General features: G+C 35.9%; 1 protein-coding gene and 2 pseudogenes across 1 annotated transcript; 1 reads left to right on the forward strand and 2 right to left on the reverse strand.

The window, feature by feature from the left end:
* Nucleotides 1–10,946: 10,946 nt before the first annotated feature.
* Nucleotides 10,947–12,433, reverse strand: LOC125157666 (keratin, type II cytoskeletal 8-like; annotated as a pseudogene).
* Nucleotides 12,434–30,926: 18,493 nt separating this feature from the next.
* Nucleotides 30,927–108,855, forward strand: CYLC1 (cylicin 1). Its single transcript, XM_047844012.1, is given in 7 exon segments — nucleotides 30,927–30,967; nucleotides 55,971–56,024; nucleotides 62,712–62,752; nucleotides 64,714–64,832; nucleotides 66,314–66,399; nucleotides 66,401–67,805; nucleotides 108,752–108,855. Coding segments are annotated over 7 exon segments (1,755 nt in total). The 5' UTR covers nucleotides 30,927–30,950; the 3' UTR covers nucleotides 108,785–108,855.
* Nucleotides 97,160–104,276, reverse strand: LOC125157681 (proteasome subunit beta type-6-like; annotated as a pseudogene).
* Nucleotides 108,856–144,179: the final 35,324 nt, after the last annotated feature.

Consider the following 144,179-nt stretch of genomic DNA (forward strand, 5'->3'; position numbering starts at 1 on the left):
CGAAGTTGGATGCCCAACTGACCGAGCCACCCAGGCGCCACTCCCCCAGCCACATTTTATTAATTTATCCTTATTTGATGGATCATTTTATATTTTAACACATTGGTATGGATTATAGTAAGCATCTCCAATCTTGTTTTAGAATGAAAGAATGAATAAATATTAACCATTACCAGTGTCAGCATAAAAATAACTAATATAACTGAAAACAGAAAAAAGAAATAATCCAATTAGAAAGTGAAGAAAATTGGAACAAACATTTCTCCTAAGAAGACATCCAGATGGCCAGCAGACACATGAAATGATGCTCAACATCACTCATCATTATAGAAATACAAATCAAAACTACATTGAGATATCTTCTCACACCTGTCAGAATGGCTAAAATCAACAATACAAGAAACAATAAGTGGTGGCAAGGTTGAGAAGAAAGGAGGACCCTCTTGTACTGTTGGTGGGAATGTAAACTCTTACAGCCAGTATGGAAAAGAGTATGGAGAGCCCTCAAAAACTTCAAAATAGACTACCCTACAGTCCGGTGACCACAGGACTGGGTATTTACCCAAAAAATACAAAAATAGTAATTCAAAGGGATACATGCACCCTTATGTTTATTGCAGCATTATTTACAATAGTCAAATTATGGAAGCAGCCCAGGTATCCTTCAATAGATGAATGGAGAAAGATGTCTGTATATAAACACAATGGAATATCACACATCTATAAAAAAGTACGAAATCTTGCCATTTGCAGCAACATGGATGGAGCTAGAGAGTATAATGCTAAATGAAATGAATCAGTCAGTGAAAGAAAAATACCATTTGATTTCACTCATATGTTGAATTTAAGAAACAAACAAATGAGCAAAGGAAATAATACAGAGAGAGAGAGAAAGACAGAGAAAGAGAAACATAAAAGCAGACTCTTAACTATAGAGCACACAAAGTGATGGTTACCAGAGGGGAGATGTGTGGAGTGTACACTTTAATCCCCATCACCTTAAGTAAGTGAATTAGGTGAAGGGGATTAAAGTTTACACTTATGATGATGAGCTCTGAGTAATATGTAGAACTATTGACTCACTCTATTGTACACACAAAACTAATATAATACTGTATATTAACTATACTGTAATTAAAATTAAAAAAATTAAAAAAGATGTGCATTCTCATGTTTGGGGATGGAATGTTTCATATATATCTAATAGTTCCATCTGGCCTAATGTATGGTTAAAATTTGCTGTTTTCTTAATTATTTTGTCTGCATGATCTATACATTAATATGTTGGCTTATTTTTAATTTTTTAAAATGTATTAATTTAATTTGAGAGAGAGAGAGAGAGAGAGAGCATGTGAGCAGGGAGGATCAGAGAGAAAGGGGACAGAGGATCTGAAGGGGCCTCTGAGCTAGCAGCAGGGAGCTCAATGAGGGGTTTGAACCCATGAACCATGAGACCATGATGTGAGCCAAAGTTGGATGATCAACTGACTGAGCCACCCAGGTGCCCCACCATGATGTTTATTTTTAACATTTTCTGTATATAGAAGTCTATATTAACTTAATGCTTGCTTAGGTTCAAACAAATTCTAAAGCAATACATTTTTTACTTTCCCTTCCACATTTTTATATGATGTCATATTTTACATATTTTTAATTTTGTTTATCCCTTTAATAATTAATATAATTTAATTTTACTATTTTTGTCTTTTAATCTTCATACAAGCTTTCTAAGTGATTAATCTACTACCTTCATGTTGGCTTTTACCACTAATTTTTTTTTCTTTCATAATTTCCTTATTCTAGATATGGCCTTTTCTTTTCACTTAAAGAAGTCTCTTTAACATTTTTTGTAAGACCAGTTTAGTTGTGATGAGCTCTTTAAACTTTTGTTTCTCTGGGAAACTCCATATTTGCTTTAGTTTTGAAATTAACCATGCCAGGTAAAGTACTGTTGGTTGTATATATTTTTTTTTTTGCTTCAGCGCTTTGAATATATCATGCCACTGGTTTCTCACCTGCAAAGTTTCTGTTAAAAATCAGCTTATAGCCTTATGGCATTTTCTTTGTATGTAACTGCTTTTATCTTGCTACTTTTAACATTCTGTCTTTATCTTTAATTTTTCCATTTTAATTATTATGTGTTTTCATGTGGACCTTCTTGGGTTTATCTTGTTTGGGTCTCTCTCTGCTTCCTGAATTGGTTGTCTATTTCTTTCCCCATGTTATGGAAGTTTTTAGCTATTTTTTTCAAATAATTCTTCTGTCTCCTTTTATCTATCTGCTTTTGCTGTGACCCCTATAAGATGAATGTTATTACACTTGACATCATTGTAGAATGTCAATTGTTGTAGAATTAATTTTTAATTTCTACATTTTTACTGTTAATTTTTGTTACTTTCCTCCACTTTATCTTCCAGATCACTGATTTATTCCTTTGTATCCTATAATCTGCCTTTGATTTTCCTCTAGTGTATTTTAAATTTCCAATTATTATATACTTCTGCTTTGACTGGTTCTTTTTTTATCTTTTATTTTTCTTTCTTAAGTTCTCACTGACATAATTCACTCTTCTCTCAAGTCAAGTGAGTATTTTTATGACCATTACTTCAAACTCTTTTTCAGGTATATTGCAGATCTTTATTTTGTTTAGTTTGTTTGGGGAGAGGAGGTGTGTGTTTCTCTTCTTTCATTTGGATATTTTTCCTTATTCTCCTTATTTTGTCTGACCCTTGGGATTTGTTAGTGTGTATTAGGTAGGTCAGCTACATCTCCTTGTCTTAAAAGTAGTGACCATATATAGAAAGTTGTCCTGGATACCAACTAGTGCGATCTACCTTGGTCACCAGCACCAAGCACTTTAGAATTGTCTTCTGTGTGCGTTGCATGCGCTGTCCCATTGTGTCTAGGCAATGACTGCTGTGGGCATTCTGGTGGGTGATGCTAGTCTTTAGCCCAGCTACCTGCAAAGATCAGCCATTACTGCTATGGGTGCATTGGTGGGCAGGGCCTACCCCTGGCATACCTGAGAAGCCTTCCTTAATCTACTATGGGTGTTCTGGTGGAGAAGGCCAGCCTTCAGTCCAGCTGTCTATAATAACACACCTCTATTGCTATGGTTGCACTGCTGAGAATGACTTTGCCCTTAGCATGGGTAACTGAAAGGTCCAGCTCGAGCTACTGCAAGCACACTTGTGGTTGGGGCCAGCACCCAGTGCAGCTGATTGAGAGACCTGGCTGTAGCTACTGTGTGCATGCTGATCTATGGGGCTAGCTCCTCCATTCCTTTCCAGGGCAGAAGTCACTCTGGAAGGGTGCCAGTTCTGGCCTGGGCTGTCTGCTCAGTCTGGCAGTGTGGTAATCACTCTGGAGAAATACCAGCTCCAACTGAGGCTGCCTGCCAGATATGGTGGAGTGGGAGCTGTTTTGGAGGTGTGACTACTGGGGTGGGTGGGTTGGGTGGGGCAGGCCCACAAGGGAACACCTGGTCAGGATAAGCTGTGCTAGCAAAGTAGATGGAGAGTTTCAGAACTGCTTCCCCATGTGTCCAGTCAGGAAGACTGAAAGAGAGCAATAAAAATGACATCTACCAGCAATACTATTCTCAAAGCAAACTCCTGCAGATCTCTGCCCCTCTAACACACTTGCTAAAATTAGTCAAATAAATATCCTTCATATATACCCTTTGCACTTTTCAAACAGCTGCTTCTGTGGTGGATCTCAGGCCAAGTGACATAGTGCATTGGCCCTTGAAGAACAGAGACTCAGTTTTTCTTTTAAATTTTTAAGTGTATATTCATGAGGGAGAGAGAGAGAGAGGCAGAGAGAGACAGAGACAGAGACAGAGAAAGACAGAGAGAAAGGAGCAAGAGAACAAGGGAGGGACAGAGAGAGGGAAGCAGATCTGAGGTGGGCTCTGTGCTAACAGCAGAGGGGCTCGAATTCACTAACCACGAGATTATGACCTGAGCTTAAAGCCAGAGGCTTAACCAACTGAGCCACCCAGGCACCCCAGAAACTCAAATTTTTTCATAGCCTTCTAGCTCTCTCAGAGTTAAACCTCACTGATTTTCACAGCTCCCAGAGCTAAGCCCTGACAATTTTCAGAATCAGATATAGGGGCTCATCTTTCTGATGCAGATCCCCAGGGTTTGGGTGCCTGATTTGGGGCTTGATTCCCTCAATTATCAGAGAACTTCTCCATGCCTATGATATCCTTCCCACTTGTGGGTCACCAGCATGATGAGTTTGGTTCTTTACTGTGTCTCTTCCCCTCCCACTATTCCCTATGTGACCTTGTCTTTATGACTTTAGCTGTACAAGATATGCTTTGCCAGTCTCAGGTTATTTTCAGAGTGAGTTGCATTGCATGTAATTTTTGTCTTGGTTTGTCCATGGGAAGAGATGAGCTCAGTGTCCTCCTACTCTGCTATCTTTCTCTCTCCATATCTATTTTTAAAATTTAAAATTTTAACTATTGAACTATGAAACGAGAATAAAAAGTCAATATTTTCTAGTTATTTTCTGGATTTGATGCCAATTTTCCAATAGAATTCCAAAAATAATAAGAACCAAATTCTCAATTTGAGCTAGATGAACTTGATATAAGTTCCCTACCAGCTCTAAAGTGCTATGGTTTTGTGACGTGTCAAGGATTTAAAAAAAAATGTTTCACTCTTTTATTATTTCTCATTTGCTTGGATCTATAAAAAAGAGTCAAGTGGTTCAAACACATAAAAATATATAATTTTCCCACAATGACCCCATCTACATATTGGTTAAAAAGAGCTATAGTATAGGTGTTTAACTAAAAGGGTAGGTGATTTTTAAAAAGATTTGTATAATTTATTCACTCTAAATAAGATAACTTTTTAAAATATAATTTGTTGTCTAATTGGCTAACATACAGTGTGTAAAGTGTGTTCTTTGTTTTTGGGGTAGATTCCCATGGTTCATCCCTTACATAAAACACCCAGTGCTTATCCCAACAAATGCCCTCCTCAATGCCATCATCTATTTTCCCCTCTCCCCCACCCACATACCCACCCTCAGTTTTTTCCCTGTATTTAAAAGTCTCTTGTGGTTTGCCTCCCTCCCTCTCTGTGTGTAACTATTTTTCCCCTTACTTTTCCCCATAGTCTTCTGTTAAGTTTCTCAAGATCCACATATGAGTGAAAACATATATCTGTCCTTCCCTGACTGACTTATTTCATTCAGCATAATACCTTCCAGTTCCATCCACGTTGCTGAAAATGGCATGATTTCATTCTATCTGAAATACATCAATGAAGCTTTTCTCTGAGTAGAGCTCTTTCCCTTACTGCACAATTATCAACAGCATTTTGACATTTGTTTTACATCCCTTTATAAAATATTTCAATTAAGTCTTTATATCATAGTTGTGAAAACACAATGAAAAACTTTATAGGAAAAATAAGAAGACTCACAATTAATTCATTTAACTGTCTAAATTTCTGAATTTGAGTCTCTAAAGTTATTGAGAAAAAAATGCTCTTTTTTTAAATATGAAATTTATTGTCAAATTGGTTTCCATACAACACCCAGTGCTCATCCCAACAGGTACCCTCAATACCCATTACCCACCCTCCTGTCCCTCCCACCCCCAAACCCTAAGTTTGTTCTCAGTTTTTAAGAGTCTCTTATGTTTTGGCTCTGTCAACTTTTTTTTTCTTCCCCTCCCCCATGGTCTTCTGTTAAGTTTCTCAGGATCCACATAACAGTGAAAACATGGTATCATTCTCTGTATGACTTATTTCACTTAGCATAACACTCCAGTTCCATCCACGTTGCTACAAAAGGCCATATTTCATTCTTTCTCATTGCCAAGTAGTATTCCGTTGTGCATATAGACCACAGTTTCTTTATCCATTCATCAGGTGATGGACATTTAGGCTCTTTCCATAATTTGCCTATTGTTGAAAGTGCTGCTATAAACATTGGGGTACAAGTGCTCTTTTGCATCAGTACTCTTGTATCCCTTGGGTGAATTCCTAGCAGTGCTATTGCTGGGTCATAGGGTAGGTCTATTTTTAATTTTTTGAGGAACTTCCACACTGTTTTCCAGAGCAGCTGAACCAGTTTGTATTCCCACCAATAGTGCAAGAGGGTTCCCGTTTCTCCACATCCTCTCCAGCATCTATAGTCTCCCTATTTGTTCATTTTAGCCACTGTGACTGCCGTGAGGTGGTATCTAGGTTTTGATTTGTATTTCCATGATGAGGAGCGACATTCAGAATCTTTTCAGGTGCCTGTTGGCCATCTGGATGTCTTCTTTAGAGAAGTGTCTATTCACGTCTTCTGCCCATTTCTTCACTGGATTATTCGTTTTTCAGGTGTGGAGTCTGGTGAGTTCTTTATAGATTTTGGATACTAGCCCTTTTTCCAATAAGTCATTTGCAAATATCTTTTCCCATTCTATTGGTTGCCTTTTAGTTTTGTTGATTGTTTCCTTAGCAGTGCAGAAGCTTTATATCTTGATGAGATCCCAATAATTCATTGTTGCTTTTAATTCCCTTGCCTTTGGAGATGTGTCAAGTAAGAAATTGCTGCGGCTGAGGTCAGAGAGTTTTTTTTCCTGCTTTCTCCTCTAGGGATTCATGGATTGGAAGATTAAATATTGTTAAAATGTCAATACTACCCAAAGGTATCTACACATTCAATGCAATCCCAATCAAAATTGCACCAGCATTCTTCTTGAAGTTAGAACAAGCAATCCTAAAATTCATATGGAACCACAAAAGACCCTGAATAGCCAAAGTAATATTGAAGAAGAAGACCAAAAGCGGGAGGCATCACAATCCCAGACTTTACCCTCTACTACAAAGCTGTAATCATCAAGACAGCATGGTATTGGCACAAAAACAGACACATGAACTAATGGAATAGAATAGAGACTCCAGAATTGGACCCACAAAAGTATGGCCACCTAATCTTTGACAAAGCATCAAAGAATATCCAATGGAAAAAAGACAGTCTCTTTAACAAATGGTGCTGGGAGAACTAGACAGCAACATGCAGAAGAATGAAACTAGACCACTTTCTTACACCATTCACAAAAATAAACTCAAAATGGATAAAGAACCTGAATGTGAGACAGGAAACCATCAAAAGGCTCTTTTAAAAAAATATATGAAAAAATCAAGATGAAAACAAATGTATGTGTTTTTACAAACGCATGTTTTAGGCCCCTCATTCAAATGGGATTAATAATGAAAAGTTATACAAGCCGAAAATACGAAGCATTTGATAACAACAACATATATAAAGGGCTGTGTGTCAGAAAACCTGGCCTGAGATTCTTAGCATTTTCATTAGTTTGCTGAATAAATTATTTACCTTCTCTGGAACTTAAGTTATTTACTGTTAAATAAAGTGTTTTCTTATTTTTTTAATGTTCATTTATTTTTTAGAGAGAGACAGAGCATGAACATGGGAGGGGAAGATAGAGAGTGAGACACAGAATCCAAAGCAGGCTCCAGGTTCCAAGCTGTCAGCACAGAGCACAACGTGGGGCTTGGACCCACAAACCGTGAGATCATGAACTGAGATGAAGATGGATGCTTAACCTACTGAGCCACCCAGGCACCCCAAAATGAAGTGTTAAATTCTCTTAAATCACTAGGATTCTATTAAATTCATATAAAGTTAAAAAAGCCTCGGGAAGAGCTTAGATACAATAATAGATGGTGGACCATAGGAATTTCTAAAAGACTTTGAAGATTTTTGAGAGTTCTTTTTTTTTGAGAGAGAGAGAGAAAGCAGGGGAGGGGAAAAGGGAGAAGAAGAGATATAATCTTAAGCAAGCTCCACACCCATAATGGACCCTGACATGGGGCTTGATCTCATGACCATGAGTTCTTGACCTGAGCCAAAATCAATAGTCAGACACTCAACTGACTGAGCGACCCAGGCACACCAAGAGATATTTCTAATAACTTAACTATGACATAATGGAAAATATCTACTGTACTTTCTTACAAAAATCTTTGGTGCCTCTGACAGGGACAAAACAGTAAGTGGAAAGGATAGTGTCATAACCCAACACAACCATGCTTAGGATCTCACAATATTTATTTTTAAGTCTGAAGAGAAGTTCCTTTACGTGAACCACAATTTGGACAATGTGGGAGTTTGTTATATTTTCCATCTGTGTAAAAATAAACTAATATCAGTTGGTGATTAGACATATCAGGTACACTGTGAAGGCAGCTATTTATTTATTTATTTATTTATTTATTATTTGGAAGCAGTATGCTTCTAAATGCTAAAATTCCAATGTTATGATTAGAACCATTAAAAGAAACAGGTAAATGCACTGACCTAGCCATATTTTAAAATGGAATCTCAGGAGCGCCTGGGTGGCTCAGTTAGTTAAGCATCCAACTTCAGCTCTGGTCATGATCTCGTATTTGTGAGTTTGAGCTCTGTGTCGGGCTCTGGGCTGACAGCCCAGAGGCTGGAGCCTGCTTCAGGCTGTGTCTCCCCTTTCTCTTCCCCTCCCCCACTTGCGCTCTGTCTCTTTCTCTCACTCTCTCTCAAAATTAAAATAACCATTAAAAATAAATAACTAAAACGTAATCTCAAACATAATAATTCACCACACATGACTTGCATTGTTTTCTTTTACAATTATTAACTTTATGTATGATATAGATTTTAGAAAAAACAAAAAAGCTTGAGTTTTGGTGACTACATCCATAAATTTTAAAATAGTAATAATGTCTATTGTCTTTTTCCTAAATCTAGATTCCATTTAAAGTGAATTACCTCCAAAGTCAACCATTAAAATCAGTATCTCCATTGTAAGCCTGTTTATCCTCCAAAGAAGAGCTAAATCCAAGTGTTTTGTGAATAATGCAAAAGTTAAGCATTTAGCATCTAAATTCTATTTTATACAATGAAATAACACTTAGTTTTTATTGTGACTAGTACTGTTTATGGCAGCACCAAATGACAAAAGCCTATGTGGTTTAGCCTCACTTTATCCCATTAGTCATTCCCAGTAAGCTCTATGAAAATTGTTTATGTTGAATCATGCTGCTTTTTTTTTAATCTTTCAAAACTCTATTTTAGCACAGAGTAAATTCTCCCACACAGCATCTAAAAAATTTAGTCAAATGAAAAATCAACATGTGAAGGATTTCATCAAATGAACAATCAATCCACAAAGATTTGTACACATTTGAAAACAGCATATTAAGAATATACTGTAGTGCTCATTTCATTGGGAATTTCCTTTATTTCTTTTTTTTTTTAATTTCCTTTACTTCTAACAACTGTTTTGCCAGATTACTGTGGAGTTTCCACGGCCTGGTGGTGCTTAAGCTATAAAATTTTGTATTTAAATGTTTAGAAAGTCCTAAATTACAGTGTACTGGTGCAGCTATAAAAGTTATATAAAAGTAAATACTCGTAGGCTTGTCAGTCATCAGTCGTGGTAGCTTGGGCTATAGGGAGAAAAAAAACAATAGTAAAATACTGAATTCTTCACTCTCGATGGAAGGAAATGAAGGTCATGGCTTTGTGAAGGTTAAAATTAAACATTTCAGGCGTGTTAATGACCACCATTTTTAACGTTCATTCCTGTAGTTAACAATCACAGTATCAGTAGAATATCGTACTAGACAACTGTCAATTATAGACTGGTGTTAGCTAAATGAACCTGGAAGGGATCTTTCAAGTTTATTTTACAATGCTTTTTCAGATTATTTGGAGTTAGTTGTGTTTGGTTCTATCTATCTTAGAGTTAACAGCAGAAAAAAGCCCACCTGGGGGATGAGTGCATATGTCAAATAAACTGATGGTTTAATTACTGGATTTTTAGAAACTAAAAATGCAATAAACAGACCTGTGAAAGCCCAAGTTAAAATAGATAATATTAGTTTCTCTCTTAAAACATATTTTTTTCTTTTATGTCACATTTGCTCATGAAATGATTGGTCAGCTTCCTTGAATTTTATTTTAGATGGCAATTTATTGAAATACTTCTATCTGGGGGTGCCTGGGTGGCGCAGTCAGTTAAGCGTCCGACTTCAGCCAGGTCACGATCTCGCTGTCCATGAGTTCGAGCCCCACATCAGGCTCTGGGCTGATGGCTCAGAGCCTGGAGCCTGTTTCCGATTCTGTGTCTCCCTCTCTCTCTGCCCCTCCCCGATTCATGCTCTGTCTCTCTCTGTCCCCAAAAAAATAAATAAACTTAAAAAAAAAAAAGAAATACTTCTATCTGGAGGAAAATATTTCATTGGAATATAATGATGTCAAACTACAGAGTCTGTTCTTAGAGATACCAAAAATCAGTTGAAAAAACAAAACTTCAGTGAACACATTAATTTGATCTAAGCAATGATAAAGAATTAATTGATTCATTATTTCATTAATATTGGTTTTGAAAGAAATCAACTAAATTTTGTTGTGTGTTTTCTGTAGAATAAATTTTAGTGTATCTTCACTTAAGACAAAGACATTCCTGCAAGGAAGCATAAAATGTCATGTTATTTCATTTAATTCAATGTTTTTTTTTTAACACTGATGGTACTAAATCATAAAGTTCTTGAAGTCTGTGTGCAACTGCTTATATAATCCTTTGTGTTCTTACCACCACTCCTGAAACTGTCCTTGTTTTGTTACCAAAATATAAGAAAGTTACTGAACTTTTGTAATTTGTGCTTATTCTATTACTTTTATGGGGGAAGGGATTGTAAGAGCCATCTGTGACTTTATTTGGAAAAAGACACTTGAATTGGTTTTTATTTGGAGGCATGGGCAAGAGGGAGAACCCAGGGCAATAGACTCCCCACAAGGATAGGCTGAGGACCGGGGTTGAGCCTCAGGCAAGTCTCCTGTTCCTGACATTCCCTTGCACAAATGCTTCCCCCAAAGGCTCTATGTCAGACACAGAAATAGAGAGGCTGGGAGACCTCTGTAGTTGTTCACTTTGTCAGGATATCAAACGATTTGGACACCAGCTTCCCATCATGGGTTTTGATCTTCTTCACAACCACAGCCCTGGAGGAACTGAAATGGCTGAAGGAACTGGAGCCCCCACCAGAGCTGAAGCTGAACTGGAAGGAGCTCAGGCCATAGTTGATTCCAGGGCTTGTGAGGCTCCCAAAGGCCAAGCTCGGCCTGAGTAGTGGTGGTCTTAGTATCAACACTCATTTTCTGCATTTTAGATTCCAGCTGGCTTTCCCTACGCTCAACAAATTTGTGGTATATGTCAATCTTGATGCACAGGGCCAGCTTTATGCTCATGAACCCCTGGTGCTAGCACAGCTGTGATGCTATGTCTTGCTTGACTCACTGCAGGGAGGCCTCCAGCTTCTCTAGCTTGACAATGGTGTCCTTAACAGCTAGCTCCCCGTGATGATCAGCATCAGTGATGGTGACCTTCATGGAAGACCTCTGGCCTTGGAGGCCCTCCATCTCAGCCTGGAGTCAGCAGATGGATGTTCCAGTTCATCTCAGAAATCTCCATCTTCCTGTGACAGAGGTCATACCCGTTCTCCCCAGTCAATGTCTGCAGCTCCATATATTAGATCTCGTACATGGTCTCAGCCTCAACCTAACTGTGGTTGGCAATCTCCTTTTACTGGTGCTTGATCCCAGTGATGATGCTGTCCAGGTCCAAGGAGCAGCTGCTGTCCATGTACAGTAATATGAACATGTCCAAGATCTGGGACTGCAGCTCACAGATCTCCTTTTCATAAAGCTGTCTTAAGAAGCTGATCTCCTTGGTCGGCCCTCCCAGGCAGGATTCCAGTTCTACCTTATTCGTGTAAGCTTTGTCTACATCCTTCTTGGTGAGGACAAAGTCATTCTCCATGTCTTCATACTCTTTGATCTCCTTCTCCTACTTATTCTTGAAGTTCTCCACCAGCCCTTGCATGTTGTCAAGCTCCACCTCCAGCTTCAGCTTCTCCTGGCTCAGTGTATCCAGCTGCCACCAAAGGTTGTTGATGTAGCTTTCAAACATATTGTTCATGTTGTTCTGAGCTGTTTCTTGCTACTGAAGGAGACTACACTTGGTTTCCAGAATGTTTTTCTGCTACTCCAGCTGCCACATCTTGTCAACAAAGTAGGAAAACTTGTCCAGGGTCTTGATATGCTCCTTCTCCTAGGTGTGCACAACCTGGAGGTTGGGGCCCACTTCCAGCTTAATGGGGCTCAGCAGCCTTTGGTTCCTGAGATAACTGTGATGTTTTCCATACTTCCAGCCCTGCCATAGCCCCTGGAAATAATTCATGCTGGCATCCAGGCTACCCCTGAAGTTGCTTCTACTGCCCAACTGTGATAAGGTCATGGAGTTGATGCAGGAACCAGGCATGCTCATATATGAGTGGCTTCTGAAAGCCTGGGGGCTGAAAGTGGACACTCGGTAAGACCTCTGGGTCACCATGATGGACATGGTGAAGGCTGGAGTGGAAATGAGTAAGCTTAACCTGACAGGGGTTCTAGAAGAAGCTGAGAAGCTGCTTTTAGGTGGAGACCTATTCTATTTTTATATTCTAAGTAGCTTTAACACACTAAGCAAAACAATATACATGGGCATAAATGCACCTATTTTTCATCTTTGCATCATTTATGGACTATCTCTATCTTTATCAGTCTCTAATACATTAATGAAAACTGCAAAAGCAGACACCTGACATCTTAGTGAGTGATGGAAAATAGAATAAAAACAAGATGTCATCATGTGTGGACAAAGGAGAGCCAGCATAATATACAGGCAGGAATATTAGCGTGTAATCAAAATATAAGGACTGTCAATAGTTTAGTTAAGCTATTCCATGGTATTGCTACCTCAGCCTCCATTTTGTTAGATCAAGCAGCCTGAAGGATTCAAGGACTTTAAATCGACACTAGCCACATCATATAAGTGCATGACCTAGAGAGCAGCCCACAGTCACAAGCAAATGTAAGTTCCTGAAATGACTTTGCCAACAACACTTGTCATCAAGTACCTTCAACCTCCAGTGCTTTTATGCCTTATGTGACCCCTAGATAAGACCTTCATTGGGCTTAATAAAGCTCCACTTTTTAGTAGGAACTGACCAATCTGCTCTAGCCCAGGAAACGCAAAACAGTCCACCCACAGACTCTAATAAAAGCATGTTCCCCAGGTCTTGCCCTTTTTTTTTTGTCTTTACCCTGCACCGATCTCTCTGTCCCTTGAGTTGTGCCAAGTACTTTCTCCAGGACTTATGAGGAACAGATTTCTCTGTTTCAATGTCTTGTGTCTGTTGTTGAACCCGGGCTTACCACCCAGCGCCCTGTGCTTCAGTTTCATAAAGTCATAACGATGGCCTAGTTTCATCTGTGATTCTGAGAAAAGCCCTTCATTAATAATGGAGTTTCCCAAACTTTCTCAGTTCATGGCACCTCAGTGTGTTAGTAATTTTGTCATGGTACTCTTAGACCAACAGAAACATCTAACATTCCTGTTTATGAAGTAATTAGGTCTAAGCAACATATTATATGCCCTAATAACTTAGCTCTATTGGGGGAAAAAACAGCATACAAATGAGAACCTGCGTGGTTCAGTCTGTTAAGTATCCAACTATTGATTTTGGTTCAGGTTATGATCTTGTGGCTCATGAGTTCAAACCCTGCATCCAGCTGTGTGTTGACAGTGCAGAACCTGCTTAGGATTCTCTCTCTCTCTCTGTGTCCCACCTCCTCTCTCTCTCAAAAATAAATACATAAATCTTTAAAAAACAATATGCATGAATGGAAATAAAAACCAATATTTATATTTCATTTGTATACAACAATAATTGCTTGCTAGTAAAATGAGTCTGACTATTACAATTTCTTAAGCCCTGGAATTAGATTTTACACCACCATTCTCATTACCTATTCCACATTAAATTTCATACAGTACTTGCTTTTTTATCACAATTGCCATAAACCCAACTTATAATGATATGGTCATCAAAAATAATGTATTGATATTAAATGTTGACACTGTGAATTACCTCAGTGTTGAATATTACTGTTTCCCTTGAAAATTTAAATTATCCCATGGTACCCCTGTGAGTTTGCTCTGGTACCCCAGAGCATTCAGTGCACTGTGATATATGTTCTACCTATTTTATAGCATTATTGTGAGGATCAAGTTAAATAATGGATATGAAATTACTTTGAAAAAACTGTAAAATATTGAAGTATAAAGGATTTTTATCATGGGAGACATCCATAGCTTTCTCTAAACAAAGAACAATCACAAATTTTAGAACCATCCACATGATGAGATAAGGGAGGAGTCACAGCCATCTTTAGTTAGTTTTCTTAGATAGACCATTTTGTGCATTAGCACTACTGAATATACATACTTTTAAACTAGATAACATTTTACCCCTTTCTGTATAACTTGTGTCACTAATAATTTACTTCCTAGTTATGTCTAAGAGATAAATGAATGGATAAATGTAGCCTGTTCTATTTATCCTACACTCCACTGGCAGGTTAATGAATAAATCAATGAGTGATATCACTATCAGCCACTTATGGCAATTATTGACTCACTGTTAGGTAGTTCATAAGCACAAATTATGAATACCTATATGACACAATATACTATATTAGATTCTTTGATTAATTTAGTTTTCATCTCTGTACACAGAGTTGTCAAATAACAGAAATAATCATTAAAAGGAAATAGAATGATTATGAACAATGTTTGTTAATAGCCATCATTTACTCCATCCCGTGTGGGGCTCTGTGCTGACAGCTCAGAGCCTGGTGCCTGCTTCAGATTCTGGGTCTCCCTCTCTCTCTCTCTGCCCCTCTCCCCTCGTGCTCTGTCTCACTCTGTGTCTCAAAAATAAACATTAAAAAAATTGTAAGCAAATAAAAAAAGAAAGTATTTCAAAGGAATTTCTATGAAACCCACCCTGAGAAAACTTTGTTATTATTTCTAGAGAGAAAGAAAGAAAGAAAGAAGAAAGAAAGAAAATTCCAGTTACTAATTTAGTCTATTCTTGACTCAGAGAACAATATGCCCCCTTATTCAGAAGTCTGTCATATTGTATCTCAAGTTTTACATGTGTAAAACATGTATAATTCTATTTGCACCTCCTCTCTTGTCTCCCATTAATCTTATGTTATTAAAAAGAAAATGGCTGCTGGGAGCACTCAGTTCCTTGAGAAAGAATTACACAACTAGAAAATCTTATAGTCAGGCCTTATGCTGAGTTAAGAGCTACAGGAATAACTATAGGAACATAATATCAGTGTCACCTCTGGTAGGTATAAAGTCACTTTTTCTGAAAGATGCTGCATTTAAACTAAAAGAAATTGAATTGGTCCTCACCAAGTTGTGAAGTTACATATTGCTTCGTTTCTCATATCCCATGCCACTCTCATTTCCATACTCTTGAGCCCACTAGAACCAACCTTGGAAGTATCTGATTAAAAATTTCCCACTTGAAAGTGATCAATCACACGTGCGCACACACACACACACACACGCGCGAATGCATGCACACCTTGGGCTTTTGCCTAGTTAGTCTATCTCAGGCAATTTCTCTTCTTTTTAATGTGTATTTATTTATTTTGAGAGCTAGAGAGAATTCAAGTGGGGGAGGGGCAGAGAGAGAGGGAGAGAAAGAATCCCAAGCAGGCTCCTCACTGACAGCCCAGAGCTTGATGGGGGGCTCCATCTTATAAACCGCCTGATTGTGACCTGAGCTGAAATCGAGTTGGATGCTCAACCCACTGAGCAACCCAGGCAACCCTCAGCAATTTCTAACTATTACATAATTAGCTGGATTTGTTTAAATCCTTTCCCTTCATTCTAAAATTCTCTCTCTCCTTATTTTCGTTATGTTTGTGACAGATTAGTACAGAGAATGGAACACAGGTTTTGTAGTCAGATGGTTTAGGTTATATAACTCTTAGCTCTGCTTTTCACTATTGGGTACCCTTGGACAAGTTACTTAACCTGTCTCTCAGTTTTAGTATCCTCATATAAAAAATTAGTAAACTAAGACTCCCTTCATTGAATAATTGTGAAGATTAAAGGAGACTATTATAAAAAATACCTAGCACAGTGCTTGACAAATGATATGTATTTCATAAGTGCCCCTATTAATTATGATTCAAAAAGGACCCTAGCTGTAATTATAAACAATATGAATAGTTAAAATTATACTCCCATCTGAAGGAAAAACAAAACATTGAGTTTTAAACTGAAATTAACAATACAAAATTATCACCAACTTCCAGAATCTTTGTAATTTCCCAGAAAATGCTTTAAAATCTGGATAAAATAATTTCAGATTTCTCTATTCTACTATAATAATCACCTTTTCCTTTTAAAACAGCTAGGATTTATATGAATATTAATAAAATTCTTATTTTTAAGTTTCTTAGATTTTTCTGTTTAATTACTAGCATTGGTCCCCATTATCTTCTCCCATGTTTTTTTTTATTTTACTATTACACATGTACACAATTTAATGTACTTGTGGATCACACATGGATTTCAGAAAATATCTGGTTTATTAACTTGGAACTACCCAGGCACCATGTATTTTTTGAATTATAAGGGAGTCACATTATTCTTATATACAGGCAACATTCTATTTTTTCAATTTTTTTCTTTCCAAGATTTTATTTAAATTCAAGTTAGTGTAGTATTGGTTTCAGGAGTAGAATTTAGTGATTTATCACTTGCATATAACCCCCAGGGTTCATCACAACAAATGCCCTCCTTAATGTTCATCACCCATTTAGCCCATCCACCTCCCCTCCAGCAACCCTCAGTTTGTTTTCTATAGTTAAGAGTCCCTTATGATTTGCCCCCTCTCTGTTTTTATCTTATTTTTTCTTCCCTTCTTCTATTCTCATCTTTTTTGTTTCTTAAATTCCACATATGAGTGAAATCATACAGTATTTTTCTTTCTCTGAGTGACATTTTGCTTAGCCTAAGACACTCTAGTTCCATCCACGCTGTTTCAAATGGCAAGATTTCCTTCTTTTTGATTGGCAAGTAATATCTCATTGTATATATACACTACATCTTCCTTATCCATTCCTCGGTTGATGGATATTTGGGCTCTTTTCATAATTTGGCTATTGTTGATAGTGCTGCTACAAACATTAGGGTATATGTGCCCTTTCAAATCAGTATTTTGTATCCTTTGGATAAACACCTAGTAGTGAAATTGCTGGGCCGTAGGGTAGTTCTATCTTTCACTTTCTGAGTTAAAGTTCTATCTTTAACTTTCTTTAACACTGTTTTCCAGAGTGGCTGCACCAGTTTGCCTTTCCATCAGCAACACAAAAGAGTTTCCCTTTCTCTGCATCCTCACCAACATATGTTGGTTCCTAAGTTGTTAATTTTGTCCATTCTGACAGATGTGAGATGGTATCTAATTGTGGTTTTGATTTTTATTTCGCTGATGATGAGTGATGCTGAGCATTTTTTCATGTGTCTATTAGCCATTTGTATGTCTTAGGAGAAGTGTTTCTTCATGTCTTCTGCCAATTTCTTAATTGGGTTGTTTGTCTTTTGGGTGTTGATTTTGATAGATTCTTTATAGATTCTGGATACTAACCCTTTATCTGATATGTCAGATATTTGCAAATATTTTTTTCTATTCTGTAGGTTGCCAAACAATTATGAAAGAAATTGAAAAAGACAAAAGAAAAGAAAACATTGAAAAAACATGGAAATGCTCTTGGATTTGGAGAACATATACTGTTATAATATCTATAGTATCCAAGGCAATATACACATTCAATGCAACTCTTATAAAGATAACATCAGTATTTTTTGCATAGCTAGAACAAGCAATTCTAAATTTTTTATGGAACCAGAAACGACCCTGAATAGCCAAATCAATGTTGAAAAATAAAAGGAAAGTGGAAGGCATCACAATTCCAGACATCAACTTGTGCTACAAAGCTGTAATCATTGAGAAAGTATGGTAATGACACAAAAACAGACACATAGAACAATCTAACTGAATAGACAACCCAGAAATCGATGCACAGCTATATGGTCATCTAATCTTTGACAAAGCAGGAAAGAATATCCAATGAGAAAAAGATAGTCTCTTCAACAAATAGCATGGGGAAAATTGGGCAGTGACATGCAGAAGAATGAAACTTTTTTTTTCCAGAGGACCACTAAAAGAATTTATAGCCTAAAAGAAAGGAACTCAATTTGCTTAAAAAAGAGCAACAACGGGTGGGGGGAAAAGCGTTTCCTTCCCCCACCCTCACCCCCGGCACTCCTGGCTCTCGGAGCTGCGCCCCGACTCTCCACGCTGCCGCTTCAGGAGGCGTCCCTGGAGATCCAACCACTTTCCGTGAGGAAATTTAAAATCCTTTTCTTTAGCACTTTGTCCAAATAGCTAGGCAGGCGACTTTTGGAGGGAATCCCCTGTCGCTTTGATGCAGGTGGTCTTTGATGATGATCGTCTTCACGGTCACGTAGCCCGCGGGGCTCAGGTTCAGGGAGCTGCAGAGCACCTTCTCGCGGTCGGACAGGAGCTCGAAGCCGGGCAGGTTCTCGATGGCCGCAAACTCGCCGTCCTTGCGTCCTCCCTGCACCGCCGGGCGTCCGCCGCGCACTTGTTCTCCTTCCGCTTCTCACGCTTGTGCCGCGACTCCTCGTACTCGGCCGACTCTTCCATCTTCGTGATGCCATTGCGCCGGTAGCGCTGCAGCTCGCGGATCTTGGCCCGCAGCATCTTCTCCTTGTGCATGTTCTGGAACAGGTCATCGAACTCCTTGCACGATATGAACTGGTAGAGCGGCCGCAGCTTCAGCCGCAGTTCCTTCTCCTCCTTGGTGATCTTGCACCATACACAAAAATTAATTCAAAATGGATGAAATATCTAAATATGAGACAGAAAACCATCAAAATCCTATAAGAGAACCCAAGGAGCAACCTCTTTGACCTCAGCCATAGCAACTTCTCCTTCTTCTTCTTCTTCTTCTTCTTCTTCTTCTTTGAGAGAGACAGAGAGAGAGAGAGAGAGAGAGCACAAGCTGGGGAGGGGCAGAAGGAGAGGGAGAGGGAGAATCATAAATGTACTTCATGCTCATTGAAGAGCCCAATGCAGGATTTGATCTCAAGATCATGAGATTATGACCTGAGCTGAAATCAAGAGTTGGCCACTTAACTGATTGAGACACCCAGGCACCCTGTAGCAATTTCTTACTAGACATGTCTCTGGAAGCAAGAGGAACACAACATTTTAGAAGCCACACTAGCTTTTTACAACTGAAGGAGTATTTCATGTTCAATCAGCAGAATTAATGTGGCTACCAATGAAGTCTAACTTATAATTACAGACTTATAATCAGATATGACATAATTATCTGCCTTGTGAACCAAAACAGTAACTATTATATACGTACAGATGAAATCCTCCTAAAGTTTTATGAGCTTTACATACCTTTTGTGATCAAATCTTAAAACATTAACAAGCATTAACAAGATAGAAAAAAGCAGAAAGGAGTATTAATGGATAAACCATAATTCTTGACTTAACTTGCTTATCCAACACCTCACCTTCTACAATAGGGCCTATCATCAAAAGAAGTGATTACAATAAATAAATTTACTGATAAACATCTCTAGAACATGACATATTCATTTTGTTCTTAAATAATTTAATTTATCAGGCATTTTCCATGACTATTCTTCTCGTATTGCTTTCTTGAAAGTTTACCATATGTGGATCTTAAGAAACTGAACAGAAGACCATGGGGGTGGGGAAGGAACACAAAGAGAGGAAGGGAACCAAACCATAATAGATTCTTAAAGACTGAGAATAAACTGAGGGTTGATGGGGGTTGGGAGGGAGGGGATGGGTGATGGGCATTGAGGAGGGCATCTGTTGGGGTGAGCACTGGGTGTTGTATGGAAACCAATTTGATAATAAATTTCATATAAAAAAAAGAAAGTTGGCTGTGAAAATCTTGCTAAATCCAACTGGTTTTTCTCTATTCCATTTATTACTAACTTCTCTACTGAATTCGTCATGGTTAATTATTTCCCACTCCTTGAAATTATCTCATATTTTGAATTTAATGACATTTGGTGCATTGAGTTTTCCTTCTTATCTAAACATTTTTGTTTTAGACCTAATGGCCTTTTACTCCTATCATCATCAAAATACGGGGATTACTAAAGGTTCTTTCAGTCTTTGATCTTTTGCTCTTCTTTATACATTCTTCATCTCAGAGGTGTCATTAATGCACATACCATCAACTATTAACTCTTCCGAGGTTTTCTGCCAAAATGTAATTTCCATCTTGAAAATTTTCTCCTTCCAGCCTCACTAAAATAAATGTCCCACTAGTTTTTCAAAACACCTAGCTCTTAGATCCTACTTATATTTGACTCATTCTTCTGTTATATCAAATATTTAAAATATTTATGAATACTGTCAATCATTCTCTTAAAATGTATATTATTTGTCCTTCCTTCTGAATTCCCACAATTCAGTATAGTATTTTATCATTTTATTGTAAATATCTCATAACTTTTATTATGTTATCTTTTCTTTAATCAATTAATTTGTAGTAGTAGATACATTTGTTTTCCAAATATATTTTATATATTTTCTACAATTGAGGGGTTTTTTTTGATTTCTAATTTTATTGCATTTTTGTGAGACAACATGGTCTTTATAATTTTTATTCCTTAATTTTTTTTGCTATTTCCTTGTGCTCTATTTTTAATAATGTTCTATGTGCATTTGAAAGAATGTCCAATCTTTGTTGGGTGCAAGTTTCTCTGTATTAGATTAAATTAGGTATTACTCTTTTTGAACAACTATTAGGTGGATTCTGTCCCTTCTGCAATCTATGTGTTTATTAACTTAACCTTTTAAAACTACCTTTCATCTTTTCATTCATTTGTGCTGCATTGAGAATTGCTTAGCCAAATTGTCCAGTTTATTAATTCTCTGTTCTTGTGTGTCTGTTCCATTATTCAACTCATCTATTGAATATCAACATATTGAAACTCATATTTATTTATAAAATTATTTATGTATTTTAATTTTTGTGGTTATTCTTTCTTGTGTCATGAATGCCATACCCTCCCTTACTGTTCTTATATTTATATAATTATACTTATATGTAAGTCCTGATCTGCCTTCTCCATTAGCTCTGGTTTCACACGTCTGTATTGTCTCACTTTTGTGGTGTTTACATGTCTCAAATGACCTATATTTTGTTATTGTGAGCTCATCCTGGTAACTGAGATTTACTCCAAGACAATCAGCTAAATCTGACTATACAGCCTGCTTTGGGGGCACAGGAGAGATAGTTTTTAGGAGAAGGATAAATGAGTGGAGCATACTGCAAGTTGGATAGTTTCACTACAATTGATCTTCTGGGAAAACATATATATATGTGTATATATATATATTCATATATATATATATTTTCATATATATATATTTTTTTTTCTTCTTAGTATAGACATACTCATCTACAGGCTTTATCATCTCCAAGCACTTCTTCCTTCTGGAAACAGACACCTTTGTCACAGCTTTCAGAATAAGAGAATTAGAGAAAGAATGCTCAAGTATAAGCCAGCCTCATTGCTCTCTCCTGCTCTGTTCCTACTAATCCCCAATTATTTGTCTCTCAGTTTATTTCTGTTATTAGTGCCAAGAACCTCTAGACATTAAGGTACCTTGGTGTTGATTCTTTTTAAAAACCCAGTACTCTCCCACTAGATCCCACATGCATCCTAGGCTCTGAGCCTCTGGGTTATCTCTCTGATTAAATCTTATCTGCTTTCGTTTTCTTTTCTCTTGTGATTTATCATTCCTATATTTGAATATGGTAATATCTTCATTAATTTTTAAAATATTCTTTTTAAAATTTTTATAGATTAATGTAAGGGTGGAAGCTGCAACATGTACTCATTATACCAAATTGAAACTACAGTTTCTACCTATCAAACTCTTACTAGTGTTCTGTATTTTTAAAATTTTCTATAAATGGTGCATCAGTTGAAAAAATAAACACATCATAAATTTATTTTAAAATGAACACCTATACACTTACCAAAACATCCCATGAGAACATGCCCCAAGAACACATTTCTCCCATATTTCCCACATTGGAATAGACTCAGTGATTATTTTGTGTATGATTAATAGATTCACTGATTTATTATTGACACATTGCTTGAAAAACATTTTAAATTCTAATTTGTATGAATACAAAAAAGATAACAGGAAATATGATACATGTCTCTCTTCATACAGCCTTTAATTATTTGAATGTAACTGTCCAACTTCAGAGAGAAAAAAATGTGGAAGATTCATATTTATCTCTAATTGACTTGAAGGTCGAAATCTAAAAAATAATTTCTAATTTAATTTTTTTTTTAATTTCAGTAATCTCTACACCCAACATGGGGCTCAAACTCATGATCATGAGAACAAGAGTTGCATGCTCTACTTTATTTCTGTTAACTTTTATAAAAGAATTAAGAGATATATTTTAGTTTCTACCAGACAGCCTATTTGTTTTCTTCTATTTTTATTTTTTCCAGCTTTATGTATGTATAAAATATATATAAATATTTTTGAGATATAATTTGCATATAACATTGTATAGGTTTAAGGTCCCTGACAACAACTTTGTTATTCTCTGTTTACATGAATTTGGCCTTTTAAAATTTCACATAGAAGTGAGGTCATGCAGTATTTTACTTGTTCTGTCTGACAGTTCACATAGAATAGTGCCCCCAAGATTCATTAGTGTTGCTGCAACTGACAGGATTATCTTTTTATGGCTGTATAATAGTATAATATTCCATTGTGTGTATGTGTGTGTGTGTGTGTGTGTGTGTGTGTATATATATATATATATATAATCTTCTTTATATATACCACCTCTTATTTATACATTTAACCATGGATGAACACTTAGGTTGTTTTCACGTCTAGTTTATTGCGAATAATGCTGCAGTGAACATGGCCGTGCAAATATCCCTTTGAGATAGTGATTCCATTTTTTCTGTATAAATGCCAGAAGTGAGACTGCTGGATTATATGGTAGTTATATCTTTATTTTTTTTAAACTTTGCATACTGCTTTCTATAGTGACTATACAAATTTACATTCCCACAAACATTGTACAGGGTTCCCTTTTCTCCACACTCTCACCATCACTTGTTATCTCTTGTCTTTCTGATAATAGGCATTCTAACAGTTGTTAGATAATACCTCACCCTGGTTTCGATTTGCATTTCCATGATGATTAGTGATGTTGAGACTCTTTTCTTATATCAGTTGGCCATTTGGATAAATGTCTATTCAGGTCCTCTGCCCATTTTATTTATTTACTTATTATTATTATTATTATTGTTAATTATTTTACTATTGAGTTATATGAATTCCCTACATATTTTGGATGTTAAGCCATTATCTTATCTATGATTTGCAAATATTTTCTTTCATTTCATAGATTGCCTCTTCATTCCACATAATCTTTTTAGAGTGATGTAATCTCACTTGTTTATTTCTCATTTTGTTGCTTGTGTTTTTGGTGACATATCTGAAAAAAAAATGTTGCCAAGGCCAATGTCAAAGGGATTTTTCCTTATTTTTTTTTCTATAGACAGCCTGCTTGTTAATCATTGTTTTGACCTACTCTGCTTTAGTATGTTGAATATTTTGTCTTTCAAGTGTTCTCTTTTATCCAACAACATTCTCAAATACACGTGTAAGGTTTATGAATTTGGAAATATTCAGGTGACTTTTAAATTATTGGCCAAAAAAACATTAAAGTAACTAGAAATATTGGACAGTATTCATTACTAAATAGATTAAGCCAAAGTATAGACAGTGACCTTGACCTTTGAATTAGCAAGAGAAATGGAAATGCTGAACATAAAAAAACCTCACCTGTCACAACACAATGGGTATATTATGAATATGTCTTAGTGGATGTAACCTTATAAATTAATTCTATGGTGGCTTGGATGAGCAGTCCAATTTTGATGTAAAAATGTCACATTGGTATTACTAAGATGCTTGAAAATGACAAATTTTGCATAAAGCTAATGCCAGTTGCCAGAGGGCTAGAAGAGTTTAAAAGGCACAAAAAGAAAATGGGGATAGAAAATCCATAAACATAAAAACATGATATAAGTCTTTACACATATATACATCATTCACAAAATATTAAATGGAATACAACATCTGTAGAAAGCTAGTTTAGAGGTTAAAGTTCAATACAAATAAGTCAAGGTCCACAAATATTTTCCACATAATTAGTCATCTTTGATGTCATGATAAAAAACAGTATCCCTAATATTGGACAGCTATATTTCAGACAATCACAAAGGGACATAGATGATTATATTGAAACAACCTTGCCATTGCTATGGCAAAAAGTATATGCCATGGAGGCAACCACTAAGTACTAAGATCTTTGATCTACAAATATTTAGTAAGAATGATTTTTGTGGTCTATTTATGTTCTCTTGAATGGGCAATCTAGTTATTCTGAGACCAAAAGTTTTTAATTAATAAAACCAAAGGCCTTTTTCTCCAATTTGTTCATCATTTACAACCTTGTTCTTGCATTGTCTGTAAGACTGTTATTTGAGATGTTTTTGCCTGCAAGTATTAGAAAACTCTAACTCAAATAAACTTATGCAGCTAAAGCATTTAAGTTACATAGTGTTTAGAACTAGAGAAAATTTCAGTGTTGGTTAATTCAGCATATCACAAATGTCATCAAAACCTGATTTCTATATCTAAATACCTTAGTTGTTTGGCTTTGCCTGTTTTGTGTCTCTTCATATTTACAAGATGGTTGTTGCATTGGTTTCAAGCATTGCAACAAGATATGAGTATTTCTAGGAGATGAAAATGGACTGTTTTTTTTTCCTAGTGACAACTACATAAGAGTGAAAAAACTTTCCTAGAAACCTTCTCTCAGATATAATTGGGTAGAACTGGATGATATCCCCTAAATCAATCACTAGCAAAAAAAAAAATACTGAACAATGGCTTAGGGCAACAATAATTTATACTTATAGCTCTAGATAAAGTTTGCCTCATTTAAGTTATATGAGGAAAGTATGAACAATAAATTAAAATTGTGGTTTTGCTTATAAGGAAAAAATAGGGAAATGGATGTTGGTATATAATTAATTATATATGCAATGGACTGTAAGCTCCAGAGTCATTTTTTAAACAATTACATCATTAGCTTCTAGTAAAATGTCTGTCATAAAGTCGGTTCTCAATAATTACTTTTTTAATTAATGACCAACTCTGCCTAGGAAGCAATTAACTCTGAATGATAAAGTCTTCACAGAGCAAATAATAGTTGATCTGGTGCTTGATGAAAATTGGTATGGAAACAGATAGGGAGAATACCATTTTAGATGAGGGGAAAGACACTGGAAAAAGACACAGTCATAAACTGGCACAGAAAGTTGGATCAGTTATTATCGCTTTCTGAAAAAATGTAAGAGAAAACTCCATTGATAGCAGCTTAAACCATAAAGACATTACTGTTTTCTTAACAAGATTGTTTAAGTTTATTTATGTTGAGAGAGCACACACAGTGAGAGAGAGAGGTGGAGAGAGAATCCCAAGCAGGCTCCACACTGAGGCTGACATGTGGCTCAATCTCATGACATGGAGCGCAATCATGAAATCATGACCTGAGCCAAAATCAATAATTGGAGGCTTAGCCAACTGAGCCACCCAGACTCACCCTAGCATAATTTCAGAAAGATTTTTTATATATAATTAAGTTAGAGGCTTAAAAATGTTATTACAGTCTTTCTGCTGAGTTATCTTTGGTGTTGTCAATATGTCCTCTCATGTTCACAAAATGGCTGCTGCACTTACAAGCATCATGCCATTATATAACAATATATGAAGCAGGAATAAAATAGGGTTTTTATCATAATAGAAAATCCCAGACACTCCCTAGAAGTATTTTTATTATTTATAATTGGCCCAATCTAGGTTGGGGGACCAGTACTAGCTACAAGGAAGTCTTGGAAACTATGCAAATGGACTCCCTAACTTTTATGGTGATGGCAGATAAGAAATACAGAGGAAGGTAAAAATGTTGGGTAAGCAATCAATAGGTTCTATCACAATATCTTTCAGTGGACATGGGTATCAGGAATATGAGGGAAATGATAGAAAGAGGTTGGAGAAATAGATTGGGTGCACATGTTCACCTACTGAAGCATAGGGGTTATATGTGTAGTATTTATCTTTATATTAAAAGAAGGCAGTGCAAGGGTGTTGTCTATCTCTCTAATTCATTTGCCTTTTAAAAATGTATTCATTTGATCAATCAAAATAAATATCTAATGAACTCAGTCACGGATATTCTCAAAATATAGCCGCTATTTAGTCGTTATGGGTCTTACATATAAATAAAATATTTAGTAAAGTTCTCTCAAAAGCTTTAGACAATTTCCTATTTTGTAAGACAAGTTCTTCTAATTCTGTGATTCACAATCATGCATGTACATGTGTTTATGGCACACATTTGAAAATGAAAATTTCTTAGCACATTTCAAATAAAAGATTCTAACTAAAGCTGTACTAAGCCACAATAATTGCAACACAATTACTAATAATAAATGTCACTAATGATCTATAAAAACATCCACTTTTGTACGATTTAAATTGTTGCATGTCAGTCCTTTATCTCTACCTGTGTACAACTTTTTCCTGATCATACCTTTCTTACATATTTATGCATTAAACAAATATTTGTTGAACGCCTAGTTTGAAGAAGCACTCTGCTAATCATGGAGATGAAATTATTAACTACAACAACAGCAAAAACAAAACAAAACAAAACAAAACAAAACAAAACAAAAACAGAAATAGCCTTACTTTCATGTGGGGCTTGCATTGCTTGTTCCAGGAAACATAAGATTGTTGACTCAAGTTTTGACATCCCAATTTGCCCCCTTTGAATTTGATGCAAGGTTTATTCCCCTCAATATCAGAAGATTCACTCACTTCAATGTTCCTTTTAACAAGACTTGAAGTGTGCATCCTCACTTGCAACAATCATTTATATTATCTCTTGATCAAAGTTTGAGAGCATCCTTATAAATGATTAGAGTTTAAGAGTTAAGAACCATTATTCTAACTAGATGGAGATATCAGGCTCTTTTTAGTCTACTGGAGTTTCCTGAGTAATGGTGGGAATAGAGCAAAGGGGTAATTTCAGATTTTAGCTTTTAACTTAAATCCTGAATTCCATAGAGTTTTCATATTCACAATTATCTTCATTATATATCATTGCCAATTAAAATGCCTGATAAGTATGAAATAGTGGTGTTACCTTACTGGATCAATATATTACATGCAAAAGCACTCAGATTGTTTTACATAAAATATATTAATACAGAATGAAACCTATGTGAAATGTGGAATTTGGCTCTAGACCACTTGGTTACTACCCTCTTAGATCCTTAACAGTCTGTGTTACTCTAGGTTAACTAGCTATCTACTCCATCCCTATTACAGATTGAAACACCAAGGAAAGTTTAGTTGGCTTATCCAAAGCCATATGATTAGTGACAAAGCTGAAATTTTAACAGTGGTTTCCTGAGTTCTAATTTAGTATGTTTTTACTCCCAAGCATATCCCTTCAAAACACTTCCACCCTTACCACCAGAACCAGCAGGGGATCAGTACAAAATGAAACTGCAACATAGTCATAAATTTTAGATCAAAATTAATGGCCAATTTAGTCCTATTACTAGTAGGTAGCAGTATATTGATCATTTAAGTCTTAGTTTTTCAGTGGCTACAGACATTAATGATGCTTTCTTAGTGAAAGAAAACACCTGAGATAGCCAATATTTCCTTCCATAATAATAAATTATAGATTTTATTCATTCAATAAAAATGTTTTAGTGTCACCTATTTGCCAGGAACTGGAGATACACCAGTAAATAAAACAAACAAAAATCCCTGCAGCCGTGGTCTGTATATTCTAGTGGTGGGTGATAAACAATAAACAAGTAAGTTATGTAGAATGCAATAAGTGCTATGGAAAAAAATAAATGAGATAGAGTGGAAGGGGGGCCCAGTGCAGGGGAGAAAGTGGTATGGGGGCTTCAGATTCAATTGAAGATGTGATGTCCTGCCAGTCTGTGTGTGAATATTGCTAAAGACTGAAACTGGTGAATGAATAAAATGTTATGTTTTTCTTCTTCAAAGCTCGAGGTCATGCTTGGAGAAGTCCAGGGCCCAAGCCAAATCTCGTTGTAGATGTGCATATGCTTTCACTGTTCCCTGCTTTGTATCTCATTTTAAAAATCTGAGAAAGTTTTGAAATGGGGGGTGGGGGGGAGGAAACAGGTGTGACAAAAGAGAAAGAGAGGAGGAGACAACCAGTCACCGTCTGCCTCAGTATTGCCTTGGTGATGGGGTTGTACAGGGCATGTACTCTGCTTGAGCCCTAGATCTCAAGAACAAGGGCTCTAGAACCCTAGAAAAGGCTGTTCTCTGGTTCTTCTTCCCTCTAATTTTCTTCCTTAAGATTAAAACTTCAAATCAATAGTATGTACAAATTTTTAAAAATAAAAACTTTAAGAATACTCTTCACATGAGTTAAAATAAGCCATTTACAGCTTTATATGTTCATAGATATTACTTAATTTTCCTTGAATGAATCTTAGAAATTTTGACAGAAATTTTGTATTAATTGAAGCTGAATTTATATCAATTTGACTATTTGAATTAACAGGTAAGTTAAAAAAATAAAGTTGTATTAGTCAAGATTATTTTGCGGGGTACCTGGATGGCTCAGTCGGTTGAGCCTCCAACTTCAGCTCAGGTCATGATCTCCAGGTTTGTGAATTTGAGCCGCCACATTGGACTTTGTGCTGACAGCTCAGATCCTGGAGTCTGTTTCAGATTCTGTGTCTCCCCTGTCTCTGCCCCCCCCACTCACACTCTGACTCTCTCAAAAATAAATATACATTAAAAAAATTAATAAAATGATTATTTTTTTAATTGGCTTTATCTACACAGCAGTCTTTCAAAAGTAATACTAATTTTCTTATCAGGCCAGATAATCCAAGAATATAAATGTTCCAAATATTATTTCTATCTGCATTTGCAATGCTTTATATATATTTTAGTATTATATTTTTTGCTTATCAATATATACATATTTTGTAGGAATTTTTAAGTACAAAACATCATATGCAGAAAACAAAATTATCCATAACCCCACTTATACCATTATGATATATTTAACTTTATTTCTTTTTACAATAAATACTTCCACTTTACATGGTAGCTATCAAACTCTGTGTACAGTTCTACATATCTTTTTTTTTTCACACAAATGTTAGGCATTGACAACCAAACAGACATGATTCCTGCTCTCATGGAATTATAATCTAGGGATTTACTAAAACCATTCCCTAATCTTGGACATTTAGAGTGTATCTAAATTTTAATATTTTATGTAAAATTATAATTAACATCTTTGTGCTGAAATAGTTACTTAGGATGCATTCCTAGGAGTAGAATTACTCTGCCTGAGAGTAGGAACATTTTTCAAGGCACTTTACACATAGTGTTCCTTTTATTACTTTACTGATTGTGGTCTATTTTTGACTTACAAATTGAATGGCTTTATATTACTTTACTTCAGAAGGTAATACTTTTTGATAGTCTTTTAAGCTCAGTTTGGCCAATGGAAGGGCTCTGAGACTGTGTAACACTGCCCAAGTGAAAACTAACTTGGTGCTTGGATCACATTTTGCTTTTATTTTCTAAAAATGAAATAAGGTCAAGAGCGCCTGGGTGGTTCAGTCGGTTAAGCATTGAACTCTTGATTTTGGTGCAGGTCATGATCTCGTGGTTGTGAAATTGTCTGTGCTGACAGTACAGAGCCTGCTTGGTATTCTGTCTCTCTCTCTCTCTCTCTCTCTCTCTCTCTCTCTGTCTGCCTCTCCCCCACTCACTCGTGCTTTCTGTTTTTCTCAAAATTAATAAACTAAAAAAATGAGATGAGCTTAGTATTACATAAGAAATATACACTTTCAAAAATAAATAAAAATTCAATGACAAAAAAGTAGCCAAAAATGAGAATAACTAATCAACTGCTTCTCTTCCTGGGACCAAAAAGATACTCACTTTTTGTTTTCTAGATCACATAAAAGACATCTTTTTTCTGTATGCATCCTTACCTACCACATGACTTTCCTTTATATAATGTAAAGTTTATATTTTTCAAATTTCCTGCCAAGTGGCATTTGATAACTTGTTCTAACATAACTTTGTACATAACAACAATTGTTTTTAGATTTGGGGAGAAAAAAAGTGTTTCAGACTTCTTGGTACTATTTTAATAGACATTTCACCTTTGTGTAACTTACATATATAACATGAAACTATATTCAAGTTATTTTGAAGAAATATCACTGTGACTATAGATAGATAGATAATAGATAGATAGATAGATAGATAATATATAGATACTTTTATGGGGGAAAGTCTGAATGTGAAGGAAATGTACAGGATTAAAGTAGCTCTTTATAGAGGAATGTTTATATTATTTTATATTCCTTTTAATACATATAGCTCCTTCATATGCACATATACACGTGTACATAGGTCTGTGTGTACACATGTATGTTCAAAACTGGTGTTAAAATAGTCTAATAACAATTAGATGTTTAGCAAACAACCAAATAGATTTAATCAATGAAAACCTGATTCTTCCTGTTCAAGCTGTGAAACATTATGTGTAAACACAGGTACAATTTTAGAATAGATTTCAGAGGCGTCTATGCACCATAAAATATAATTAACTCTGTCTTTTCCCTTCAACTTCCTGTTATTCACAGTGTCTTTATGATGTGATCACTCAACATTACCAGTTTTAAATTACAATCCTAAAGTCCTGGCAACATATAGGCAGGGGAAATGTCTCTTACAAGATTGTAAGTACTTTGTCTAATACTTTTTAGTATTTTTAATGACTAATATGCTCAACTTTGCAACATATTTATATTTTTAAATGTGAATAATGTTTATCTCATTGTAATTTTATTTATAGATTAATACTTTAAAGAGAGGTATGAAATTTTCAACAATATCTTGGGTTTTTTGCTTTGAGATTTAGCTACTTCAGGCTTTGTCACAAAACAGTTCCATGGCCTTAACCATTGTGTGTGTGTGTGTGTGTGTGTGTGTGTGTGTGTGTACTTACAATCACATCTTATTTTGAGAAAGGAACTAATTAATGTGTGTGAAGGCACTTAAAATGTGAAGCATGATATAATGTAGTAAGACTTTATTATACAACTTTGGTATACTTAATTTTCTGTAAAAAGAAAGTTAGATCATCCTTTTGCTCTGCTAAAAAGGAAGACTTAGTATTATTTCCAAGAAAAGAAAGTTTAGTGAGTTGACTTTTAAAAGGATTCATTAAGTGGATGATGAAATATTAACATGGATTTAACAGTATTTCTGCAGGTTTTAGTTGGCCACATCTTTCAATGTTGGTCTTTATTTTAAAAGTTTACATCTCCACAAGAATATTGCTGAAATAATACAAAAATTAGGATAATATAGACCATATTGACTTGGAACTACCAGCTAATAGCGATGTGTATTATGTTGAATTATAGGAGATTGTCAATATTCAACCATTTTTACCTACAAAAATGGGAATTTCTTAAGATACAATCATATAAAAAGCTCATAAAGCTCAATAAGAAAGATACAATTAAGGTGGAATAAAAATAGTTGAAGGCTATGAACAGATATTTTATAGAAAAAGAAATGTGAATGACCAGTAAACATATGAAAAAATGCACAACCTCATTTATAAAAAGAACATTTAGAAAATCTTTGACTCAGAAATTCAAACTCTAAAAAACTTAAAGAGATTTTCCCTTTTTAAATGACACATTTTTATGATGTTTGAATGTTTTTCAATGAGTACGTATTACTTTTAAAATGAGAAATGTCAATACAGTGTGAAAGAAAGGAAAAGAATGGTTTGATCTAGAAATTAAAAGTGAGCTCCTAGTGATTTTGGAGAGGTATCTCTAGTTTTATCCTGCCTACATATGATCTTTCCTATTACATCACAAAGGCTTCAGGATTATGTCACCATTGGGCATTATCTCTGAAACACACTGTCATCAGCAAAATCCTCTATACCCTCCTCTGCCTCCTATCTGAATGATATCTCCACTTTATTGCTCTCCGAAACTCGGTTGTTTCTCAAATACATTGTTTTTCCTGGGGCCCTCTTGAATGGATATTTTCCTTCCGATGTCCCCTCCTGCCACTGGAACCAGAGATGCTATAGATGTATACTTGGTTCCTCAATGGCATTTCCAACTCATTCTACTTCTCTACTCCCTAAAAATAGCCAGCTTTGAATCTCATATCATCAGATTTATATCACCTGTTATGTTTCCTTGTTGTATTCATCGACTAACTCCCAGGTCATTCCCTTTATTTTGCCATGATTCTCTGTCTGGTCCACTGCCATTCCCTCTTTCTTTAATCCCTGGTGATTTTGATATGTAGATAATCATTCCCATATCCTAATATTTCATTCTTTTACTTCATTTTCTCAAAGTATCTTGCCTTCCATCTTATTTCAGTTGCTCATTTATATTCATATCCCTCCAAAATCTCAATTTCAAATATTCTCCAACCACTACTTCAGGTACCTCTAATACCCACACTCCAACAATTCTTCTACCCCCTATAAGACCTACTATTGATTTTACCAACTTTGAACTACTGCTCATTAATCCTTTCCCAATGGCTTTACTTATGTTCTTACTCATTATAGATTCTTACCTATCTTAGGTTCCTATAGGCTCATAGTGAATCAAAACAAATAATTTCATGCATAAATATTCAATTCCCTTTATCCACTTTCATTTTGATATCTCTTAGACAAAACCCTAGTTATGGATATATCCAACTCCCCCATCACTTCTCAGTGGTACCTTTTTGCAAACTGAATGTGGTTGAGGAAAATCATGTAACCATGATAATTGGCTTCAACTTAATTTATAATATCAAACTGCAAGTGGGCCATTAATGTTACCTGGCAATTATATTAAACTTCTCTCATCTGTTCAAGTCTCTCCTTTAAGATTACTATTTCTTAATTTTTTCTGTTAAATTTATAATAGATTTTTCCACTCCACTCGCACATAATAGAGATAAATAGGATAAATTTTCACCATAGCCACAACTAAATATACTAATCTATATGTACTTTACAACCTTTTTCTCCCTGACTTTTCTCCTATTATAGTAGATACTCTCTTCTTGCTCATATCTAAATATAACTTAAGGTATATTAGTTTCCTAGGGCTGCTGAAGCAAATCACCACAGATTGGCTGGCTTAAAACATTAGAAGTTTATTTTCTCAAATTTCTGTGAGCTAAAAGTCCAAAATAAAAATGTCAGCAATGTGGTCTCCTTGCCAAGGATCTGAGGAAGAATCTGTCTGATGACTCTCTTCTAGCTTCTGGCAGTTTCTAGCAATCATTGACATTCCTTGGATTGTAGATCCATCACCCCAGTCATTGTTTCCATCATAGCTCACATGGCACACTCTCCCTGTGTGTGTCTGTGTCTAAATCTCCTTCTTCTCATAAGAACACCAGTCATTGTGTTCTAATCCAGTATGACCTTATCTAAACTTGATTACATGTACAGAGACCCTGTTTCCAAATGAGGTCAAGTTAACAAGTACCCAGTGATTGGACATGAATGTGTTTTTATGTGGGACACAATTCAACTCATAACACTGAGCATTGGATTTCCTTCACTACGTAAGAATATGGCTCCTATATTTAACTTATTTTCTGTAGCCTCGTTATTTTTATTTTTTTCTGTAGATTTATTGAAACAATTGAAATATAACTGTGTATGTTTGAGATGTACAATGTTATTATTTGATGCTCACGTGCATTGCAAAATTATGACTATGGTACGGTTATTTAACACCTCCATCACGTCATGTAATTACCTTTTTTTTTTGGTGAGAACATTTGAGGTCTACTCTCTTACGAGATTTCAAGTATATAACGCAGCAGTGTTAACTATAGTCACCATATTATGCATTAGATCCTCACAACATATTCATCTTATAAATGGAAGTTTGTACCATTTGACAACATCTGTTTCTGTGGAAAGAACATGTCTTCTTTGAAAAATGCCTATTCACATCCTTTTTCCATTTTTTAATCAGTTTACCAAATTATTATTTTGTTGTGTAAGTTACCTAAATATTTTGTATATTAACCCCTTATCAGATAATTGCTTTTCAATATTGATTGTTCATTTGTTGTGCAGAAGCTAAGTTTTATATAGATTCCACATACTTACTTTTGTTTTTGTTGCCTGAACATTTGGTGGCATATCCAAGAAAATCAATGTCAAGGGCATATCAAAGATCTTTCTCCCTATGTTTTTCTCTAAGAGTTGAAAACTTTCAGTTCTTATGTTCAAGGTTTTAAACCATTGCAAGATAATTTTTGTGACTTGTGTGTGATAGGGTTCCACTTTTATTCTTTCGCATGTAGATATCCACTTTCCCCAGAATCATTTAGTGAAGAGATGATCCCTTACCTATTGTGTGTTCTTGGTGCCCTCATGAAGGTTAGTTGATCATATATACATGGGTTTACTTCTCTGTTCTTGGTTAAATTCCCTTGGTCTATGTTTCTGTTTGTATTCCAGTACTATACTGTTTTAATTACTATACCTTTTTACCATAGTTTGAAATCATAAAGTGTAATATCTCCAGCATTATTCCTTTCTCAGAACTGTTTTGCCTACTTATAGTCATTTGTGTTTCCACATGAATTTTAGGATTGTTCTCTTTCTGTGGAAAAATTCTCTTGGAATTTTGACCAGGATTGCACTTAATCTATATATGAATTTGGTATTATTGGCATCTTAACAATATTATTCTACTGATCCATGAACTTGGGATACCTCTCCATTTATTTGTGTCTTCATTTCCTTTCCTCAATATCTGAAATTTTTCAGTGTAAAAATATTTAAATTCCTTGGCTAAAGATATTTGTAATCATTTTATTTTTAAAACTATTACAAATTAGATGGTTTACTTTTCCTTTTCTTTTTATTAAGTTTTTATTTAAGTTTCTGTTATTTAGCATACAGTGTAATATTAGTTTCAGATAAAAAATGTGCCGATTCAACACTTACATACAACACCTGATGCTCATCACAAAAAGTGCCCTCCTTAATCCCTATCACCAATTTAACCCATCCTCTTCCCCACCTCTGCTCTGGTAACTATCAGCTTGTCTGTAATTAAGACTATGTTTCAGGGCACCTGGGTGGCTCAGTTGAGTAAGCTTCCAGCTTTAGCACAGGTCATGATCTTGCAGCTTGTGAGTTCGAGCCCCATGTCAGCCTCTGTTCTGATAGCATAGAGCCTGGAGTCTACTTCAGATTCTGTGTCTCCTTCTCTCTCTGCCCTTCCCCGGCTCATGCTCTGTCTTTCTTTCAAAAATAAAAGTGAAACATTAAAAAAAGAATGTGTTTCTTGGTTTGATTCTATTTTCCTTTGCTCATTTGTTTTATTTCTTCAATTCCAAATATCAGTGAAAACATACAATATTTCTCTTTTTCTTATTTATTTTGATTAGCATAATACTGGCTAACTCCACCCACATCATTGCAGTGGCAAGACATCATTCTTTTTTATGACTGAATAAGATTCTAGTGTGTGTGTGTATGTGTGTGTGTGTGCAAGTTTTCTACTTCTTACTGTTTCAATTTTGTTAGCTTATATGTTTCTTGGAATTTATCAACTTCTTTCAGGTTGTCTAATTTGTTGACATATAGTTTTTCATAATATTCTCTTACAATTGTTTTATTTCTGTAGTGTTGTCATTTCTCCTCCCTCCTTTGTGATTTTATTTATTTCAGTATTTCTTTTTTTAATGTTTATTTATTTTGAGAGACAGAGAGAGAGAGAGAGAGAGAGAGAGTATGAGCAGAGGAGGGGCAAAGAGAAGGGGAGACACAGAATCTGAAACAGGCTCCAGGCTCAGATGTCACAACAGAGCCAGACACAGGGCTTGAGCTCACAAGCCGTGAGAACATGACCTTAGCCAAAGTGGGATGCTCAACCACCTGAACAACCCAGGTGCCAAAATCTCTCTTTTTTAAGTCTGGCTAGAGGTATAACAATTTTATTAATTTTTTCAAAGAACCAGTTTCTTGTTTCATTGGTATTTTCTATTGTTGTTGCTATTGTTGTTATTTTTGTTGTTGTTTTAATTTCTATATAATTTATTTCTCCTCTAATCTTTATTATTTCCTTGATTCTGTTGGCATTAGGCTTTGTTTGTTTTGCTTTTATAACACCTTTAGGTTTAAGGTTAGGTTGTCTATTTGATCAATTTATTGCTTCTTGTGGTAGGTTGGTATTACTATATTTCCCTCTTAGGACCACTTTTGCTGCATCCCTAAAGTTTTGGACTATCATGTTCTCATTTTCATTTGTTTCCACGTATTTTTTTTAAATCTTTTCTTTGATTTCCTGGTTGACCCATTCCTTATTTAGTAGCATGTTGTTTAACCTCTATATATTTGTGGCTGGTTTAGTGATCACAAATTCCTTTAGTACTTTTTTGTCTGGGAAATTCTTTATCTCTCTTTCTATTCTTAATGATAGCCTTGCTGTATGAATATTCTTGGCTTTAGATTTTTCCCATTTAGCTTTCGATTTTTTTTAATGTTTATTCATTTTTGGGAGAGAGAGAGAGAGAGAGAGAGAAAGCATGAGCAGGGGATGGGCAGAGAGCGAGGTAGACACAGAATCTGAAGAAGGCTCCAGACAATGAGCTGTCAGCACAGAGCCTGATGCGGGGCTTGTATCCACAGAACACAAGATCATGACCTGAGCTGAAGTCGGACGCTCAATTGACTGAGCCACTGAGGCACTGCTCCCATTTAGTATTTTAAATATAACATGCCATTCCCTTCTGACTTGCCATGTCTCTGTTGAGAAATCTCCAGCTAGATTAATGGGTATTACCTTGTATGATAAGGACTTTTTTTTATCTTGATGTTTTATAATTTTTACCACTATCTTTTGCAAATTTAATTTCAATATGTCTTGGTGTTGGACTCCTTTTGTTGATTTTAATGGAGTTTTCTGTGCCTCCTGGATCTAGATGACTGTTTCCTTATCAAGATTAGGGACATTTTCAACTATGATTTCTTCAAATAAATTTTCTGCCCTCTTTTCTCTCTGTGCTTCTTCTGGAACTCCCATAATACAAATGTTATTACACTTGATTGAGTTCCCTAAGTCTATTCTTGTGTTGCATAGTTGTTCTTTGTTTACTTTTTTCAGCTTCCGTATTTTCCATTATTTTGCCTTCTAGGTCACTAATTCATTCCTCTGCTTCTTCCATTCTGGTATTCATTGCATCAAGCCTGTTTCTGAACTCATTTATTTCATTCTTCATCTATGATTGATTCTTTTTTAACTCTTTTATATCTGTGGTAAAAAGTTTCCCTGATGTACTTTATTCTTTTCTAAAGTGCAGTATCTCTATGATTGTTGTTTTTGGTTCTCCTTCAGACATGTTACTTATATCTGTTTCACTTAGATCTCTAGGTTATAGTGTTATGGTGTTCCTTCATTTGGGATAAATTCCTCTGTCTTTGAATTTTATCTGTCACTTCCTTTTTCCTGTGTTATAAAATCCAGTTATGTTTCCTGCTTCTGAAATAATGGCTTTATGATGAAGAGGTCATATAGTGTCCAGGGCTTAGTGCTTCAAGTAGTGTCTCTGGTGAGTGTTGTGTGTGCTCTTGCTACTGTATTTTGTCTGCTCTCTACTTCAGGCCAGGTTTCTGCAGAAGATTTACTTGCCTGCTGTGGGCAGTGTTTGGTCCTTGGACTAAATGTGGTAAGTTTTAACAATACCTGTGTTCTGGTCTGCTTGTGAAATGAGACCTGATACTACTTTCACCAGAATTGAAGCCCTGAAGAACTCTGGTTGGGAGACATGGTATGTGTGGGGTTTTGTCCTAATCTTCGGGGGGAGGGGTCCATTGCACTGTAACTGAGGCTAGCTTAACTGAGATGGGCATTTCCAACAGAGTACAGGGGGTGGGCTGGTGTAAGCAAGTATCTAGCAGGTGTTGGTGCTGAGCCTTTTCCCATAGGTAGCTCTGTGCTCATGCTGAGGGGCAGGGGAGGGAAAGGCATCAGCTAGCTCCTTTATTCCTGGGGAGGCTTCCCCTGAATGTTGCCTATCACAGAAGGGCTCTGAGAAGAATGAATAATGGCCCTCCTGTGTGTGCCATGTGTCTTTCAAATCCTTGTTTCCATGTTGTCTGCCTCCAGGCTTTTTGCCTGCCTTCTCTCCAGGAACACCACAGTGCTCTCCATGCTCGATCCCAGCAAAGATTGCTGAATTTTCAAACTCCTAAGTTTAGAGACATGTTGTGAGCAGTGGCTTGTGCTACTAATCTTACTTTAATATGATATTTATTTATTTTTCTTCTCTTTTCTTTTTTTTAATTTTCTTTTTTTAAAAATTTACATACAAATTAGTTAGCATATAGTGCAACAATGATTTCGGGAGTAGATTCCTTAATACCCCTTACCCATTTAGCCCATCCCTCCTCCCAAAACCCCTCCCGTAACGCTCAGTTTGTTCTCCATATTTATGACTCTCTTCTGTTTTGTCCCCCTCCCTCTTTTTATATGATTTTTGTTTCCCTGCCCTTATGTTCATCTGCTTTGTCTCTTAAAGTCCTCATATGAGTGAAGACATATGATTTCTGTCTTTCTCTGACTAATTTCACTTAGCTTAATACCTCCAGCTCCATCCACATAGTTGCAAATGGCAAGACTTCATTCTTTTTAATTGCTGAGTAATACTTCATGTCTATATATACCACACCTTTTTGATCCATTCATCCATCGATGGACATTTGCGCTCTTTCCATACTTTGGCTATTGTTGATAGTGCGGCTATAAACATGGAGGTGCATGTGCCCCTTAAAAACAGCACAACTGTAACCACTGGATAAATGCCTATTAGTGCAATTGCTGGGTAATAGGATAGTTCTATTTTTAGTTTTTTGAGGAACCTCCATACTGTTTCCCAGAGTGGCTGCACCAGCTTGCATTCCCACCAACAATGCAAAAGAGATTCTCTTTCTCCACATCCTTGCCAACATCTGTTGTTGCTTGAGTTGTTCATGTTAGCCATTCTGACAGGTGTAAGGTGGTCTCTCACTGTGGTTTTGGTTTGTATTTCCCTGATGATGAGTGATGTTGAGCATTTTTTCATGCGTCGGTTGGACATCTGGATGTCTTCTTTGGAGAAGTGTCTATTCATGTCTTTTGCCCATTTCTTCACTGGATTATTTGGTTTTGGGGGGTTGAGTTTGATAAGCACTTTATAGATTTTGGATACTAACCATTTATCTGATATGCCATGTGCAAATATCTTCTCCCATTCTGTCTGTTGCCTTTTAGTTTTGATGATTGTTTCCTTTGTTGTGCAGAAGCTTTTATTTTGATGAGGTCCCAGTAGTTCATTTTTTATTTTGTTTCCCTTGCATCCAGAGACATGTTGAATAAGAATTTGCTGTAGGCAAGATCAAAGAGTTTTTTGCCTGCTTTCTCCTAGAGGATTTTTATGGCTTCCTGTCTTACATTGAGGTCTTTCATCCATTTTGAGTTTATTTTTGTGTATGGTATAAGAAAGTGGTCCAGGTTCATTCTTCTGCATGTCGCTGTCCAGTTTTCCCAGCACCACTTGCTGAAAAGCCTGCCTTTATTCCATTGGATATTCTTTCCTGCTTTGTCAAAGAATAGTTGGCCATACGTTTGTGGGCCCATTTCTGGGTTCTCTATTCCATTCCATTGATCTGAGTGTCTGTTTTTGCACCAGTACCATATTGTCTTGAAGATTACAGCATTGTAGTATAGCTTGAAGTCTGGGATTGTGATGCCTCCTGTTTTGGTTTTCTTTTTAAAGATTGCTTTGGTTATTTGGGGTCTTTTCTGGTCCCATACAAATTTTAGGATTATTTGTTCTAGCTCTGTGAAGAATTCTTGTTTTATTTAGATAGGGATTGCATTAAATATGTAGATTGCTTTGGGTAGTGTTGACATTTTAACAATATTTGTTCTTCCTATTATGGAGCATGGAATTTTTTCCTTTTTTTTGTGTCTTCTTCAATTTGTTTCATTGTCTTTCTATAGTTTTCTCTGTATAGACTTTTCACCTCTTTGGTTAGATTTATTCCTAGGTATTTTATGTTTTTTTAATGCAACTGTAAATGGGATCAATTGCTTGATTTCACTTTCTGTCGCTTCAGTGTTGGTGTATAGGAATGGAACCAATTTTTGTGTGTTAATTTAATATCCTGCAACTTGCTGAATTTATGAATCAATTCTAGCAGTTTTTTGTGGAATCTTTTGGGTTTTTCACATAAAGTATCATGTCATCTGCGAAGAGTGAGAGTTTGACCTCCTCCTTGCTGATTTGGATGCATTTTGTTTCCTTGTATCCTCTGACTGCAGAGGCTAAGGCTTCCAATACTTTGTTGAATAACAGTGGCGATTTCTGTCTTGTTACTGATATTAGGGGCAAAGCTCTCAGTTTTTCCCCATGGAGGATGATATTAGTGTTGAGACTTTCATGTATGGCTTTTGTCATCTCGAGGTATGCTCCTTCTATCCCTACTTTGTTGAGGGTTTGTATCAAGAAAGGATGCTGTATTTTGTCAAATGCTTTCTCTGCATGTATTGAGAGGATCATATGGTTCTTGTCCTTTCTTTTATTGATGTGATGAATCATGTTAATTGTTTTGCAGATATGAAACAACCTTGCAACCCAGGTATAAATCCCACTTGGTCGTGGTGAATAATTTGTTTAATATATTGTTGGAGCCAGTTGGCTAATATCTTGTTGAGGATTTCTGCATCCGTGTTCATCAGGGAAATCAGTCTATGGTTCTCCTTTTTATTAGGGAATCTGTCTGGATTTCGAACCAAGGTAATGCTGACTTCATAGAAAGAGTATGGAAGTTTTCCTTCCATTTCTATTTTTTGGAAAACCTTTAAGAGAAAAGTGTTAATCCTTCCTTCAATGTTTGGTAGAATTCCCCTGGAAAGCAACCTGGCCCTGGACTCTTGTATTTTGGAAGATTTTTGATTACTAATTCAATTTCCTTACTGGTTATGCATCTGTTAAGATTTTCTATCTCTTCCTGTTTCAGTTTTGATAGTGTATATGTTTCTAGGAATTTGTCTATTTCTTTCAGATTGACCATTTCACTGTCATATAACTGCTCATAATATTCTCTTATTGTTGTTTGTATCTCTGCTGTGTTGGTTGTGATCTCTCCTCTTTCATTCTTGATTTTGTTTATTTGGGTCCTTTCCTTTTTCTTTTTGATCAAAGTGGCGAGTGGTTTATCAATTTTGTTAATCCTTTGAAAGAACCAGCTTCTGGTTTCATTAATCTGTTCTACTGTTTTTTAGTTTCAATAGCATTAATTTCTGCTCTAACCTTTATTATTTCCTGTCTTCTTCTGGTTTTTGGTTTTATTTGCTGTTCTTTTTCTAGCTCTTTAAGGCATAAGGTTAGGTTGTATATCTGAGATCTTTCTTCCTTCTTTAGGAAGGCCTGGATTGCTATATTCATTCCTCTTATGATGGCCTTTGCTGCATCCCAGAGGTTTTGGGTTGTGGTGTTCATTTTCATTGACTTCCATATACTCTTTAATTTCCTCTTTAACTGCTTGGTTAGCCCATTCATTCTTTAGTAGGATGTTCTTCAGTCTCCAAGTATTTGTTACCTTTCCAAATTTTGTCTTGTGGTTGATTTCGAGTTTCATAGCGTTGTGGTTTGAAAATATGCACAGTATGATCTTGACCTTTTTGTACTTACTTAGGGTTGATATGTGTCCCAGTATATGGTCTATTCTGGAGAGCATTCCATGTGCACTGGAGAAGAAACTATATTCTGCTGCTTTAGAAAGAAATTTTCTGAATATATCTGTCAAATCCATCTGGTCCAGTGTGTCATTCAAAGCCATTGTTTCCTTGTTGATTTTTTGATTAGATGATCTGTCCATTGTAGTGAGTGGGGTGTTGAAGTCTCCTACTATTATGGTATTACTATTGATGAGGTTCTTTATGTTTGAGATTAATTGATTTATATATTTGGGTGATGCCATATTTTTCGCATAAATGTTTACAATTGTTTGGTCTTCTTGGTCAATAAACCCCTTAATGATGATATAATGCACTTCTGCATCTCTTGATATAGTCTTTATTTTAAATTCTAGATTGTCTGGTATAAGTATGGCTACTCTGGCTTTCTTTTGTTGACCATTACATCATAGATGGTTCTCCATCCGCTTACTATCAATCTGAAGGTGTCTTTAAGTCCAAAGTGGGTCTCATGTAAATAGCATATAGATGGATCTTGTTTTCCTATCCATTCTGTTACCCTATGTCTTTTGATTGGAGCACTGAGTCCATTGATGTTTAGAATGAGTACTGAAATATATGAATTTATTGCCATTATGATGCCTGTAGAGTTGGAGTTTCTGGCGGTGTTCTCTGGTCCTTTCTAATTTTTGTTATAGATTAGAAAGGACCAGAGAATATATATATATATATATGTATATATATATATATATATTTCATCTTCTTGCCCCTAAGAAAGTCCCCCTTAAAATTTATCACAGGGCTGTTTTAGTGGTCATTAATTCCTTTAATTTTTGTTTCTCTGGGAAACTTTTTATCTCTCCTTCTATTTTGAATGACAGCCTTACTGGATAAAGAATTCTTGGCTGCATATTTTTCCTTATTCAGCACATTGAATATATCCTGCCATTCCTTTCTGGCCTGCCAAGTTTCTGTGGATAGGTCTGCTGCAAACCTGATCTGTCTTCTCTTGTATGTTTGGGACTTTTTTCCCTTGATGCTTTCCTGATTCTCTCCTTGCCTATTTTGTGAATTTGACTATCATATGCCTTGTTGATGGTCAGTTTTTTTGAAATCTAATGTGGGTTCTCTGTGCTTCCTGTATTTTGATGTCTGTGTCTTTCCCCAGGTTAGGAAAGTTTTCTGTTATGATTTGTTCACATAACCCTTATACACCTATTTCTCTCTCTTCCTCTTCTGGGACCCCTATGATGCTGATGTTGTTCCTTTTTAATGAGTCACTTATTTCTCTTATTCTTAAATCGTGCTCTTTTGCCTTAATCTCCCTTTTTTTTCTGCTTCATTATTCTCTATAATTTTGTCCTCTATATCGCCGATGCTCTGTTCTGCCTCATCCTACCATGCTGCCACGGCATCCATCCATGATTGCAGCTCAGTTATAGCATTTTGTATTTCATCCTGACTGGCTTCTACTACTTTTATCTCCACAGAAAGGGATTCTAATCTATTTTTGACTCCAGCTAGTATTCTTATTATCGTGATTCTTAATTCTGTTTCAGGCATCTTGCTTGTATCTTTGTTGGTTAAATCCCTGGATGCCGTTTTTTGTGCTTTTTCTTTGGGATGAATTACTTCTTTTTGTCAGTTTGAAGGGATTAAAGGAATTAATGAGGTAAAATATTAAAAAAAATTAAAATGAATAAAATATTAAAATTAAAAAGTTAAAACACACCCACACAAAAATCAAATAAATGATGCTATATCCTAGGTGTGTTTTGGTCTGGATGTTGAAAGTGGTTTTATAGAGTAGAGCAAAAAAGGGGGAAAAAAGGAAATCATTTGAGAATTTGAAAAAACATTACTACACAGAAATAGACTAAAATGATGGAGTTAAAATAGAATTTGAAAAAAATTACATAAAAGTAAAAAAATATAGTAAATTAAAAAAATATTTTAACAGAAATTATAAGTAAATATGAAAGTTTTCTCTTTCTGTATTCAAGAAAAGAAAAAAAATGAAAAAGAGAAAAAAGAAAAAGAAAAGAAAGGAAATCGTTTGAAAATTTGAAAAAATGAATACTCCAAAATAGACTAAAATAAAATGATGGAAGTAAAATAGAATTTAAAAAAAAATTTACACAAAAGTAAAAAAAAATATAGTACAAAATTAAAGAAAAAATATTTTAAAAAAATTGAAAATAAAAATGATTTTTTTTCTCTTTCTGTATTCAAGAAAAAGAGGAAAAAAAAGAAAGAAAGGAAATTGAGTAGATGGACCTGCTAACAGATTCAAATAGGACTTAAATTACTTCGTTTTCCCCTAGAAGTCAGACTATGAAGTGTTTTATAGTCCATAAACTAAGCATGTGGTGAGACTTCTGTTCTTGAAGAGAGAGGTTGGCCCAATTGGACAGGGCTTAGTGCAATGGCTCCGTTCTCCACCAGATGGTGCTGCTAGACTACGGGGGTGGAGTGTTGTGGTGCTTGTTAGTGCCTATGCCCAAGCACAGGAGCAGTGAAAATGGTGTCACCCAGCTACCTAGTGTCTAGTATTGGAACTGTGTTCTCCCCAATCAGCAATCATGCACCCATCCTCTGTCTTCAGCTTTCTCCCACTCCCCAGTTTTTCACTGTCCATGACCAAGCCCCAGGCAGTACCTCTCTCTGGAGTTTTGTCTGAGATGCGGCTGTTTTCCCGTCCCCTTACTTCTGACAGGCTGTGGCTTTGACCCATTCTGCCCCTTTACGGGAGTGTCTCACTGAGCAATGGCCAAATATTGGCTGCACCCAGGATAGCTTGCTGGACCCTGCTGCTGGCCAGGTTTCAGCCTGCCCCAGAGAAAGTTCTCAACATAGTGTATCAGCAGCTTTTCAGGGATTATGGAAAATCACAACACACATCTGGCACCAGGCTTCACTCTTGACCTTGTTCCAGCACCAGCGAATGTGGCTGTTCCCTGGGGTCTGCTGGGACCAAGTGGTTTCAACAGTCTCTACCAAATGTCCTTCCAGCAGTGGAACCGCTTTTCCCCATGTGGCCCAAGAATCTCCTGGACCCCACTCTGCTCCTGGGGATTCACCCTTCCCAACAGAGCACTGCCAGTTATCGAGCTGTGGAGTTACAGACTCTGTGCTCCCTTTGTTTACAGTCTTAATACAGTCTTAAACCCTCTCCTTTCTCCCTTTTTGGTTTAGTCCCTGTGACTATTTCCAATTTTCCACTTTCTCTCCAGCTGCTTTTGGGGAGGGGTGCTTTTCCTGCATTCCCCATCTCCCGTCTCCATCCTCTCTCTGCCCGCCATGGCTTCTCGCTCCCCAAGTTCACCTCTCTGTATTGTGTACCTGCTGAATTTTGTGTTCAGGTTGGGGAGACTGTTGTGTTAATCCTCCAATCAGTTTTCTAGATGTGCAGGATTGTTTAGTGTTGGCCTGCCTGTATTTAATGGACATGAGACACAAAAAACTTCCATGATGTTTCGCCATCTTGGCTCCTCTCCTCTCTACACTTGTGCCAGTATTCTGTGGTAGGTGCCTGTTGCACTGGGACTGAGGCAAACTTGACTGAAAGGGACAGTCTCCTCAGAGCTCATGGTAGTGGGGCTTAGTATAAGCTGATTAAGTAGCCAGTGTCCCTTCTGTGTTGTTTCCCTCAGGTGTCTCTGTGTTTATGCTGGGGAGTTGGGGAGGGAAATGGCACCAGGCAGCTTCTTTGTTCTAGGAGAGGTGTCTCTGTGAAAGTTACTTCTCAAGGGTGTGCTCTAAAAAGAGTGAATAATCTCTCCCCTGTGCACCCCAGGCTTCAGATCACTGTTTTCCCACCTTTTGCCCCTGAGTTGTTTGCCTGCTTCTCTCAAGAAGCAGGGCAGCACTCTCAGGACTCTATCCCAGCCAAGCTTGCTGATCTTTATAACTCCAAGATTTTAGCCCCATTGTTTGCAAGGACTCACAAAATTGAACCACTCTCATTTTTCAAGCCAAAGTCTTTGTGGAACTGTTCTCCTTGTGCACTGTCCTGTGTGTTCTACTCTCTCTCTCTCTGTCTCTCTCATCCTCTGTTACCACAGTTCCCTCCCCTCAATGGCACCCATGATCCCTTTCTCCTCTAAGCCAAATATCCACACTTTCTACTTTCTTAGATGTGGCTTCTTCTCTCCCTTAGTTGTGGAGTTTGTTCTGTCAGACTTCACGTTGATTTCGAGGGTATCTAGCAAGATTTGATAGTTGTCTAATTGTGTTCCTGGGATGAGATGTGCCTTGGGTCCTCCTACTCTAGGGCCATCTTCCCCTCCTTCTCCTAGATTGTTTTCATTATTTTTCAGATATTTTGTTTTTAGTGTATAGAAATGCAACCCACTTCTGTATCTTGATTTTGTATCCTGCAACTTTACTGAATATAGTGATTAGCCTCAACAGTTTTTTTGTGGGATCTCTAGGATTTTTCTCTAAATAAGATCATATATATGCAAACAAATAATTTTACTTCTGGATTTGGATGTCATTTATTTGTTTGTTTGTTTGTTTGCCTAATTGTTCTCACTAGGACTGCCAGTACTATGTTGGATAGGAGTGGCCAGAGTGGGCACACTTATTTTGTTCCTAATCGTAGAGGAAGACCTTTCAACATTTCGTCCAGTAGAACTTAAGATGTGGGTTTGTCATATATGGTTTTTATTACATTGAGCTACATTTCCTTAATAGTCAATGTGTTGAGAGTTTTTACATGAAAGGATTTTGTATTTTGTCAAATGCTTATTTCTGCATCTATTGATATGATTATATGATCTTTCTTTTATTCTATTTATTTGTTATATTATATTTACCAATTTGATTTTATTTAACTGTCCTTCTATATATCATTTGTGTATCTACTGTCTGATTTTGCTTTGTGTTACTATTGGTCTTAAAGAAAATATCTTAATAAAGATAATAGTTCATTGTAAGCTGATAAGTACTTAACTTCAATTAAGTAGTGGTCAATTTACTACTGTATCATAGTATTAAAATATTCTGAATTTGACTATATATGACTTTTACTAATGTGTTAAATATATTAGTATATTTTGTATTAATTAATGTCCTTTAATTTCAGCTTGAATAACCTTTTTCAGCATTTCTTTAAAAAAATAGTGATTATTTATTTACTCCCTCAGTTTTTATCTGGAAAATTATTTTTCTCCCTTATTTCTGAAGGATAACTTTCCAGATAGAGTGTTTTTTGTTGGCAAGGCTTTGTTTGTTGTTTTTTGTTTTTTTTTCTCTTTCAGATTTTTGAATTTATCGTCATACTCTCTCCTTGTTTGCAAGATTTCTGAACTTTGATAACTCTTAGATTCTTTCTTTTTGTTGTATTCCATAAATTGTTTCAGCCTTCTTCACTTTTTTCATTATTTTTTTGTTTTTTTTCTGACTCAATAATTTAAAAGGTCTGTATTCTAATGCATATATTCTTTTCTCCTATTTGATCGATTCTATTTGATGTTTCTCTATTGCATTTTGCATTTCATTCGCTGTGTTTTTCAGATCGAGAATTTGTTTTTCCTTTTTTATGTTTTCTATCCTCTTTGTTAAACTATTCAATTTGCTTTTGTATTGTTTTTTTGTTGTTGTTGAATATTCTTTTTGTGTTTTTGTAGTTCATTAAGCTTCCTTAAAATAGCTATTTTGAATTATTTATTGGGTAAATCACAAATCTCCATTGGGTTGTGGTTTGTTACTGAAAAATTACTGTAATCCTTTTTTGGTGTCATGTTTCCTTGATGCTTTATGTTCCTTGAAATCTTGCATTTTTGTTTTCATATTTGAAGTAGGAGTCACCTTGTCCATTCCTTACTGACTGACTTCAAAAGAGAACCACCTTCCATCTTCTCTGCTGGGGATCCTGAGGTTCTCTCAGACATTCTATGGATATACATGCTCCATGCTTCTTAGGCCTTTTTGTGGTAGAATTCTTAAGTTTGAATTCTTCTCTGGATTTTGCCAAGCAATAGGCCAACTGCTGACAGCTTCCAATTTACTTTCCTAGAGGCAACACTAAAGCTCAACATTGTATTTCCTGGCCCACAGATTCATGCTAGGTTTATGTACATTCTCACTAGCCATTTGCCAAAGCTCACACTCTTCACCATCAGGAGTATTCACAGGCAGCCAAACACAATGTGTGAGTCTGTGTGGGTGAGGCAGTGTCATGGGTGCCCATGGGTCAATTTAGGGATCCATGTGCAAAGCATTCCCAGAAGCTCATGGGTAGGCTTCTTGATGGAGTCATTAACACAGTAGGATCCATATCCATTTAATGTCCTCTGAGAATTATATCTACTGCTCTCCCTGCCTCTTCATGCCCCTAGTCATGCTGCTCATGACTCAATACTCTGGATGTGATGAGATAGAAATTGACTTTTTTTTGTCATTTTCCCACACAGCTAAGGAAACTGGACATTCACACTTTCACTCTCCTCCATGGGAGAAATCAGAAGCTACACTTTTACTCACTTTTGGCAGTGAGCTGTGCTGCTTTTGGGGATGGGTGATGCTTATAAAGTCAACTCCTCCAATTGTCTCTCTTACTCTCTCTAAGCAGCCTTCTTTCTTTCTTTCTTTCTTTCTTTCTTCTTTCTTTATTTCATTTATTTATTTTAATGGTGTGCTATAACTTCACTTGAAACCAGGGCTTCTGCAAAGGCTTATATGTGAGTGACTGTTTAAGACAGTGTTGTCCAGGATATTTTGGAACATGGTTGAGAGGGGCTAATGGTGGCTCATGGGCTACTGCAGTGTTCACAGGTGGTACCAAGGGCTATCGCCACATACAAAGGTGGGCAAGACTCTTCCTGGATCCCTTAGTATATGGTACCAAATAAAAATTGGTGCGGCCATGGTGGAAAACATTATCGAGGTTCATCAAAAAATTAAAAATTGAATTACCATATGATTCAGTAATTCCATTCCTGGATATTTTCCCAAAGAATATGAAAAGACTAGTTTGAAAAAGCATATGCAACCCTATGTTTACTGCAGCACTATTTATAATTGTCCTAAGGACCTTAAGGACATTTGGGTTGTTTCCATATCTTGATGAAATACAAAAATAAATAAATAAATAACAAGTGTTGGGGAAGATGTGGAGAGAAAAGAACCCTCATTCACTGTTTTATTTCTTGTATTTTTGATTTTACCTATCCTGACAGGTGTGAAGTAAAATCTCATTGTGGTTTTAATTTTCATATCCCTCATGATTAATGATGTTGAGCTACTTTTCATACTGCTGTTGGTCATCTATATGTCTTTTTCTGAAAAAAAAAAAGTCTATTCATGCCCTCTGCCCATTTTTAATTGTACTATTTTTTGGTATTGAGTTGTATAAGTTCTTTATATGTTTTGGATACTAACCCTGTATCAGATATATTATCTGCAAATATTTTCTCCCATTTAGTAGATTATCTTTTAGTATTATTAATTTCTTCCTTTGCTGTGCAAAAGCATTTATTTTGGTATAGTCCCAATAGATTAATTTTGGTTTTCTTTCCTTTGCTAGAAGAGACATATCTAAAAAAATTTCTTTACAACTGATGTCAGAGAAATTCTGTTTTCTTCTAAGTGTTTTATTGTTTCGGGTCTCGCATTTTGCTCCTTAATTCACTTTTTTATTTGTGTGTGTGGAGTAAAAAAGTAGCCCTGTTTCAGTCTTTTGCATGTAGCTGTCCAGTTTTTCCAACACCACTTATTAAAAAGATCTATGTTTCTATATTTGTGCCAAGACCTTACTGTTTTGATAACTGTACCTTTGTAGTATACCTTGAAATCTGGAATCACAATACCTGCAGCTTTGTTTGTTTGTTTTGCTTTTTTCCTCAAGGTTACTTTGGCTATTTGGGGTGTTTTGTAGTTCCACACAAATTTTAGTATTATCTGTTCTAGTGCTGTGAAAAATGTTGTTGATATTTTGATAGGGATTTCATTAAATCTATAGATTTCTTTGGTTATTATGGGCATTTTAACAATACTCGTTCTTCTAATCCATGAGAGTAAAATATCTTTCCATTTGTTTGTGTCATCTTCAGTATCATTCACCGATATTTTGTAGTTTACAGAGTAGTTTTTCACCACATTAGTTACATTTATTATTTTATCATTTTTGTGCAATTGTAAATGGGATTGCTTTCTTAATTTTCCTTGTTGTTACTTCATTATTAGTGTACATAAAGGCAACAGGTTTCTGCATATTATGTATCCTGTGACTACAAAATTTATTTATCAGTTCTGGTAGTTTTTGGTGGAGCCTTTAAGGTTTTCTGTATATAATATCATCTTCAAATAGGGAAAGTTTTACTTCTTCCTTACCAATTTGGATGTCTTTATTTGTTTTTCTTTTCTGTTTGCTTTGTCTAGGACTTCTAGTACTGTATTCAATAAATGTAGTGTAAGTAGACATCCATGTTTTGTTCCTGACCTTAGAGGAAAAACACTCTAGTTTTTCACCACTGAGTATGATGTTAGCTGTGGGATTTTTATATATGGTCTTTCTTATGTTGAGGCATATTCCTCCTAAAACAGATTTTTTGAGACTTATTATGAATAAATATTGCACTTTGTCAATTTTTTTCTGAATCTACTGAAGTGATCATATGGTTTTTACTCTTTTGTTAAGGTGACACATCACTTTGATTGAGTTATGAATATTAAAATACCCTTGAAACCCGGGAATAAAGCACACTTGATACTGTATTGTTGGATTTAGTTTGCTAATATTTCATTGAAGGTTTTTGCATCTATGGTCATCAGAGATATTGGCCTGTAGTTTTCTTTTTTTGTGGTGTCTTTATCTGCTTTGTTTGTTTTTTTGTATCAGGTTAATGCTGGCCTTATAGAATATTTTTTTTTCTTTCCCCTTCTATTTTTTCAAATAGTTTGAGGGGTATTGGTATTAATTCTTTTTTGAGTGTTTGGTAGAATTTACTGTGAATACATCAGTTCTGCACTTGTTTTACAGGAGTTTTCTTTTTTTTTAATGATTCAATTTAATTGCTAGTAATCAGTCTATTTAAATTTTCTATTTCTTCCTGATTCACTTTTGGAAAGTTTTATGTTTCTAGGAATTTATCCATTTCCTTTAGGTTGTCCAATTTGATACCATATAATGTTCCATATTTTTCTTTTATAATCCTTCATATTTTTCTGGTGTTAGTTCTTATTTCTCCTACTTCATTTCTTATTATATTCATTGAGTCCTCCCTCATTTTTTCTTGTTGAGTCTAGCTAAAGGTTTGTCAATTTTGTTGATACACTTTGTTTCAAAGAAATAGTTCTTGTTTAATTTATCTGTTCCATTTTTTTAGTCTCTATTGCATTTATTTCTGCTCTAATTATTATTTTTTCCTTTATTCTAATGGTTTTGGACTTTGCTCTTCTAGTTCTTCTAGGTTTAAGGTTAGGTTGTTTATTTTAGACTTTTCTTGCTACTTGAGGTAGGCCTGTATTGACATAACCTCCCTCTTAGAACGGCTGTTGCTTCATCCCTCAATTTTTGTTTTTACTATTTTGTTTTCATCTTCATTTGTCTCCATGTATTTTTTTTTATTTCCTCTTTGATCTCTTGGTTGACCCATTCATTGTTTAGTACCATGTTATTTAGCCTTCATGTATTTGTGTTCTTTCCAAATTTTTTCTTTGTGATTGATTTCTAGTTTCATAACAATGTGGTCAGAAAAGATGCATATGATTTCAGTCTTTTTTAACTTACTGAGAGTTGTTTTGTGGTAGAACATCTGATTTATTTGGAAGAATGTTTCATGTGCCCTTGAAAAGAATGTGCATTCCACACGTTGGATAGAATGTTCTGAATCTGTTAGGTCTATCTAGTCCAATGTGCAATTCAAAGCTCCTGTTTCTTTGTTGATTTTCTGCCTGGATGATATATTTACTCCTGTAAAGGTGTGTTAGAGTCCCATACTATTATCGTATTATTGTCAACTTCTTCCTTTATGTCTGCTAATAATTGCTTTATGTATATAGGTGCACCTATTTTTGCTGCATAAATATTTCAAATTGTTATATCTGTTTGTTGGATTTTTGGCTGTAACACTATGTTGTGTCCTTCTTTGTGTCTTGTTACAGTGTTTGTTTTAAAGTCTATTTTTTTCTATACAAGTATTGCTACCCAGTTTTCTTTTTATTTCCATTTGCATAGTAAGGGTTTTTCCATTCTTTCACTTTCAATATGTATGTGTCTTTAAGTCTGAAGTAGGTCTCTTCTGGGTACAATATAGAGAACCAAAAGTGGTTCTTGCATTTTTATCCTTTCATTCAGCATGTGTCTCTTGTTTGTAGCATTTAGGCCATTTAGAATCAAAGGGATTACCAATAAACGTATAATTATTTCAGTTTTGTTGTTTCATTTTTTTTTGTATTTTTTCTCTGTTCCTTTCTTCTCTTTTATTTCCTCTTGTTTGGTGGCTTTCTTTAATAATATGTTTGGATTAATTTTTTTTCTTTTTTTTCATCTCTATACAGATTTTTCATTTGTGGTTACAATTAGCTCATATATAACTTCTCATGCATATAACTGTCTATATTAAATTGATGGTTACCTAAATGGAACCCATTCTGAAAGCACTAAATTTTTATTTCCCCCATGCACACATATGATATCATACTTTGAATCCTTCTATTTTGTGAATTTTGTGACTGGGTTGTATATATATATAAAACCGTTTTACTGCTTTGGAGCTTTAACTTCCTTCCTGTTTTTTTTTTTTTTTAAAGTTTGTTTCTTTTGAGAAAGCATGAGCAGGAGATAGAAAAAGAGGCAGAGAGAGAATACCAAGCAGGGTCTGTGCTGTCAGCTCAGATAAGGCTCCATCTCATGAACCATGAGATAATGACCTGAGCTGAGATCAAGAGTCAGATACTAAACTGAGTGAGCCATTCAGGCACCCTATGTTCATAGTTCAACCAAAATTCTATTTGTGACTACATAGGTATTCTCTAAGATGATGTTACATTTTCTCTATTGTGCTCTCCACTTCCTTCTGAACCCTCATCAACACTTTTAATGTCCGTATTTTACCAATAGTTTGTTTATTACGTATTCTTTAAGATGATATAGGCTTTTTCTATCATGCTCCTCACTTCTTCCAGAGTCCATCAGAGGAGTCTTTAACACTCATATGTGTACTAACAGTTTTTCCAAGGCAATATAAATCCCTTTAGCCTTTGCCCATATCCCAAATCTAAATTTACTTCCACATTTTTAGGTATTTGTTACAGCAGCACCCACACCCACTACTGGTACCACGATTTGTATTAATTATTATTGCTGTGAGAAAATGCCACAAATTCAGTGGGATAAATAATACAAACACATTTGCTTACATTTCTGGAGGTTATAGGTCTGAAATCAGTTTTACTTAGGCTAAAATCAAGGTGTCAGCAAGGTTGCTTTCTTCTAAAGTCTTTGAAGAGGTAACCAATTTTCTTGCATAGTTTTAGCTTCTAGTGACCACCTGAGTTCTTTGGCTTGTGTCTCCTTTCCCCTTCTTCAAAGGGAATCGTTCCAATCTCTGTTTTCATCATCAGATTGCCTTATCGCCCTCTGGTTTTCTTGTTTTCCTCTTATAAGAACTCTGTTGAATACATTAGTGTCTTGCTGGATAATACAGAATAATTTCCTGATTTCAAGGTTCTTAACCACATATGTACAATCCCTTTAGTCATATAAGATGACATTCACAGGTTCCAGTGCTTCAGATATGGACATTTTGTGAAGTTATTTACCAGCCTTCCACAGTACTCAATATTTATTAGTTGAATGAATACATGAATGAAAATAACATCATAATTTCTTATTCAAATTTGAAGAATTGACTTATTCAATTATCAAGGAATAGAATTTCAAGAAAAATAATGAATTAAATAAAAGTAGAGAAAAATAGTTAGCAGTTATGTTTATAAAAAGAAGATTTGAAGAAAAGGACATATAAATGGAGAAGGAAAAATAATTTTGAGAGCAGGATTTCATTCCAGAACAAATAAAACAAATTAAAATAGCTTATTATATTAAAAGGTATACTATACGTGAAAGTGCATTTTAAGCACTCTAAAACACTATAAAAGCACAATAAACATACTGTTATTATTGTTATTAATATTGTTATGACTACCATTTCTTTAAAAATATTTTATTATGATGTTCAAAGAAGAAATATGTCTTTTATCTACTTTTTTCTTTACATTTCCTTTTTTTTGGAAAAAGGAAGAGTGGTACAGTTAATACTCATTGGATAACAGAAGGCTTACATGTCATTCTATTCCATTAGGATTATAGATTTTTGTGTCCTGTTTAAGAAACACTCCACTGTTATTAAAATATTCTCCTATGTTACCTCTGAAAACATTTTGTTTTACTTTTCAGCTTTATGTCTATAATACATCTAGTACTAATTTTGGTGTGTAAAGTGAGAGAAGGACCAATACTCACATCTTGTCCCTTTGAAGATATCAAATTGACTGGTACCATTTGTTGAAAATACTCTTTCCCCAGTGCATAACAATTTTAGTATAATTCATGTGACCATATCTTTATAGACATCTTTTTATATTTCCTATTCTGTTTCAATGGTTATTTGTTTTTGTGCCAATACTACATTGTCTTAACTGTTGCCATTTTATCATAAATTGATATATTGATATTTGGCAATGTATAATTTTCCTTTTTTTTTCAAATTGTCTTGAATATTCTTGGCTCTTTCATTTCCATGTAAAATTTAGAATCAACTATCAGTTATAAAAAATGTCAAAAAATTTTATTGAGATTATATTCAATCAATATATCAATGTGGGAAGGTGTGTTATACATACAATATGGAATCTTTCAATTCCTGAAGATGGTATATATGTCAATTTATTTATGTTTTATTTAATTTATCTTAATATTGGTTTACACCCTTCATTATAGACATTTGGAAGATATATTTTTAGATTTATTCCTAAGTGTTTGGTACTCATGATGTTATCATATAAATGGTATATTTTCTAATTATATTGTTGTGTATAGAAATATAACTTATTTTCACAGTTAATCTTAGTATATAGCAATGTCACTAAATTCATTTATTAATTCTGATTGTGTCTCTGAACATCTTACATTTTCCATGTAGACAGTTGTGCTGGCTGCAAATAACAATTTTATTTCTCCTTTTACTATTTTTAGGCTTTTAACTTATTTTTTCTTGCTTTATTGCATAGGCTAGGACCTCTATTACAATGTCAGATCGAAGTTTACTAGTGGACACCCTTTTTATTCATCAGTTTAAGAGGAACGCTTCTACTTCACCATTGAATATTACATTTATTCTGGTTTCCTATAGATTCTTTTTACCAGGCTAAAGAAATTTCTATTTCTTATTTGCCAAAAATTTTCCATAAATGAATTTTAGATATTCTTTTTTGTAAGTCTATTTATTTATTTATTATTTATTTTGAAAGAGAGTGACAGTGTGAGCAGGGGAGGGGCAGAGATGGAGAGAGAAAATTGCAAGCAGGCTCCACACCACCATTGCAGAGCCCAATGTGGGGTTCAAACTTATGAACCATGAGATCATGACCTAAGCCTAAATCAATAGTCAGACGCTTAACCGACTAAGCCACCCAGGCTCCCCAAATATTAGGTATTCTCAAAGACTTTTTCTGTATACTGAAATGATCACATGACTTTCCCTCCTTTATTCTAATATGTTAATGTGGTGAATTTCAAATGTTGAACTGACTTAAAATAAGACTCATTTGGTTGTGATATAATATGCTTTCTATGTGTTGAATTTAATAAAATGTTTAAGCATTTTAGAATCTATATTTATAAAAGATATAAGACTAATTTTATTTTCTATTAATGACTTTTTCAGATGTTGTTATTAAGGCTATTCTCTTCTCATAGAACAAGTTGATAAATGTTCCCTTTTTCAGAAGAGTTTATGAATAATTGTTATTTATTCTTCAGATTTTTGGGAGAATTTATCAATGAAGACATCCATACCTCAAATTCTTTATGTCGGTAAGTTTTTAATTATCAAGCTAATATCTTTAGTATACATACAATAATTTATATTTTTCTATTTCAGCTTTAATATGTGTTCTTTTTAAAGGAATTTTCTTATTTCACCTAAATTTTCAAATTTGCATGCATAATTTTTTTTGTTTTCTTTTCACCTCTGTTATCTTTATTTTTTAATGTTTATTCATGTATTTTGTAAGAGAGAAAGAGGGAAAGGGGTGGAGAAAGAGGAGACAGAGAATCACAAGCAGACTCCACACTGTTAGAAAAATGCTCAACACAGAGCTCAATCTCATGAACCATAAGATCATGACCTGAGCTGAAACCAAGAGTCAAATGTTTAATTGACTAAGCCACCCAGATGCCCATGTTATCTTTATTTTTTTTTCTTCCTACATATATATTGGCTTCAATCAGCTGTTCTGTTTCTAGTTTCTTGAGATGGATATGTAAAACATTTGTTTTCAGCTTCTTTTATTTTCTGATATATGAATAAAGCTATAAAATTCTTAGTAATTCTTTGCATCCATTCATATTTAACTATTACATTTTTCTTCATGATATACAAAATATATTTCAAAATATTTTCTAATTTTAATTGTTATTTACTCTTTAACACATATATATTATACTGTTAATTTCCAAATATTTAGATTTTTCAAAATTTTCTTTTTGTTATTGATTTCTAGCCTTATGCAACTGTGGTCAGCAAATATATACCATACAATTTCAGTACTTTGATATTTGTTGAAACAATTTATGGTACAGTCTATAGTCACTTTGGTTAAATATTCCATGTGAACTTGAAAAGAATGTGTACTTTGCAGTTGTTTGGTGTAGTGTCTTCATATGTCATTTTGTTAATAATGTTATTCGAATTGTCTATATCTCTACTTATATATTTTATATAATTGATCCTTTAGTTACTAAAATACACATACTAAATGTTCCAGCTGTAATTGTAAGTTTGCATATTGCTTTTAGTTGTATAACTTTTTGCTTGTGTATTTTAGTTATGCAAGTGAGTACATGCAAATTTAGACTTGTATTTTCCTATAGGATTGACCCATTTAGCATTATAAAATGTTGCATTTATCTTTATTTATGTTAAAATTAACTTTGTTTGACATTAGTATAGCTTTATGAGCTTACTATCCTTTAGTGTGTACACAGTACACTATCTCCACTAAAACATTAGTCTTTATGAGTTCTTTTATTTTGGTATATCTTCTATAATCCACTGAAAATGTTTTGTCTCTTAGTTTAATTTGTCATTTTAAGATTTATAATCATGTAATTTTATTTATTTTAAATATTTATTTTTAATTTTAATTCCAGTATAGTTAATATACAATGTGATATTAGTATCAAGCGTACAATATAGTGATTCAATAATTCTATACATTAACAGTGCTCATCATGATAGGTATATTATTAATCCCCCTTAACCTATTTCATCCATTCCCCAAGCCACCTCCCCTTTGGTAACCATCAGTTTCTTCTCTGATGTCTTCCCCCAGCCTACTTCTTGAGTCACTGTTGGATTTGCATGTGTAGTTATCTTCCCCTCTCCACAGGCCAGGAATCACTTTGGAGTGGTGCTGGCTCCTAGTGAGGCTGTTTTTTGGCATTTCTTTCAATGGGCTGTAGACAAGGGTATATTGGAGGCGTAAGGTCCAGAGGAGAACATGGGGTCTGGAAGCACAGTGCCAGAAAGTTCTGCACACTTCTGCTAAAGGGGGCTGCAGCTACCTGGAAAAACTGCTGAAGCTTGGATGTCAGGGATGTTTCTGCAGGAGCACACAGGGTTGGGGAACACTACAAGCAAATGAAGTGGCAAGTATGCACTGTGCTTTCTCCTGTTGCCCTTGAATCTAGGTTAGGGTGTGGGGGAAGGAAATGGTACCTGCCAGCTCTTTTCTTCCTGGAGAAGTTCCCCAAAGATCCCTGCCCACCTAGGGCATTCTCTGAGATTAGTAAATAAATTTCCTTCATGCACACTCCAAGTGTTTTCAAAACTGCTGCTTCTAAACGACATCTCAACAGGGCTGTTTGTTGTGCTGTATCTTTAGTGGCAGAGACTCTGCCCTCCTAGCTCTCCCAGAACTGAGCTCCCCCTGGCTTTTTGTTTGTTTGTTTCATGTTTTTATTAAAATTCTAGTTAGCCAATATGCACTGTAATATTAATTTCAGGAGCAGAATTTAGTGACTCATCATTTACATACAATAATACCCACTGTTCATCACTTTGAGTGCCTTCTATAATACCCATCACCCATTTAGTCCATCCCCCGCACACCTCCCCTCCAGCAACCCTTTTTATTCTCTATAGTTAAGAGAGCCTCTCTCTCTTTTATTATTATTATTATTATTACTATTGGTCCCTGGATTTTTAAAGTTCCAGTATTCAGTCCCCCTGATTGTTAGGCTTCTCTGGTTTTCAAAGCCAAATATTATGGTAATTTGTTTTCCCTGCGTGGGTCCCTCCATGCCTGAGGTGCCTAGGGTGGATTCTGGTCTTCAGTTATCCTCCCAAGATGTTTTTGTGTGTAGAGACCTAGGTGCCTTCACTTGTACCCACTTCAGTTTCAGCTGTTCTGCTACGGCACCCTCTGCATGGAGAGCTCAGGGACCTCCTGACTGCACATTACATCAGCTCCAGCCACCCTGCCAGGCACCTCCTGCACAGAGTGCTCCAGAACACCATGGTTTACACCCATTTCAGCTTTATCTTACTAGGGTGGCCTCAGTGTGTAGAATGCTGAGAAAACCCTGCTTGCATACACTTTTAGTTGTCCTGACAGGATGCCCACTACTTGGAAAGCCCCAAGACACTCAGTCCATGCCAACCATAGCTCTAGCCAGCCAGGAAAAGTCACCAACAACATAGTCTACATAGAGGATAACCATACACAAGACCATTCCTTCAGTTTAGAAAATGTCAGTGATCTTCCTAATCCATAGAAACAAACACAGAAAGTCAAGCAAAATGGAGACACAGAAGAATGTTCTCCGAAAGAAAGAAAGAAAGAAAGAGAAAAGAAAGAAATAAAAGAAAGAGGAAAAAAAAGAAAGAAAAAAACTTCATAAAAACAACTAAATGAAATAGGTTTAAGCAATATGACTTATAAAGAATTTATTTTTTTTATTTTTTGATTGTTTTTGTTTCTTTTTTTTAATATGAAATTTATTGTCAAAGTGGTTTCCATACAACACCCAGTGCTCATAACAACAGGCGCCCTTCTCAATACCCATCACCCACCCTCCCTTCCCTCCCACCCTCATCAACCCTCAGTTTGTTCTCGGTTTTTAAGAGCCTCTTATGCTTTGGCTCCCTCCTTCTCTAACCTCTTTTCTTCTTCTTTTTTTTTCTTTTTTTTCCCTTCATGCCTTATAAAGAATTTAAAGTAATGATTATAAAGATACCAGGCTGTAGAAATGAGTGGAAGAACTCACTGAGATTCTCAATAAAGAAACACAACATATATAATATACCATAGGCAAAAGACCATCTGTTCAATAAGTAGTGCTGGGAGAACTGGACAGCTACATGTAAAAGAATGAAACTGGATCACCTTTTAATAGCAAACCTAAAAATAACTCAAAAGGGATTAAAGACCTAAAATCATCACAATCCTAGAAGATAATACAGGCAAAAAATTACTCTTATAATACAGGCAATAATTACTCTCATAATAAAGGCCATAATTATTCATACATCAATCATAGCAATATTTTTTCTGGATATGTTTCCTAAGGCAAGAGGAGCAAAACCAAGAGTAAACTATTGGGGCTTCATCAAAAAAAAAAAAAAAAAAGATTTTCCACCACAAAGGAAACTATCAGCAAAACAAAAGGGCAGCCTAGTGAATGGGAGAAGACATTTGCAAATGATATACCTGATAAAGGGTTAATATTCAAAATATATTTAAAATGTATACAGCTCCACAGAAAAAAAATCAAGCAATCTGATTGAAAAATGTGCAGGGAATGAGAATAGCCATTTTTTTTAATTTAAATTCAAGTTAGTTAACATACAGTATTGTCATGGCTTCCGGAGTAGTACCCAGTGATTCATCTCTTACATATGACATCCGGTGTTTATCCCAAAAAGTGCCCTCCATAATACCCATCACCCATTTAACCCATCCCTCCAACCACTTCCCCTCCAGTAACTTTCAGTGTTTTCTTTGCATATGAGTCTCTTATGGTTTGCTTCCCTCTGTGTTTTTATCTTATTTCTCCTTCCCTTACCGGATGCTCCAAAGAAGACATTCAGATGGCCAACAGACACATGAAAAGATGCTCAACATCAATAATAATCACCGAAATGCAAATCAAAACCACAATTAGATATCACTTTATAACTTTTAAAATGGTTAAAAGACATGAAGTAACAATTAGTTTTGACAAGAGAGAATGTGGAGAAAAAAGGAACCCTTTCTTGTACCTTCTTGGTAGGAATGTAAATTGGTATGGCCACTGTGGAAAACAGTATGGAGGTTCTTTGAAACAATTAAAAATTAAAATACCACATGATCAAATAATTTCACTGATGGGTATTTACACAAATAAAACAAAAATAATAATTCACAAAGATATATGCACACTTATGTTAATTGAAGCCTTATTTACAAGAGCCAAGATATGGAAACCACTAACTTTCCCATGAATAGATCAATGGATAAGGAGGTTGTGTGTACACATGCAGTGGAATATTATGCAACCACAAGAAAAATGAGATTTTATTTTATTTTTTAAACAATTTTTAATGTTTATTTTTGAGAGAGAGAGAAAGTATGAGCAGGAGAGGAGCAGAGAGAGAGGGAGACACAGAATCTGAAGCAGGCTACAGAGTCTGAGCTGTCAGCACAGAGCCCAACATGAGGCTTGAACTCACAAATCATGAGATCATGGCCTGAGCTGAAGTTGGATGCTTCAGCGACTGAACCACCCAGGTGCCCCCAAAAGGAAGAGATTTTAGACAGCATGGATGGACTTTAAGGGTGTTATGCTAAGTGAAATAAATCAGACTGAGAAAGTCAAATACCATATAATTTCACTCATAAGTGGAATATCAAAAAAAAATTAATAAAAACAGAATCAGACCTATAAATGCAGAAAACTGATAGTTGACATTTATGGGAATAAAAGGCATAGCATAAGAAATATAGTTAGTTATATTGTAACAACAATGTATTGGGATGGATAAGGCTACACTTGTGAACATAACAATATATAAACTTGTTGAATCACTATTTTGTACAACTGAAACTAATGTAACATTGTGACAACTATATTCAAATGAAAAAAATCCTCAAAGTGTTACTATTGAAGGATTATTAATAATAGTATTTATAATAATCATAATCCATAGTATAAATTTAATTGAAGTATTTTAGTATATGTTTATTGATGTTAATAATGCAAACTGTGTTTGTTTATTACAATATTGAATAATACATAAGAAGTACATAGTATTTTAACATGTTTTAAAATTGATGTTACTTTAAAAAAATGTTTATTTCTTTAGAGAGAGAGAGTGCACACAATTGTCGAAAGGCAGAGATAGAGAGGGAAAGAGAGAATCTCAAGTAGGCTCCAAACTCAGTGAGGAGCCTGATGTGGGGCTTGATCTCACAAATGTTATATCATGACCTGAGCTGAAATTGAGATTTGGACTATCAACAGACTGAGCCATGCAGGCATCCCAAAATTTATGTTACATTTTATTGAAGTATAGTTGACATGCAATATTATATTAGTTTTGTGTGTACAACATAGTGATTCAACAATTCGGTACATTATAGAGTGCTCACCATAATAAGTGCAGTTACCATTTGCACTATAATACATTGTTAAAATATTATTGCTTATATTCTTTGTGTTATACATTTCATCCCTGTTATTTATTTTATAATGGAAAGTTTGTACCTCTTAATACTCTTCACCTATTTTGTTCATCCTATCATCCTCTTCCCCTTTGGCAACCACCAGCTTGTTCTCTGTACTTATGTGTCTGTTTCTATTTTTGTTTATGTGTTCATTGTTTTCTTTTTTGATTCCACATAATAAGCAAAACCAGTATTTTTTAAAAATAGTATTTTTAAATACTAAATTAAAAATAGTATTTTTAAATACTAAAAAATAGTATTTTTTATTTCTGTATCTGATTTATTTCACTTCACATAATACGCTCTAGGTCCATTCATGTTGCTGCAAATGGAAAGATGTAATTATTTTTTTAGTTGATTATACACACACTACATCTTTAGCCATTCATCTATGCATGGACAGTTAGATTGTTTCCATATCTTAGCTATTGAAAATAAAGCTGCACTAAACATAGTGGTTCATATATCTTTTTGAATTAATGTTTTTGCTTTCCTCGAGTAAATACCCAAAAGTGGAATTACTGTATGATATGGTACTTCTATTTTTAGGTTTTAGAGGAAACTCTACACTGTTTTCCACAGTGGTTGCACCAGTTTATATTCCTACCAACAGTGTGCAAGTGTTTACTTTTCTCCCCATCCTCACAGATACTTATTATTTTTGTCTTTTTGATGCCAGGCATTCTCACTGGTGTATTGTATTGTATTATATTATATTATATTTATTGATGTATGACTACTATTAGTTATTATTAACTATAGCACAAATTTAATTGAAGCTTTTTTTTAACAGGCAAGAAGTAAACATCAGAATGTATGTTAATTCCATATCAAGTAAGAATTGAGTCTTTGAAATTCAATATTACTTAGATCATATTCAAAGTTATTTTGGGGACAAATAACTTTTGTTTTTTTGGAACAAATAACCATTCAAAGCAGTAAAGCATAAAGTGCCCTATATCTCTTAAAATTTAAAAGAACCTATATGCGTGTGTATGTGTATATGTGTGCATTGAAATATATGTGTGTTTGGGGCGCCTGGGTGGCTCCGTCGGTTGAGCAGCCGACTTCGGCTCAGGTCATGATCTCGCGGTCCGTGAGTTCGAGCCCCGCGTCGGGCTCCGTGCTGACAGCTCAGAGCCTGGAGCCCGTTTCAGATTCTGTGTCTCCCTCTCTCTCTGCTCCTCCCCTGTTCATGCTCTGTCTCTCTCTGTCTCAAAAATAAATAAACGTTAAAAAAAAAATTTTGAAATATATGTGTGTTTAAAGTATTTCTGATCTTAATGTAGGTTTGTAGTAGCTATTTTAAAAGAAAATATTGGGACGCTTGGATGGCTCAGTCAGTTAAGTATCTGACTCTTGATTTCAGCTTAGGTCATTGTCTCATCGTTCATGGGATTAAGCCCCATGTCGTTCTCTGTGCTGACATAACAGAGCCCGCTTGGGATTCTCTCTCTCTCTCTCTCTCTCAAAATACATACATAAGTGAGTAAATAAATAAATAAACTGAAAAATGAAATATTTAGTTTGTTCTTCCTCATTATAACAACAAATCTTAATTACATAAGTTTCCTTTTATTTAAAAATCACAATTACAAAGCCCAAAGTAGAGATAAATCACAATTACAAAACCCAAAGTAGAGAAGAAATATAGTCAAAATGACGAAAGTGGACATACAATTTTGTTGAAAAGCTACAACTTAAATAAATTTTTCCTTATATATTGAGCTGATATCTTCCTGCACTGATACAACTTTTACCCACTGGAACTAGTTCTCCCCTCAGGAAATACATAAAGTCTCTAACATTGTGACCAAGACCACGGACTCTGAGCCAAATTACCTGTTTGAATCTTAGCTCTTCCCCATTATGAGTTTCAGCAAGCAGTTTAACCTCTCTCAGTGCTTCATTTTTGTATATCTATAAAATTGAAGCAATTATAAATTTTATTATCTAACTCAGTGTTGTGTGAATTAAACGTGCTTAAAACAGTCTGACACATAGTAAACACTATATGTGTTAGTAGTTGTGGTTATACTGTTACTATTACTATTATACTTTCATATAACAGTTATTTAAATATTTGAATATAAGGATCACATCCTTCATTAATCTCCTTATATCCGGGAGAACTATACTGAATTACCTCACTATTTCTTCTTTTGATGTTAGAACACCCAGATGGTTTGATCACTTTATTCTGGATGTGCTCAAGGGTGTATATACCAATCTTTAAATAGGTTTCCCTGAAATAAATTCAGTATTTGGGTTTGTGGCCCTAATTTTTTGTGGCTTGGATGTCATTGAGGTCAGAGGTGTGCTAAAATATATGATCAGATTTAATTAATAGAGACTTTATGGACTACTTTATGCTCTGCATTGTGATATTATGGAGACTATAGAAGTCACATTGTCTGCAAGGTAACCAAAATGACAAAATAAATCAAAATATGTAAGATGATGTTTGAAAAGAAACAGCAAATTTTTCTCCATTTTACATTCCTACTTATTGTATTATATTAACTATTATGATTTAAGTAAAAATTGTGAAAACAAGTTTAATTTAAAAAATAAAGTTACAAATGTAATTTTATATACAATTTAGTGCTAAATGAGGAAATTAGCTTTTATTTTCCCTAATTGATATGCAAATATACTAAAGAATCCAGGGAAGGAAGCTATATTTTGAGTTATAACTTAGTTTAATTTAAGCAATATATTTCTTAAGAATATTTCAGTGCTGATGGAAGTCTTGCTATTAACTGCATCTTGTGCATTGTTCTCACTCATTATAGTCAGTGAATCAAATAGAAAATTATGGAATCAAGATTACTTTACTTTGACATTTCCCAAACCACTCCAGCCAGGTAGAGAAAAGAGATCAAGATCTTCAGAATTACAAATCTCAGTTCCTGTAAGTATTGAAAATGTCATTTTTAACTAAATCTAAGACTATACAATATATTAATTTAAATAAAAAATATGTAATTTGAATTTTAATTCCTTTTGGAAGCAGATATTTTAAATTTATAATTCCCTGTACAACAGACTACCTCCATCTGTTTCAGATATACTTGTATTTATACATAATTCTCATTTTCAAAGGCATTATATAGTAATAGGCTATGGAAACTACAGAACCTAATGATGAAACTGGTGAGATCTCTCAGGAAATGTTTACCAGCTGCAAAAACATCTAAAATTTGAACCTTAGAACATGGGCCAATGTTGATGAGGTTTCAGGGCCTCTCCATTTTCTTTAATCTGGCATTCAGGATACTAGATACAGGGACATTCAAGATTTTACCTCTTTTATATAAAGTGTAAATATCTTATTAATTAGGAAAAGGAAAAACTAGCTTACAGAGGTCACCCATGGTGATATCAAAATATGTTTTAAAAGCATAACCCAAGTCAGAGTAAGTCAATGCATTTATTTGAGTGCCATTTACACATCTTTAGTGATCCAAGTTTCATGCTTCTCTTTATGGTCCTCCTTTAATTCTATATGACCATTTCATTGGTGAAGTCCCTACTGAATAGTTAAAAGAATATAAGAGCTAAATGAAAAATTAGTGTATGAGATCACTATGAAAACCAGATTTGACAGATTTGAGATTAGGGATTTAAAAAAATTACAGTACCTTTACACAAATTAATGGTATAATTTTTTTTTCATTTTATGTCCTTGTTCTGGGAAATAATTCACACCAGGGCTATAAGTCTCTTGATTTGATCAGAGACCTTAAAAGCAGGAGTACAAAGTGAGGCTAAGGCTTGAAGCTTATAGTTATCATAAAAATTGTCATGACAATCCACATGGGCATTCAGATTATTTCTGAGCTAACTTGGGGATGAAAGGTGCACAAAATGTTTCAAATGATCTCTCCTATACAGGGGTTGAAAAGGAACCCACTATCAATTGTGAGGATGAGCCCTTAAATGTCATGGATCATTACGGGCCTGCTCTAATCCCTATAAAAGTCATTGAGAAAATACCAAGATTTCTTCTAAAGTCATTTTATTTCTAATATGGAGTTATCTCACAGACATAACCCACACAGAATGTTGATTTTTTTTCCATTTGAACTAGATGGTTAATGAAAAGCTAGCTTATTTTCATGTTTCAATATTAAAAAGACATAACTCATTTGGGGCACCTGGGTTACTCAGTCAGTTAAAAGTCTGACTGATTGATTTTGGCTCAGGTCATGATCTCATCGTTGTGTGACTGAGCCCTGTATTGGGTTCTGTGCTTGGCATGGAGCCTGCTTGAGATTCTTTCTCTCCTTCTTCCTCTGCGCCAGCCCCACTTGGTCTCTTTCTCTCTCTAAAAATATATACATATTAATAAAACTTATTCAAAAATGATTAAAATTATTCTAATCTTTTCAGAGACATGACAAAAGAAGATTAAAGGAAGTTGAGAAGCCAGATCATATAAGGATAAGGCATTCTTTTAAAAAAAATTCCCAAAGGCCATGTTTACTTAACTGTCAGGAGACAGGCTCTATTCAGAAATCCTTATACTCCTAAAACCCATCCTGAAAATGGAGAATCTGAAAAGTCCAAATATGACAAAAAAGGAAGAACTTTACAAAGAAATCCCAAAAAAAACAAAGGCCAACATGAAACAACTCCAGAATCCAAAACAGTAAATGATGAGGAACCTGAAGGAGGAAATAAATCAGATAAAACTCAATCAAAATTATCACATAAAAGTGAACTATTCGAGAAGCCAAAGTTTAAATTGGAAACAAATCCAGAATCCAGAGATTTTAAGACAGTCTCAATGGATCCAAAAAAAGATAAGAGAGATTCAAAGAAGTCCAAGGACGCAGATAATGAGTTCCTATGTGCAAAGAAGGATTCTAAGGGCTCAAAGAACAATTCTGATGTCAAATCACAGACTTGCTCAAAAAATAGTTCAAATATGGATTTCATATTGTATATAGAGGAGTCTGGTGCTGAATCCATGAAATTGGATATATGGTTAAAGAATTACTCTCACAATAATTCAAAGAAGCCTTCAAAGAAAGACACAAAAAAGGATGCAAAGAGCTCTGATGCTGAATCTGTAGATTCAAAAGATGCAAAGAAAAATGCAAATAAAGATAAGAAAAGTACAAAGAAAGACAGCAAGAAGAAAGATGCAAAGAAAGATGCAGAGTCTACTGATGCAGAATCTGTAGACTCAAAGGATGCAAAGAAAGATTCAAAGAAGGCTAAGAAAGATTCAAAGAAAAATGACAAGAAAAAAGATACAAAGAAAGATGTAGTGTCTACTGATGCTGATTCTGAATCTGAATGGGATTCAAAAAAGGGTAAAAAAGATGAAAAAAATTATAAGAGAAATTCAAAGAAAGATGACAGAAGTAAGTCTGTAATGAAGTCTGAAGAGTCTACTGAAACTGAATCTGATTGGGAGTCAAAGAAGGATAAGTATGATTCAAAGAAGGCTAACAAAGATTCAAAAAAAGATGCCAAGAAACAGGATGCAAGGAAGAGTACAGAGTCTACTGATGCTGAATCTGATGAATCTTCCAAGAAAGACTCAAAGAAGACTAAGACAGTCAAAATTTCAGATGCTGAATCTGAAGACTCTTTATATAAACTGGAAGCTAAAAAGAAAGGAGTTGATGAATCAGATGCCACATCTACAGCTTCAAAGAAGGAAGCACTGGAACTGAAGAAAGAATTCAAAATTTCATCCAAAAAGACTACATTCAAAGAAAAAGGGAAAAAAATAGGTACAGGCAGAGTCCCCCCATCAAGAGAAAGACCACCACTACCTCCTTGTGAGCCTATACTACCATCACCCAAGGTCAAACGTCTCTGTCAGTGCAAGATGCCTCCTCCACCTCTAAAGCCAAGACATGCGCCTTTGGTATGTTTACTGTGCTTTATTTTTAGAAAAAAAGTGACTATAATGAAAATCATTTTAAAGGTTTGAATTTATATTTTCCTTAAGAATAGTTCAGTTTTATTGTAATATTGACAAGTTAGGGACTACCACATAAGAGAGTACTTCAAAAGAATTCGAAAGAGTTGAAAAACAAGTGTCAAAAAGTTAATAATATTTAGACTGGAACAGAGAACTGGCTTGTAACTTAAGGAAACATTTAAAAATATTTGTAAAGAGAACACGACAAGAGTGGTTAAGTGTCCTATTCTTAAGAAGGAATAAAAAATTAAAATTGACTAAAACTTCTACAGTGGCAAATTTTAATGAGGTATGAAGACATTTCCTAGGAAGTTGCTAAATATCAAACAAAATCCAGAGATAGCAGGGTAAAAATGTAACATACAAGGATTCAAATATGCAATTAAATTATTTAATCTATATCTGAAATATATTTATAATTCATCATTCTTACTATTAATCAGAAAAAAAGTTAACTTGCTAGAAGTAACTAGATCCCTCTGGTTTATAACAGTCTCTTTCAGGTTAATTCCCTCTTTAGGGGAGTAAATGCTCTGTAAATTTAATTTCTTTTCTCTCCTCCAGGAGATCTCCTCTTCCATTCCCCTGCCTCCAAAATCTTGCTGTAAAGAGAAGCTTAATTAGACATCTCAGTTTGAATGTAGGGTCTCCTGTTCCCCATGTTGTCCACTATGCTGGCTCTCTCTAATCTTTGGTTGGGGTGTAATTTATTTGCATGGTTTCTGGGCATCAATCTGTGTGCTCTGCTTCCACATAATGTTTATTGTTAATTCTCTTCATGATAGGGCTTATGTTCTCTGTCCTGCTAAATTCAGAACACCTGTAGATATTGCTGAGTCTTAACCTTGAGCTTCTTGTGTTAATTAAATTCTTGCATTAATTAAAATTTCCCTTCCTCCTCTTCCTCCCTGTTTTCCTATTCTTATTTCGTCTCAAATATTCCTCCTCTAATCTTGTGGGGATTTCCCTTTACATTTCATTCCAAGTTTTTTCTATCCTTGGTTTCTAATAAAATTTTATGTATAGATCTCCATTTTTATCTTCCTATATTTTCCTATTTTTATTTAGAAATCTTAAAAAAAAAAACTTCTGTCAAAAATCCTGGACTTTAAGTCCATTTTTTTTCCAAGCAGACTCAAAAAGTCAGCTTTGAGACTTGAAACTAATTCATGACTTCTTTGTTAAAGGATAAGTCTTGGAGGTTGAATCAATGGATGAGTGGCCACTAGCGCAACAAGATTTACAAGAAATAAGAATGTATTGGTGTATAAATTTTAATGTAAATGAAAAAAAAAGACCTTCAAGTAGCTGCATTATTTTCCATTAGATTTTTTTAATGAAAAATAAGTAAAATACAAGAAATCCAGTTGGGGACATAGATTGATTTTAATTGTAGAAGAAAACCTTTCAGGGTGTGTTATGGGCTTGTATACATTCAGACTGTCGCTTTAATAAACTTCCATGTGCATAGCTACCATTTAATTAGGCTCTTCCATCTCTATCACTTTACTGAAACTGCTCTTTCCAAGATTGCCATATATATGCTTGTGGCCACATCCACTGGTTTCTCCTCTCTCATCTTACCAACAGCATTTAAAATAACCTCTCTCTCTTCCTAAAAAAAAAAATGCATTTTACTTCTAGGACTCAACTGTCATGTTTTCTTTCTACTTGTAGTTTTTGCCACCCTTATTGTAACCCCTCTTCCTCATCTTTGATGTTGCAGTGACCTAAGACTTGGTTCCTGACCTTTTATATCTACAACCTTTCTTTGGTAAACTCATCTAATCCAATGGCTTTAAATATCATCTATGTTTTAATTACTTCAAAATTAATACGTCTAGCTTGATCTTTCCATTGAGGAACTAATTCTTATATCTAAGCACCTACCTGAAATTTTTAGCATGAATTCTACTAGGCATCTCAAATTTAACATATCTTAACAACTCTCAACCCATTCCAAAACCTATACCTCCCCAGCCTTCTCCATCTTAGTAATGGTGCTGCCATCCACTCATTTGCTCTTTTAAAATCTGTATATCATCTATGATTCATCCATTTCGTCACTCACACATGTGATCAATCAATAAAATTTCTGTACTTTAGCTCCAAAATATATCCTGAATCAGTCCACTTCTCTGCATCTCAATTACTACTACTTTAATAGTTTCCATCATCATCTTTCTTGAAATTCTACAAAGGTTTCTAAGTAGTCTTGGTATCTCTATTCTCTACTGCTTCAAACACTTACCCTGGTTTTCAATGCCTACATTATCTAGACCCTACCTATTTTCCACCCTCATTTTGTATCATGTTTCCCCTTTTATTATATAATTTAGCCAAGCTAGCATGTGTTGTTTGATTCTTATACACACCAAGATTGTTTTCTTGCCAGGGATTTATGTATTTATGTATTTATTTAATGTTATTATAGAGTGATATAGGTTTAGAGTCATTGTGATGTCTGTAGGTTTCATGCTTGTAGTGATGTCTCTGGTACTTTATCTCACAGGATCCCCCTTAGGATCTCTTGTACGGCTGGTTTAGTGGTGACGAATTCCTTCAGTTTTTGCTTGCTTGGGAAGACCTTTATCTCTCCTTTTATTCTAAATGACAGACTTGCTGGATAACGGATTCTCAGCTGCATATTTTTTCTGTTCATCGCATGGAAGATCTCCTGCCATTCCTTTCTGGCCTGCCAAGTTTCAAAAGAGAGATCAGTCACGAGTCTTATAGGTCTCCCTTTATATGTTAGAGCACGTTTATCTCTAGCTGCTTTCAGAATTTTCTCTTTATCCTTGTATTTTGCCAGTTTCACTGTGATATGTTGTGCAGAAGATCGATTCAAGTTATGTCTTAAGGGAGTTCTCTGTGCCTCTTGGATTTCAATGCCTTTTTCCTTCCCCAGTTCAGGGAAGTTCTCAGCTATTATTTCTTCAAGTACCCCTTCGGCACCTTTCCTTCTCTCTTCCTCCTCTGGAATACCAATTATGCGTAGATTATTTCTCTTTAGTGCATCACTTAGTTCTCTAATTTTCCCCTCATACTCCTGGATTTTTTTATCTCTCTTTTTCTCATCTTCTTCTTTTCCCATAATTTTATCTTCTATTCTCCCCTCTGCCTCTTCAATCCGGGCCATAGTTGTCTCCATTTTATTTTGCAGTTCATTGATAGCATTTTTATCTCCTCCTAGCTGTTCCTTAGTCCCTTGATCTCTGTATCAAGAGATTCTCTGCTGTCCTTTATACTGTTTTCAAGCCCAGCAATTAATTTTATGACTATTATTCTAAATTCACTTTCTGTTATATTGTTTAAATCATTTTTGCTCAGTTCGTTAGCTGTTGTTATTTCCTGGATGTTTTTCTGAGGGGAATTCTTCTGTTTCATCATTTTGGATAGTCCCTGGAGTGGTGTGGGACTGTGGGGCACTTCCCCTGTGCTGTCTTGAATAACTTGCGTTGGTGGGCGGGGCCGCAGTCAGACCTGATGTCTTCCCCCAGCGCACAGCTGGGGCCACAGTCAGACTGGTGTGTACCTTCTCTTCCCCTCTCCTAGGGGCGGGATTCACTGTGGGGTGGTGTGGCCCATCTGGGCTACTTGCACACTGCCAGGCTTGTGGTGCTGGGGATCTGGTGTATTAGCTGGGGTGGGTAGGCAAGGTGCTCAGGGGCAGGAGGGGCAGGCTTAGATCGCTTCTCCTTAAGTGATCCACTTCAGGAGGGGCCCTGTGGCAGCGGGAGGGAGTCAGACCCGCCAGAGTGATGGATCTGTAGAAGCACAGCATTGGGTGTTTGCACGGAGCAAGCAAGTTCCCAGGCAGGAACTGGGTCCCTTTGGGATTTTGGCTGGGGGATGGGTGAGGGAGATGGCGCTGGCAAGCGCCTTTGTTCCCCGCCAAGCTGAGCTCTGTCGTCCAGGGCTCAACAACTCTCCCTCCCGTTGTCCTCCAGCCCTCCCGCTCTCAGAGCAGAGCTGTTAGCTTATAACCTTCCAGATGTCAAGTCCCGCTTGCTGTCGGAACACACTCCATCCGGCCCCTCCGCTTTTGCCAGCCAGACTCTGGGGCTCTGCGGGCCGCCCCTCCGCACCGGCTCCCTCCCGCCAGTCCATGGAGCGCGCACCGCCTCTCTGCTCTTCCTACCCTCTTCCGTGGGCCTCTCCTCTGCGCTTGGCTCTGGAGACTCCGTTCTGATAGTCTTTTGGCGGTTTTCTGGGTTATTTAGGCAGGCGTAGGTGGAATCTAAATGATCAGCAGGACGCGTGGTGAGGCCAGCGTCCTCCTATGCCGCCATCTTCCCCAAGAACTGTATCCACCATTCCAAAAGCAGCATGTGAGATATATTTTGTTGGTTAAGAACATGGTTTCTCTAAAGAGCTGCAGACCATATGATACTAATGGACTTTCTGACATCTGTTTTTCCAAGCATTTCTACTCACACAAAATGAACAAATAATAAGGCATATTTTTTAAAAGAGTGTGGGGAGTCACAAAAGGGAATTGTGCATTCTAAGTGGAAGTCACAAAAGGATACATATATATTTTTTTCTCATTTTTATCCAGGGAATTTATAAAAAAACTGTTAATAAGCCTTAGGTCTGTTTTAGTATGGGCTCAATGAATTATACTACTGTTCATAATTATCATAATGGACATAATAAGGGCTAATGTCATGTTTCAAGATCACCTCTGTTTATATTCCTGTATTAAAATAATTGACATTTGAAATTATGTTAGTAAAACATGTCATGATTCATAAACTGGAATAAAAAAAATAATTCAACTTAATATACAATGTTATATTAGTTTCAGGTATATAATATACTTTTTAAATCCTATATCTTTCTCAGTGCTCATCAAGATAAGTGTACTTTTAATCCCCTTTACTCATTTCACCGCCTCCCCTCTGAAAACTACAAGTTTATTCTCTCTATATAAGGGTGTGTCTTGTTTGTCGCTTTTATTCTATGTATTTGTTTTGTATCTTAAATTCCACAGAGTGAAACACGGTATTTGTCTTTCTCTGATTGACTTATTTAATTTAGCGTTATACCTTCTAATCCATCCATGTTACAAATGGGAAGATTTCATTCCTTTTCATGGCTAAGTATTATTCCATTGTGTAGATGTACCAGTTCTTTTTTATTCTTTCATCTATCAGAGCACACTTAAGATGCTACTGTATCTTGAATATTGTAAATAATGCTGCAATAAACATTGTGGTGCATATATTATTTAAATTAGTTTTCTTGTTTTCTTTGGGTAAATACCAAGAAGTGGAATTACTGAAGATATGGTAATTATATTTTTAATTTTTAAAGGAATATCCTTATTGTTTTCTGCAGTGAATATAGCAATTTGCATACCCACACAGTGTGCACGAAGATTTCTTTTTCTCTACATCTTCACCAAAATTTGTTATTTATTTATTTATTTTAGCCATTCTGACAGGTGTGAGGTAATATCTTACTGTTGTTTTGATTTGCATTCCTTGATGGTTAGTGATGTTGAGCATCTTTATATATATATTTTTTTTTCACCCTCTGTATGTCTTCTTTGGAAAATGTCTATACATGTCTTTGGCCCATTTTTAATTGGATTATTTTATGTTGAATTATAAAAATTGTTTGTATATTTTGGATATTAACCCTTTATCAGATGCAAATATATCTTTTGCAAATATCCTCCCTCATTCAGTTGGGTATAGTTTTGTTTTGTTGCTATTCCGCTTCACTAGGCAGAAGTTACACATTTTGGTATAGTCCCAATAATTTAAATTAGTTCTAGTTTCCATTGCCAAAGGAGACATATCTAGAAAAATTGTTTTGATGACTGATGTCAAAGAGATTATTGCTTATATTTTATGCTAGGAATTTTATACTTTCAGGTTTCACATGTGTGTCTAATCTTTAAGTTTTTTTGTGTGTGTATGGTGTAAGAAAGTGGTACAGTTTATTTATTTATTTATTTATTTATTTGCATGTAGCTGTTTAATTTTCTCAACACCATTTTTTGAGGAGACTGTTTTTTCCTCATGGTATATTCTTGCTTCCTTTGTTGAAGATTAATTGACTGTATAATCCTACGTTTATTTCTGGGCAATCTATTCTCTCCCATTGATTTATGTGTATCTTCTTCTGCCAGAATTATATTGTTCTGGTTACTACAGCTTTGTAGTATATCTTTAAATATGAGATAGTGATAGCTCCAGCTTTGTTCCCTTTCTCACGATTGCTTTGGCCATTTAGAGTCTTTTGTGATTCCACACATTTTGGGATTCTTTGTTGTACTTTTGTGAAAAATGCTGTTGGTATTTTGATAGGGATTGCATTAAATATGTAGATTGCTTTTGGTAGTGTGGACATATAAACAATACTTGTTCTCCCGATTCATGAACATGGACTATCCTTCCATTTGTTTGTGTCATCTTCAATTTCTTTCATTAATGTTTAACATTTTTTGGAGTACACGTCATTTACCACTTTGGTTAAGTGTATTCCTAGAAATTTAATTCCTTTTGGTGCAATATAAATGGGATTCTTTTTAAAAAATTTTTATTCATATTCTAGTTAATTAACATACAGTGCAGTATTGGTTTCAGAAGTGAAATTTAGTGATTCATCACTTATATATAACTCCCAGTGCTCATCACAAATGTGCCCTCCTTAATATCCATCACCCATCTAGTCCATCCCCCACCAACCTCAATCTGTCAACCATCAGTTTGCTATCTTTAAGAGTCTCTTGTTGGGGCGCCTGGGTGGCGCAGTCGGTTAAGCGTCCGACTTCAGCCAGGTCACGATCTTGCGGTCCGTGAGTTCGAGCCCCGCGTCGGGCTCTGGGCTGATGGCTCAGAGCCTGGAGCCTGTTTCTGATTCTGTGTCCCTCTCTCTCTGCCCCTCCCCCGTTCATGCTCTGTCTCTCTCTCTGTCCCAAAAATAAATAAACGTTGAAAAAAAAAAAAAGAGTCTCTTGTGGTTGTTTTCCTCTCTCTTTTTTCACCCTTTCACTTATTGTCATCTGTTTTGTTTCTTAAATTCCACATATGAGTGAAATCATATAGTATTTGTTCTATTCTGAACTGACTTATTTCATGTTTCATGATACACTGTAGCTCCATGCATGTAATCATAGATAGCAAGATTTCATTCTTTGTGATGGCTGAATACACACACACACACACACACATGCATGCACGCACATGCACATCTTCTTTAACCATTCACCAGTCAATGGACATTTGGGCTATTTCCATAGTTTGGCTATTTTTGATAATGCTGCTATAAACATCAGGTGCATATATCCCTTTGAATCTGTATTTTTGTATCCCTTGGGTAAATACCTAATAGTGCAATTGCTGGATAGTAGGGCAGTTCTATTTTTAGTTTTTCAAAGAGCCTCCATACTGTTCTCCAGAATGGCTGCAGCAGTTTGCATTCCTACCAACAATGCAAGAGGGTTCACCTTTCTCCACATCCTAGCTAATACCTGTTGTTTCTTGTGCTGTTCCTTTAACAATTCTGACAGAGGTGAGGTGGTATCTTACCATGGTTTTTATTTGTATTTCCCTGAAGATGAGTGATGTTGAGCGTCTTATCATGTGTCTGTTACCCTTCTGGATGTCTTCTTTGGAAAAGTGTCTATTCAATTTTTCTGCCCATTTCTTAACTGAATTATTTGGCTTTTTTTTTTGAGGGGGGTGAGTTGTATAAGTTCGTTATATATTTTGGATACTTACCCTTTACTGATATGTAATTTGCAAACATCTTCTCCCATTCTGTGGGTTGCCTTTTAATTTTGTTGACTGTTTCCTTCTCTACAGAGAAGGTTTTGTCTTGGTGAAGTCCCAATAGTTCATTTTTGCTTTTGTTTCCCTTGCCTCTAGTGTCTTGTTTAATAAGAAGTTGCTACATTCGAGGTCAAAGAATTTGCTGCCTGTGTTCTTCTCTAGGATTTGGATAGTTTCTTGTCTCACATTTAGGTCTTTTAACCATTTTTGAATTTATTTTTGTATACAGTGTAAGAAAGTGGTTCGGTTTCCTTTTTCTGTATGTTGTTGTCCAGTTTTCCCAACACAATTTGGTGAAGATACTGTCTTTTTTTCATTGGATATTCCTTCCTGCTTTATCAAAGATTAGTTGACCATATACTTATAAGTGAATTTCTGGGTTTTCTCTTCTGCTCCATTGATCTGTATGTCTTTTTTGGTGACATACCATACTGTCTTTATGACTACAAGTTGTAATAAGCTTGCAACCAAGAATTGTGATGCCTCCAGTTTTGTTCTTCTTGTTCAGAATTGCTTTGGCTATTCAGGGTCTTTTGTGGTTCATACAAATTTTAAGATCATTTGTTCTATGTCTGAAAAATGCTGGTGGAATTTTGGTAAATATTGCATTAAATGTGTAGATTGATTTAGGTAATATAGATATTTTAGCAATGTTTGTTCTTCCAATCCTTGAGCATGGAATGTGTTTCTGTTTCTTTGTGTCCTCTTCAATTTCTTTCATAAGTGCTCTATAGTTTTCAGAGTACAGATCTTTTACCTCCTTGGTTAGGTTTATTCCTATTTATCTTACGGTTTTGGTGCAGTTGCAAATGGGATCAATTCCTTGATTTCTTTTTATGCTGTTTCTTTATTGGTTTACTGAAATGCAGCAGATTTCTGTACATTGATTTTATATCCTGGGACTGTACTGAATTCATGTATTAGTTCTAGCAACACTTTTTTAGCAGTCTTTCAGGTTTTCTACATAGAGTATCATGTCATCTGCAAATAGTGAAAGTTTGAGGTCTTCATTGCTGATTTGAATGTCTTTTATTTATTTTTTTTTCTGATTGCTGAGACTGACATCCAGTACTATGTTAAATACTAATAGCATAAGTGGATATCTTTGTCTTGTTCCTTACCATAGGGGAAAGGCTCTCAGTTGTTCCCCATTGCAGATGATATTAGTTAGGGGTCTTTAGTATATGGCCTTTATGATGTTGAAGTATGTTCCATCTACACTTACTTTGTTGATATTTTTTAATCAAGAATGGATGCTGTATTTCGCCTAACGCTTTTCCTGAATTTATTGAGAGGATCATATGGTTCTTATCCTTTATTTTCTTAATGTGGTGTATCACATTGATTGCCTTGCAAATATTGAACCAGCCCTGCAGCCCAGGAGTAAATCCCACTTGATCATGGTGAATAATCTTTTAATGTATTTTTGAATTCGATTTGCTAGTATCTTGTGGAAAATTTTTGCTTCCATGTTCATCAGGGCTATTGTCCTATAATTCTTTTTAGTGGGGTCTTTGGATTTGGAAACAAGGTAATGCTCATGGAATGAGTTGGGAAGTTTTCCTTCCATTTCTACTTTTTGGACAAGTTTGAGGAAAAATAGGTATTAACTCTTCTTTAAATGACTGGTAGAATTCCCCTGGGAAGCCATCTGGCCCTGGACTTTTGTACGTTGGAAGATTTTTGTTTGCTGATTCAATTTCCTTGCTGGTTATGGGTCTGTTCAAATTTTCTATTTCTTCTTGCTTCAGTTTTGGTATTTTGTGAGATTCTAAGAATTTGTCCATTTTTCCAGATTGCCCAGTTCGTTGGAACAATTTTTTAAAAAATAATATTCTCTTATACTTGATTATATTTCAGTGATGTTGGCTGTGATTTCTCCTAATTCATTAATGATTTTATCTATTTGGGTTCTGTATATTTGTTTTTGAAAAGGCTGGGGGTTATTAATTTCATTAATTTTTTCTAACAGCTCTTATTTTTGTTGATCTTTTGTGTGTGTGTGTGTGTGTGTGTGTGTGTGTGTCTGTGTGTGTGTGTGTGTGTGTTTTCTTTTTGTTCCTGTATCATTTGTTTCTGTTCTAATCTTTACTATTTCCCTTCTTCTGCTGGCTTTAGGCTTTATTTGCTGTTCCTTTTCTTGCTCCTCTAGGTATTAAGTTTAACTTGTGTATTTGATACTTTTCTTGCTTCTTGATGTAGGCTTGTATTACAATATACTTCCCTCTTAGGACTGCCTTTGCTGCATCCCAAAGGTTTTGGACTCTTGTGTTTTTATTTTTCTTTCATCCCATGTACTTTTAAATTTCTTCTTTACTTTCCTGGTTATGCTATTCATTCCTTGGTAGGATGTTCTTTAACCTCCATTTTGTTGTGGTCTTTCCAATTTTTTTCTTGTAGTGATTTCAAGTCTCATAGTGTTGCAGTTTGAAAAGATGCGTGAATATGATTTCAATGGTTTTGAATTTTCTGAGACTTGTTTTATGGCCTAAATATGATCTATTCTGGACAGTGTTCCATGTGTACTTGGTAAGAATGTGTATTCCCATGTTTTTAGATGGTGTTCTCTGAATATATATGTTAGATGCAATGTGTCATTTAAAGCTACTGTTTCCTTATTGATTTTCTGTCTGGATGATCTATCCATTGATGTAAGTGGGGTGTTGAAATCCCCTACTATTATTGCATTACCATCATTTTCTTCTTTGTATCTCTTAATAGTTGCTTATGTATTTGGGTAGTTCCAGGTTGGAAGCATAGAGATTTACAATTGTTATACTTTTTGTTGGATTAATAGTTTTATCATTGTGTAGTGCCCTTCTTTATCTCTTGTTATAGACTTTGTTTTAAAGCCTATTTTTTCAATATAAATATTGTTAACCTAGCTTTCTTTTACCTTTTTACTCTAGCTTTTCTTTCATTGGCACTATAAATACTTTTTTAACCTCTCACTTTCACTGAAGTAAATCTCTTGTAGGGGGCATATGGATTGATCTTGCTTTTCCATCCATTCAGTCATCCTAAGTGTTTTTATTGGAGCACTTAATCTATGTATATTCAGATTAATTATTGATAAGTATGTATTTATTGCCATTTTGTTATTTCTTTCATGACTGTTTTTGTAGTTCTCTGTTCCTTTCTGCTCTAGCTTTCTTCTCATGCGGTTTTCTGGTTTTCCTTAGTGATATGCTTGGATTCTTTTATCTTTATTTATTGTATACCTATTGCATGTTTTTAATTTGTGGTTACTATTAGGTTGATATATAAGATCCAATGAATATAGCAGTCTATATTAAGTTAATGAAAATTTGAACCTATCCTAAACACTAAATCTTTACTTCCTGTCATGTTTTATGTATATATGATACTTTACATTCTTTTATTTTATTAATCCTATCACTAATTTCATACATATAATTGATTTTACTGCTTTGTGCTTTAACCTCCATATTGGTTTTATAAGTGACTAATCTACTACCCTTATTATGTTTGTATTTACCTGTGATTTTTTCTCTTTTCTAATGTTCTTACTCCTGATATAGTCTTTCCTTTCCACTCAAGGATTCCCCTTAACGTTTCTTATAAGACTCATTTAGTGGAATTTATTTAACTTTTGTTTGTTTGCAAAACTACTCTTTATCTCTTCTTCTATTTTGAATGATAGCTCTGTTGAATGGAGTATTCTTGCCTGTAGGTTGTCTTCGGTCAGCACTTTGAATCTATTATGCCACTTGCAAGCCTTGCAAAATTTCTGCTAGACAGACAGTTTTGATCCCTGTCCTATTAAAGACCAGGGCTGGAGCTGCCTTTGGCTTAAAATTGGCTCAGATACTATACTTGCTCTCAGCCCATTTGCCAGGCAGGGCTGTGGTCACACTGAACTGCAGAATGCTCTTCCTGAATTTTCCCCTAGGAGGCTTTTGTTGGAGGGTAGGGTTACAATCAGGCCAGATTTTGCCCCTAATTTGTCTGTGGGGGTTTCAGTGACCTTGAACTACAGGACTCTCTCCTTGAGCTGCCCCCATGATGTTTTCTTGGTGGCCAGAGCTAGCAATCAGATCAGATGTCTGCCTCAGCCCACTGTGGGGGCTGCAGTGTGTGGTTATCTTCCCCTATCCCTAAGGTAAGAGTCACTTTGGAGTGGTGATGGTCACTGTTGGGGCTTCTTGCAGAATGAGACACAACAAGCACGACTTTAAAGGGACTCCTGCCAAATGGAGTGGGTTGGATGGGGTGAGTCTGCAGAAGAGTGCTGGGGCAGGAGGTGTGATATTGGCAAGGTAGATGCCCTTCCCTACTGTGGAGTCTTGAAGTATAATACCTGGCTAGAGCCAAGCACCTTTCAAACTGCTGCTCCTATGCTGTATCTCAGTGGATTTGTTTGTTATGCTGTTTCTTTACAGGCAGCAACCCAGTTTCCTATTGCCTTTGGCTCTCTCAGAGCTGAGCTAGTTTATTTTTCAAGTACCCAGGGTTAAGCCCCACTGATTGTAAAAACTTAAGAAGTTAAGCCCCACTGGTTTGCAACGCCAAATGTTATGGAAATACATCTTCCAAGTTCAGGTTTTCTATGTCTTGGGTGCCTGATGTGGGATCTGTTCCTCTCCCCTTTTTATATTTGTAGTGTCCCTCCCATTTGTGGTCAGACTCACTAGGAGTTTTGTTTTTGACTGGGTCTCTGCCTCTGTTAGCATTTTCTACGTGGCCTCCTCTGTCTGATTAATGGTGGAGAGTCTCTTTTGCCAGTCTGCAGGTAATTTTCTGGGTTAGTTGCACTGATGTCGCTATTATCTAGGTGTATCAGGTGGGATAAAGTTAGCTTAGGATCCTCCTATTCTGCCATACTCCCAGGTTTCCCTGGAAAAGTTGTTTATACTTCACTTACTAAGGTAGAAAACTAGTATTATGCTTAAAGTTCTTTGTTTCCTATTCTTTTTTTTTCTTTTTATTTAGGTGTAATTGACATGTAACATTATATTAGTTTCAGATGTACAACATAAAAATTTAGTATTTATATATATTGAGAAATGATCATCACAATAAATTAAGTTAACATCCATCACCATTAATAATACAAAATTTTTTTCTTGAGATGAAAACTTTTAAAATATACTCTTTCAGTGCTATCAAATATACTATACAGCATAATGAACTATAGTCACCATGATGTATATTACATATCCATGACTTCTTTGTTTTTATAACTTGATGCTTGTAATTTTTAACTGCTTTCACCCACTTCATCCATTCCCCAGCCTCCACACATATGACAACCACAAATGTGTTCTCTGTATCCACTCTCCCATTTTTTTTAATTTCCACATATAAGTGAAATCATACAGTGTCTCTATCTGACTTACTACACTTAGCATAATTCCTTCAAGTTTCATACATAGTACAAGATTTTCTTCTTTTTAAGGCTGAATAACATTCCATTGTGTGTATGTGTGTGTGCGTGTGTGTGTGTGTGTGTGTGCTATTTTTTTATTTGAATATAGTTAACACAATGCTACATTTGGTGTACCACATTCAGGTACGTTCAGGCATACAACATAGTATTTGAAAATTGTATACATTATGCTATGTTTGCCACTAGTGTAGCTACCATCGGTCCCCCACATCACTATAGCAATATAAATGACTAAATTTTTTATGCTGTGCTTTTTATTACTGTGACTTATTATTCAATAACTTTTGGAATCAAATCCAAAATGCCACCAACATGATTAATGTCAAGGAGTTTATTGCTTATATATTCTTCTAAGAGTTTTATGGTTCTGAATTTACATTTAAATCTTTAATCCGTTTTTGAGTTAATTTTTATGTATGGTGTAAGACAATGGTTCAGTTTCACTCTTTTTCATGTGGCTGTCAAGGTTTCCCAAACCACTTTTGAAGACACTGTCATTTCCCCCATTGAATATTCGTGGCCCCTTTGTCATAACCAAATTGACTTTATGTGTATGGGTTTATTTCTTATCTCTCTATCTTGCTCCATTGAACTCTTTGTCTGTTTTTGTACCAGTACCATATTATTATGACTATTATAGCTTTGCAGTATAGTCTGAAATCAGGTAGCATGACACTTCCAGTTTTCTTGTTTTTTCTCAACATTACTTTGATTTTTCAAGGTCTTTTATCATTTTTATACAGATTTTAATATTGTTATATCTATTTCTGTGAAAATATCATTGGAATTTTTTTAAGGATTGTGTTAAATCTGTAGAGTGTTTTTGGTAGCATAGATATGTTAACAATATTAATTCTTCAGATCCATTAGCATAGAATACTTTTCTATTTTTTTGTGTCTTCCATTTTTTTCTTCAATGTCTTATAGTTTTCAGAGTCCAGGTGTTTCACCTCCTTGGTTAAATTTATATCTGGATATTTTTTGGATACAATTGTAAGTGTAATTGTTTTCTTCATTTTTGTTTCTGCTAGTTCATTATTATTGTGTAGAAAAACAACAGGATTTTGTGTATTAATTTTCTATCCTGCAACTTTGTTGAATGCTTTTATTAGTTCTTACAGATTTTGGTGGTTAGTGTTTATAATGTATAATATGTTATCTGCAAATGGAGACAGTTTTACTTTTTCCTTTCTGATTTGGTTGACTTGTTAATTGAAGTATAATTAACATACAATGTTATATTATTTTCAAATGTACAGCATACTGCTTTTACAATTCTATACATTATGATAAGTGTACTGACCATCTATCACCAAACATTATTACTATCTTATTGACTATATTCCCTATGGTGCTCTTTTCATCTCTGTGATTTATTTTGTAATTGGAAGTTTGTATGTCTTAACGCTCTTTAACTTTTTCTGGTATGAATGATGTTAATTTCTTGTTTGTACCTAAATGTTCTGACTAGGACTTTCAATGCTATGTTGAATAAAAATGATGAGAATGATAATTCTTGTGTCTAATCTTAGGGGGAAAATGTCCAGTTTTAACCATTAAATATGATGTTAGCTGTGGATTTTGTCTCATATAAGCTTTCTTAGGTTGAAGCACATTCTGTCTATACCCAGTGTATTGAGTTATCATAAAGGAATGTTGAATTTTTTCATACATGTTTTCTGCATCTATTAAAATGAGTTTTGTTAACATGGTGTATAACATTGATGTGCAGATGTTGAACCATCCTTGCATCCCTGGAATTTATCCTATTTGTTCATGTTGTATGATTCTTTTAATGTATTGTTGATTTCAGTTTTGCTAGTATTTGCCTAAGGATTTTTTCTATCTATATTCATCAGGGATATTGGCCTCTACTTTGCTTGTGGTATCCTTGAGTGGTTTTAGGATATGGATAAATAAAATGAGTTCAGCAATGTTACTTCCTCTTTTATATTTTTAGAAGAGTTTGAGAAGGATTGGTATTAGTTCTTCTTTAAATATTTGATAAAATTTTGCAGGGAAACCCTCTGACTCTCAACTTTTGTTGGGAGGTTTTTGATTACTTATTCAACCTCCTTGCTAGTAATCAGTCTGTTCAGATATTGTATTTCTTTTGATTCCATCTTGCAATGTTGTATGTTGCTAGGATTTATCAAATTCTTCATTGTAGTCTCTTATGATCCTTTGTATTTCTGTTGTAACAAAATCTGTAATGTATTTTTTTTCTTTTCTGATTTTATTTATTTGATATTTTTCTTGGTGAGGCTAGGTAAAGGTTTATCAATTTTGTTTATCTTTCCAAAACACGATCTCTTGGTTTCATTGATCTTTTTTTCTATTATCTTCTTAGTCTCTTTTTCATTTATTTCTGCTTTGACCTTTGTTAATTCCTTCATTCTACTAATTTTCGGTTTTGCTTAATCTTTTTTTTTAAATTTCTTGAGTTGTAGAGCTAGTTTTATTATTTGAGAATTGTCTCTCTATTTTTTATGTATTATTATTATTTTTTTTTGAATCAGGTATTTCTCAGTATGAATTTTTTCTTAGAATTGCTTTTTCTTCTACCCATAAGTTTAGGTAAGTTGTATTTACATTTTAATTTCTCAAGTTATATTTTTTAAGTTTATTTAATTTTAGGGGAAGGAGAGGCAGAGAGAGAGGTAGAGAGAGTATCGTAAGCAGGCTATGCCATCAGTTCAGAGCCTGATTCAGGGCTTGATCTCATGACCCATGAGAGCATGACCTGAGCTGAAATCGAGTTAGACACAACTAATTTAGCCACCCAGGTGCCCTGGCAAGTTACATTTTAATTCCTTTTTTGATTTCTTCTTTGACACATTGGTTATTTAGTAGCATGTTTTTAACTTTCCACGTAATATAAATTTTCTACGCTTCTTTATGTAATTTATCATTATGTTCAGAAAAGATGCTTGATATTATTTAAATCTCCTTAATATTTTATTAAAAAATTTTGTTTAATATTTATTTATTTCTGAGACAGAGAGAGACAGAGCATGAGTGGGGGAGGGGCAGGGTGAGAGGGAGACACAGAATCCGAAGCAGGCTACAGGCTCCAAGCTGTCAGCACAGAGACCAACACGGGGCTTGAACCAACGAACTGTGAGATCATGACCTGAGCCGAAGTCGGTCGCTCAACCAACTGAGCCACCCAGGCTCCTTAATTTTTTAAGACTGGTTTCATGGCTTAACATATTATTGATCCTGGAGCATTTTTCACCTGCACTTGAGAATAATATATATTTTACCGATTTTATTTGGAATGGTTTGTATATATCTGTTAAGTTTATTTTGTATAATGTATTGTTTAAAACTGAATTTTCCTTATTGATTTTCTGTCTTATGGTCAAATTTAAATATTTTCTTACTAACAAAAGTAATACAAATTTTTTATAACAACTAAAATACAAAATATGTAAAAAGTTACTAAATCCTTATGCTCACTCCTGTACTTCTAAGTTCCTTAGCATATATCCTCTTGAGATAACCAGTATTACCATCCTGGTGTTCATTTTTCTTTTGCACCAACACCTTGTACATACAAGTGTATGTAAGCAGAAGCAGATAGAGAGATAAATAATTTGTTTTGACTAAACTAAAATCATACATATGCTGTACTTTACAATTTAATTTTTTACCTGACAATATCCTAATTATCTCTATAAACCAGGAGATATGTATCTAATGCTATTGCTTTAAGTTCCATCTTATTTATGAAAATACACACATAATTTAATTCTCCAAGATGCCATACATTCTGGATTTGCTAACATCAGTTTTTTTAGTTTTTATTTTGGCTTGTTTTCCCACTGCCCATTTCTACCCTTATCCATTTCCACTTATTTTCTTCGGATAACAATCAACAACCTCTTACTATGTAGCATGCCTTACTTTTATTAAATATTCACTTCACCATATCAAACCTTGAAATACACACACACACACACACACACACACACACACATGAGAATGGGAAAGGTGCAGAAAGCAGAAGAGAGGGCGATGTTTTGTTAGTTTTATTTAAAGGCAAAAAAATAAACATACATCTCTGCATCCAAGTTAGTAATATATGTTACAGCTCTTCCTCTAACCATTCTAATGGATGCATAATAATTCACTGATACCTTAACTTGCATGTCCCTATTAGTGACCTTGAAAATATTTTGAATGTATTTTGGTCACTTTGGTTTGATAATTTGAGAATCATGGCTTTGTATCCTTTGTCCATTTTTCTCATTGGATATTTAGAGATTATTGTCAATTTATAAAAGACTTTATTTATTATAGATATAAGTCTCTGTTGTTCTTCTTTGTTGTAATTTTCCCTACTCTCATATATCTATTGTTTTTATGTTTTTTTATTTTATTTTTTAAAATTTACATCCAAATTTGTAAGCATACAGTGCAACTATGATTTCAGGAGTAGATTCCTTAGTGCCCCTTACCCGTTTCGCTCATCCCCCCTCCCACATCCCCTACTGTAACCCTCTGTTTGTTCTCCATATTTATGACTCTCTTCTGTTTTGTCCCCCTTCCTGTTTTTATATTGTTTTTGTTTTCCTTCCCTTATGTTCATCTATTTTGTCTCTCAAAGCCCTAATATCAGTGAAGTCATATGATTTTTGTCTTTCTCTGACTAATTTCACTTAGTATAATACCCTCCAGTTCCATCCATGTAGTTGCAAATGGCAAGATTTCATTCTTTTTGGTTGCTGAGTAATAATATATATAAATTATATATTAATTAATTAATATATATTAATATATATTAATATATATATTATATATCTTCTTTATCCATTCATCCATCGATAGACGTTTGGGCTCTTTCCATACTTTGGCTATTGTTGATAGTGCAGCTATAAACATGGAGGTGCATGTGTCCCTTCGAAACAGCATACCTGTATACCGTGGATAAATGCCTAGTAGTGCAATTGCTGGGTCATAGGGTAGTTCTATTTTTAGTTTTTTGAGGAACCTCCATACTGTTTCCCAGAGTGGCTGCACCAGCTTGCATTCTGACCAACAATGCAAAAGAGATCCTCTTTCTCCACATCCTCTCCAACATCTGTTGTTGCCTGAGTTGTTCATGTTAGCCATTCTGACAGGTATAAGGTGGTCTCTCATTGTGGTTTTGATTTGTATTTCCCTGATGATGAGTGATGTTGAGCATTTTTTCATGCGTTGGTTGGACATCTGGATGTCTTCTTTGGAGAAGTGTCTATTTATGTCTTTGCCCATTTCTTCACTGGATTCTTTGTTTTTAGGGGGTGGAGTTTGATCAGTTCTTTATAGATTTTGGATACTAACCCTTTATCAGATATGTCACTTGCAAATATCTTCTCCCATGTTGTCAGTTGCCTTTTAGTTTTGTTGATTATTTCCTTCACTGTGCAGAAGTTTTTATTTTGATGAGGTCCCAGTAGTTCATTTTTGCTTGTTTCCCTTGCCTCCAGAGACTTGTTGAGTAAGAAGTTGCTGCGGCAAGCATCTAAGAGGTTTTTGCCTGCTTTCTCCTCGAGGATTCTGATGACTTCCTATCTTACATTTAGGTCTCTCATTTATTTTAAGTTTATTTTTGTGTATGGTGTAACACAGTGGTCCAGGTTCATTTTTCTGCATGTCGCCGTCCAGTTTTCCCAGCATCACTTGCTGAAGAGACTCTCTTTATTCCATTGGATATTCTTCCCTGCTTTGTCAAAGATTAGTCGGCCATACGTTTGTGGGTCCATTTATGGGTTCTCTATTCTGTTCCATTGATCTGAGTGTCTGTTCTTATGCCAGTACCACACTGTCTTGAAGATTACAGCTTTGTAGTATAGCTTGAAGTCTGGGATTGTGATGCCTCCTGATTTGGTTTTCTTTTTCAAGATTGCTTTGGATATTTGGGGTCTTTTCTGGTTCCATACAAATTTTAGGATTATTTCTTCTAGCTTCAAGAAGAATGCTGGTGCAATTTTGATTAGGATTGCATTGAATATGTAGATTGCTTTGGGTAGTATCGACATTTTAACAATATTTGTTCTTCCTATCCAGGAGCATGGAATATTTTTCTATTTTGTGTGTGTGTGTGTGTGTGTGTCTTCTTCAAATTCTTTGTTAAACTTTGTGTATTTTCAGTGTATAGATTTTTCATCTCTTTGGTTAGATGTATCCCTAGGTACTTTATGGGTTTTGGTGCAACTGTAAATGGGATGGATTCCTTGATTTCTCTTTCTGCCGCTTCATTGTTGGTGTATAAGAATGCAACCGATTTCTGTGTGTTGATTTTATATCCTGCAACTTTGCTGAATTCATGAATCAATTCTAGCAGTTTTTTGGAGGAATCTTCTGGTTTTTCCATATAGAGTATCATGTCATCTGCGAAGAGTAAAAGTTTGACCCCCTCCTGGCCAATTTGCATGCTTTCTTATTTCTTTGTGTTGTCTGATTGCAGAGGCTAAGACTTCCAATACTATGTAGAATAACAGTGGCAAGAGTGGACATCCTTGTCTTGTTCATGACCTTAGGGGGAAAGCTCTCAGTTTTTCCCCATGGAGGATGATATTAGCGTTGGGTTATGTTTTTGTTGTTGTTGTTGTTGTTGGTTTTGCTATGCAAAAATTTATAAACCTTTATATAGCTAAATATATTATAATTCTTTTTATTTATTCTTGGCTTTCCATATTGGTGAAAATAATCTTCGCCATAACCTAGTTTTCAACAGGGAATTTAAAAATAAAAAGCTAGTCCTGGGGCACCTGAGTGGCTCAGTTGGTTGGGCAGCTGACTTTGGTTCAGATCATGATCTTGCGGTTCTTGGGTATGAGTCCCGTGTTGGGCTCTGTGCTGGCAGCTTGCAGCCTGGACCCCGCTTCAGATTCTGTGTCACCCCCTGTCTACTCCTACCCCACTTGTCCTCTGTCTCTTGCTCTGTCTCAAAAATAAACATTTTTTTAAAAACATTTTTAAAAAGCTTGTCCTAAGGAAATAATAAGCGGTCATCTAGTCCCAAACTGTGAACATTGTGATAGTCAAGGTTCTAGTATCTTAAAATGTGTCAGCAAAGATTTTCTAACCTTCCTCAAAATACCTAAATAATTTGAAAATAGAAAGTATCATGAATGTTGCATAATCTAGTTGCTACTTCCTACAGTTTTGGAGTCAGAAAGCTTTGATTTTAATTGCTACACTACCAGTTACTTGCAGAATTCCTTTGAAGAACTTTTTTTAATCATTTGGAATATCATTTTCCTCAAGTGTAAAATGGGACATGAATACCACATTCTTTACAGGAAAGTAAAGCATGTAAATTGCTTTAAATGTATCTAAGGTTGTATTAAACATATTCATAGGCCCATATTATTATCAAGATTTCTCAAATACTGATGTGTGTAAATTTTAATTTGCATTTGGGCAATATGAACATAAGGTAAAAGAAACCAGTTCAGTACAAAATGTTCAAGTCAAAAAATAAATCAATATGTTAATTGTCACCTTCTTACCAAGAGAAACAGTCATTGATAGCTTATTTTATTTTCCAGCAGGTATTTTCATTTACTGAGCACCCAGAAATTAGGTGGTATTATACACAATCCTAAGCATTTGATTAAATAGCTTATAATGTCAATTCCTATGGTTAATTAGAGTCAAATGAAGGCAAATCAAATAACGAGAAAAAAAACAAGGAAGGAGGATGAAAAATTATTTCTATTCAAGGAAAGATATTGTTTGTAAACTGGAGTCCACCTTAGAGTACTTACTGTATACGGAATTAGCTATACTTAGTTACTCTATGTGATTTTTTAAAATATGAAATTTATTGTCAGATTGGTTTCCATACAACACCCAGTGCTCATCCCAAAAGGTGCCCTCCTCAATACACATTACCCACTCTCCCCTCCCTCCTACCCCCCATCAATCCTCAGTTTGTTCTCAGTTTTTAAGACCTCTTATGCTTTGGCTCTCTCCCTCTCTAACCTCTTTTTTTTTCTTCCCCCCCCCCCATAGACTTCTGTTAAGTTTCTCAGGATCCACATAAGAGTGAAAATATATGGTATCTTTCTTTCTATGTATGACTTATTTCACTTAATATAACACTCTCCAGTTCCATCCGCGTTGCTACAAAGGGCCATATTTCATTCTTTCTCATTGCCATGTAGTATTGCATTGTGTAAATAAACCACAATTTCTTTATCCACTCGTCAGTTGATGGATATTTAGGCTTTTTCCATAATTTGGCTATTGTTGAAAGTGCTGCTATAAACACTAGGGTATAAGTGCCCCTGTGCATCAGTACTCCTATATCCCTTGGTTAAATTCCTAACAGTGGTATTGCTGGGTTATAGGGTAGGTCTATTTTTTTTTTTTTGAGGAACTTACACAGTGTTTTCCAGAGTGGCTGCACCAGTTTGCATTCCGACCAACAGTGCAAGAGGGTTCCCATTTCTCCACATCCTCTCTAGCATCAAATCTAGCAGTCTCCTGATTTGTTCATTTTAGCCACTCTGACTGACTTACCTGATCTAGCATTGAGAAGAATGCTGGTACAATTTTGATTGGGATTGCATTGAATGTGTACATAGCTTTGAGTAGTACTGACATTTTAACAATACTTATTCTTCCAATACATGAGCATGGAATGTTTTTCCATTTCTTTTATATCTTCTTCAATTTCCTTCATAAGCTTTCTATAGTTTTCAACATACAGATCTTTTACATCTTTGGTTAGGTTTATTCCTAGGTATTTTATGCTTCTTGGTGCAATTGTGAATGGGATCAGTTTCTTTATTTGTCTTTCTGTTGCTTCATTATTAGTGCATAAGAATGCAACTGATTTCTGTACATTGATTTTGTATCCTGCAACTTTGCTGAATTCATGGATCAGTTCTAGGAGACTTTTGGTGGAGTCTATAGGATTTTCCATGTATAATATCATGTCATCTGCAAAAAGTGAAAGCTTAACTTCATCTTTGCCAATTTTGAAGCCTTTGATTTCCTTTTGTTGTCTGATTGCTGATGCTAGAACTTCCAACACTGTGTTAAACAACAGCGGTGAGAGTGGACATCCCTGTCGTGTTCCTGATCTCAGGGAGAAAGCTCTCAGGTTTTCCCCATTGAGGATGATATTAGCTGTGAGCTTTTCATAAATGGCTTTTATGATGTTTAAGTATGTTCCTTCGATCCCAACTTTCTCAAGATTTTTTATTAAGAAAGGGTGCTGAATTTTGTCAAATGCTTTTTCTGCATCGATTGACAGGATCATATGGTTCTTATCTTTTCTTTTATTAATGTGATGTACCACATTGATTGATTTGCAGTTGTTGAACCAGTCCTGCAGCTCAGGAATGAGTCCCACTTGATCATGGTGAATAACTCTTTTTATATGCTGTTGAATTCGATTTGCTAGTATCTTATTGAGAATTTTTGCATCCATATTCATCAGGGATATTGGCCTGTAGTTCTCTTTTTTTACTGGGTCTCTGTCTGGTTTAGGAATCAAAATAATGCTGGCTTAATAGAATGAGTCTGGAAGTCTGGAAGTTTTCCTTCCTTTTTTTTTCTTCTTTTTTTTTTTGAATAGCTTGAGAAGGATAGGTATTATTTCTGCTTTAAATGTCTGGTAGAATTCCCCTGGGAAGCCATCTCGTCCTGGACTCTTATTTGTTGGGAGATGTTTGATAACTGAATTAATTTCTTCATGGTTATGGGTCTGCTCAAGCTTTCTATTTCTTTCTGTTTGAGTTTTGAGAGTGTGTGGGTGTTTAAGAATTTGTCCTTTTCTTCCAGGTTGTCTAGTTTGTTGGCATATAATTTTTCATAGTATTCCCTGATAATTGCTTGTATTTCTGAGGGATTGGTTGTAATACTTCCATTTTCATTCATGATTTTATCTATTTGGTCCCTCTGTCTTTTCTTTTTGAGGCACCTGGCTAGAGGTTTATCAATTTTGTTTATTTTTTCAAAAAACCAACTCTTGGTTTCATTGATCTGCTGTACAGTTTTTTTAAGATTCTATATTGTTTATTTCTATGATCTTTATTATTTCTCTTCTTCTGCTGGGTTTGGGGTGTCTTTGCTGTTCTGCTTCTATTTCCTGTATGTGTGCTGTTAGATTTTGTATTTGGGATTTTTCTTGTTTCTTGAGATAGGCCTGGATTGCAATGTCTTTTCCTCTCAGGACTGCCTTTGCTGCATCCCAAAGCGTTTGGATTGTTGCCTTTTCATTTTCATTTGTTTCCATATGTTTCTTGATTTCTTCTCTAATTGCCTGGTTGACCCATTCATTCTTTAGTAGAGTGTTCTTTAACCTTCATGCTTTTGGAGGTTTTCCAGACTTTTTCCTGTGGTTGATTTGAAGTTTCATCACATTGTGGTCTGAAAGTATGCATGGTATGATCTCAATGCTTGTATACTTATGAAGGGCTCTTTTGTGATGCAATGTATGATCTATCTTGGAGAATGTTCCATGTGTAGTCGAGAAGAAAGTATATTCTGTTGCTTTGGGATGCAGAGTTCTAAATATATGTGTCAAGTCCATCTGATCCAATGTATCATTCAGGGCACTTGTTTCTTTATTGATCCTGTGTCTAGATGATCTATCCATTGTTGTAAGTGGAGTATTAAAGTCTCCTCCAATTACCACCTTCTTATCAGTCAGGTTGCTTATGTTTGTGATTAATTGTTTTATATATTTGGGGGCTCCCATATTCAGCACACTGACATTTATAATTGTTAGCTTTTCCTGATGGATAGACCTTGCAATTATTATATAATGCCCTTCTTCATCTCTTGTTGAGGCCTTTAATTGAAACTCTAGTTTTTCTGATGTAAGTATGGCTACCCCAGCTTTCTTTTGACTTCCAGTAGCATGATAGATAGTTCTCCATCCTGTCACTTTCAATCTGAAGGTGTCCTCAGGTCTAAAATGAGTCTCTTGTAGACAGCAATTAGATGGGTCTTGGTTTTTTATCCATTCTGATACCCTATGTCTTTTGGTTGGAGCATTTAGTCCATTTACATTCAGTGTTATTATAGAAAGATATGGGTTTAGAGTCATTGTGATGTCTGTAGTTTCCATGCTTGTAGGGATGTCTCTAGTACCTTGTCTCACAGGTCCCCCTTAGGATCTCTTGTGTGGCTGGTTTAGTGGTGACGAATGTCTTTAGTTTTTGTTTGTGAAGACTGTATCTCTTCTATTCTAAATGACAGACTTCCTGGATAACAGATTCTCGGCTGCATAATTTTTGTTTATCACATTGAAGATTTCCTGCCATTCCTTTCTGGCCTGACAAGTTTCAGTGGAGAGATCCATCACTAGTCTTATCGGTCTCCCTTTATGTGTTAGAGCATGTTTATCCCTAGCTGCTTTCCGAATTTTCTCTTTATCCTTGTATTTAGCCAGTTTCACTATGATATGTCATGCAGAAGATCGATTCAAGATATGTCTTAAGGGAGTTCTCTGTGCCTCTTGGATTTCAATGCCTTTTTTCTTCCCCAGATCAGGGAAGTTCTCAGCTATTATTTCTTCAAGTACACCGTCAACACCTTTCTCTCTCTCTTCCTCCCCTGGAATCCCAATTATGCATATGGTATTATGTTTAATTTTTACTTAGTTTTCTAATTTTCCCCTCTTACTCCTGTATTTTTTTATCTCTCTTTTTCTCAGCTTCCTCTTTTTCCATAGTTTTATCTTCTAATTCACCTATTTTCTCCTCTGCCTCTTCAATCGAAGCTGTGGTCATCTCCATTTTATTTTGCAGCTCATTTATAGCATTTTTTAGCTCCTCCTGGGTGTTTCTTAGTCCCTTGAGCTCTGTAGTAGTAGATTCTCTGCTGTCCTTTATGATTTTTTTCAAGCCCAGAGATTAATTTTATGACTATTACTTTAAATTCATTTTCTGTTACATTGCTTAGATCATTTTTGGTCAGTTGTCTAGCTGTCTCTACTTCCTGGAGTTTCTTTTGAGGAGAATTCTTCCATGTTGTCATTTTGGATAGACCCTGGAGTGGCGTGGAGCTGCAGGGCTCTTCCTCTGTGCTGTCTGGAGTAACTTACGTTGGTGGTCAGACCTGATGTTTGCCCCCAGCCCACCACTGGAGCCACAGCGGCACCGGGAGGGAGGCCAACCCTTCGGAGGGATGGATCCACAGAAGCACAGCATTGGGTGTTTGCACGGTGCAAGCAAGTTCCGTGACGGGAACTGGTTCCCTTTGGGATTTTGGCTGGGGGATGGGCAAGGGAGATGGCGCCGGCCAGCACCTTTCTTCCCTGCCAAGCTGAGCTCTGTCCTTTGGAGCTCAACAACTCTCCCTCCCATTTTCCTCTAGCCATCCCACTCTCCGAGCAGAGGTGTTGACTTATAACATTCCAGATGTTAAGTTCTGCTGGCTGTGAGAACACACTCCATCCAGCCCCTCCACTTTTGCAAGCCAGACTCAGGGGCTCTGCCTCCCGGGAAGGCTGGATGCCCCTCCACCTCCCCGGATCCCTCCTGCCAGTCCATGTAATGTTCACTGCCTCTCAGCCCTCTCTACCCTCTTCCGTGGGCTTCTCGTGTACGCTTTGCTCTGGAGAGTCCGTTTTGCTAGTCTTCTGGTGGGTTTTCTGGGTTATTTAGGCAGATGTGGTTGGAATCTAAGTGATCAGCAGGACGCAGTGAACCCAGCGTCCTCCTATGCCACCATCTTCCTCCAAAATCTCTCTACTCTGTGTGATTTTTTTTGTGAATTCACAAATTGAATAAAGACACAGGAACTATAGAACTGTGCACACTCTTTAAATTTGTACTTTTTACCCTAAAACACACATCGTTTTATGACAAAATAAAACCAGTAAATCCTCTTCCTATTCTGGGCTTATTTCTTTGTCTTCAAAATGAAGAATTAAGTTAAATGAGCTATAAATTGAAACCGGAGTGAACAGTACAGTGAAAGTGTTTGGTGTTTTAATGGAGTCTGAAAGATGTAAGCCATATGCCTGCACATAACTGGGATGGATCAGGAATGGAATACCCCTAATGATGTAACATAGGTGGCTGAACTACTAGATCACAAGAAATAATAGTGACATGAAATGAAAATTATCTAATGAAATTTTTCCAAGGAAAAGGTATGGGAATTCTTAGATACTACACTGATTTCCAGAGTGTAAAGAAATAATAATTTAAGAATTGTATTTAAAATATGTACTTATGACATAAGGACTCATTTTTCTAACATTGTCATTACTTGGTTTGGTCTGTTTTCAAGACACAATTTCTTTAATTTGAAGCATTATCATTGTATTTGAAGATAAGATATTCAAGTACCAGTAAAATTAGTTGTATAGGCAAACCGAAGGACATAGGTACGTATAAATGTGATTCTGTATTTATTTTGTTTGTTGGCTACTTCCATATCTCTAAATAATATATTTTATGGTTACTTTTCAATTTTATACATTTTCTCAAAATGGTCTTCCATAATGGGTGAAGATTTTGTTTATATACACCATCTCCTCTCCTCTTTTCCTAATATGGTTCTATCTTTATTTTTAGTTCCTTCATTAATTGTCTTTGTAACTTTAAGTATTTTATTTGAAAAATTTTCGTACTCTTATTCCTCTTCAGTTCTTTCCTGTCTCTTTTCTCTAGCCCTTCTCTTATTTTATATTTTTATTGAAATATGATTGAAATACAACATATAGTAGTTACAAATGTACCTCATAGTGATTTGATAATTTTATACATTAATACATGATCACCACCAGAAGTCTAGTTTCCATTTGTCACCATACAGACTTATTACAATATTATTAACTATATTCCCTATGATGGACATCCCCATGACTTAATCATTTTATTTTATTTTTTAAAGTTTATTTATTTTGAGAGAGAGAAAGTGGGGGAAAGAAAGAGTGAGAGGGAGAATCCCAAGCAGGCTCTGTGCACAGCACAGACATGGGGATCAAGCCCACAGACTGTGAGATCATGTCCTGAGCCAAAATCTAGAGTCAGATGCTTAAATGAGCCACCCAGGTGCCCCTGACTTAATCATTTAAACTGGAAGTTTGTATGTCCCCTTTTCCTATTTCACCCATTTCTCCATCCCCTCCCTTCTGGCAACTATCAGTTTGCTGTCTGTACCTATGAGCCTACTTCTGTCTTGCTTTATTGACTTATTTTTAGATTCCACATATAAGTAAAAATCATGTCATTTGCCTTTCTCTGACTTATTTCACTTAGCATAATATCCTCTACGTGATTGCATGTTGTTGGATTTGGCAGGATTTCATTCTTTTGTATGGCTGAATAATATTCCAGTGTGTTTGTCATACATTCTGTATCCATTTATTATTAATGGATACTTAGGTTGCTTCCATATCTTGATTATTGTATATAAAGCTATAATAAACAAAGGAATACATCTATCTTTTAGAATTAGTGTTTTTACATTCCTTGGATAAATAATGAGAAGTGTAATTGCTGGATCACATGGTAATTGAATCTTTTTTTTTTTTTTTTGAGGAAACTCCATACTGTTTTTCATAGTGGCTGCATCAATTTATATTTTGACCAACAGTGCACAAAGATTCCCATTCCTCCACACCCTCCCCAACACTTGTTATTTCTTGCTTTTTGTTTGTTTGATAATTACCATTCTGGCAGGCATGAGTTGGTGTGTCCTTAAAGTTTTTATTTGCATTTCCCTGATGATTAGTGATATTGAGCATGTTTTGATCTTCCTGTTGGCCATCTCCCTGTTGTTGCCTGTTGACTTCTTTGGAAGAGTGTCTATTCAGGTTGCATGCCAATTTTTAATTAGCCTTTTTTTCTTTTACTATTGAGCAGTACAAGATCATTTTATCTTTTGGATATCAACCCCAGGTGTCTTCTCCTGTTTAGTAGATTGTCTATTTATTTTGTTGTTTGTTTCCTTCACTGTGCAAAAGATTTTAGTTTGCTGTAGTTTCATTTATTCATTTTTGCTTTAATTGTCCTTGTCTGAGGAAATACATACACTAAAATATTGGTAAGATCAATGCAAAAAAACTTACTGTTTGTATTTTCATCCAGGAATTTTTTGGTTTCAGGCCTTACATTTAAGTATTTAATTCACTTCGAGTTTATTTTTGTATTCACTGTAAGAATGTGGTTTAGTTTTGCACACAATTTATTAAAAATTCTGGTTTCTTTCCCCCCACTATATGTTCTTGCCTCCTCTGTTGTAGATAAATTGATCACAGAAAATGAGTTTATTTTTTGGGTATCTATTCTGTTCCATTAACTTACGTGCCTCTTTTGGTTCCAGTACCATATACTTTTGATTATTATAGTTTTGTAGTGTAGTTCAGAATCATGTAGCATTTAATATTTCCAGATTTATTCTTTTTCAAGATTTCTTTGGCTATTAAGTATCCATTGTAGTTTACTTCAAATATCAGGATTATTTACTGTAATTCTGTAAAAATGTCATTAGTATTTTGTAGGGATTGTATTGGATCTTTAGATTGCTTTGGGTAGTATAGATAGTTTAATGATATTAACTCTTTGGGTAGTATAGATATCTTAAAGATATTAATTATTCCTGTCCATGAGTACAAAATATATTTTCACTTATTTGTGTTGTCTTTAATCACTTTTACAATGTCATAGTTTTCTGAATATAAGAGTTTCACCTCCTTGGTTAAATCTATTCCTGAGTATTTTATTATTTTGATGTTATTGTAAAAGGGATTGTTTTCTTAATTTTTCTTTCTGATAGTTCATTTTAGTGTATAGATATATATCTCTGTATATTAATTCTGTATCCTGTAATGTTACTGAATTCATTTTCATGTCATCTTCAAATAGTGACAATTTTACTTCTTCTTTTTCAATTTGGATACCTTTTACTTCTTTTTTTTCCTAATCACTGCAACTAGGACTTTAATACTATGTTGAATAAAAGTGCTGAGAGCAGGCCTCCTTTTCTTGTTTCTGATTTAGAGGAAACGCTTTTAGCTTTTCACTGCTGAGTATCTTAGCTGTGGGTTTATTATATATGGTTTTTATATGTTGAAGTACATTCCTTCTATAAACACTTTGTTGTGAATTTTTATCATAAATTGATGTTGAATTTTGTCAAATGCTTTTTCTGCATCTATAGAAATGATCATACTTTTTTGATGAAATTTTTAGTGAATTTTCCATCACAATGGTGTGTCTTTTATTGTATCCTAGAATTCTAGGAATTGTGGATGTGGTAATGGTGAGTTTGGGAATCTAGGCTCCCAAAAGTACCTTCTGCTCTACCCTTTATTCTGCAATGGCTTCCAGGCAAATCACCCCTCCACTGGAACCACCCATTCCATGACCAAATTAATATCATTGGCAGTGAATTCCAGACACTCTTCCTTGGTCATGCTTTCCAATAGCCATAGGTATATGAGCTCCCAGAACCCCCAGTGGCAAAGGACTGCCTTACCATCATACCTACAATGGGCACTGAGTACAACTGGCCTCCTTCTTGGGGTTACCAGCCTGCAATGATGATTCCTGCCATCAGGTCTTCTAGATACCATTAACACATCTCCTAAAAGAGGCTGGTTGCTGTGTGTACCATAAGAGGCTCATTCAGCTCGGTGCTGTGGAAATCAAACTGATAACTGACAGCATCACCTACTGCCTGCATATAAGCTGCTGAGCCTTAGTGGCAGCAAAAAATACAGTCATGAATAGGGGTCAGCCTATCAGTCACTCAACTGGTGATATAGGACCCAGTGGTTGTTATGGAGTGGGCTCCCAAAATCATGACCCCATCAAATTGCTCAGCCATTAGAGTAGTCCCTGTGGATATTTCCTGGGTTTCCCAGTTGGGGATAATGGCCTCTGGACCACAGATCAACGTTGCCTGCTCCTCCAGAGGCTACTATAGTGGCTTCCAACTTCCTTCTCCAGTACTGTCACTAATCATGTACTTTTTAATCCTTCATTTTTTAATGTGGAATATCATGTTGATTGATTTTCATATGTTCAACCATCATTGAATCCCCGAAAAGAATCTAATTTGACCATGTATTATTCTTTTAATATATTGTTTAATTCAATTTGCTAATAGGTTTTTGAGAATTTTTAAATCTAAGTTCTTTAGAAATATTGGCCCGATTGTTTGTTTGTGTCTTTCTTTCTCTCTCTCTCTCCTTTTGGTATCAGAATAATACTTGCCTCTTAAAATAAGTTTGGCACTGCTACTTTCTATTCCATTTTTGGGATAATTTGGGAATAGTAAGTAAGGAATTTTCTTTATTTCTTTCCATTGTCTGACTGCAGAGGCTAAGACTTCCAATACTTTGTTGAATAACAGTGGCGAGAGTGGACATCCTTGTCTTGTTCCTGATCTTAGGGGCAAAGCTCTCAGTTTTTCCCCATGGGAGATGATATTAGTGTTGAGTCTTTCATGTATGGCTTTTGTGATCTTGAGGTATGCTCCTTCTATCCCTACTTTGTTGAGGGTTTGTATCAAGAAAGAATGCTGTATTTTGTCAAATGCTTTCTCTGCGTGTATTGAGAGGATCATATGGTTCTTGTCCTTTCTTTTATTGATGTAATGAATCACGTTAATTGTTTTGCAGATATGAAACAGCCTTGCAACCCAGGTATAAAACCCACTTGGTCGTGGTGAATAATTTGTTTACTGTATTGTTGTAGCCAGTTGGCTAATATCCTGTTGAGGATTTTTGCATCTATGTTCATCAGGGAAATCAGTCTATGGTTCTCCTTTTTAGTGGGGTCTTTGTCTGGATTTGGAACCAAGGTAATGCTGGCTTCATAGAAAGAGTATGGAAGTTTTCCTTCCATTTCTATTTTTTGGAACACCTTCAAGAGAAAAGTGTTAACTCTTCCTTAAATGTTTGGTAGAATTCCCCTGGAAAGCAACCTGGCCCTGGACTCTTGTATTTTGGGAGATTTTTGATTACTAATTCTATTTCCTTACTGGTTATGCATCTGTTCAAATTTTCTATTTCTTCCTGTTTCAGTTTTGGTAGTGTATATGTTTCTAGGAATTTGTCTATTTCCTTCAGATTGACCATTTCATTGTCATATAACTGCTCATAATATTCTCTTATTGTTGTTTGTATCTCTGCTGTGTTGGTTGTGATCTCTCCTCTTTCATTCTTGATTTTATTTATTTGGGTCCTTTCTCTTTTCTTTTTGATCAAAGTGGTGAGTGGTTTATCAATTTTGTTAATCCTTTGAAAGAACCAGCTTCTGGTTTCATTATTCTGTTCTACTGTTTTCTTTTAGTTTCAATAGCATTAATTTCTGCTCTAACCTTTATTATTTCCTGTCTTCTTCTGGATTTTGGTTTTATTTGCTGCTTTTTCCAGCTTCTTAAGGCATAAGGTTAGGTTGTGTATCTGAGATCTTTCTTCCTTCTTTAGGAAGGCCTGGATTGCTATATTCATTCCTCTTATGATGACCTTTGCTGCGTTCCAGAGGTTTTGGATTGTGTTATCATTTTCATTGACTTCCATATACTTTTTAATTTCCTCTTTAACTGCTTGGTTAGCCCATTCATTCTTTAGTAGGATGTTCTTCAGTCTCCAAGTATTTGTTACCTTTCCAAATTTTGTCTTGTGGTTGATTTCGAGTTTCATAGTGTTGTGGTCTAAAAATATGCACAGTATTATCTCGACCTTTTTGTACTTAGGGTTGATTTGTGTCCCAGTATATGATCTATTCTGGAGAGCATTCCATGTGCACTGGAGAAGAAACTGTATTCTGCTGCTTTAGAATGAAATTTTCTGAATATATCTGTAAAATCCATCTGGTCTAGTGTATCATTCAAAGCCATTGTTTCTTGTTGATTTTTTGATTAGATGATCTGTCCATTGTAGTGAGTGGGGTGTTGAAGTCTCCTACTATTATGGTATTACCATTGATGAGTTTCTTTGTGTTTGAGATTAATTGATTTATATATTTGGGTGCTACCACATTTGGAGCATAAATGTTTACCATTGTTAGGTCTTCTTGGTGGATAGACCCCTTAATGATGATATAATGCCCTTCTGCATCTCTTGATATAGTTTTTATTTTAAAGTCTAGATTGTCTGATATAAGTATGGCTACTCTGGCTTTCTTTTGTTGACCATTACATCATAGATGGTTCTCCATCCCCTTACTTTCAATCTGAAGGTATCTTTAGGTCTAAAGTGGGTCTCTTGTAATCAGCATATAGATGGATCTTGTTTTCTTATTCATTCTGTTACCCTATGTCTTTTGATTGGAGCATTGAGCCCAATGACGTTTAGAGTGAGTACTGAAAGATATCAATTTATTGCCATTATGATGCTTGCAGAGTTGGAGTTTCTGGTGGTGTTCTCTAGTCCTCTCTAATCTTTGTTGTTTTTGGTATATATAATATATTATATTATAATATATTAGTATATATATTATATTATATAATTATATTGTAATATATTAATATATTATATAATTATATAATATAATAGCATATAATATATAATATTATAATATTATAATTACAATATAATTATATTAATATATTATATAAAAATATAATTAATATATAATTCTATATTTGTTATATAATATATTATATTTATATATATTATATATATGTATATATTTTATATATATATATATATATATTATACATATGTATACATCTTTTCTCCCTTCAGAAATTCCCCCTTAAAATTTCTTGCAGGGCTGGTTTAGTGGTCACAAATTCCTTTAATTTTTGTTTCTCTAGGAAACTTTTTATCTCTCCTTCTATTTTGAATTACAGCTTTGCTGGATAAAGAATTCTTGGCTGCATATTTTCCTGATTCAGCACATTGAATATACCCTGCCACTCCTTTCTGGTCTGCCAAGTTTCTGTGGAAATTTCTGCTGCAAACCTGATCTGTCTTCCCTTGTAAGTTAGGGACTTTTTTTCCCTTGATGCTTTCATGATTCTCTCCTTGCCTAAGTATTTTGAGAATTTGTGTATGATATGCTCACATAACCCTTCTACCCTGATTTTTCTCTTTTTCTCTTCTGGGACCCCTTTGATTCTGATGTTGTTCTTTTTTAATGAGTCACTGATTTCTCTAAGTCTTAAATAGTGCATTTTTGCCTTAATCTCCCTCTTTGTTTCTGCTTCATTATTCTCTGTAAGTTTGTCCTGTATATCACTAATTCTCTGTTCTAGCTACCCAGTCTCTAGTATTGGAACTGTGTTCTCCCTGATCAGTAATTGTGCACCCGTCCTCTGTCTTCAGCTTTCATCCACTCTCTGCTTCTTCACTATGAACAAGCCCCAGGCAGTACTTCTCCCAAGTTTTGTCTCAGATGCGTTTTTTTCCCCCGGCCCCTTACTTCTGAAGGACCGCTGCTTTTAGCCATTCCACCCCTCTGCAAGAGGGTCTCATTGAGCAATGGCCAAATGAGCAAAGGCCAAATTTTCACTGCACCCAGGATCGCTTGCTAGACCCTGCTGCTGCTGGTGGCCTGTGACTGAGGCCAGGTGCCAGCCCACCCCAGAAAAAGTTATCGAGATAGTGTAACAGGAACTTTTCAGGGATTATGGAAAATCACAACACACATCTGGCACCAGGCTTCACCCTTAATGACCTTGTTCCAGCACCAGCGAATGTAGCCATTTTCTGGGGTCTGCTGGGTCTAGGTGGCTTCAACAGTCTCTACCAAATGTCCTCCCAGCAGTGGAACTGCTTTTCCCCGTGTGGCCTGAGATCCCCCCAGACCCTACTCTGTTCCTGGGGATTCACCCTTCCCACCAGAGCACAGTCAGTTATCAAGCTGCAGAGTTGCAGACTTTGCGCTCCCCTTGTTTACAGTCTTAATATAATTTAAACCCTCTCCTTTCTCCTTTCTCCCTTTTTATTTTAGACCCTGTGACTGTTTCCAATTTTCCACTTTCTCTCCAGCTGTTTTTGAGGAGGGGTGCTTTTCCTGTATTCTCCCCACCCCCAAGTCTCCATCCTCTCTCTGACTGCAAAAGCGGCTCTCTGCCTGCCGCCAGCTTGTCTGTTCACCTCTCTGTGCCACATACCTGCTGAATTCTGTGTTTCAGGTTGTGCAGATTGTTGGGTTAAACCTCCAATCAGGTTTCTAGGTGTGTTGGATGGTTAGTGTTGGTCTGGCTGTATTTCATGGATGCGAGACACACAAAAACCTTCCATGCTGTTCTGCCATCTTGGTTCCTCCTCCTCTTTAGTATTATGTTTAGATCCTTTTCTCATTGTCTTTCTTGTATTCACTATAAGCTTTTTTCATTGTTGTTGCTGTTTGTAGTACTGTGAGTTTCATATAAAATAAAATATCTTAGGTATATTGTACTCTTTTTAAAATTTATTTATTTAAATTTAAGTTAGTTAACATACAGTGTAGTATTGGTTTCAGGAGTAGAACCCAGTGATTCATCACTTACACATAGCACTTAGTCTTCATCCCAACAAATGCCCTCCTTAATGCCCATCACCCATTTGGCCCATCCCCTCATCCACCTCCCCTCGAGAAACCCTCACTTTGTTCTATTTGTTATACTCTATTTTAAGTTGATATTAATTTTGTACTCATTCCAAATATTTACTCATATCACCCAAAAATATTTTGAAAACACACTTTATATAATTTTATTTTATATATCCCTTAATTAATTATTGTATTTTTAATTTTACTACTTTTATTTTACCCATCATACTTAACTTTATATGTGGTTGAACATTTATTTATTTATCCTTTCCAGTGAGGTTTTTGCTTTTCTGTCTTTTCTTATTACTCACTAATGCCTGTCCATTTTAGCTCAGAGAAATGTCTTTAACATCTCTTTTAAAGCTGATTTAGTGGTGATAATTTCCTTTAGTTCTTGCTTATCTGGAAAACAATTTGTAAGTCTTAATTTTGAATAATAAACTTGCTAGGCAGAGGATCCTTGGTTTGCAGTTTTCTTCTTTCAGCACTTCAGAATGTGTCATGCTACTCCTTTCTGGCCTATAATGTTTCGGCTGAAAAATCTGCCGATAGCTTTATGGGGTTTTCCTTGTATGTAGTAAGTTGCTTTACTCTTGGTGCTTTTAAAATTCGTTTTGTCCTTAACTTTTACCATTTTAAAATGTGTCCCAGTGTGTTTCTTTTTGGTTTCATATTATTTGGAACTCTTGGGGCTTTGTGAACCTGTATGTATGTTTTACTGTCCCAGATTAGAGACATCTTAGCACTTATTTCTTGAGATATTTTCTGTGTCCCTTTCTCTTTCCCTTCTCCCATTCTGCTTGATGTTATCCAGATGTCTTTTTTTTCTCTCCCCTTTTGGTGCTCTGGGTGTTTGCCATTGCTCTATATTCCAGCCCACAAATTCATACTTCTATTTTGTTCATTGTGTTGTTGAACCTCTCTAATGTATTTTTCAGTACAGTTATAATTTGTTTGGCACTTTATTGTATTTTCTATTACATTGTTGAAGTTCTCACTATGTTCATCCATTCTTCTCCCAAGATCAATGAGCATCTTTATGACCATTACTTTGAATGCTTTATCAGTTAGATTGCTTATTTCCATTTCATTAAGTTTAATATGGAAATTTGCCTTATTCTCTGATTTGGAACATTTTCCTGTTTCCTCAGTTTGCCTATCTGTGTTTGTATTGTATTAGGCAAAATGGCCACCTCCCCCACTCTTGAAGGAGAAGTATTCTGTAGAAGCTGAAACGTGTGGTCCAGAAATGCAATCTTCCTTGGCTACCAGAGCCAGGTACTCTATAGTTGTACTTCTTGTGGGTTGCACATACCCATGGGTTGTGATAAGGCTACAGCTGCTGTACAGAGATGGTGAAGCATTAAGCCTTTTCTTGAACTGTTTGTAACTCAACCCCTGCACAAGGAGAGTATAATTTTAGCCACTTGCTCATCTCATTGTTTCTTGGTCTCTGTGTGGGGTAGGCAAGGTCTTTGGGCACTCATTTGTTTGGTTTGTGGCTAGTATGTTACACAGGGAATGTGAATCTAAGGGCATTTTCCCAAACTGTGGCTCAAATCTCTGAATGGTTTGGGTGAGGCTCAAGGTACTAACTAACCCAGTTGTGGCATTTCCACTACATAGGGATGGCAGGATGTGAGGCCCTTTCTCAACTTAGCTTTGCATTTGGTAGTGCAGGGCCTAGGGTGCTTACCCACCCTTGTTGTGCCTTGGTCTCTGCATGGGTTGGGGTGCTTGGGGACTCACTTGACCCCATTATGGCTTGGGTGTCCTGCACGTTGGGTGGGGCATGGGGTACTCATACATTCTGATTACAGTGAAGGATAGGCAACACAAGACCACTGATGTTAACAGGCTAGAGGAAGAGAATCAAAAATTGGTATCATTGCCATTATCAGCAGCAAGTCAAGATGATATTGCAAAAATGACACTCTCCAGTGCTTCTGCCACCTGATAACGTATTTGCAGGTTTCTACCTGTCTGGAAGCTGCTTAAAATTAGTAAATGGGTCTTTGTCATTCATGGTCTAGGCACTTTTCAATTTGTTGCTTTGGTGCTGAATATCAGGACAAACGGGTGTTCACACAAGAAAAATTTTGTGATTTGCAACGATATGGATGGAGCTGGGGAATATTATGCAAGCAAAATAAGTCAGAAGATAAATAAATGATTTCACTCACATATGGATTTTAAGAAACAAAACAAATGAGCAAAGTGGAGAATAGAGAGAGAGGTACAAACCAAGTAACAGACTCTGAACTATAGAGAACAAAGTGATGGTAACCAGAAGGGAGATGGGTGAGTGTATGGTTAAATAGATGATTGAGATTAAGGAGTGCACTTGTGATGAGCACTAGGTGTTGTATGGAATTGTTGAATTACTATACTGTATACCAGAAACTAATATTAAACTGTATGTTAACTAAATAGACTTTAAATAAAAACTAAAAAAAAAAGAATAGAGAATTGTCCTCTTTTGATAATAGCTATCTATAAAAAACTGATAGAAAATGTCATACTTTCCCATTAAGTCAAGACAAATTAAGATCAAAAATTAAGATCAAGAATAAAGTTAGGATATACCAAAGACATCTTGATTTTTCTTTTTCTTTTACAATCCTTGTTATATCTGGTTTACTCAAAAAATATCTAAAATATGACCACCTTTCATCAACTACACTGCTACCTCCCTGGTCCCAGCCACTGTTAACTCTCTTCTGTAGAAAACATACATCACATCATGTTAAAACACATCACATCTGCTTAAAACTTTCAATCAAGGGATACATAGCATCTTTTGGGAGTGATTGAAATGTTTGGGAGTGATTGTGGCAGTAGTTTGACAAATATGAATATGTATATATATATATATATATACACATATATATAATATGTATATTATATATAATGTAATATATAATATATAATGTATTATACATATAATGTATAATATAATATATAATGTAATCGCTGTGAGGGCAAAGCTCTTTGTTTTGTTTACTAATATATCCCAAATTCCCAAGAAAGTGGCTGGCACTTGATATTTATTGAACAAGAAAATTAGTGTGACATTTATTTAAAAAATAGGAAGAAATGAATAAAATAATGGCTGGGCAGTTTTATTTTATTTTATTTTTTTTAATTTTTTTTTTCGACGTTTATTTATTTTTGGGACAGAGAGAGACAGAGCATGAACGGGGGAGGGGCAGAGAGAGAGGGAGACACAGAATCGGAAACAGGCTCCAGGCTCTGAGCCATCAGCCCAGAGCCTGACGCGGGGCTCGAACTCACGGACCGCGAGATCGTGACCTGGCTGAAGTCGGACGCTTAACCGACTGCGCCACCCAGGCGCCCCAACTGGGCAGTTTTAAAAATCCAGATGATACTAGATAGTATAATTTTTAGTGTGCCCAGTTCATAAATACATTCATTGATTCATTGATTCATTCATTAATTCATCCATTCATTCATTAAAAAACGGTAAAAAAAAAAAAAGCTGTCAAATAACTATTAAGGTGATATTTGACCTGGATCATGAAAGATAAGAAACATTTTGAAAGGCAAAGACAGTGGGGAAATTTGTATCCAAGTACACTCAACTAGTTAATAGGAGAACCAGGCTATAAAATTTTATCATTAGATACAAGATAAGAGTATGATATTGAAAGGTGATATTAACTGAAGTGAAACATAGAATTTCCAGGAAGAATCTAGACAAAGTGAGTGATGGTAGAGACACAGGGTTGGCAACTCACATAGTAAACATAATTAAAGCCTAAGGGGCATAAAAGCCACAATAGATTATTGTGATGCCTCTACACAGGTTTTCTTTTTGATATTAAACTATACATTAAATGGAAATAAGGTGAACAAAGGCCTATGATTTTTAATAGTGTAGTTTCAAAAGATTTTTTTCCTTTATTACATAACTGTGTTGATATGCTGTTGCTTTGCTGTGCTTCAAAAATGCAACTAGTCTACCTATTTCCCCTCAGTCGCCATTAGTTTTGATTTCTTCTTGTTGACATTTGGCTGTCAAGAACAAACTTTAATTCCAAGATCTCCCTTCTTTAGACAATGTTTCATCTTATGGAAAGTCCCAGAAACTCAAAAATCTTTCTCATATGGAAAAAAATCTGCCACTTATTATTCCCTGAATTGTCAAAATAATTTCATACTATCTTAGCTTAGGCTGCTATGACAAATACCATAGAGTGGGTGACTTAACACATATTTCTCACAATTTGATAGTCTAGAAGTCCATGATTGGGGTATAAGCATGGCTGAGTTCTGATAAAAGACCTCTTCTTGGCTTATAGACACCACTTTCTTGATATATCATTGCATGGCATAGAAAGAGATCTGGTCTATTCATTCTCTTATAAGGGGACCAATCCCATCATGAGGACTCCACCCTTAAGACCTCATCTAAACCTAATTACCCCCTAAAATTCTCTACCTTCAAATATCATCATATTGGGCATTAAGGTTTCAGAATATGAATTTTAGGGACACACATACATTCAGTCCATAGTAGTCACCCTTAAATTATTAACTATGGTTTAACAGAAGCATTTAAAACTCTTAAAGCCAAAATATAAATGAATGAATGTCAAATATTTGGACTTGAGGTAATGTGAAATGCTTTAGAAAGTGGCATTTCCAGTAATTCTCTTAAACCACTATATGTAGATGAAAGTTATCCTATCTGTATTTTAGGCTACACACAGTCAACACTTCATCCTAATTATTTGAGAAGTATGATGTAGAAAAAAATACTGAACTATAAATCAGGAGTGTGAGTAATAAGACACATTTCTTATAGTAAAATAAAGGTACCTATAATAAATGGCCAAGAAATAGAAACATAATTTATACAAGAGGAAATAAATAAATATAAGAAATAAAATTATTAAAAAATATTGACTCTGGGGTGCCTGGGTGGCTCAGTCAGTTAAGCATCTGACTTCAACTCAAGTCATGATCTCATGGTTCGTGAGTTCAGGCCCCATGTCAGGCTCTATGCTGGCAGCTCAGAGCCTGGAGCCTGCTTTGGATTCTGTGTCTCCCTCTCTCTCTGCCCCTCCTCCACTCGTGCTCTGTCTCTCTCTCAAAAATAAATAATAATAAAACATTTAAAAATTAAAAAAAATATATTGACCATGGTTAGTAATGAAAACAATCCTATGAGATCATTTCTCATATAATAATGAAGTAAAGATATAATAATACATACCTAAATTATATAAATATAACAAATTTTATATGTACTATGTGTTTAAGATATCTTATATATCTCACAGAGTTCTTGAGGCTTTAAGGATGGTGGTACTTTTATTCACTGCTGACGCAAAAGAACAGTGTAAACTGGTTTAACCTTCCTCTAGAATTATATGGAACTATGAAGGAAGAGTGGTAAATGTAATACTATTTGACTCAGTAATCCCATTACTTGAAATGTATTGTAATAAAAATATCAGCAGATGGATAAACAAACTCTAGGAATAAAGACAATGATTACAATACAGTCTGTAAAGGAAAAACTTTGGAATTAAACTAAAGGTATCAAATTAGGAGAATGGTTTAGTAAAATATATATAATATGCATTCATTGAAATAATTATAAAACCTTGATAATTAAAGGAAAAAGTTCATATTATACTTTTAAGAGATAAAAACAGGAAAAAAATACTATGGGATCACAACTAAGCAAAAATCTGCATGTTTCTGAACAAAGATAGTAATATGCAAATATGAATATATTTATATTAGTAGGGTGGAATTTGAAGTGACTTTCCATTATTGTTAACTATTTTTTGTGTTTTTATATTATATTATCAATTTCAAAAGTTCTGGTCTATTAAAATAGTTGTGAGATCTTAGATACATAATGTACTTTGATAGAACTTGGTTCCTACACAAATCCTTATTGTTGGATGAGTATTCAGTACTTCTCACCTTTTGGTGAACATTAGGAGCACCCAGGGAAGTTGTTGAACATGCAAATTTCTGACTCCATCTCAGACTTCGACTTGATAAGTCTGGGGTGGAGTCCAGGGACCTGCATTTTTAATAAGAAGTAATAAAAATGATATCCAAGTTCCTTTCACTTGTGACATTATGTGTTTTGGTGTGGTCTCTAAAAAACCAGGAACTCTCCATAATTAATAGATAAATAATATTTTACTTTTTATTTTCTTTTTTTTTTCCTTTTTTTACTTTATTCCTCAGCCTGAAGCAAAGTGGATTCATAAGCTGCTTTAAAGAAAAAGAAAAAGAAAAAAAAAAAGAACAACTGAGCACTTGGTTTCACAGAATGGCCTTACCACAGTAAACACTGGCTACTCCCAAATGATCATTTCTACTTGTGTGGAACTGTAATAAATAAAAACAAGTCTTCCATGAATCCCAGTGTTGCATCCACATGACTCCTGAAACAGAATGCTACAGGCATCAGTGACAGTCACAACAAAGTTTATTGCAATGAGAGGCAAGGCCGACAGATCGGGACGACACTCTTGATCAGAGTGTGGCCTTGAACAGCTGGGGTACAGAGTTTTTATAGCCTACCACATCATCTTATCACCACCTGGGAACAGAACAAAGAAATAGTTCCCAGATGGGGGTGGAAACAGTTCAGACATGCCCTTGCCCCAATCCAATCAAACACTAATCCAGTTGATTTTCCTTGAACATTAGTTCCCTTGATTGATAGGACAAGGCTGTTATCTCTTAACCTACAGTATCCAAACAAAGCTGTTATTTCTCAAGGCTACAGGTTAGCCCTACACTACAATTTAAGGCTTACACCAGGAGCTGATTTTTTTGTGTATAATTTATAGAGGTAATTTTAGTGGTACATGCTTTATTAAATGCTTGAACTATTCAAGCCAAAATGCTGTAGCATTTTACCCCACGTTCTGAAACTTTAATTAGAAACCATTTCTAAATTTAGGTTAAAACTTTACAATCTCCCTTTGAATACATTTATCATGTTTTGTTTTATCTACCTTTTCTTAGCGTTAAGAAAAAGTAAACAGATAATGGAAGGAAAGAATCATATCTTTTACACGCTTAAAAGAAATAAAGAGATATATGTAGAGAGTAACCCCCACTTCCTACATACATATAGACCTCTAAATGTAATCATTTACCTTTAGACACTTTTTCTTTAGTTTATTACTTTATTTAATGATAATCTGCAAGTTACCCTGAAAGAATAACACATATTTGTCAATTATTTTACATATTTCCATGAATATGCTTGTAATGTTTATTGCTGAAAGCTGTAAAGGGGTGTGGAAAGAAAGTCTAATCCGAAGTCGGATTAGATTAGAGTAGATAATCATCTTTGTCTGTCTTAGCTGCTATAACAAAAATACCATAAATTGGGTAGCTCATAAACAAATTTATTTCTCACAATTCTAGAGGCTGGGTGGTCCAAGATCAAGGAACCAGAAAATTCAGGGTCTTGTGAGAGCCTACCTTCTGGTTCATAGACCTCCCTTATCATTGTGTCCTCACATAGTGGAAGGGGACTAGGGAGCTCTGGGTTCTCTTTTATAAAAACACTAATTCCTTTCTTGAGGGCTCTGCTCCCCCAAAGCACTTCTCAAAGGCTCTACCTTTGGGGTTTTAAGCCCCACTCTAATGCCACCACATTGGGGATTAAGATTTTAATATATGAATTTTGAGAGAACACAAATATCCTATCTATTGAAACAACAAATATATAGATAGAGCTACAGACAGACATAAATATGGAGAACTCCTTCATTCCATACAGTCTGATTTCTGCCTTTTGTTATAATCTTGTCCTCCATTCACTCAGAAATTACTACATTTCAGATCCAATTCTTAAAGAGGTGTCATTTTTCTAACCCATTTGATAACTTTACACATTCCCTAAATGACACAAAAAAGTTTTTTATTGCAACATTGTAAATATGAAAAGTTTAAAAACAGTCCATTTATCTGTCATTAAATGATTATTTGAATATATAACAGTATTTCATTGTAATGGAATGCCACATGAATCTGAAAAGGAATAAAGAAGCTCTCTATGTAGTGAGATGGAAAGATCTTTTACTTAAGCTTTAGTGAAAAAAATCAAGGTGAATAAGAGACTATATGCTATAGAAGCTATAGTATTTTTTAAAAGAGAGAAGAGAGAATGCATGTGTGGGTCTGTGTGTGTGTGTGTGTACCTGTATTTCCTAAAAGAAGCTCTTGAATGATATAAAATAAAATAATAAAAGCAATTACCTATAAATAATAAGTGATGTTGAAGAAATAAATGAGAAACAGGGATGAAATTTAGACCCAATACCAATATTCAGCCAGTACACAAGGATAGATAAAATACTTCCAAAACAGTTGGCAAATGGCAGCTAGAGAATTTATCCTCCACCTGAAATGTCTCTCTGGACTTCTACACTAGAGCACCAGCGATCCTCCAGGAATTACAAGCTTAGGGATAATGAAAAATATAAATGACTTACTAAGGGAAACAGTGGTGAAAGGTAAAGGAGAAAAGGAGAAAGAGTAGGTAGGGAGAATCTTCAGATTACCATGCAGTTGTGACCCATGTTAAAAGAGAAAGAAAAAGGAAAGCTGGAAGGAAGAGCCTGAGACTGTGATGCAGCTCAGAGAGTCTCAACCAGGCCAGTGAAAAGCCATGAGTAAATACTGCTCTTTAGAAGAGTTTGTGTTGGTAAGGAATATCCTGACCTTTGTACCCCCATGGTGCTAAATCATTAGCTGGAAGCAATCCCGTGAAAGAGTGGCCCTGGCTTGCACACTGGTGGATCTCAAATTTTCAGTAGCTTGAGGTTATCAGTATCTACACTCCTCATAGCACAATCTTTCTTTCTTTTTTTTTTTAAATAAGGGATTATCTTGATATGCAGGTTTTTAATGTTTATTTCTGAGACAGAGAGAGAGCATTAGTCGGGAAGGGGCAGAGAGAGAGAGAGGGAGACACAGAATCAGAAGCAGACTCCAGGCTCTGAGCGTCAGCACAGAGCCCGATGCAGGGCTGGAACTCACAGACCACGAGATCATGACCTGAGCCGAAGTCGGAGGCTCAACCGACTGAGCCACCCAGGCGCCCCAATCTTTCTTGAAGTGAGATCTGAGCAGCAAACTCAGTCACTACACAGATTAATTTCTCTATCCATACTCATCCCTCCAATGCTCCTGTGGACTTCTTCTTAGGGAGAAGAGTGGAAAAACAATAGCCTTCATCACTGTTGTTGATGTTAGGGCCACAATTGGCTGACTTCCTATGCTGTCCATTCTTTCTCTTCATCCTCAGGTATTGCTTCTATAGATCTTGCTGCCTTACCTGGTGGTACAACCTCCAATTTCATTCCAGAAGGGTCTGAGACCCTAGTAATCATACCCTCTTCAAACTCCATTCATAGTAAAAAATGGAAGTACCAAGTACCACAGTACCAAGAGATCATGTGCCTTTCACAGATATTCTTTCTCTCTTATATTGTAAAAAGGAACTGTATCTCCTCTTGCTGATCAGGTTAAATTACCCTGTCAAGGTGGTGATTTTTCTTCACAATAGCTGGCCTCTAAACATAAGGAGTCCAAAGTTCCCTGTCAATAGACATAACTTGCACTTCACTGGGACTATTGCTATTTCCCCTGGCAAGAATATGTTCCTTTTAGGATGATTAGGACTTATAACACTACATTGGCCAGAACTGATGTAACAAGAAGAACTCAAGCTCTAGTGAGCCATTGAGAGGGATAGTGAGGCCACTCCTTAAAATATCACTTCATTTCTAAGCACATATGCTCTCCCTATTCAAGGCACACCATTACATAGAAGTTGCTGTTTTCATGCATGCACTGCATCTTAAAGAATGTCACTCAATTTTGAAGAGTATTGCACCCAAGTTAATATTTTATTATGCCTTCAATAGGTTTCAGGCTCTCTCTGAAGACAGTTGATTCTGGATAGTGCAATATGTATTACCAGTGAATCTCTTGGCCAGTTTACTCCCACTTCTCCTTTACTGTGAAGTGAATCCTCTGGTTAGATACTATACTCCTTTAAGGCCATCCCTGAGTGTGGCTGTAATGTAGGTACCATATATTTTTAGCTTCAACCCACAAACTAAACCAACCTATTTATGAATGAAATTCAGGCTTTCTCTCCTTATTCAAATATTCACAGGTGTAAGCAGAGGGAGGGTGCTAGTGCAAGTATGTTGGATGACATAGGGGTCTGTGTAACCTGTTCATAAAATTTATTTATAACTTCTGGTCCTGCTTAGACTTGATCCCAGAATGACCATGTCCATTTTATGATGGATAGCTGCTGGGCCTTCATGACTTTTTGATTAGGAAAAATTCTTCAACAGAATCTGGGTTATGATTGGCAGTTCTGGATTCATAATCATTTGGTATCCTATTGTAAAACATTTTGTCTCTATTATAGTCCAGTACCATGCCAAGAGTTGTCTGTTAAAGGGCATATAATTCTGGGGCGCCTGGGTGGTGCAGTCGGTTAAGCGTCCGACTTCAGCCAGGCCACGATCTCGCAGTCCATGAGTTTGAGCCCCGCGTCAGGCTCTGGGCTGATGGCTTGGAGCCTGGAGCCTGTTTCCGATTCTGTGTCTCTCTCTGCCCCTCCCCCGTTCATGCTCTGTCTCTCTCTGTCCCCCCCCCCAAAAAAAAAAGGCATATAATTCTTGGATATAGACACCATGGCTTTGTTCCAGAAACCCAGGGGCTTTAATTGAGATTCTCACACTGGCACCTGTCAGAAACACCACATTGCACCTTTCCCTATCACACCTCCAAAACCAGAGAATTTTCTTCATTCTGTGCCACAAGCAGCAGGGATACTGACACCACAACTTGGGCTTATTATCAAGCCCTTTCCTGTTTCAAGGCCCCATTGAAATCTGTCAGCCTTTAGTGTCACCCAGTAAGTCAAATGGAGCAGTATTCTTTTGTGTGGACTGTGTTACTCCAGAATTCAAAGAAGACCACCAGACAATGTATTTCTTTCTGCTTAGTAATAAATGCCAGACACAACTTTTTTTTTTTTTTCTGTAGAGGGGCAGTGTCTCAGCATGTCTTTGACCACTGGACTAAAAGTTTTAGTATAATTGCAAGTTCCTGAATATTTCTATTATTTGTCCTCCATTCTCTGAAATAAATGTCCCTCAATAAATCCTTCCAGCATATTTTTCAATTTTTTTATTATCCTGCCTAATCAGCATAATGCCACTGATGTAATATTCTATAGGGTATACAGATGTTTCAGAATAGTTTAGACTATATTATGAGAAAGAATGGGAGATTTAACATAGATCTCAGCAAACTGTAAATACATATCATTGCCTCATATGATTGTGAACTGTTTTCTGTTTCCCTTTTCTGAATAAATAGAAAATAATTTCCCAAATCAGTGTATGTGAGGTCTTTCCAAGCTGATCTAGCAACAGTACCATGTCTAGCAGAGCAGCTACAGTTGGGAATACCACCTGGATGAACTTGTAGTAGTTTATAGTCATTCTCCATGATTCATCCAGTTTTCTCAGTAGGCAAACTCACAAATTAAGCAGAGCTATGAGTGGGAATGTTATTCTTGTATACTTTTTTTCCTTAAAAGTAATATAAATCATTCCCAAGTGGACCTAGGGATGCTATATATACTTTTATGTTTTTCCTAAAGGGTGGAGAGGAAGTTTCTAAGGTTTCCACTTGATTTCATTACTGTAATAGCTACTACTCCACAGTCCATGGACCACATAGAGGGTTACTCCAACAGCCAAGTATACAGCTAAATGATACACTTAGGAGTTGAGGAAATGACCAGTGGTTGGGTTTGCAACATCCATTAGACCAATCATAACCAAGACTCTACTTATTACCTGTTTATATGTACTTGTTTTCTAGGATAGCCTACCAAAGTGGCAGGTACTTAAGCTGCCACAAACTGGCTTGAGCCATATAAATTTATTCTCTCACCATTTTGTAGGCTATAACAACATAATCAAGGTGTTGACAAAGTTGGTTCCTTCTGAGGACTGTGAGGGAAGGACTCTCCTTGGCTTGTAGATGGATGCATTCATATTCACATGGTATTCTTCCTCTACATATGTCTCTGTGTCCAAATTTCCATTTTTTATAAGGAGACATATCACATTAGATTGGGATCTATCCCAATGACCTCATTTAAACATTTATCTCTGTAAAGACTCTCCCTCAAAGGTCATGTTCTGAAGTATTGAAGGTTAGGATATCAGCAGAGAAATTTGAGGGACACAATTCAACCCATAACCCATCTCCAAGGCCTTACTAAGGGTACCGTGATGGTGATGCTTCAGTTCTCTGGATATCAATGTCAAGTCAGATACTGTGTCCAATATTCCTCAAAGTAACTGTATATTCTCCTTTCCCTAGTGTATAGGCACTCAAGTAAATGATTCTAGGTCTTATTAAGTTCTTATTAAGATATTATTGACTAAATTCCCGATGCTATTCTTTTCATCTGTGTGACTTATAACACAGGTGTGTAAATTTTTGCACCTTAAACTTCTACAACTATTTTACCTGTCAACTGAAGTATTGTCACGAATTCAGCAAAGTCTCAGGATATGAAATCAATGTACAGAAACTGGTTGCATTTCTATATGCCAATAATGAAGCAGCCAAAAAAGAAGTCAAGGAATCGCTCTTGCTTGCAATTGCACCAAAAAATTAGGAATCTAAGAATAAACCTAACAAAAGTGGTAAAAGATCTATACTCTTAAAACTATAGAACACTTATGAAAGAAATTGAAGATGACACAAAGAAATGGAAAATCATTCCACGCTCACGCATTGGAAGAACATTGTTAAAATGTCTATACTAACTAAAGAAATCTACACATTTAATGCAATCCCCTTCAAAATACAAACAGCATTTTTTTACAAAGCTGGAGAAAACATCCTAAAATTTGTATGGAACAAAAAAAGATTCCAAATAGCCAAAGCAAACCGGAAAAAGAAAACCAAAGGTGAGGGCATCACAATACCAGATTTAAAGCTATATTACAAAGTTGCAGTCATCAAGACCATACTGTATTAGCACAAAAACAGACACACAGATCAATGGAACAGAACAGAAAGCCCAGAAACGAACCCACAACTATATGGTTAATTAATCTTCAGCAAAGCAGGAAAGAATATCCAATGGGGAAAACAATAGTGTCTTCAACAAATGATATTGGGAAAACTGGAAAGCAACATGCAGAAGAATGAAACTGGACCACTTTCTTACACCATATACAAAAGTAAATTCAAAATGGTTGAAAGTCCTAAATGTGAGACAGAAACCATTAAAACCTTACAGTAGAAGGCAGCAAGCTTTTTGACACTAACCATTGCAATTTCTTAGTAGAAACATCTCCAGAGGCAAGTAAACAAAAGCAGAAATTAACTATTGGGATGTCATCAAGATAAAAAGCTCCAGAGAGAAGGAAACAGCCAGAAAACTAAAACACAAGCAATTGAATGGGAGAAGATATTTGCAGTTGACATCTGATAAAGGGTTAGTATCCAAATTACGCTAAGTGAAATAAGGCAGAGAAAGACAGATACCATATGTTTTCACTCATATGTGGACCTTGAGAAACTTAACAGAAGACCATGGCGGGGGGGGGAAGGGGGAAAAAAGTTCCAGAGGAGAGAGCCAAACCATAAGAGACACTTAAGGACTGAGAACAAACTGAGGGTTGATAGGGGGTGGGGGAGAGGGGAAAGTGGGTGATGGGCATGGAGGAGGACACTTGTTGGGATGAGCACTGGGTGTTGTATGGAAACCAATTCAACAATAAATTATATATATATATATGTACATATATATATATATACATATATATATATATATCAACATCCCCCCATATATTAATAATCCAGTTAAGAAATGGGCAGAAGACATGAATAGGACACTTTTCTAAAGAAGACATCCAGATGGTCAACAGAAGTATGAAAAGATGCTCAACATCATTCATTATCAGGGAAATGCAAATCAAAACCATGATGAGATACCAACTCATATCTGTGAAAATAGCTAAAATTAACAGCACAGTATACAACAGATGTTGGCAAGGATGCAGGGAAAGGGGAACCCTCTGGCACTGTTGGTGTGAATGCAAACTGGTGCAGGCAGGCATTCAGGAAAACAGTATGGAGGTTCCTCAAAAAGTTAAAAGTAGAGCTACCTTAAGACCCAGCAATTACACTACTAGGTATTTATCCAAAAGGATAAAAAATACAGGTTTGAAGGGGTACATGCACCCCAATGTTTATAGCAGCATTACCAACAATAGCCAAGCTATGTAAAGAGCACAAATGTCCATGGACTGATGAATGGATCAAGAATATGTATATCTGAAGGCTATTACTCAGCCTTCAGAAAGAATGAAATCTTGCCGTTTGCAATATGTTTGGAGCTAGAGTGTATTATGCAAAGCAAAATAAGTCAGAGAAAGAAAAATACCATATGATTTCACTTATATACAAAATTTAAGAAACAAAATAGATGAACATATGGGAGTGGGGAAAAAAGAGAAAGGGAAACTAACCATGAGAGACACTTAAATATTTGGAACAAAATGTGGATTGATGGAAGGAGGTGGGTGGGGAATGGGCTAGATGGATAATGGGTATTAAGGAGGGCACTTGTTATGATGAGCATTGGGTATTGTATGTAAGTGATGAATCATTGAATTCTACTCCTGAAATTAATAATGCACTATATGTTAATTAACTAGAATTTATATAAAAATTTGGAAAAAAAAGAAAAAAATTTTTCTTTTGAACTACATTTTAATATTCTTTTATTTCAAAAAATAAAACTATTATATAGTCCATATTTATAAATAATTTTTTAATAATGGTTAAATCCTTATTTTCAATTTGTTTTTATTGTTTACATTTAAAAAATTTGACTATGATTGACAAAATGTTACATTAGTTTCAGGGGTACAACACAGTGATTCAGTAAGTTTATATATTATGCTATGCTCTCCACAAATGTAGCTACCATCTGTCACCACACAATGCTATTACAATATCATTGATTATATTCCTTATGCTGTACCTTTTATTACTATGACTTATTTTTTTCCATAACTGGAAGGCTGTATCTCCCAATACCCTTTACACATTTTGCCCATCCCCCTTTTTCCACCCCTCTGGCAATCATAATTTTTTTCTGTATATTTATAGATCCGATTCTGCTTTTTTTTTGTTACTCATTTGTTGTTTAGATCCCACATATGAGTGAAATAATATGGTATCTGTCTTTCTCTGGTTGACTTATTTCACTTAGTATAATATCTGTTAGTTCTACACATTATCACAAATGGCAAGATCTCATCCTTTTTTATGGCTATGTAACATTTTTTCTATATGTACATGTGTATACCATATGTATATATGTATATGTGTATATGTATATGTATATGTATATGTATATACATCTTCCTTGTCCAATCAACTATCCATGGACAGTTAGCTTCCTTCCATATCTTGGCTAATATACATAATGCTTTAATATACTTAAGGATGAACATATATTTTTGATTTAGTGTTTTTGTTTTCTTTTCATAAAAATTAAGTAGTAGAATTAATTAATCATATGGTAATTGTATTTTTAGATAACTTCCATATTGTTCTCCACAGTAGCTCTATCAATTTCTATTTCCACCAGCAGTGTACAATAATAGCTTTTTGTCCAAGTTCTTGACAACACTTGTTATTGCTTGTCTTTTTTTATTATTTAAATTCAATTTAGTTAACATACAGTGTATTCTTGCCTTCAGGAGTAGAACCCAATGATTCATCTCTTACATAGGACACCTAGTGCTCATCCACAAAAGTGCTCTCCTTAATGCCCATCACCCATTTAACCCATCCCCCCATCTACGTCCCCTCCAGCAACCCTCAGTTTGTTCTCTGTATTTAAGACTCTCTTATGGTTTGCCTCCCTCTCTGTTTTTATTTTATTTTCCCTTCCCTTTCCATATGTTCATCTGTTGTGTTTCTCAAATTCCACATGTGAGTAAAATCATATGATACCTGTGTGTAGGACTTCCAGTACTATGTTGAATAAAAATGGTGACTTTGGATATCCCTGTCTTTTTCCTAATCTTAGAATAGAACCTCTCAAGTTTTCACCATCGAATATAATGTTAACCATGGGTTTTTCATATATGTCTCTTATTATGTTGAGGCGTGATCACCCTAAAGCCACTTTGTTGAGAGTTTTATCATAAATGGATACTGTACTTTGTCAAATGGTATTTTTACATTTATTGAGGTAATCATATGCTTTTAATCCTTTGTTTTGTTAATATCATATATTATATTGATTGATTTGCAATAATGGAACAATCTTTGTGTACCCAGAATAAATCCCACATGATTGTAATGTGTAATTCCTTTAATGTATTGTTGAATATGGTTTGCTAAAATTTTTTTAGTAGTATTTCATCTATGTTCATCAGAGATATTGGCCTATTGTGTGCGTGTGTGTGTGTGTGTGTGTTTATTGTGTCTTTATCTGGTTTTAGTACAGGCTAACGCTGGCCACCTAAAATGTATTTAGAAGCTCTTCTTTTTTTTGGTTCTTTTTTCTTTTTGGAATAGATTGAGGTGAATAGGTATTAACTCTTCTTTTAATGTTTGGTAGAATTCATCTGTGAATCCAGATGGTCCTGGAAATTTTTTGGTAGTATTTTTTTAATCAGTATCATTGATTTAATTTCATTACTATTAATTCTTCTATTGAAATGTTCTATTTCTTTTTTTTTCTTTTCTATTTCTTGATTCAGTGTTGAAAGGTTATATGTTTCTATAAATACATTCATTACTTCCTGATTGTGCAATTTGTTCATATATAATTTTTTTAGTATTCTTTTATAACCCTTTGTATTTCTGTGGTTTCAATTGTCACTTCTCTCTCATTTCTGATTTCATTTTTTGGGCCTTTTCACTTTTTTTCTTGAGTTTGGCTAAAGATTTTTAATTTTGTTTATCTTTTCAAAGAAGCAGCTCTTGGCAGGATTGACTTTTTCCTTTTCTTGTCTTTACATTTTTTAGACTTTATGCTACTTATATCTGCCTTGATCTTTGTGGGTTTTTTTTCCCTTTTTATTACTCACCTTGGGTTTTGTTTGTCCCTTTTTCCCATCATTTATGTGTAAGACCAGATTAACTATTTGAACATTTTCTTGTTTCTTTTTTTTGTTTTTAATAATTTAATGTCAAGTTAGCTATCATACAGTGTGTACAGTGTAGTCTTGGCTTCAGGATTAGATTCCCATGATTCATCCTAACAAGTGCTTTCCTCACTGCCCATCACCCATTTCCCCCACCTCCCAACCCCCCATTCCCATCAACCATAAGTATGTTCTCTGTATTTAAGAGTATTTATGGTTTGCCTCCCTCTCTGTAACTTATTTTTCCTTCCCTTCCCCTATAGTCTTCTATTAAGTTTCTCAAATTACACATATGAGTGAAAGCATATGATGTATTTTTCTGACTTATTACACTTAGTATAATACCTTCCAGTTACATCCACATTGTTGCAAATAGCAAGATTTCATTTTTTTCATCACCGAGTAATATTGTATATACATACCACATCTTCTTTATCCATTCAGTAGCTGATGGACATTTGGGCTCTTTCCATAATTTGGCTATTGTGGATAGTGCTGCCATAAATATTGGCATACCTGTGCTCCTACAAATAAGACTCCTGTATCTTTTGGATAAATTCCTAGAAGTGCTATTGCTGAGTCATAGGGTAATTCTATTTTTAATTTTTGAGGAACCTCCACACTGTTTTCCAGGGAAGCTGCACCAGTTTGCATTCCCACCAACAGAGCAAGAGTGTTCCCTTCTCCACATCCTTGCCAATATCTGTTGTTTCCTGAGTTGTTAATTTTAGACACTCTGACCAGTGTGAGGGGCTAACAGACACATGAAAAGATGCTCAACATCTTGTTTCTTGAGGCAACCCTTTACCGCTATCAATTTCCCTTATAGAACTGATTTTGCTGCATCCAAATGATTTTGGATCATTGTGTTTTCATTTTCATTTACCTTCTTGTGTGTTTTTTATTATTTCTTTGATTGCTTCATGAGTCATTGGTTGCTTACTATATTGTTTAGTCTCCGCGTTTTTGTTTTTTTTTTCCAATTTTTTCTTGTAATTGACTTATTGTTTCATACTATTGGAGTCAAAAACAAGGTATGATATGATGCCAATCTTAGATTTATTGAGACTTGTTTTGTGGCCTAACATGTGATCTATCTTGTATAATTTTCCATGTGCACTTGAAAGTATATTGGTTACTGGTAATTTGTTTCAAATTTTTATTTAAATTCTAGTTAGTTAAAATATAATGTTGGTTTCAGGAGTAGAATTTAGTGATTCATCACATATATAACACTCAGGTTTCATCACAAGCGTCCTCCTTAATACCCATCACCCGTTTAATGTAGCCCATCCCCACCCACCTCACCTCCAGCAACTCTGTTTATTCTCTATAGATAAGAGTCTATGGTTAAGAAGGAAGTATAATGTCCTTTCTTTATTTTCCTTCCCCTGTGTTCATCTGTTTTGTTTCTTAAATTCCATATATGACAGAAATCATATGGTGTTTCTTTCTCTGGCTGATTTATTTTGTTTTACATAATATACTCTAGCTCTGTCCACATCATGAAAATGGCAAGATTTCATTATTTTTTATACCTGAGTAGTAGTGTGTGTGAGTGTATCACATAATTTTGAGAGAGGAGAGAGAGAGAGAGAGAGAGAGAGAGCGCGCATGGGTCAGGGAGAGGGGCAGAGGGAGAGAGAATCCCAAGCAGAGCTCGATCCCATGATCCTGGGATCATGACCTGAGCTGAAATCAAGAGTCATACGCCCAACCAACTCAGCCTCCCAGGTGCCTCTATGTCACATTTTCTTTGTCTAATTATCAGCTGATGGACATTTGGATTCTTTCCACAATTTGGTTATTGTTGATAAAGCTGCTATAACATCTGGGTGCATGTCCCTTTGAATTAGAATTTTTGTATCATTTGTGTAAATACCTAGTATTGTAATTGCTGGATTATAGGGCAGTTCTATTTTTAACTTTTTGAGGAAACTCCATGTTGTTTTCCAGAGTGGCTGCACCAGTTTGCATTCTCAACAATGCCAGAGGGTTCCCTTTTCCCTGATTCCTTGCCAACATCTGTTGTTTCCTGTGTTGTTAATTTTAGCTATTTTGAGATATATGAGGTGGTATCTTATTGTGGTTTGAATTTGCATTTCTATCATAATGAGTGATGTTGAACCTCTTTTCATGTGTCTGTTAGCCATCTGAACATCTTCTCTGGAAAAATGTTTATTCAGGTCTTCTGCCCATTTCTGAACTGCATTATTTTGTTTTTCTGGGTGTTGAGTTTGATAAATTCTTTACAGATTTTGGATACTTTATCATATATATCACTTGTAAATATCTTCTCCCATTCCATGGGCTTATTTTAGTTTTGTTGATTGTTTTCCTTCTCTACAGAGAAGGTTTTTTGTTGTTGTTGTTGTTGTTGTTTTGTTTTGTTTTGTTTTGTTGTTTTTAATCTTGATGAAGTCCCAATAGTTCATTTTTGTTTTTGTTTCCTTGCTTCTGGAGATGTGTCTAGTAAGAAGTTGCTATGGTCAATGTCAAAAAGGTTGCTGCCTGTGTTCTCCTGTAGGGTTTTGATGGTTTCCTGTCTCACATTTAGGTCTTTCAACCATTTTGAATTTATTTTTGTATATGGTGTAAGAAGTGGTCCAGTTTCATTCTTATGCATTTTGCTGTCCAGTTTTCCCAACACCATTTTTTGAGGACACTGTTTCCCCCTCCACCCCCTTGGATATTCTTTCTTGCTTTGTGTGTCTGTTTTTGTGTCAATACCATACTGTCTTGATGACTATGGCTTTGTAATATAGCTTGAAGCCCAGAATTGTGATGCCTCCAGCTATGCTTTTCTTTTTCAAGATTGCTTTGGCTATTTGGGGTCTATCATAGTTCCATACAAATTTTAGGATTGTTTGTTCTAGCTCTGTGAAAAACGCTGGTAGTACTTCAATAGGGATTGCATTAATTGTGTAGATTGCTTTAGGTAGTATAGACATTTTAACAATATTTGTTCTTCCAATCCATGACCATGGAATGGTTTTCCATTTCTTTGTGACCTCTTCAATTTCATTCATAAGCATTGTATATTTTTCAGAGTATAGATCTTTTGCCTATTTGGTCGGGTTTATTCCTAGATGTAGTATGGTTTTTGGTGAAGCATTCTACTGGTTTTGGATGGAATGTTCTGTACATATCTGTTTTGTTCATCTGGTGAAATGTGAAATTCAGACAAGGTTTTCTTATTGATTTTCTGACTGGATGATCTATACATTGATGTAAGTGGGGCATTAAAGTGCCCCCTATTATTGTATTACCATCAGTGTCTTTTCTTATGTCCATTAATATTTTCTATATGCATTTATTGTGTCATTATTGTGTGTGAAGATTTTTGAAGTTTTTATATTTACTTGTTTGATCTCTATCACGATGTAATTCTTTTCTTTATCTCTTGCAACAGGCTTTGTTTTAATGTCTATTTTGTTTGATATAAGTATTGCTACCTTAGCTTTTTCTTCACTTCAATTTTCGATGGCATATGTTTTTCCATAACTTCACTTTTAGTCTGTATGTGTCTTTGGATCTGTGGTGAGTGTCTTATAGTCCACGTATACATTGGTATTGTTGTTTTATCCATTTTGATAACCTATGTCTTGGGATTGAAGCATTTAGGACATTTATTTAAAATAATTATTGATAAGTATGTATTTAATGCCATTTTGTTAATTGTTTTCTGGTTATTTTTGCAGTTGTTCTCTGTTCCTTTTTTCTTCTCTTGTTCTTTGTGATTGAGGAGTTTCTGTAGTGTTATGTTTGGCATTATTTCTCCTTATTGTTTTTTTGTGTGTGTGCATCTATTATATTTTTTGGATTTGTAGTTACAATGGGATTGATATATAACATCCTAAGTATACAGCAGTCTATATTAAGTTGGTTGTCATTTAAGTACAAACACATTCCAAAGAAACTTCCTTTTTTTACTCCCTCCCTCACATTTATGTATATGCTATCATATTTTATAACTTTTTGTTCCTAATTTTCTCATGTCTAATTATGGCCATTTATTTTCCACTTTGATAAGTCCCTTTACCATCCTTTGTAAGGCTGGTTTAGTGGTGATAAACACTTTTAATTTGTGTTTTTCTGGGAAACTTTTTATCTCTCCTTCAAATCTGAATAATAAGATTGTCAGGTAGAGTATTCCTGATTGTAGACTGTAGATTTTTTTTTCCTTTAAGCACTTTGAATATACATTGCCAGTCCCTTCTAGCTTGAATATTTTCTGCTGGAAAACCAGCTGATATTATTAAGGATTTACCTTGCAGGTAATGTTTTGCTTCTCTCATGCGGCTTCTAAAATTATTTATCTTTAAAGTTTGATATTTTAATTATGTGTCATTGTGTGCTCTTTTTTGGGTTAATATTACTTGGAACTTTCTGTGCTTCTTTGAGCATGAATGTTCCCTTCACTTGGTTAGGGAAATTTTCAGCTATTATTTCCTCTAATAAGTGTTTTTGTACTTTTCTGTCTTTTCTTCTGGGAATCCTACAATGCATATGTTTGTTCATTTGATGTTGTCCAAGAGATTCCTTAACCTCTCATCATTTTTTTTAATTATTATTATTTTTTGTTGTTCAGCTTCAGTGCTTTTTATTACCTTGTTTTCAAAATCACTTATACATTCTGCATTGCTACTCTACTGTTGATTTTTTATTTTAGTTACTGTATTCTTCAACACTTATTGGTTCTTTTTTTTAATTTTCTATATCTTTTCTGAAGGTCCCAGTGAGATTTCCACTCTTCTCTGCAGCCTGGTGAGCATAATTATGACCATTCATGTACATTTTTATTAGGCATTTTGCATATCTCCTTTTCATTTAGTTATTTTCTTAGGTTATTTTTCTTATTCTTTATTTTGGGACATATTCCATTGTCTCCCCATTTTTCTTGAATTTCTGTGTTGGCTTCTATGAGTTAGGCAAAACAGCTACTTCTAATCTTGATGGAATTGTCTTGGGTATGGTATCCCCTATGTTGAGAGTGAGTTCTTAGTGAAATTTTCTGACTGGTTGTAGGTGGGGCCTGGCATCCCAGGACCATCCACACAGTGAGTGCTGTGGCAAAATAGCGAAAATTGAAGTGGGAACAAATTTGTGTGGTCTTTGGCTCTTTATGCAACAGGTTCCCTGGCAGGACAGCTAAAGCTAAAGTGGTTGCAAACCAGGTTGTCCTGAGACTCTACTTGCAGAAAGCATCTTCATAGCTGAAGCTGCATTTGGTGTAATCTAGAGTGTCTTGGTGCTTTTTGTGCAAGAGGTACATTGGCAGGGAAGCTGGAGTGAGGTGGTGTATGATCCAGAAATTACCTGGGCTCCCTGTACAGAGGGTAACCTGGCAGAATAGCTGAAACTAAAGTGGGTGCAAGCTGGGGAACTGTGTTTCTACTCACGAAGAATACCTTCGCAGAATAGATAAGCATAAGTGGATGTAAACTAGGGTGTTACAACACTCTGCACAGAAAGTTTCCTGATGTATGTATCATGGGATCCTGCGGTGCTCAAAAAGGGGATCCTCTGTCAGGACAGCTAAAGTTAGAGTGGGTGTGGGTGGGTGTGATCTTTGGACTTTCCACACAAAATGTTCTCTAGCATTTCAGCTGAAGATGAAGTGGTTGCAGGTTGGCTTGTTCCAGGGCTTTCCACATTAAGAGTGACCTGACAGGACAGCTGAAATTGATTTTGTTGCAATCTAGTGTGTCCTGAGGTACACAACATAGTGGGTGTCCTGGACTGGTGGTGACTGTAGAAGAGTCCAGTGCAGCAGGAGTGTTCTGGAGCACTCTGTGAAGGTGGCATTTTGGCAGGGTGGCTGAATCTGAAGCAGATATCAACCAGGAGGTTCCAACATACTCTGCACCAGAAGTACATTAACAAACCATCTGCAGCCCAAGTGATGTGGGCCTAAAGTGCTCTGGGTCCTTTGTGCCTGTGTCATTTTTGTGTAAAGGTTGGTGGTGTAATGAACACTAACCAGAGTGTCCCAGTAAGCACCACTATGTGGCCACCTTTGTGGGACAGCTAAGGCTGGTGTGGCATAGGGGTCTGGAGCTCACTGAGGCAACATGTTTGTTAGGGCACCCAGCTTCTGCACAGGTCTTCACTTTCAAGGTGAATGGAGAGCAAAAACTGTGTCCACCAGCTCCTTCACACAGGGAAAGTTCCAAAAGCTCCCCTGATATTTGGGGGAATTTTAAGGCTAGCTTTTTTATATGATAGCTGCTCTTTTTTTTTTTTTAATTCCAGTGTAGTTGACACACACTGTTATATCAGTCCCAGGTATACAATAGTTATTCAACAATTGTGTACTTTACTAAGTGCTCATTATGATGTGTACTTTTACTCCCTTCACCTAATTCACTCACCCACCTAGAACAGCCATCAGTATGTTCTCTATAGTTAACAGTCTGCTTTTATTGGTTTGTCTCTTTTTTATTTGTGTGATTTCTTTCTTAAATTCCACATATGGGTAAAATCATATGGGATTTGTCTTTCTCTGACTGACTTATTTCGCTTAGCATTATACTCTATAGATCCATCCATGTTGTTGCATATGGCACGATCTCATCATTTTTATGGCAGAGTAATACTCCATTGAATATATATGCCACTTCTTTTTTTATTTTATTTATTTTTTAATATGAAATTTACTGTCAAATTGGTTTCCATACAACACCCAGTGCTCATCCCAACAGGTTCCCTCCTCAATACCCCTCACCCACATTTTCATCTATCTATTAACATTTGGGCTGCTTCAATAATTTGGCTAATGTAAGTAATACTGAAATAAACACAGGGGTGCATATATCCCTTCAAATTATTGTTTTCAAATTCTTTTGGTAAATGCCCAGTACTGCGATTATTGGATCATAGGGTAGTTCTATTTTTAATTTCTTAAGGAAACTCCATACTGTCTTCCACAGTGGCTGCACCAGTTTGCATTCTCAGCAAGAGTGCATGAGGGTCCCTTTATCTCCACATCCTCCCCAAACCTATTTCTTTTATTTTATTTTAGCCATTCTGACATACATGAGGTATAATCTTATTGTGGTTTTTATTTGCATTTCCCTGATGATGAGTAATATTGAATACATTTTCATGTGTCTGTTGTCCATCTGTATGTGTTCAGTTTATGAAAAGTGTTCATGACTTCTTATCATATTCAATTGGGTTATTTGTTTTTTGGGTGTTGAGTTATATAAACTCATTTTAAAGTTTTTTTTTAAGTTTTTATTTAAATTCCAGATAGTTAACATACAATGTAATATTGGTTTCAGGTTTACAATATAGTAATTCAACACTTTCATAGAATACCTGGTGCTCATCACAATTAAGGAGTGCACTCCTTAATCCCCATCACACATTTAACCTATTCTTCCCCTCTGGTAACCATTAGTTTGTTCTCTATAGTTAAGAGTCTTTTGCTTGGTTGGCCTGTTTCCCTTTTTTTATTTCCCTTTGCTTGTTTGTTGTTGTTTGCTTGTTTGTTTATTAAATTCTACACATAGATAAAATCATTGTATATCTCTTTCTCTGACTTACTTCACTTAGCATAATACTCTCTGGCTCAATCCAAGTCATTGAAAATGGCAAGATTTCATTCTTTTTATGGCTAAGTAATATTCCATTGTATATGTATACCACATCATCTTTATCCTTTCATCAGTTGATGGACACTTGGGCTGTTTCCACAATTTGGCTACTGTAGATAATGCTGCTATGACATCGAGGTGCACGCATCCCTTTGAATTAGTATTTTCATATTCTTTCGGTAAATACTTAATTTGTTCGGTAAAGCTTAGTTCGGTAAATACTTAGTAGTGCAATTATTGGATCATAGGGTAGTTCTATTTTTAACTTTTTGAGTAACCCCCATATGTTTCCAATTTATCAGCTCTTTATATATTTTTGATATTAACCCTTTACTGGATATCTTTTCAAATATCTTCTCTTGTTTGGTAGGTTGTATTTTAGTTTTGTTTCTTGTTTCCTTTGCTGTGCAGAAGCTTTTTAGTTTGATGAAGTCCCAATAGTTTTTTATTTTTTTATTTTTTTTGCTCAGGAAACACGTCCAGAAAAATTTTGCTATGGCCAATGTCAGAGAAGTTACTGTCTGTACTCTCTTCTAGGATTTTTATGGTTTCATTTCTCATATTTAAGTCCTGAATTTATTTTGAGTTTATTTTTGTGTATGATATAAAAAGTGGTACACATTAATTTATTTATGCATGCAGATGTCCAGTTTTCCTAACACCATTTTTGAGGTGACCATGTTTTCCACATTTCATATTCTTGCTACTGTGTTTGAAGATTATTTGACCATATAATAGTGGGTTTATATCTGGGCTTTCAAGACTTTTCCATTGATCTAGGTGTCTATTTTTATGCCAGTCCAATACTGTTTTGATTACTACTGCTTTGTAGTACAACCTAAAATCTGAAATTGTGATAACTTCAGCTTTGTAGTGTTTTCAAGATTGATTTGGCTTTACAGGATCTTTATGGTTCCATACAAATTTTAGGATAGTTTTGTTCCAGTTCAATGAAAAATGTTATCAATATCTTGATAAGGATTGTATTAAATGTGTAGATTGCTTTGGGTAACATGGACATTTTTAACAATATTTGTTCTTCTAATCCATAAGCATGGGATATCTTCAGTTTCAACATTTTATAGTTTTCAAAGTACAGGTGTTTTCACCGCGTTAGTTAAGTTTATTCCTAAGTATATTATTATCTTTGGTGAAATTGTAAATAGGATTGATTCCTTAATTAATCTTTCTGTTGCTTCATTATTAGAGTATGGAATTGCAAGATTTCTGCCTTTTGACTTTGTATCCTGAGACCTTACTGGCTTCATTTATCAGTCGTAGTAGGTTTTTTTTTTTTTAGTGGAGTCTTTAAGGTTTCCTATATATAGTCACGTCACCTGCAAATAGTGAAAGTTTTACTTCATATTTACTAATTTGGATTCATTTTGTTACTTTTTCTTGTCTGACTGTTGTGACTAGGACTTCCAGTATTATGTTGAATAAAAGTAGTGAGAGAGGATATCCTTGCCTTGTTCCTTATTTTCGGAGAAAAACTCCCGGTTTTTCCACATTGAGTATGATGTTAGCTGTGGGCTTTTCATATGTGGCTTTTATCTTGTAGAGGTATGTTTTCTCTAAGACTATCTTGTTGAAAATTTTTATCATGAATGGATGCTGTACTTTGTCAAAGGATTCTTCCGCATCTATTGAAATGATCATATGGTTCTTATCCTTTCTCTTATTGATGTGATGCATCATATTGGTTGATTTTAAAATATTGAACCACCCTTGCAGACCAGGAATAAATCCCATGTGACTGTGGTGAATATATTTTAATGTATTATTGGATTCTCTTTGCTGATATTCTTTTGAGGGCTTTTGCATCTATGCTCATCAGAGATATTGGCCTACAGTACTCTTGTTTTTTTGTTTTTTGTTCTTTGTTTTTCTTTTTTTTTTTTTTTTTTTTTGTAGTGTCTTTACCTGGCTTTGGTATCATGATAATACTGGACTGGACTCATAAAATGAATTTCAAAACTTCTCTTCTTCTATTTTTTGAAATACTTTGAGAAATATATATAGACCAATTATTTAAATGTTTTATAGAATTTATTTGGGAAGCCAGCTGGTCCTTGTCATTTGTTTTTTGGGTGTTTTTAGATTACTGATTCAATTGTATTGTTGGTCATTGGTCTGTTCAAATTTTCTATTTCTTCCTGATTTGGTTTTAGGAGATTATATGTTTGGGAATTTATCCTTTCTACTAGGTTGTTCCATTGTTACCATGCACTATTCCATAATATTCTCTTATAATCTTTTTTTTTATTTCTGGAGTGTCATTTGTTATTTTTCCTTTTTTATTTATTATTTTCTTTATTTGAATCCCCCCTCTCCCTCCCTCCCTCTCTCTCTCTCTCTCACCCTCTCTATTTTGGTGAGTCTGGTTAATTTTTTAAAAATGTTTATTGATTTATTTTGAGAGAGAGAGAGAGAGAGAGAACAGGGGATGGCCAGAGATAGAGGGAGAGAGGGAATCCCAAGCAGGTTCTGCGATTGTAGTGCAGAGCCTGACACAGGCTCAATTCCATGAACCATAGGATCATGACCTGAGTTAAAATCAAGAGTTGGATACTTAACCAACTGAGCCACCCAAATGCCCCTAGCTAAACATTTTTCAATTTTGTTGATCTTTTCCATGAATCAGGTCCTGGTTTCATTTATCTGCTTTTTGTTTTGTTTTCTGTTTTTATTTTTGTTTAGTTTTTATTTTGTTTATGTTTGAATGGTTATTATTTATTTTCTTCTACTGTTTTTGGATATTGTTTATTCTTCATTTTCTAACTCCTTTAGGTGTAAGGTTAGACTGAGATTTTTCTTGCATCCTGAGTTAAGCCTGTATTACTACAAACTTCCCTCTTAGAATCACTTTTGCTATGTACCAAACATTTTGGACCATTGTGTTTTTATTTTCATGTGTTTTAATTTTGTTTCCATGTGATCTTTGGTTTCTTCTTTGATTTCTTGGTTGATCCATTCATTGTTTAGTAGCATGTTATTTAATGTGCATGTATTTATCACCTTTCCAGATTTTTTCTTGTGGTTGATTTCTAGTTTCACAGTGTTGGGGTCAGAAAAGCTACATGGTATGACTGCAATTCTTTTGAATTTGTTGAGACATTTTCGTGGCCGAATATGTGACCTATTTTATTTTATTTTTTTTTTTTATGAAATTTATTGACAAATTGGTTTCCATACAACACCCAGTGCTCATCCCAAAAGGTGCCCTCCTCAATACCCATCACCCACCCTCTCCTCCCTCCCACCCCCCATCAACCCTCAGTTTGTTCTCAGTTTTTAACAGTCTCTTATGCTTTGGCTCTCTCCCATTCTAACCTCTTTTTTTTTTTTCCTTCCCCTCCCCCATGGGTTCCTGTTAAGTTTCTCAGGATCCACATAAGAGTGAAACCATATGGTATCTGTCTTTCTCTGTATGGCTTATTTCACTTAGCATCACACTCTCCAGTTCCATCCACGTTGCTACAAAAGGCCATATTTCATTTTTGCTCATTGCCACGTAATATTCCATTGTGTATATAAACCACAATTTTTTATCCATTCATCAGTCGATGGACATTTAGGCTCTTTCCATAATTTGGCTATTGTTGAGAGTGCTGCTATGAACATTGGGGTACAAGTGGCCCTATGCATCAGTGCTCCTGTATCCCTTGGATAAATTCCTAGCAGTGCTATTGCTGGGTCATAGGGTAGGTCTATTTTTAATTTTCTGAGGAACCTCCACACTGCTTTCCAGAGCGGCTGCACCAATTTGCATTCCCACCAACAGTGCAAGAGGGTTCCCGTTTCTCCACATCCTCGCCAGCATCTATAGTCTCCTGATTTGTTCATTTTGGCCACTCTGACTGGCGTGAGGTGATACCTGAGTGTGGTTTTGATTTGTATTTCCCTGATAAGGAGCGACGCTGAACATCTTTTCATGTGCCTGTTGGCCATCCGGATGTCTTCTTTAGAGAAGTGTCTATTCATGTTTTCTGCCCATTTCTTCACTGGGTTATTTGTTTTTTGGGTGTGGAGTTTGGTGAGCTCTTTATAGATTTTGGATACTAGCCCTTTGTCCGATATGTCATTTGCGAATATCTTTTCCCATTCCGTTGGTTGCCTTTTAGTTTTGTTGGTTGTTTCCTTTGCTGTGCAGAAGCTTTTTATCTTCATAAGGTCCCAGTAATTCACTTTTGCTTTTAATTCCCTTGCCTTTGGGGATGTGTCGAGTAAGAGATTGCTACGGCTGAGGTCAGAGAGGTCTTTTCCTGCTTTCTCCTCTAAGGTTTTGATGGTTTCCTGTCTCACATTTAGGTCCTTTATCCATTTTGAGTTTATTTTTGTGAATGGTGTGAGAAAGTGGTCTAGTTTCAACCTTCTGCATGCTGCTGTCCAGTTCTCCCAGCACCATTTGTTAAAGGGGCTGTCTTTTTTCCATTGGATGTTCTTTCCTGCTTTGTCAAAGATGAGTTGGCCATACGTTTGTGGGTCCAGTTCTGGGGTTTCTATTCTATTCCATTGGTCTATGTGTCTGTTTTGGTGCCAATACCATGCTGTCTTGATGATGACAGCTTTGTAGTAGAGGCTAAAGTCTGGGATCGTGATGCCTCCTGCTTTGGTCTTCTTCAAAATTCCTTTGGCTATTCGGGGCCTTTTGTGGTTCCATATGAATTTTAGGATTGCTTGTTCTAGTTTCGAGAAGAATGCTGGTGCAATTTTGATTGGGATTGCATTGAATGTGTAGATAGCTTTGGGTAGTATTGACATTTTGACAATATTTATTTTTCCAATCCATGAGCAGGGAATGTCTTTCCATTTCTTTAAATCTTCTTCAATTTCCTTCAGAAGCTTTCTATAGTTTTCAGCATACAGATCCTTTACATCTTTGGTTAGATTTATTCCTAGGTATTTTATGCTTCTTGGTGCAATTGTGAATGGGATCAGTTTCTTTATTTGTCTTTCTGTTGCTTCATTGTTAGTGTATAAGAATGCAACTGATTTCTGTACATTGATTTTGTATCCTGCAACGTTGCTGAATTCATGTATCAGTTCTAGCAGACTTTTGGTGGAGTCTATCGGATTTTCCATGTATAATATCATGTCATCTGCAAAAAGCGAAAGCTTGACTTCATCTTTGCCAATTTGGATGCCTTTGATTTCCTTTTGTTGTCTGATTGCTGATGCTAGAACTTCCAGCACTATGTTAAACAGCAGCGGTGAGAGTGGGCATCCTTGTCGTGTTCCTGATCTCAGGGAAAAAGCTTTCAGTTTTTCCCCATTGAGGATGATGTTAGCTGTGGGCTTTTCATAAATGGCTTTGATGATCTTTAAGTATGTTCCTTCTATCCCGACTTTCTCAAGGGTTTTTATTAAGAAAGGGTGCTGGATTTTGTCGAAGGCCTTTTCTGCATCGATTGACAGGATCATATGGTTCTTCTCTTTTTTTTTTTGTTAATGTGATGTATCACGTTGATTGATTTGCGAATGTTGAACCAGCCCTGCATCCCAGGAATGAATCCCACTTGATCATGGTGAATAATTCTTTTTATATGCCGTTGAATTCGATTTGCTAGTATCTTATTGAGAATTTTTGCATCCATATTCATCAGGGATATTGGCCTGTAGTTCTCTTTTTTTACTGGGTCTCTGTCTGGTTTAGGAATCAAAGTAATACTGGCTTCATAGAATGAGTCTGGCAGTTTTCCTTCCCTTTCTATTTCTTGGAATAGCTTGAGAAGGATAGGTATTATCTCTGCTTTAAACGTCTGGTAGAACTCCCCTGGGAAGCCATCTGGTCCTGGACTCTTATTTGTTGGGAGATTTTTGATAACCGATTCAATTTCTTCGCTGGTTATGGGTCTGTTCAAGCTTTCTATTTCCTCCTGATTGAGTTTTGGAAGAGTGTGGGTGTTCAGGAATTTGTCCATTTCTTCCAGGTTGTCCAATTTGTTGGCATATAAGTTTTCATAGTATTCCCTGATAATTGTTTGTATCTCTGAGGGATTGGTTGTAATAATTCCATTTTCATTCATGATTTTATCTATTTGGGTCATCTCCCTTTTCTTTTTGAGAAACCTGGCTAGAGGTTTGTCAATTTTGTTTATTTTTTCAAAAAACCAACTCTTGGTTTCGTTGATCTGCTCTCCCGTTTTTTTAGTTTCTATATTGTTTATTTCTGCTCTGATCTTTATTATTTCTCTTCTTCTGCTGGGCTTAGGCTGCCTTTGCTGTTCTGCTTCTAGTTCCTTTAGGTGTGCTGTTAGATTTTGTATTTGGGATTTTTCTTGTTTCTTGAGATAGGCCTGGATTGCAATGTATTTTCCTCTCAGGACTGCCTTCGCTGCGTCCCAAAGCGTTTGGATTGTTGTATTTTCATTTTCGTTTGTTTCCATATATTTTTTAATTTCTTCTCTAATTGCCTGGTTGACCCACTCATTCGTTAGTAGGGTGTTCTTTAACCTCCATGCTTTTGGAGGTTTTCCAGACTTTTTTCTGTGGTTGATTTCAAGCTTCATAGCATTGTGGTCTGAAAGCATGCATGGTATAATTTCAATTCTTGTATACTTATGAAGGGCTGTTTTGTGACCCAGTATATGATCTATCTTGGAGAATGTTCCATGTGCACTAGAGAAGAAAGTATCTTCTGTTGCTTTGGGATGCAGAGTTCTAAATATATCTGTCAAGTCCATCTGATCCAATGTATCATTTAGAGCCCTTGTTTCCTTATTGACTCTGTGTCTAGATGATCTATCCATTTCTGTAAGTGGAGTGTTAAGGTCCCCTGCAATGACCACATTCTTATCAATAAGGTTGCTTATGTTTATGAGTAATTGTTTTATATATTTGGGGGCTCCGGTATTCGGCGCATAGACATTTATAATTGTTAGCTCTTCCTGATGGATAGACCCTGTAATTATTATATTATGCCCTTCTTCATCTCTTGTTACAGCCTTTAATTTAAAGTCTAGTTTGTCTGATATAAGTATGGCTACTCCAGCTTTCTTTTGGCTTCCAGTCGCATGATAAATAGTTCTCCATCCCCTCACTCTCAATCTAAAGGTGTCCTCAGGTCTAAAATGAGTCTCTTGTAGACAGCAAATAGATGGGTCTTGTTTTTTTATCCATTCTGATACCCTATGTCTTTTGGTTGGCGCATTTAATCCATTTACATTCAGTGTTATTATAGAAAGATACGGGTTTAGAGTCATTGTGATGTCTGTATGTTTTATGCTTGTAGTGATGTCTCTGGGACTTTGTCTCACAGGGTCCCCCTTAGGATCTCTTGTAGGGCTGGTTTAGTGCTGACAAATTCCTTCAGTTTTTGTTTGTTTGGGAAGACCTTTATCTCTCCTTCTATTGTAAATGACAGACTTGCTGGATAAAGGATTCTTGGCTGCATATTTTTTCTGTCTAGCACCCTGAAAATCTCGTGCCAATTCTTTCTGGCCTGCCAAGTTTCAAAAGAGAGATCAGTCACGAGTCTTATAGGTCTCCCTTTATATGTGAGGGCACGTTTACCCCTTGCTGCTTTCAGAATCTTCTCTTTATCCTTGTATTTTGCCAGTTTCACTATGATATGTCGTGCAGAAGATCGACTCAAGTTACGTCTGAAGGGAGTTCTCTGTGCCTCTTGGATTTCAATGCCTTTTTCCTTCCCCAGTTCAGGGAAGTTCTCAGCTATTATTTCTTCAAGTACCCCTTCAGCACCTTTCCCTCTCTCTTCCTCCTCTGGGATACCAATTATGTGTATATTATTTCTTTTTAGTGTATCACTTAGTTCTCTAATTTTCCCCTCATACTCCTGGAATTTTTTATCTCTCTTTTTCTCAGCTTCCTCTTTTTCCATAACTTTATCTTCTAGTTCACCTATTCTCTCCTCTGCCTCTTCAAGCCGAGCTGTGGTGGTTTCCATTTTGTTATGCATTTCGTTTAAAGCGTTTTTCAGCTCCTCGTGACTGTTCCTTAGTCCCTTGATCTCTGTAGCAAGAGATTCTCTGCTGTCCTGTATACTGTTTTCAAGCCAAGCGATTAATTTTATGACTATTATTCTGAATTCACTTTCTGTTATATTATTTAAATCCTTTTTGATCAGCTCATTAGCTGTTGTTATTTCCTGGAGATTCTTCTGGGGGGAGTTCTTCTGCTTGGTCATTTTGGATAGTCCCTGGCATGGTGAGGACCTGCAGGGCACTTCCCCTGTGCTGTGGTGTATAACTGGAGTTGGTGGGCGGGGCCACAGTCAGACCTGATGTCTGCCCCCAGCCCACCGCTGGGGCCACAGTCAGACTGGTTGTGCCTTCTCTTCCCCTCTCCAAGGGGTGGGATTCACTGTGGGGTGGTGTGGCTCGTCTGGGCTACTTGCACCCTGCCAGGCTTGTGATGCTGGGGATCTGGCATATTAGCTGGGGTGGGTAGGCAAGGTGCTCGGGGGCAGGAGGGGCAGGCTTAGATCGCTTCTCCTTAGGTGATCCACTTCAGGAGGGGCCCTGTGGCAGCGGGAGGGAGTCAGATCCGCTGCCGGAGGTTTGGCTCCGCAGAAGCGCAGAGTTGGGTGTTTGCGCGGAGCGAGCAAGTTCCCTGGCAGGAACCGGTTCCCTTTGGGATTTCAGCTGGGGGATGGGCGGGGGAGATGGCGCTGGCGAGCGCCTTTGTTCCCCACCAAACTGAGCTCTGTTGTCAGGGGGCTCAGCAGCTCTCCCTCCCTTTGTCCTCCAACCTTCCCGCTTTCCGAGCAGAGCTGTTAATTTATGACCTCCCAGACGCTAAGTCGCGCTTGCTGTCGGAACACATTCCGCCCGGCCCCTCCGCTTTTGCAAGCCAGACTCGGGGGCTCTGCTTGGCCGGCGAGCCGCCCCTCCACCCCGGCTCCCTCCCGCCAGTCCGTGGAGCGCGCACCGCCTCGCCGCCCTTCCTACCCTCTTCCGTGGGTCTCTCGTCTGCGTTTGGCTCCGGCGACTCTGTTCTGCTAATCCTCTGGCGGTTTTCTGGGTTATTTAGGCAGGTGTAGATGGAATCTAAGTGATCAGCAGGACGTGCGGTGAGCCCAGCGTCCTCCTAAGCCGCCATCTTGCCGCAACTCCCCCGAGAGTTGTATCTTAAGAAGCAAGAAAAATCTCAAATAAACAACCTAACCTTACAGCTTAAAGAACTAGAAAAACAACAACAAACAAAGCATAAAGCCACCAAAAGAAGGGAAATAATAAAGATTAGAGCATAAATAAAAGATGTGGAAACAAAAAGAAAAAAAATCAATGAAACTATCGTTGGTTTTTTAAAAAAAATTAACAAAATCAACAAAACCCTAGCTAGGCTTATCAAAAAGAAAAGAGAAAGAGCCACCCCCAAAATAAAATCACAAATAATAGAGAAGAAGTAACAACCAACACCACAGAAATACAAACAATTATAACAGAATATTGTGAAAAAATATATGTCAAAAAATTGGACACCCAGGAGAAATGATTAAATCCCTAGAAACATATAAACTACCAAAACTGAAACAGGAAGAAATAGAAAACTTGAACAGACTGATAATGAGCAAAAAAGTTAAATCAACAATCAAAAATCTCCAAACAAACAAAAGTACAGGGCCAGATAGCTTCACAGGGGAATTCTACCAAATATTTAACGAAAAGTTAATATCTATTCTTCTGAAACTATTTCAAAAAATAGAAATGGAAGGAAAACTTCTAATTCATTTTATGAGGCCAACATTACCCTGATACCAAAACCAGATAAAGACTCCATTAAAATAGAACTACAGGCCAATGTCTCTGATGAACACAGATGCAAAAATTCTCAACGAGGTACTAGCAAATCAAATTCAATAGTATCTTAAAAGAATCATTCACCACAAACAAGTGGGATTTATTCTTGAGCTGAAAGGTGGTTCAATATTCACAAATCAATCTATGTGATACACCACATTAATAAATGGAAGGATACTAAATATATCATAATTTCAATTGATGCAGTAAAAGCATTTGCAAAGTACAATATCCATTCATGGTAAAAACCTTCAACAAAGTAGGTCTAGAGGGAACATACCTCCACATAATAAAGTCTATATACAACAATCCACAGGTAATATACACATAAATCCATATACAAAAACCCACAGGTAAAATAATATCAAGGGAGGAAAACATGACATCTTTCTCTCTAAAATTAGGAACAAGGCAGGGATGTCCACTCTCACCACTGTTATTTAATATAGTACTGTAAGTCCTAGCCACAGCAGTCTGACAAAGAAATAAGAGGCTTCCAAATCAGCAAAGAAGTCAAACATTCCCTATTTCAAGATGACATGATACTTCATATAGAAAACCTGAAAGACTCCACCAAAAATTGCTAGAACTGATACACAAATTCAATAAAGTCCAAGGATACAAAATGAAAACTCAGAAATCTGTTGCATTTCCATACACCAATAATGAAGCAGCAGAAAGTGAAATTAAAGAGTCAATCCCATTTACAATTTTACCAAAAAACACAAGGTACTTAAGAATAAACCTAACCCAAATGATGAAAAACATGTATCTGAAACTATAAAACACTGATGAAAGAAATTGAAGATGACACAAAGTAATGGAAAGGCATTTCATGCTCATGGGTCACAAGAATGAATATTGTTACAATGTGTATGCAACCCAAAATGATCTACATATTTAATGTAATACATATCAAAATACCATCAGCATTTTTCACAGAAGTAGAAAAACTCCTAAACTTTGTATGGAACCACAGAAGACCCCAAATAGCAAAGAAACCTTGAAAAAGAAAAGCAAAACTACAGCTATCACAATTCTGGACTTCAAGTTATATTACAAAGTGGTAGTGATCAAGACAGTATGTTACTGGCACAAAAATAGACATATAGATCAGAAGAAAAGAATAGGAAATCCAGGAATGAGTCTACAACTATATGGCCAATTACCTTTAACGAAGTAGGAAAGAATGTCCAATGGAAAAAAAAAAGACAGTCTCTTCAACACTGTTGGGAAAACTGAACAGGAACATGTAAAAGAATGAGACTGGACCACTTTCAGGGTACCTGGGTGGCTCAGTCAGTTGAGCATCTGACTTAGACTCAGGTCATGATTTCACAACTTGTGGGCTTGAGCCCCGAATCGCATTGGGCTCTGGGCTGTCAGCTCAGAACCTGGAGCCTCCTTTGGATTCTGTATCTCCCTCTCTCTCTCCCCCTCCCCTGCTTGCGTTTTGTCTCTGTCTCTCAAAAATGAATAAACGTTAAAAACTTTCTAAAGAAACTGGACCACTTTCCTACACCATACTCAAAAATAAATTCAAAATGGTTTAAATATCTAAATGTGAGACAGGAAAACATTAAAATCTAGAGGAGAACAGAGGCAGCAACTTTGACAATGACCATAGTGAATTTTTAGATATGCCTCCTGAGGAAAGGGAAACAAAAGTAAAAATAAACTATTGGGACTTCATCAAAATAAAAACCTCTGACCAGCAAAGGAAATAGTCAACAAAACTAAAAAGCAACTGACAGAATGGAAGAAGATATTTGCAAATGAAATATCAGATAAACGGTTAATATCCAAAATATATAAGGAACTTATAAATCTCAACACCCAAAAAATGAATAATCCAGTTAAAAAAATGGGCAAAAGACCAGAATAGACATTTTTCCAAAGAAGACATCCAGATGGCCAAGACATTAAAAGATGCTCAGCATTACTGATGATCAAGGAAATACCAAATCTACAATAAGACATCACCTCACACCAGTCACAATGGCTAAAATTAGCAATGCAAGAAACAACAGGTATGGGTGAGGATGAGGAGAAAGGGGAACCCTCTTGCACTCTTAGTGGGAATGCAAACTGATGCAGGCACTCTGGAAAACATTATGAGTTTCTTTAAAGAGTCAAAAATAGAACTACCTTACATTTCAACAATTGCACTAGTAGGTATTCACCAAAAGGATACAAGAGTACTAATTCAAAGGGTTACATACACCTTGCTGGTTTTTTTAAAAAATGCTTATTTATTTTAGAGAGAGACAGAGTGCAAGCAGGGGAGGGGCAAAGAGAGGGAGACACAGAATCCAAGGCAGTCTCAAGGCTCTGAGCTGTCAGCATGGAGCCTGATGTGGGGCTCAAACCAATGAACCATGAGATCATGATCTGAGCTGCAGTTGGCTGCTTAACCGACTGAGCCACCCAGACGCCCCTGCACCTTGCTGTTTATAGCAGTATTATATGGGAACAACCCATGTTCATCGACTGATGAAAGTATAAAGAAAATGTGGTATATATACACAGTGGAATATTACCTAGCCATAAAAAAAGAATGAAGTGTTGCCATTTGCAAGGACATGGATGGAGTTAGTGAATAATATGCTAGGTGAAATAAGCCAGTCAGACAAATACCATATGATTTCACTCATATGTGGAATATAATAAACATAACAAATGATCATAGAGGTAAAAAGAGAGAGAGAGAGAGAGGGAGAGAGAGAGAGGAAAACTAAGAAAGAGACTCAACTATAGAGAACAAACTAATGATTACCAGAGGGGAGGTGAATGGGGGGATGGGTTAAATATCTAATGGGATTAAGTACTGCACTTGTTGTGATGAGCAAAGTGCAACGTATGTAGTTGTTGAATCACTAAATTGTACACCTGAAAGTAATATTACACTGTACGTTAACTCACTGGAATGTAAATACAAACACAAAAAGAAAATGTACTTGATATTTCAATTCTGTTAAATTTTCTCTGACTTGTTTCATAGCTTAATATATGAGTTATCCTATAAAACATCCCATGTGCTATTCTGCTGGAGTTGTACTGAATATTTTCTCTCTGTTAGCCCTAATTAGCCTATACTGTTCTTTAAATCTTCAAATCTGGATAATCTATCCATTGTTACAGTTGTGTTTTAATGTCCTCAACTATTATGGTATTGCTATTTATTTCTCCATTTATTTCTATCAGTGTTTGCATCATATATTTATGTGTTCTATGTTGTGTGCATAGATATTTACAGTTGTTATATTTTCTGAATGGATTAGTCCATTTATCATTATACAATAATCTTTGTTTATTTTGAGCAGTTTTAGCATAAAGTTTATTTATTCTAATTTTTATGGTCCTTTATTCTTTACATTGGTAACTGTGAATTTGAGTAAGCAATATACTCTTTCATACTTTACAAATGTGTTGGCAGAGACAGTTTTTCACCAGTCTGGAGGGATCAGCTAATAGCATTCATGGGGAATTGCAGCTTTCCCTCAGGGTCTGTTTTTGTGTGAGTCCAGTGCCTGACTACTGAAGTTGGGAAGGGCAGGTGCTGCAATTTGGGAACAGTTGGATTAGAGTACTGGCTTAATTTCCTGAATAAACACAACTGTAGGGTGGGCTCTGCACTTGCCTGGATCCTCTGGTCAGGTCTTCCTTGGAATGGAGGACAAGGTATACTCAGCAGTAAGCAGGGCCATTAATTAACTTCACTGCCCAGGTAGGGCAGCAAAATGGGTCCCAAGACCAATATGTCTCCTTGTTTAAGATCTGAATCTGGCAGTACTGCACACTGCACACTGAGATCCCTGCTCAGTCAGGCCACTGACATTTTTCTGCAGACAGACATAGCTGCTGGCTGGGCTTTCTGTTCACATACTAATGTAGGATGGACTACAGTTTTCCAATGCTCTGGTTAGGTTTCCTGGCTAGCATAGTCATAGTCTGTTTTCAAAATAGTCAAGGCTATAAATAAACTTCCTTATATGGGCAGGGCTATAGAATACTCTCCAAGGCTGTCTAGACTTCTCATTTAGAGATAAAATAAGGAAAATTGCACACCAAGAACACTGATCAGTTGGGGCTGCTAGCTCAGCTCTGCAGATGGACAGAGCCCTTAGTAGAGTTCTCTGACCAATTGCTGTTGGGCTAAGCAGCTTCCTAGGTGCTCCAGACATGCTTCCTGATTAGGCAGGGCAGAGGTCAGAATTCTTGAATAAAGAGGGCTATGAATTAGATTCCCTGCCTGGATAGGGTGGCAGAACAGTCTCTAAAGCCAGTAAGCCTTATTGTTTGGGATCTTGAATCAGGCAGAACATTGTCTCCAGTTCTCTGACCAGACTAAGCCACTGGCTTGGCTCTGCAGAAGGGCAGAGCCTCTGGCCAGGCTATGCTGGACCACACAGCTTTCCAGGTGCTCCAGCCAGACTTCCTGATTAGACAGGGTTGGGGTGGGGGGGTATCATAAGAAATAGCAAAGCTATAAATTAACTTCTCTACCCAGGGAAAGTGGCAAAGCAAGAATTGTTTGAAATCTCATAATCAGCCAGAACTGCAAACTAAGTTCCCTGGCCCAATGGGACCATCATCTTGACTCTACAGACAGGGAGAGCTGCTCCTTTGCTCCATGTTTAAGTCCTGTTGGACTACAAAGATTTTCAAGGGCTTTGGCCAGGTTTCCTGGTTGCATGGGCTGAGGATGGCACTCAGCAGTAAGCAGAACTTAAAAATTAGCTTCCTTTATCTGACATATCATATAAAGGTTTAGTAGCCAAAATCTATAAATAACGGATCAAACTCAACACCGAAAAAACAAATAATCCAGTGAAGAAATGGGCTAAAGACATGAATAGACATTTCTCCAAGGAAGACATCCAGATGGCCAAACGACACATGAAAAAATGCTCAACATCACTCATCATCAGGGAAATACAAATCAAAACCACAATAAGAGACAACCTTACACCTGTCAGAATGGCTAACATGAACAACTCAAGCAACAACAGATGTTGGCAAGGATGCAGAGAAAGAGGATCTCTTTTGCATTGCTGATGGGAATGCAAGCTGGTGCAGCCACTCTGGAAAACAGTATGCAGGTTCCTTAAAAACTAAAAATAGAACTACCCTATGACCCAGCAATTGTACTACTAGGCATTTATCCACGGGATACAGGTGTGCTGTTTCGAAGGGACACATGCACCCCCACGTTTATAGCAGCACTATCAACAATAGCCAAAGTATGGAAAAAGCCCAAATGTCCTTCGATGGATGAATGGATAAAGAAGATTTGGTGTGTGTACACACACACACACACACACACACACACACAATGGAGTATTACTCAGCAATCAAAAAGAATGAAATCTTGCCATTTGCAACTACATGGATGGAACTGGAGGGTATTATGCTAAGTGAAATTAGTCAGAGAAAGACAAAAATCATATGACCACTCATATGAGGACTTTAAGAGACAAAACAGATGAACATAAGGGAAGGGAAACAAAAATAATATAAAAACAGGGAGGGGGACAAAACAGAAAACACTCATAAATATGGAGAACAAACTGAGGGTTACGGGAGGGGTTGTGGGAGGAGGGATAGGCTAAATGGGTAAGGGACACGAAGGAATCTACTCTTGAAATTATTGTTGCACTATATGCTAACTAATTTCGATATAAATTTTTAAAAAATAAAAAATACAATTAAATATCAAACAAACAAAACTTAGCTTCCTTTCCTCTCAAGGCAACAAAACAGGCCCCAAGCCAGAAAGACTCATTGTTTGGAGTCTCAAATCAGACGGAACTTTCCACCAAGCTCTCTGACCAAATGGAGCATTGGCTTGGCTCTGCAGAAGAGCAGGGTACTGGCTGGGCTGTCTCAAGTGCTGCTGAGCTACACAGCTTTTCATATTATCTGGCCAGGATTCCTGGGAGACATTCTCAGTAGTATGTGGGGCTACGAATTAGTGTCCTTGGCCAGGGGGCTGTCAGGATAGGCTCCAAAGCCAGCACGACTTACTCTTTAGGGTCCCAGTTAATGCAGAATTACATATCAAATTCCCTGATCAGACATGGCCATCCTCTTGGCTCTGCAGATGGACAAAACCACTTGGATGCCAGTGTGAATAGGAAGTCAGTTTGCCAAGATCCAAGCACTGGTTCTTATAATTTTTGCCCGCCCTCTTCTCCATAACAATCTGATCTCCAGTAGTCAAGTCCTGTATGTTACCCCTGAAATTCTTGTGAAAAGAGATCCAAGCAAGCCCCCTGAGAAGTGACTCACAATGCTAAGGGAGCTGGATACCCACCTTGGGAACTCTTTTTACACTGGGGAAACTGTAGGCCAAGGGAGGACCTCTCTGTGTGGCATTGAGCCAGCCTGAGGTAGGGGACATATGGTCAGGGTGAAGCTGCTCCACTTACCCTTCTAATGCAGTCTTTCTTATCCTTTGTGGTTGCAGAAGTGCTTCAGCCTCTCCTGCTGAGTTCTAAAATTTTCACAGTGGTGTCTTGTCTGACTAGTTGCTAATTGATCATCTTGGGAAGCACACTATAGTTAGAAGTGACTTGTATCACCATCTTGATGATGTCACATATCAATAATTAATATTGTTAACATGTCCATACTACCCAAAACCGTCAATATTTTCAATACGATCTCCATCAAATCTCAATAGCATTTTTCACAGAAGCAGAAAAAATAATAGTCCTAAAATTCATTTGCAACCGCAAAAGATCCTGAATATCCAAGGTGATCTGGATAAAGAAAAAAATGGAGCCATTATACTTTATAATTTCAAACTTTATTACAAATCCATAGTAATCAAAACAGTATAACTATGGGATATAAACAGACACATTGACCACTCAGAACCATCTACAGATTCAGTATTATCCCTATCAAGATTCCAATGTCATTTTTGTACAGAAATAGAAAATAAAGCAATCCCAAAATCCGTATGGAAATACAAAAGACCCCAAATAGTCAAAATAATCCTAAAGAAAATAAGAAAACTAGAGGCACCACTGTCCCTGATTTACAACTCTAT

This window comes from Prionailurus viverrinus, chromosome X, assembly GCF_022837055.1.
Source record: "Prionailurus viverrinus isolate Anna chromosome X, UM_Priviv_1.0, whole genome shotgun sequence".
NCBI classification, from domain to species: domain Eukaryota; kingdom Metazoa; phylum Chordata; class Mammalia; order Carnivora; family Felidae; genus Prionailurus; species Prionailurus viverrinus.